A 144,179-nucleotide genomic window follows, 5' to 3' on the forward strand; every position below is an offset into this window, starting at 1 on the left:
GGCGTCTGCAATGCCCCCGCAGTATTCCAAGAATTCGTTGACAATGTTTTTCACGATCTTCTCTACTCTTGCGTAGTTGTATACCTGGATGACATCCTTGTATTTTCAACTGATCTACCGTCCCATCGAAAAAGTGTCCGCATGGTCCTATAACGTCTAAGAGAGAATCACCTTTACGCCAAATATGAGAAATGTATTTTTGAGCGGACTTCTTTGCCTTTTCTTGGATACATTATCTCAGATTCCGGTCTTAAAATGCATCCCGAAAAAGTGAATGCTATTGTCAATTGGCCATGACCCTCTGGGGTGAAGGCCATCCAACGATTTCTCGGATTCGCCAATTATTATAGGCAATTTATACCTCATTTCTCCTCCGTGATCCAGCCTCTTTCCTCTCTCACCCGAAAAAGTTCCAACTCGAAAGTGTGGACTCCGGAGGCGGAGAGGGCCTTTGAATCCCTTAGGCTGGTTTCACATTTGCGTTTTTTGGCGTTTTAGCGCAAAAAGAGCATGCGTTTTTTCCCCTATATTTAACATTAAAAACGCATGCTTTTTTTGTATGCGTTTTGCCGCGTTTGACGACGCATGCGTCTTTTCTCTGCTTGCGTTTTGTTGCAGAAATGCAACATGTAGTAATTTCTAGAGGCGTTTTTTTGCCGCAAAAAAAGTATTGCTGTCTATGTAAATGCATGCGTTTTTAGCACATGCGTTTGGTTGCGTTTTTGAACGCATGCGTTTCCATAGAAAAAAACAAGTCTACACACTGATAAGCCACCCCCCACCATCAAGGTGATAAAGGGATCCAATCCCTAACCCTAACCCCCCACCATCAAGGTGATAAATGGACCCTAACCCTAACCCCCCACCATCAAGGTGAAAAAGGGATCCAAACCCTAACCCTAACCCCCCACCATCAAGGTGATAAAGGGATCCAAACCCTAATCCTAACCCTAACCCCCCACCATCAAGGTGATAAAGGGATCCTAACCCTAACCCCCCACCATCAAGGTGATAAAGGGATCCAAACCCTAACCCTAACCCCCCACCATGAAGGTGAAAAAGGGATCCAAACCCTAACCCTAACCCCCCACCATCAAGGTGATAAAGGGATCCAAACCATAGGGTCTAACCCCCCACCATCAAGGTGATGAAGGGATCCTAACCCTAACCCCCCACCATCAAGGTGATAAAGGGATCCTAACCCTAACCCCCCACCATCAAGGTGATAAAGGGATCCTAACCCTAATACCCACCATCAAGGTGACAAAGGGATCCAAACCCTAACCCTAACCCCCCCTCATCAAGGTGATAAAGGGATCCTAACCCTAACCCTAACCCTAGGGATCCAAACCCTAACCCTAACCCTAGGGATCCAAACCCTAACCCTAGCTATTTCTATTTATAGTGGGTTTTCTAGTTGATTTTGATGATTGGCAGCTGTCACACACTTCTCATCATGCGTTTCAAAAACGCAAACACAGGAAAAAACGCATGTAAACGCGTCAAAACGCCGCTTTCTTTACCGCATACAAAAACGCATGCGTCTAAAAAACGCAGCGTTTGCACGCGTTTACATGCTTTTTTTTCACCACCTGCGTTTGCGTTTTTAACGCTGCGTTTTTAAACGCAAATATGAAACTAGCCTTAAACAGTCTTTTGCCACCGCTCCGGTCTTGCATCATCCTGAGGTCAACAAACCTTTCATTCTGGAGGTGGACGCATCCTCCACGGGGGCCGGAGCAGTGGTCTCTCAATGGACTACTGTAGGTTGGATGGTTTCCTGTGGCTTCTTCTCTAAAGCGTTTTCGACATCTGAACAGAACTATACTATCGGAGACCGCGAGTTGCTGGCCATTAAATTGGTTTTAGAAGAGTGGAGGTATCTGCTAGAGGGTTCCGTACATCCATTTATTATATTCTCCGACCATAAGAACCTAGCCTATCTTCAAACCGCACAGAGACTTAATCCTCGACAGGCCAGATGGTCCCTGTTCTTTGCCCATTTTGAGTTCGAGTTACGTTTCCGACCGGGTAAAAGGCATGTCAAAGCAGATGCACTGTCAAGGTCTTTTCAGCCAATAGACAAAGGGGAGGAACCAGCATACATCATGGATCCTTCCAAAGTTATTTCCGTGGCTCCCTTGAAGATGATTTGTCCACCGCCGGGTAAAACCCTTGTACCGGAGAGTAACAGAGAGAGTGTGTTACGTTGGGGCCACTCTTCTAAATTGGTTGGTCACGCAGGATTCAATAAGACTTTTCTTCTCATCTCTCGCTATTATTGGTGGCCTAAGTTACGTCTGGATGTCAAAGAATTTGTTGCCTCTTGTCCTTCCTGCGCTAAGAACAAGGTTCCTAGACAGTTACCTTTTGGAACCCTGCTACCTCTTCCATTTCCATCAGCGCCACGGCAGCATATTGCCATGGATTTCATTACCGACCTACCAAGTTCTTCTGGCTGTACAGTCATCCTTGTGGTTGTTGACCGGTTCTCCAAAATGGTCCATTTTGTTCCTCTGCTCGGCTTACCCTCTGCACCTGAGTTGGCGATGGTTTTCATCTTAAACTTCTTCAAACTCCATGGCTTTCCTCACCACATTGTGTCCGACAGAGGAGTTCAATTTACGTCTCGTTTTTGAAGGGCTTTATGCAAACTTTTGAAGGTGTCTCTAGATTTCTCTTCCGCCTACCACTCCCAAACTAATGGTCAAGCTAAGCAAACTAATCAGATTTTGGCTGCTTCTCTGCGACACTTCACCAATGCCCATCAAGACAACTGGGTTAGTCTGCTTCCATGGGCTGAGTTTGCTTACAATAATCATTCCAGTGAGGCATCTGCAAAATCTCCTTTCTTCATTGTTTTTGGACAGCACCCTGGTGTGCCCCTTCCGGGCTCTCCTGCCTCTGGCGTGCCAACAGCCGACTCTCTGTCTTTGAGCTTTACCATGATTTGAGGCGAAGCAAGAGAAGCACTCAATAAAGCATCTTTGAAAATGAAAAGACATCCTACAAACTTGGTCCACGCTACATTGGTCCCTTTGAGATTCTGAGTCGAGTCAACGATGTCGCTTACAAGCTGAAGTTGCCTGCCTCACTCCGTATTCCCAATACCTTCCATGTGTCTCTACTCAAACCCGCTGTTTTTAACCACTTCCATCCTCCCTCTTGTACCTCTTCTCCACCTGTCTGTGCTGATAACATATTTAAGGTTAAGGATATTGTAGCTCAGAAAAAGGTTTGTGGAAAAGATTTTTTCTTAATTGATTGGAAGGGTTTTTGGTCCCAAGGAAAGGTCCTGGGAACCTTTAGAGAATATCAATGCTCCTTGTATCCTAAACAAATTTCTTTCCAGTTGGGGTAAGGGGAGTAGTAAGGGAGGGGGTACGGTTACCGCTTCTGTCGCTGCGTGCCCCCGCCGCCACTCCTCATCTAGGTCCCAGCATGCCAGCTTCTTCTCTCCCGTTGCGGTGTCCCATCCTCCTGCCGCTGCACGTCCCCGCCGCTCCTCTTCCAGGCCACAGTGCGCTCATCCTCAGATCTTCTCTTCACTTCCGGTATCTCGCTCTGCCAGGGGCATCAGGTACTTGTGCAAGCACTCTGGGATCTTCAAAGAACACATGTCTTCCTCTGCTATTCCTCCTTCCCCGGAACTCTCCAGTGACAGCCAATCCGAGTAAGACTTCTCCTATAAGAGGCTGTCCTTCCTGCTTTTTTAGTGCCTGTTTGTCATATAGCCTCCGCTTGTGCATCTGGCCCGTTCGCTCTACAGGTGCTCTCAGTCTTTCTCTTGTGTACTGCGTAGTCCGAGCTCTTTGCCTTCGTCTTGCCTGCTTCTTCCCTGTGTTGTTTGTTTTGTTTGTTTTTTCCCAGCTACTTCACTGTTCCTATTTAGCCTTCCATTATTCACTCTTTCTTTTTCCCTGCAGCCTTCTCCTGTCTCGGCTTCCCTGCCATACCGGTCTGACGTCTGTCTTCCTGGTCCAGTGGATCGGTCCTGCCTTCTTGGTTATCCTTTTTGTTCTCCACCCTCCTTCGGCTTTTTCCCCTCTGTCCTTGTTTTCTTCTCTTTAGAGCCGCCCCTCTTGGTATGGCCACTGTGGTTTTGGCTCCTCTGTGCTTGCCCCTGATGGTCCATGTATAGGGGTCGGTCTCATTAGGTCAGCTCGCCCAGGGGTAGGACTTTTCCTTGGTCCAGAGGGTTCACTCTCTTCCCTGCCACCTAACGCGCTACACCCACTATCATCTTGGGAGACTTCAACATCCGCATTGACACTTCCCTCACAGCTGCCACTAAGCTTCTATCTCTCACTTCCTCCTTCGGCCTCTCGTGGTCTTCTGCAGCCACTCACAAAGATGGCCACATACTGGACCTCATCTTCTGTGCTCCCTATCTAACTTCTCTAACTCACCTCTTCCTCTTTCGAACCACAACCTACTCATATTCCCTTCCCTTTCCACTCCTTGTCTACAATCCTCAACCCACAAACTTGCACACCCTCGCAGAAATCTTAAACACCTCGATCTACACTCACTCTCTGAATCAATCCTCTCTCTTACAGACATAAGTACCCTACACAATGCGGATGCCATTGCCGCTCTATATAACACCACAATAGCTGCAGCTTTGGAATCTGTTGCCCCTCTCACACATATCAAAGCTCGCAATATCAACAGACAGCCCTGGCACACCAGCCTGACTAAAGAACTGAGGCAAGCTTCCAGGGCTGCTGAGCAGAGATGGAAAGATCCCACTCCAACGAGCACTTCATCGCATTCAAACAGTCCCTCACTACTTTCAAGGCCACACTCGCCACAGCTAAACAAACCTACTTCTCATCTCTCATATCCTCCCTGTCTCACAACCCTAAACAGTTATTCAACACTTTCAATTCTCTCCTCCGTCCCCCAGCACCTCCTCCCTCTCCACTCATTGCAGTGGAAGACTTTGACACATTTTTCAAGCAGAAGATTGATAACATCAGAGACAGCTTTGATCGACAACCCCCAGAGCCCTTCCTCCTAACTGCCTAGCCCTTCACCTCCAAAACCAACTTGTCCACTGTGGTGAAATATGTGTATATATATATGTGTGCAGTGGACTATATAGATTTATTGTGTCACTGGCAATAATGTAACATCTGTCTTGAAAAGCTGCATGTCACACCCAGGTGTTAATATGTATTTTCCTGGGACAAGTAGAATTCTGTCTCCAATCCCACAGGGGGTCCTGCTGGAAGCCAAGAAGAAAGGTAACATTTGACACCTCCTAGCTCTTGGAAGATGTTAATTATGGCCTGATAGTATCTCTATGAGAGCTGTTAAACACAGGATCTCAAGAGAAAATAATATATTCATTGGGGGGCGCAGCCGTGGTCCAATCAAAAACCAAGCAATTATGATATTAACCTGAGGGGCTGGTCTAGAAACCTGAACTCCAGACCAAAGCTATAAATTATACCTGTATACAGAGAAAAGTGTTCACATAATGGTGGCAGTCGAGCTTGTGTGATCCAATCTACATTCATCCTACCCTCAGGGAGCAGAAATCAGACTACCAAGTTAGAAGATTTCTGTAAGTTTTCTCCTGTTATTTTACACTGTTTTGCATAAGTTGTATGTCTTTTTATTATCATATTTTTATACCTTTTCTTACTGTAAGCACTGAACCTTTTTGTATTAAAGTATAAAACTTTAACAAGTTGAACCTTGTGTGAGTCTTATGAGTAGTAGACATTATTAGTATTAATATTTCACGGACTCGTCACCCGTGTATTCGGTGAGTGGTGGCAGCATGTATGAGTGGGTGTGTGACCTGGGTCGGTGTGTGATTTATGCTCCCATTACAGCATAGGACAGAGGTTGGATGCTGGACTGAGAGTGGGGAGATAGATTAACCTTTGCAGGCACAACCCAAGTCACGTGCTGAGAGTGGACACGTGACAAATTAGTTACACCACGGAGTAAGGGATCCATGACATCCACCATTACAGAAGATCGATTCTCCACTCTAATCTCAAGATTGCATCTCACCACCTGTACACTTGACCCGATTCCATTCCACTTCATCCGAAACCTCACCACAGTCTTCATCCCATCTCTTCAACCTATCACTAACACTGGTATTTTCTCCTCAAGCTTTAAACATGCCTCAATCACATCTATACTTAAAAAGGCCTCTCTTGACCCATCCTCTGTATCTAGCTATCGCCCTATATCACTTCTCCCCTATGCTTCAAAACTACTGGAACAACATGTCCATCTTGAACTGTCCTCCCAACTCTCCTCCTGCTCTCTCTTCGACTGCTTACAATCTGGCTTCTGGTCACATCACTTCACTGAAAATGCCCTAACTAAGGTCACCAATGACCTATTAACTGCCCAGGCCAAGCAACACTACTCTGTCCTCCTCCTCCTGGACCTGTCGGCTGCCTTTGACACATTCCCTATTATTACAGATTCTCTCATCCCTTAGCATCACAGACTTGGCCCTATCCTGGATCTCATAATACCTGACAGACCGGACATTCAGCGTCTCCCACTCACACACCACCTCCTCACCTCGCCCCCTATCTGTCGGAGTCCCGTAAGGTTCAGCCCTAGGGCCCCTGCTCTTCTCCATTTACACCTTCGGCCTGGGACAGCTCATAGAATCTCACGGCTTTCAGTATCATCTCTATGCTGATGACACTGAGTTCTACATCTCTGGACCAGATATCATTACCCTTCTAACCAGAATCCCTCAATGTCTGTCTGCTATGTCATCCTTCTTCTGCTAGATTTCTAAAACTTAACATGGACAAAACAGAATTCATCATCTTTCTCTGATCTCATCGACCCCACAAGGAACCTGGCCATTACAGTAAACAGCTGCCCACTCTCCCCAGTCCCACAAGCTCGCTGCCTCGGGGTAATCCTTGACACTGATCTCTCCTTTAACCCACATATACAAGCCCCTTCGACTTCCTGCCGACTTCAACTCAAAAATATTTCATGGATCCGTATATTCCTCAGCCAAGAATCTGCTAAAACCCTAGTCCATGCCCTCATCATCTCCCACCTTGACTACTGCAACCTCCTGCTCTGTGCCCTCCCCTCTAACACTCTCGCACCCCTCCAATCTATTCTAAACTCTGCAGACCGACTAATCCACCTCTCCCCTTGCTATTCCCAGGCCTTTCCCCTCTGTCAATCCCTTCACTGGCTACCCATTACCCAACGACTCCAGTTCAAGCCCTAACCATGACAAAGCCATCCACAACCTGTCTCCTCCATACATCTGTGACCTCGTCTACTGGTACTTACCTGCACACAACCTCCGATCCTCACAAGATCTCCTTCTCTACTCCCCTCTTATCTCCTCTTCCCACAATCGTATACAAGATTTCTCTCGAACATCACCCCAACTCTGGAACCCTCTACCACAACATATCAGACTCTCGCCTACCATCGAAACCTTCAAAAAGAACCTGAAGACCCACCTCTTCCGACAAGCCTACAACCTGCAGTGACCACCGATCGACCAAACCGCTGCATGACCAGCTCTACCCTCACCTACTGTATTCTCACCCATCCCTTGTAGATTGTGAGCCTTCGTGGGCAGGGTCCTCACTCCTCCTGTACCGGTCGTGACTTGTATTGTTTAAGATTATTGTACTTGTTTTTACTATGTATACCCCTCCTCACATGTAAAGCGCCATGGAATAAATGGCGCTTTAATAATAATACTAATAATAATCACAAGTGGCAAGCAATTCAATATTGGAAACGTCTTGGACTGTTTGTGCAAAAACTTACACGGGTTATATCTTACACCTCTGTGACTATCTTGGGCATAGAAAACAAATAGCCTATAAAGGAAAGGAAGACAAGATCTCCTTCTTCCAGAGGATCCCCGTGAGAAGTACAAGAGCCAGCAAAGGAGGGTAAATGCATGCCGCCAGGAGTAGCTGTATACACAGTATATGAGTTTTCTGACTTATTTTATATCTTCCTTCACCCGCAGTGTAAGTATCCGAGAATATGAGCAGCTGATGGCTTTTATTTTTCCATTGATGAAATTAATCGGAGCCCAGATCTTCTTCCTAATGTCACCCTGGGGTATCACGTGTTTGATTCTTGTGGAAATATAAATAAAGTTATTAAAGATGTTCTGCATATTATGACCGGGATATGGAGCAAATTTTCAGTTCCGAATTATTCCTACAAGAGACACGGAGTGCTGGCCGGTTACATTGGAGACCTCCATCCTTACACCACAAACCCAATGGCCGAGTTACTGAGCGTTTTTGGCTACACTCAGGTAATTGCACTGCACAATATTGCCAACAGTAGTCGATGTGATCCTGCTCCTGTAGTGATTCTGTGTACATATTTGTGGAAACTACAAGGGTATTCCGGTATGTTAAATGATGATGTTACTAAATGTGTATTTTTTAATTATTGATTACTCTGCAATTTATACATCTTTGTTTTATAGTGCATTAACTTATTTTGCTTTCCTTCCTCCTAATTTCTATGTTGAAAGTGTTGTGTTAGCTACTTTATTGGGAATCTGTCCCATTTATGGGCATACAGGTGTCAGAAATATTAAACTAGACCTGCCTGTATGCCTCATATTTTTACGGACTTGTTGTAGAGAAAAGTTATTTTGTTTCATTATGCTTGTCATAGAAAATATTAAAAATGCTTCAGGTCCCTCATATCCCCCCTCCGTTTTTTCATTTCTTTTCTCTACCATTTGTCATAAGGAAACAGGATCTAGCACTCCAAGCTGCCTTCATGTAAAATGGCCGTGCACAAAGAGATGTGGTGCAGCTTTATTAAAATGCAAGGATTCCTCTTTATGCCCAGGTGACTGAAGAGGATGTGTATTGTCCATAGACAGAGAGACAGGAAATGTCTTATTAGGTTTTGAGTGGATCAAAGGAAGATCTCGCACATTTAGAAACAGCCATGGTCACTGCAGTTACAATAAATCAGCGCAGACTGTATGTCTCAGTAAGAAAATAGAATATTGGTATATCTATACATTCAATATTAATGAGACGTACATTCTCGGCACCGGGGTTAACCAAGCAAATATATATTTTCTCATGATTATAACCCCCTCCAAAAGGCCGCAAAGCCATAGGGGCCATATAACCACCAACAGCCAGGCCATGTTTGGTCTCTAAGCGTAGATAAAATCTCAATACAAAAGATGACAGACTCAAACTTCTGAGATTGCACTATGAGGAGTTATTGTACAAGCTGTGATTTCCTAAAATTATGAAGGGCTGAGACCAGCCCACAACTGGGCCCATGTGAGGTCACCACAGGGGGGTGTTAGTGGGACTCAGGGTCTGACAAAAGATCAATCCCGATTATGATCTGTGCTCGTGCAGAGAGATAAATATCGTGCATGCATGCATGCACGGACCCTGTTTATCGACAGCCAAATCCAAGCGCTCTCCTTTGGCTAAACTGAATCGTCTCTGCGATCGGTGTAAGTTCTCCTGTTAATCCCTTTTATTTTCTGTATCTGTTTATGCTGTATTGTTTTGTCCCCCTTGTAAACTTTCATAAACACTGGCTCCCTTTGGATTAAATCTAAAATGTAATAGTTCTGTTCCTTCTGTTCAGTAAACTGCATCTCGAAGCCGTAAGCTACCGTACGGTGTCTGTTATGGACCTGGTGGTTAGGAGCACCCGGAACGACCTGATGGTTAAACTCACACAGGACAAGCTCTGGGAAGTGGGAGCTCTGCTGACCGCAACCCCTAATCCTATCACACAACTAGAAATAGCCGTGGAGCGTACCTAACCAGGCCTAGACGCCTCTTCACAGCCTAAGATCTAACAAGCCCTAAAGATAGAAAATAAAGCCTACCTTGCCTCAGAGAAATTCCCCAATGGAAAAGGCAGCCCCCCACATATAATGACTGTGAGTTAAGATGAAAGTCACAAACACAGAAATGAAACAGGTTTCAGCAAAGGGAGGCCAGACTAACTAAACAGACTGAGGATAGGAAAGATATCTTTGCGGTCAGCACAAAAAACTACAAAAAGACCACGCAGAGTGTGCAAAAAGACCTCCGCACCGACTCACGGTGCGGAGGTGCCACTCTGCATCCCAGAGCTTCCAGCTAGTAAGGCAAAATCATGATAACAAGCTGGACAAGGAAACAATGAACAAATAATAACTAGCAGGGACTTAGCTTCTGCTGGAGTAGACAGGTCACCAGAAAGATCCAAGAGCGAACTGAACCAGTACAAGAACATTGACAGCTGGCATGGAGTAACGATCTGAGTGGAGTTAAATAGAACAGCTAGCCAAAGAATAAACTACGTCACCTGTGGAAGGAACCTCAGAAGCAGCAGCTCCACTCACAGCCACCAGAGGGAGTCCATGGACAGAACTCGCCGAAGTACCATTCATGACCACAGGAGGGAGTTCGATAACAGAATTCACAACAGGTGTCTATTCGACCGAGACAGAGTGGTGGTGGTGGTGGCGAGTAGTCTGGGGTTATCGGAGAGTTAGTTGTGACTGTACGGGGATGTGTACACATACTCCATGTGTTGGTGTGCGATGATATGGTGCTCTCCCCACTTCCTCCCTGCTTAGTCATTGATAGGAACCATGTATATATATGTTCATGTGCTCCTCCTGCTCTGTGGCCTCCCCTCTAACACTCTCGCACCCCTCCAATCTATTCTAAACTCTGCTGCCTGACTAATCCACCTGTCCCCCCGCTATTCCCCGGCTTCTCCCCTCTATCAATCCCATCACTGGCTCCCCATTGCCCAGAGACTCCAGTACAAAAGCCTAACCATGACATACAAAGCCATCCACAACCTGTCTCCTCCATACATCTGTGACCTCGTCTCCCGGTACTTACCTACCCGCAACCTCCGATCCTCACAAGATCTCCTTCTCTACTCCCCTCTTATCTCCTCTTCCCACAATCGTATACTAAGAGAACTAAGTAATGTAATAGATAAACCATTATTTCTTATTTTTAGTGACTCTATAGCGACAGGGTCTGTTCCGCAGGACTGGCGCATAGCAAATGTGGTGCCAATATTCAAAAAGGGCTCTAAAAGTGAACCTGGAAATTATAGGCCAGTAAGTCTAACCTCTATTGTTGGTAAAATATTTGAAGGGTTTCTGAGGGATGTTATTCTGGATTATCTCAATGAGAATAACTGTTTAACTCCATATCAGCATGGGTTTATGAGAAATCGCTCCTGTCAAACCAATCTAATCAGTTTTTATGAAGAGGTAAGCTATAGGCTGGACCACGGTAAGTCATTGGACGTGGTATATCTCGATTTTTCCAAAGCGTTTGATACCGTGCCGCACAAGAGGTTGGTACACAAAATGAGAATGCTTGGTCTGGGGGAAAATGTGTGTAAATGGGTTAGTAACTGGCTTAGTGATAGAAAGCAGAGGGTGGTTATAAATGGTATAGTCTCTAACTGGGTCGCTGTGACCAGTGGGTACCGCAGGGGTCAGTATTGGGACCTGTTCTCTTCAACATATTCATTAATGATCTGGTAGAAGGTTTACACAGTAAAATATCGATATTTGCAGATGATACAAAACTATGTAAAGCAGTTAATACAAGAGAAGATAGTATTCTGCTACAGATGGATCTGGATAAGTTGGAAACTTGGGCTGAAAGGTGGCAGATGAGGTTTAACAATGATAAATGTAAGGTTATACACATGGGAAGAAGGAATCAATATCACCATTACACACTGAACGGGAAACCACTGGGTAAATCTGACAGGGAGAAGGACTTGGGGATCCTAGTTAATGATAAACTTACCTGCAGCAGCCAGTGCCAGGCAGCAGCTGCCAAGGCAAACAGGATCATGGGGTGCATTAAAAGAGGTCTGGATACACATGATGAGAGCATTATACTGCCTCTGTACAAATCCCTAGTTAGACCGCACATGGAGTACTGTGTCCAGTTTTGGGCACCGGTGCTCAGGAAGGATATCATGGAACTAGAGAGAGTACAAAGGAGGGCAACAAAATTAATAAAGGGGATGGGAGAACTACAATACCCAGATAGATTAGCGAAATTAGGATTATTTAGTCTAGAAAAAAGACGACTGAGGGGCGATCTAATAACCATGTATAAGTATATAAGGGGACAATACAAATATCTCGCTGAGGATCTGTTTATACCAAGGAAGGTGACGGGCACAAGGGGGCATTCTTTGCGTCTGGAGGAGAGAAGGTTTTTCCACCAACATAGAAGAGGATTCTTTACTGTTAGGGCAGTGCGAATCTGGAATTGCTTGCCTGAGGAGGTGGTGATGGCGAACTCAGTCGAGGGGTTCAAGAGAGGCCTGGATGTCTTCCTGGAGCAGAACAATATTGTATCATACAATTATTAGGTTCTGTAGAAGGACGTAAATCTGGGGATTTATTATGATGGAATATAGGCTGAACTGGATGGACAAATGTCTTTTTTCGGCCTTACTAACTATGTTACTATGTTACTATGTATAATAGGGACAGATAGGTGTTACACTAAACCCAATCCAGCAGATGGACACCCAACCAGGAGTGTTCACATTTCCAAAAAATACTGGCAGACACCACAAAGGTGGCATCAATTTCACCACAGTAGAAATAGTATAATAGGGCCGACAGTTCTTCCACTACACCAAATCCAGCAGATGGACACCTAACCTGGAGTTTTCACATATAAAAAAAATGAGGGCCTGACACCACCGAAATGGAATAACTGTCACGAGAAAAGAAATACTGCAGTATAATTGGGACCAACACGTCTTCCACTACAGCTAACCCAGCAGATGTGGACCAACCATGACTGTTCACATTTCCTCAAATTTGTGCTAACATCAGCAGCAGCCACAGAAGCCACACTAAAGATATCATAGAGTGCAGTTACGTGACATTAATGCATTACACTAAAAATATCACCTAGTCTGTACAGTTTGAGATTGGGGTGGAAAAGCCCTTGGAGATCCCTGACTTTTTCATCTTGATGAAAGTTAGGCGGTCTACACCTCAGTGGACAGCCACCTGCGCTTATCTGTCAGGACACCACCAGCAGCGCTGAAGACGCATTCTGAGAAAACGCTGGCTGCCGGTCATGATAAAACCTCCAAGACATGCTAGGCGAGCTCAGGCTACTCATCTGTTTTGGAAGACCAAAATGTGAAAGGGTCCAAATCCTCCCTGATGGTATTGATATTCAGTTCTAGATACTCCTGCACCGTCCTCTCCATTCGTTCACCATGTGTAAGACTCTGTTGTGCTAGTGCAGGAGCTGGTCTAAAAAAATTGTCGAAGGACTCACAGAAATTGCTCCTTCCACTTACACACCTGCTGCAGCTAATGTTTTGGCGTTGACGAATTGATGTCCCGGAGGTTGAAAATCTAGAGCTGCGATGCGAACTGTGTGCTTCACTGATGTCTTGGGGAAAAGCTCTCCTAAGGTTGTATAAATGCGTGTTTCGATACTCCAGCATTCGTGGGTCCCTTTCCAGGGTAGGAAACATCTAGCAAAATTTGGTTTTATAACGTATATCTAACAAGGTGACAATCCAGTCATCAGCAGTATTCCTAATCATAACTATACGGGGATCATGTGCAGCAAGAAGGCACTCATATGTCAGGATCTACCATGAGGTCCAAGCCCATGCTGTGTTGGTGGCTGGGTAACAATGAGGCAGGTTTCCTCTGCTCCTTCAGTAGCAGTTTGTCTGTTGTCACCAGCCCCCCTCGATCGCAGTAATCCACACCCCCTTGGCACCCAACTGTGTGAAGACAGTCTGGAACTTAGAGACAATGTTATGCCTTCCATATCCTCCACTGCTTCTTCCTCTTCTTCTAGGACCATCATCTCCTCCCGCAGGCTATTCAAAGTCTGCTCCAGCATGTAGATGACCCGAACAGTGATGGCGTCGTCAGCGCTAACCATCTTCACAGCCATTTCAAAACTGTGTAGAAGGGTGCAGAGGTCCTTAATCTGTGCCCACTCTGTAAACATATGTGCCACTCCGTACTGCGTTGGCCCAGGCTGCGTCAGGGCTTGTTACTTCTGCCACAGCTGCTGCAACATGTGCAGAGTGGAATTTCATCATGTCGGCACATTGCATGTCAACCTGTTAATTGGCATGGACAAAGACCTTGGTATCGATGCAAGTCAATGACCAGAGGGGGTGTGAATGGCAGAAATGAGAACACAGCTTGCATGCTTTCTGGAGCAGGTCACCTAAGCCAGGATAGTGGCGGAGAAAATGCTGCACCACCAGGTTAACGACATGAGCCATGCAAGGCACATGCGTGAGCTTGCCTTGCCATAGGGCCACCACCAGGTTCACACCGTTATTGGACACAGCCTTGCCTGGATGCAGGTTCAGCGGAGACAGCCATTGATCAAACAGCCTGGAGAGCTGTCCACAACTCTTCAGCTGTATGACTTCAATCTCCAAGGCATATCAATTTTAATACTGCCTGATTGTGGTGAGCCACGGCTGCACAGTACAGAGGTGATGGGGATTCTCTCTGCACTGTTGGAACGCCTGTCTCATTAAGGCAGAGTTTGAGGGCGCAGGTGGAGGCCCTAGAGAAGATAGAGGAGGAGGCAAAAGCAGTGGACAAAGTGTTAAATGTAGAGGTTTGTCCTGCAACCCTTGGGGATTTCAAGACTTGTGGAGCAGTGCCTGTCCCCACAGCCACCAGAGTCACCCAGTGCCCAGTCAGCGAGATGCCATGCTTACTCGTCCAAGTGTCTGTGGTGAAATGCACCCTGGCAGACAGAGATCTAGTCAAAGAAAAGATTATGTTGTCTGCAACATGTGGGTGTAGAGCAGGCACAGCTTTCTTAGAAAAGTAATGGCGACTGGGCAATTGGTACTGGGGGACTGCAACGGCCATAAGCTTTTGGAAACTGTCTCTATTCTACAGGCAGAAAGGCAGCATTTCTGTGGCCAATAGATTACAGATTGTGGAGTTCAACCTCTTAGCTTTGTCATGTGTAGGAGGAAACAATCTTTTACGTGACCACAACTGCGGAATCATGGGCTGGTTGCAGTGCTAAGAGAGGGCGGAGTACGGTGAACCGGACAAACTGCTGGACCATAAGAGTGGTGCAGGCAGACATGTTACGGTGGATTGATAAACTTGTGGTGTGCTCGTACCCTGAGATCGGTCATAAACAGCAGACATGTCCGCTTCCATTACAGCTGATGGCGGGCTCTGAGTCAGCGTGACTGGAGAGTGTAAAGAACCCGAGGTTCTGCGGTCGAAGACCTGCAACTCAGTAGATATGACGGTAACAGAGGAGGATGAAGAAGCAGCAGATGCGATTGATGGGGTGGCTGATGGTTGTTGACGTCCTCTATTCCGAATTCTTGCACAGTGGAATTCCCACAGTATAACATGTTGATTGCGCATGTGAAGGTTCATACATGTAGTAGTCAAATTATTGCATTTTTTACCTCAACTCAGTTTTTTTAGCAAATTTGGCAGATTATGTGAGTTGTCTCATCCTTTGCAGTGTCAAAAAAGCCCCAGGCTAGGCAACTCTTGCCAGCCCTGCAAGCTGCAGACCTGTGGACGCTGCTGGTCAGAGGCACAGTTGTGGCTGAGGATGCATTGCTTGTCATGGCTGCATCACTACGTGTCTGCGACATAAGGTGCAATGTAACCTCCTCATCTTCCTCCTCAGATGACCTACTCACCTGTGTGCCTCTATGTTCATACCAACTGAGATCTAACACCTCATCATCATCACCCTCTGTGTTATCACATTCCTCGCCCTTGGAGTCACCCTCCTCCTCTTTCTGCCTTGACAGCACAGTACAGTCCGTGTGAGCGTCAGAGCATCAGATATCTGAGTCTCATCAGGATCACCTCCCTTCAGGGGTTAACATCTGATGACGAGGGTCAGGATGCTGTTCGGACCCTACTTCGTCCTGCCCTTGATCCAAGCTAAAAATATTTTGGGCATCGGTGCAGATTTCCTCCTCTTGAGTCTGTGAAGCTTTTGAGTACACTTTTGATGAACATGGCATAGAATGTGTTAACAGCTCTTCAGACTCGCCCATCTGTGATTCCGTACAGTTAGTTGTACGGTTGGAGAGTTGGGACAGGGGGGAAACAAAGGGAATTTGGGTGCCACCTCTGTGGACTGTACTGGGTATGATGTTGAGGTGGAGGAAGAGGTGGAGAGGCCACTTGAAGCTGCACTTTCCATTCACTCGAGTACATGCTCTTTCTGGGCATCATCGGCAAGGCGTACCACTGTGCGTCTGCCAAAGAAAGGTAGTAGAGTGGCCTATCCAGTAACAGAAGTTGTCAGTTATCTTTGCATAGGACGTGATGTTGGTTCACTAGTGCTTTCACAAACATTACCACCTACCCCACATACACCTTGAACACCAAGCCTAATTCCCCTTCCACCACGGCCTTGCTTTTTCCCAGTCATGTTGCTCAGATAGTGTGGTAGGAGCACAGTATTAGCAACACAAAACTAGATTTTAAACTCTGCACCAGCTCTGCAAACAGCTGATTTTCAGCAACAGTAAATTCCCAGTAGAAATATGGCATGCTGTATCGTGTTAGTCACAGAAAAAATATTTTTTTTTTGGACCACGAATCAGGCCTAGATGCTACAAACTATTTTTCAAGTCAGGTCCCTTACTGTATGATGCTAGGAATAGAAGGATTTTTGGTGGCCTCTGCTTCAGGCCTCTATAACACACTAGATGATAGAAACTATTTGAAAGTCAGGTCCGCTACTGTATGACACTAGGAACAGAAGGATTTTTTGGTGGCCTCTGGATTGGGCCTCTACAGCTTTATGTCAACCCAACAAAATGAGAAAGTGTGATTCGGTGGGTTGTCTAACTCTGTGCCTTAGGTCTGCAGACAGTTTTATTTCACCACAGCACTAAATGACAAGGTGGGATACAGCAGGCTGTTTAATATTTTATTCACTAGCTACATGTGAATTAGAATGCTATACTCGTGCATCAATCACAATAGAAGCAGGGCACGATATGTGCCCTGCTGGCTTTGTCTGTGGCCAAAAATAAAAAAAAATGCTGGAAGGTAAATTTAACAGCCACACTGGACATTATCTAGCTGCACTATCTGACTGATATACAACCGCCTAACTAACTAGCTAAAATCTTTATGCAAACAGTGCCAGCGTTAGGATCAGCCTCTCTGCGCTGTTACAGTGTCAAAATTGCATTAAAGCAAGATATCCGCTATTTATATGGAGAGGGACATGTGATTTCAGCAGCCAATGACACAAGCTGTAGTGTCAGGACATTGTGAGTGCTTCCTGCGCCCTGATTGGCTAGCCGCAATGTGCACATATAAAGTTAGTTTTAAAAAAATGACTGTTTACAAGAACTCTGAGCCTCTGCACTCTGCAAACCCCCTCCCTTCATCAAACACGTGCCAAACACTCATGATCCACCACTGTTATCATTGCTAATGTGCTGAAAATACTTTTGTGGCAACGCACATATTTGCCCTCACTTTTACCGAATGTTACCGATTTTTTCCGATTTCATAAAATTTTGTTTCCGATCACGAATCCTAATGTGCTATATTTTTTGCCGAATTTATGTTTGACAATCTTTTTCCAAACAAATTCGCTCATCACTATGTATAATCCTTCAAAAAAGTGTTCAAAATGTATCTGAATTCAATGACTCATCCATAGAGTATTATTTCCTCTGGGGTACATTTTGGTGGTATATAACCTTCCAAAAAAGCATTGAAAATTTTTGCTGGGTGAAATTACTCATCCATACAGTATTCCATTGTCTGGGGTAAGTTTCTGTAATACATTTTCTTGGTGTTATATTGATCAACCACACAGTATTACTTGTTCTTGGATACATTTTAGTGGTATATAAACCTCAAAAAATAGTTCATAAGTTTAAGCTGGTGCAAGAGTGGAGGTGACAGTAGCCTGTGGTTCGGAACCATCCGCTACCCCAGAACCATCAAGCCCCACACCCAGGCAGCAGCTTTCACTGCTGGTGTTCTTACAGATTGCAGACAGGAGAGCAAGGAACTAGCAACTAGCTAGTGGACTGTGGAGCCCAAGCTGTTCAGAAGAAACAAGGAGGTGAGCCATAAGCAGGGCAGGAGAAATGATAGCTGGCCCACTAGCCGAAAGGTGCTGACAGATGGAGGTTGCTATGTACCAGTCATCACATCTCCTTAAACCAGTGGTCAGTAGAGACTAAACACTTGCCTCGAAGGCTGCATGAGCTGACAACTGAAACCGAGGTCGCATTCCTCAAAATGGAGGGTCAGCATCACTTGTATGTGTTGGGAGTGATCCCACAAGGAAGGGTGCCGGATGAATTATTCTTGAGATATAAATGGGCCTGCGAGAGACTCCTAAAGGCAGCTTGAGAAGGGGCTACCACCCCTGAGATCGTACTGTCCTAAAATGTAATTGGTTTGAAAAAAAAGTAAAAATTGATCTGCTACAGGTGGAGAAATTTGGTTGTTCAAAAATTTTCTTTTGTCACATACTCTAAAACTTGGTTTGTGTGAAATGTTGTTGTTTACAAATAAAAAACAATAATAAAATTGTCCTGCCACAGGTGTACAAATTTGGTCCTTTGACACTCGGTCCCTAACTGATACTATTTCTCGCTTTGTGGCGTCCACAGGAGCGGCACACATTTTTTTTCCCCTCAACTTTATGTGTTGATTCCGACAACCCATCAGGGTGCAGAATCCATCCACAACCTCATGACACAAGGTCTTGTGTGATTGGCTGCCGAAGTCACATGTCCTTAGCCATATAAAAAGCGGACATCTTGTTTGCTGGTGCCATTTGCCTGGTGTCACAGTGCAGAGAGGTCGCTCCTGCGCTAGAGCTGATGCTGCTGAAAGTGAGCTTACCAGTGAAATAGATAGGATCCTCTACTGACTGAAATCGATCTTCTAGCAGCTAACTAGATTGGGAAAAATCTGTGTGGGAGTCTCCGGAGGAATTATTTGCTACTCTAAAGTAATCTATTTGCATAGTTTTTCCACCTCTATTTTGCAAGTCAACAAACTGGCTGGCCTGGACAATATGTAATCAACATGTCAGCAACGATCATTGTTCCATGACTCTGTATGACTAGTCATCCCGGATAAAACACAACAAATTGTCAACTTACAAGTCAATATTACGGCTTATAGAACAAAAGGCTATTTTCTTGACAACCAGAAAGAAACACATAAATTCAAAAGTCAGCATATAGATAACAGTCTATTTCTCTTGGCTTACTGAAAATAGATGTCTGGCTAGTTAAGATGAAATGCTGTGTCATCACATATGCTACCTGGTGGAACCAGTGCTAGAATAGAGTTAGCACATCTACGGGGATAACTTTTACTCCAGCATGCAATTCTTCAAGACCTTCTTTTCCCGCATGTCATAGAAACTTCCCTAGATAGTTAGTGAGGACATTTTGTTGGTCAAGTATAAGAAAAACAGAGATGCCCTTATTGTGACCACAATATACAGAAAAAGTAGCAACCCTACCAATATATACCACCACAATGAACTCAACGTCATATTGAATCCTGGATTATAGTAAATTCATGGGGGCAATTGATTTCTTGGGTCAAGTTGTGCAGCGTCCTGGCACAATGAGGAGGCCATCATGCTCTGTGGCACAGGTGGTACTGGACAAAGCTTATGTACTGTTTTGATGTGCAGGCCAGGTAGGAACATTTGCTTTTTTTAACAGGTGATTAATATCAGGGCCATATTGTTTGAAATCAAAGAAGGGAAATTTCTTACCACTTTTGAAAATATAGTTTCCCACATTGCACCATGGCATAAATATAACATACTGCTAAATATTCATCCTAATACGCTTATCAGAAGTTCACAATACAGTGATTCTAAATGAAGTCATGAAGTGATTAGCTCAGGTGCAAAAATTCAAGTCATAGGTTATGCTTTCATTTCCTGCCTTGGGCTACCATCGGTTGGTTAGGAGGACCTTTTTCTTTCATAGACAGACGCATTTTGTATCTTTATGAGAAATGATGAGACAGGTGAGTAATCGATGTTCCTCTGAATTTTGTGTCTGGGTGTGAAATCTCTGCTGTCCATCAGCTCAGAAGGAATAATAATAATAATAATAATAGAAATAATCAGGCATAATCAGCTACATGTTGTGTCCAATGTGACAGCACCACGACTTATTTGAACTTCAAACTTAATGCTGGAAGTTGCCAGTGTAAGTTTTACCCTCATTGATCCTCCTGCTGCTCTGTAGTCTGATCCTGTTTAGTGATTCTTGTTGCTTACCTTACTTTCTGCCTGTGTCTTGTGGTCGGCTTCTCTGTCCACCGTGCCACAGTACATACACCCTTTATCTGGGTCCTTAGTTTCTGTTATCCTTGCTTCAGTCTTTTTAGGGTAACGGGTGTTTTCATATGGTCACTTGTCTGCCCTATCACCTCTCGGGTGCGGCTTTACATATTTTCCCTCGGCTGGTATTTGGCTGTCCAGCCATACTGCTGTAGTTTAAGTCAGTCAGCGAAAGACCAGCTAGGGTTTATCTCTCTGCTGTTTATGTTTTTTAACCCTGCACCTATCTTCTTTTTTTTTTTAGGACGTAGACAGAATATATATTTATAACAGTATGTACTTAATCCTTTATATTGTAGTTCATGATTTGTTTGGGATCTACTTCTACTTCAGCACACTTTCCCCTCTGTAGGTAATTTACACTCTGCTTTGCCCTCTGGTTCTTTAGGAGGAACCTGAAGTGCTCCACGGTCTGTCGGGCAGCATAGGACGAGTTGCCATTGTGTAGTCTGTTGTTAGGACTTTCTCAGCTCATGCAGGGATCCCTAGGGACTGCGGGGTCAGGATCTATAGACTATACAGGAACCGGCAGGGTCAGTTGGAGTTTTTAGTTTGCTACCTTTACTAGAGTGAGCTACTACACCATCATAACACTTATTTTGTCCCGGTTAGTTGATTCTCTTCTGCCAGCTCACTTCACTGGTGGATAAGCTGCTCCATAAACTCCATAGACACAAGCCAGCAGACCCAGTCATAACTTCAGATCTCTGTATACTGGTTAATGGGAGACAGTTTACTCTGCGACCTTCTGAGCGAAATGGCTTGTGTAAAGTCTGTGTGAAAGCCGTATTAAGAGCCTCCAGGTTGCATGCACAGTTAAAGGGAACATGTCTAGTGAAAAAACGCGATTAACCTGCAGTTATGGCGTTAATCTGCTGGTTAGTAGCATTCTGAACATGCCCAGTGCTCACACTGAGAGCCCCGCTGCCGCGAGGAAATGGGCTTTATTCCTCTAGGCGGCTTCCGGTCTACCGTCATGTGGGTGGCACCGGCACAGGTTCAATCATTGCTCTGTGTATAGAGATCAGTGATTGAACCCGAACCGGTGACACCGCCGTGACTAAACCAGAAAGCTGCAGTGAGGAATAAAGTTCATTTCCCCCCGTAAGTACCGGCACCGAGCAGGTTCAGAATGCTACTAACCTGCAGACCCCATATCTTCAGGCTAATAGCGTTTTTTCATGTGACAGGTTCCTTTTAACCCTTTCAAGACACACAGATATAAAGTTCAACCAAGGGTTAAGAGAGGGTATGGATGAAGGGATGGGGCGTAGGTAAGCATTTTTAGACATTTGTCCTCCCTATTGACTCAGGGGAAGGCAAAAAATAGACATCAACAATCTGCGCTAAAAGCACAATTATTTTCCCTGCCAATCACAAGTGGTGGTCCCATTGGTTCAAACTTCAGATTCCATAAATTTACATAAGCGTTGATTATTTTGTGACCTATTTTGAAGCCATTGCTGCCTGTTCTCACTGTGACCTGCTCTTCAGGTTGACTGTTTACTAGACTGATGGCTCTCAGATAAAGAGCTTTTTACCTCCAAAGACTGGACCTTAGTTTCTCCAGCAGACGGAAGCAACCCTTTATTTTCAGGACCTTTGGAAGAATGGAGTGCCTTTTTTTCATGTGCTTTTTATACACCTGTGCTGTGTTTAACCATGTCTTCCCTAGACATCTCTTCTGTACAATAACACAAATATTCTTTTAATCAAATTCCATCTGGTATAGCTATATCAGAAAGATGAAGCATGTTCCTCCATGTTCCACCAGCCAAGTCCACCACAGTTTGTTAAATTTCTGGAAAAAAAAATAGAATTTAACATTTATTACATTTATCTCTGAAACACTCATATCTACAAAGGAATTGAACAAGGGCATCATCAGGTCTTAACTTTCTGCTTCTAGATTAGTTATGGAGCCAGAGATCCGCTTCTCAGCAACAGAATTCTGTATCCAAACTTTTTTCGAACGGTCCAAGACTATGAGACGCAACATGTAGCAATTGCAAAGTTATGTAAAAGTTTTGGATGGAACTGGGTTGGGATATTTACGTCAGACGATGACGCAGGAGAACGTGAAGCAGAACATCTGATCCAAATTCTCAGAAAACGTGGAATTTGCACTGAATATGAAGTGAAAATTTGTTTAAAATCGTTTAAACCATTTGACAAAAAACTGGAAACTTCATCATCAGAGATTATTATCATTTGTGGGACATTGTCAATAAATTATTTGCGGTCATTTGGTCATGTATCGTCTTTTATGAGGCAAAAAAACATTATCCTTCCAGCATCGTGGTCAATTGCCGTAGATCTCATGCATTATAATGTGGATGATAGACTGGATCGCAGTTTGGTGTTCGCTCCTCCATTACGTTACGTCCCTGGATTACAAGAACATTTATATACTTTCCACCCGTCCTCCCGACCAGAGGATAAGTTGCTGGAGGACATCTGGATGTATTCGTATTCTTGCTTCTCAACTAATAATGTAAAAAATGAGCTCTTTTCAGCAATTACGCATGTTCCTCTTCGTAACTGTAGTGGGAGGCAGAAATACACAAGCCTTCTAAATTATTCTGGAGATTCAGCAACTTACAAAGTCTACGTCTCAGTCATGAGTATGGCACACGCTCTACATGATTTATATACTGTCTTACAGAAAAAGGGAGAAAAAGGATGGAAATTCAAACATAAAGTAAGTGATTGCGTCAAATATATAGGACCTGAGTGGGGACTTGCTTTTTTTGTGGATTGAGTTGAAGCTTTTATTGGGAACATTTTGCATAACATTTGGGATCACAGTTATCCGGCGCTCTACGCTGAGCACTTACTTTGGGGTTTTCATCTAAATCTCTGAGTGACGTGACAGAGGAAACCTCCGAGGGATCTGTTCACTATAATGAGGCAGCAGAGTTACTCTGGACTGCGTCTGGCCTATGTTCAGCGTTGTCCTTTTTAAAAGTGCACCAAATATGGCCAACAGTGCTTTCACGCAATCCTAAAGAGACAGACTTCGCTGGATCACAGGTCAGACGGCGTCCACAGTGCCTCCATCTGCCTCATTATAGGGAATTTTCCGCCGGGGGTTCCATTTGAGTCACGTATTTTAGAGATTTACACAGAAACCCTAGTGGAAGCGCTCAGTGTGGAGTGCAGGATAAATGTGCGCCAAGCCTTACTGCGATTTTTGAGAGGCAGAATGAACCATTCAACAGCAGGTGAAGAATTGGTTTTATTTATATTTTATAATGTTCCCCGTCCAGTATAAGTGATTAGCTGACTTTATTCGTTGGGTCGGTGCTATTACAGCGATACCAGATTTATATAAGGTTTTGATGTTTGTCTGATGTCACACACTAAAAAGAGCTGTAATTGTTCCAGATAACAGCTGACAAAGTCATGTGAGGACTTGTTTTTTGAGTGATAAGTTGTCGTTCTTATTGGTACTATTTTCTGCCAGATTATGTTTTTTGATGGCTTTCATTTCCGATTTTTGTGGAGACAGAATGAACTAAAACCAGCAATTCAGGAATTATTTTTTGATTGTTTTTTTTATTCCATTCATGGTGTGGTAATATTGATAAGGCAGCTTTATTGTTCGAGTCAGTAAGATTACAACGATACCAGATTTATATAATTTTTTAATGTTTTGGCACTTTTACACAATAAAAACTTTTAGAGAAAAAATAATTATTTATGCATCGCTTTATTCTGAGACCTAAAAATTTTACATTTTTCCGCTGATGGAGTTGTATGGCGGCTTGTTTTTTGTGGAACATGATGATGTTTTCTGCGGTACCATTTTCATTTATATTCATCTTTTTCTTAATTACACTTAATTCCACTTTTTTTCCAGCGGTATGATGATAAAGTATAGTTTGATACTTTTTTTTAGATTTTTTACGGCGTTCACTGAAGTGGTTAACTGGTATGACACTTTTATAGATCAAGTTGTTCCGGACGTTGCGATACCAGATATGTGTACTGTTTATTTTATTTTTTCTACACAAAAATGCGTATTTATTAGTGTAATATTATTATTATTATTTAGATTTTTTTTTTACATATTGAACTTTTTTTTATGGTACTTTCACTTTTTTACTTTGATTGCAGGTATTATTATTATTATTATTATTTATTGTTATAGCGCCATTTATTCCATGGCGCTTTACATGTGAGGAGGGGTATACATAATAAAAACAAGTACAATAATCTTAAACAATACAAGTCAAAACTGGTACAGGAGGAATGAGGACCCTGCCCGCGAGGGCTCACAATCTACAAGGGATGGGTGAGGATACAGGAGGAGAGAGGACCCTGCCCGCGAGGGCTCACAATCTACAAGGGATGGGTGAGGATACAGGAGGAGTGAGGACCCTGCCCGCGGGGGCTCACAATCTACAAGGGATGGGTGAGGATACAGGAGGAGTGAGGACCCTGCCCGCGAGGGCTCACAATCTACAAGGGATGGGTGAGGATACAGGAGGAGAGAGGACCCTGCCCGCGAGGGCTCACAGTCTACAAGGGATGGGTGAGGATACAGTAGGTGAGGATAGAGCTGGTCATGCAGCGGTTTGGTCGATCGGTGGTTACTGCAGGTGGTAGGCTTGTCTGAAGAGGTGGGTCTTCAGGTTCTTTTTGAAGGTTTCGATGGTAGGCGAGAGTCTGATGTGTTGTGGTAGAGGGTTCCAGAGTAGGGGTGATACGCGAGAGAAATCTTGTATACGATTGTGGGAAGAGGAGATAAGAGGGGAGTAGAGAAGGAGATCTTGTGAGGATCGGAGGTTGCGGGCAGGAAAGTACCAGGAGACGAGGTCACAGATGTATGGAGGAGACAGGTTGTGGATGGCTTTGTACGTCATGGTTAGGGTTTTGTAGTGGAGTCTCTGGGCAATGGGGAGCCAGTGAAGGGATTGACAGAGGGGAGAGGCCGGGGAATAGTGGGGGGACAGGTGGATTAGTCGGGCAGCAGAGTTTAGAATAGATTGGAGGGGTGCAAGAGTGTTAGAGGGGAGGCCACAGAGCAGGAGGTTGCAGTAGTCAAGGCGAGAGATGATGAGGGCATGGACTAGGGTTTTTGCAGATTCATGGTATAATACATTGCAATGCACTAGCCTTATACTGAAAGGTTCTGAGACCATGCTTTGAGCATGTTCTCAGAAGTGTTCCGTAGCTTGGTGACCCAGGGGTCGTTATGGCGACCCCGGATCACCATGGCAACGATGGGCCCCGCAATGATGTTGCAGGGGTGCTGCTCTGAAGGTAGAGGGAACTTCCGTCCCTCTGCCTGCCTCCGGAATGTTCCTCAATCGCAGCATTTAGGGCGTTAGTAACCAGGGGCGGCGCTGACAAGGCTCCTAGTTACTAACGGATACTCGGCCACTGGCAGCGCTGAGGTGCTTCACTGATCCGGCAAGTTCTGATATTTCAGCATCTCCTGTGCGATCATGCTGTGATCATTCTGCCAGATTGACTGCCGGATCACAGAGATCTCAGTGCGGGGATCAACGGCATGGTTCCCGCACCTCTTCCCGAGCCTCTCATCTGTCTGCACTGAATTGTGACTGTGTGTTTACAAAGTCATGATGGACATAGCACGTCACGGAGCAGAAACTGACACCCGCCCATGACCTGCTATTTCCATCACTGGTCATAGAAAAGTTAATGTGGTTACCAAAAAGAGAAAAAGGAGTAAAGCTTGAGCCTCGCTCATCTTCCCGGTCAGTTTGGACTCATGTACTTCGCATACAATGCGAGTGACTGTCCATCACATCCATAAATCAATGGAAATAAATTTTTTGTGCAATGTCGTCCTTATTGGACTAGAGTTATTATTGATGGCAGAGGAGGTTTCCTGTAAATAAAATAAACGGGTCCATAATTTATGAAGTATGGGTACATGACGCCTGCCAACTGTGCACACATCCTGCCAGTCGTCTTCAGATGCTACGTGGTCAGCACCGCTCACCTCATCCAGCAGAATGGAGCCTCATTAGAGGTGTCTTCTCAGACAAAGCAGTCTACATTGAGTGTCCACCTCCAGTAGGCGTATATGCCCGAAAATGATGCACGGCTAGCCGCCTCCATTAGATATTGCAGAGGTTCTCTCATGCAGCGACTACGGCTCCGTTCTACAAAGCTGAGGGTCTTGTGCTGCCTTACAAGCTATTGCCATTTGGCTTATTTCAGTTTTTCAGTTAATTTCTGTTGGAAGAATAATAGTTACAGACTTCTGACATTGTTAATTCGTAGTCAAATGTTTTATTATTATTTTTCAGCTGAAAACCTTTGTAAATCAAATCAAATTCTATGATCATTATAATGAAGTCTACAACTTTAACGAGAAAGGAGAAATGCCAGAAAATCTGGAGATTGTGAACTGGGTAAAAAGTGACGTCATAAAAGATCATCCGAAAAAATACCTCCCCCTGCGGGTTTATGTCGGCGGCTTCAATCCATCACTGGTGGGAGATGAACAGCTCGTTATATTTCCACGCTGGATAACATGGCGACATGGAAAGGTAAGAAGAAGATTCTTGTGGAAAACCTGCGGAGAATTACTTGTTGTTGTCCTCCATTTCCAGCCGGTAAACCGTTGAGAGGTTAAGGGGACGGTGGGCATCGCTGGGCTCCAGGCACTCTCGGGTAATTACCATGATCGTATGATCAGATCTAGTCACCTTTTGTTTGATTGTCTCTAGATGTGGTACACAGCCCCTCTGGAGTTTATCTGATCTGGTATATACTTTCCTACTCTAGATTTTATATTATTATTACTATTGGGTATATGCAAACTACTGAGCAGTTTTACTCAATCTCTAATTTTTATACACCTGTTGGTGCCTGGTGCTTATTGGGATCCCACTTATTTTTGGCTTACCTCTGCCACATCCTTGTATTTTATATAATTGTTTACAATAAAGCTTTGATACCCTTTTATCTATTGATTCTTAATGGTGCTTGCTCTCGATATGAGTTTCATACTTATTTGGCACAGAATCCATTCCTTCTCTTCCACATAATTATTTAGAATTTTTGTGGATATAGGCCTTGTGTGTATAGGTTGAATATTCATACCTTCCAGACTTAGGAAACGTGATGTGGTCCACCTGAAGCCTTTGGAAAGGATAGTCGGGAGGGAGTGCAGCTCCGTGCTCTACAGTGTCTTCCTTAGTAACAGCATATCCCGTATGGAATCTACCAAACTCATCAGCATATCTTGAACCATCCATGTATAACACCAGATCAGGATTTGGATGTGGATTTTCGCTGACATTTGATGGAGTAGATGTCTCTTCAGTCAGGAGTTGGGAACAGTTATGTTGGAGGTAATCCTCATCACTGCCATCTTTCTTGGGGACCGGCAGTAAAGTAGCGGGCTTGATTGTAGTACAGCGATGCAACTTGACGTAGTCAGCCAAAAGGAGTGAACACTTCAGCCGCAAGTGTCGTTGTAGGTTGTACAGTCAAATGTCTTGGCTGTTGGAGTGTTAGTATTACCGCAATATTATGCGGGGCAAAAATATGCATCTCATGTTCAAGAATTATGTCTGCAGTCTTGTCAAGCAACGAGTGAGTGGCGTGAACTGCCCTCATGCAACTTGGTGATGCTCGCACCACGGGGTCGAGGCGGGCCGAATAATAGCTCACTGGTCGTTGTCTATTGCCATGCGACTGTGTGAGTACCCCTGCTGCATGTCCTTCATTCTCAGACACATATAAATGGAACGGTCGAATATAGTCCGGGATGCCCAAGGCAGGAGTGGAAGCAATAAGCCGCTTTAATTCAGAGAAGGCGCGATAAAGGCTTTCCATATCGGTGGTCTTTCCTTATAGTTCATTATACCGTCTTTCAGGGCATTGTAGAGAGGTTGCGTTATGCGGGATGCATCCGGTATCCACTGACGACAATAAGTACATAGTCCAAGAAAACGCTGGAGTTCAGTCTCATCTTTCAGAAAAGGAAGGGAGCTGACGGCTATGATTCTTTCTTTCTTCTGTGAAGTGTCTGACACTCTGAAGGAGACAGTGACCGAAAAATATCACTTGACCAAGGCAGAACTGAAGTTTCGAGGCCAAAACCCGACAGTTCAGATCTGCCAGATACTTGAGGACGCCAACAGTGGCAGCAATGGCTTCCTGCTCCGTCCGTGCACACAACAAAAGATTAACCACATACTGAAGCAGTGTGACATAGGGGTGATCTATGTGCCAGGGTAAAAGACACTCGCCCATATTTTTTTCAAACTTATTGGGACTGTTTTGGACCCTTTGTGGCATAACTGTCCACATCAATTGTCATCCTTGATAAGTGAATGCAAACAGAAACTGTCAATCTGGGTGTAATGGAATGCTGAAGAAGGCATTGGCAAGGTCGAAGACTGTGAACCAAGCAGCGTCTTGAGGTATCTGGGACAAAAGAGGATCTGGATTAGGCACCACCAAAATTTCTAGAAAAGTAGCTGCATTAACTGCCCGTATATCTTGTACCAGCCGGTACACAGGGGGTTGGCCGGGTGAGGTCTTTTTCTTAACGGGAAGCAAGGGCGTGTTACATGGGGAAACACAGGTTACCAGGGCACCATTATCGAGTAACGTTTGTATTTGCCCTTTTTGGGTCCCGCTCCTGATCATGTTTCAAGGGTACTGATGGACTTTGGGAACAGGGGCAACAGGTTTGTGAAACACTTTTACTGGTTCTACAGGCATTTTCCCTATATAATCTGGCCTTTTTGACAAAAGTTTGGGTGGTATCTCTGAGAGATATGGGGTGAGACGCTGGTCCTCATGCATTATTGGGGAGGGTCTGGGCCTATCAGGGCCATCATAACTGTTGGAAGGGCGTGTAGGATACTGATCTCCTCATTGTGTTCATCTGCATAGGGGTTATATAACGTAAGAACCATCTGACCATCATCTTGGAATTGTATTCTGGAGCGGAACTGTGATAATAAATCTGCCCCCAGTAAATTTACTGGACATGTGGGAGAGATTACGAACTGGGCCGTGACCTCAGGGAAGGGTCCCACAGGGATGGGTTTTGTAAGAGTATGTTTATTGGGTCTGTCATCTACTCCAATTAAAACAAGCTCTTGATCTGAGAATTGACATGGCGGGGCTGGGGAGGGGGGTTCCCAGATCTTTAAATACTACCATAAGACGCCCATAGAAATTCTCGGCAGTCCAGGATATATTGGTGCCTTGGGGTTAAGGGGCACGGAGCTTACAGTCGCGAGGAGAGGCTTGATTTCCTGGGGAGGGACCATATCATCTAACAGGGAGCCCCCCTGTCCCAGATCATTATTTTTAATTGTTTGTCTCTCTGGCACATTAACCTCAGTCCACTTCTTCAATTCCTTCTTGCACCACAAAACATCCACTTTCTCATAGTAGTAGACAGCTTTATTTTTTCAACGTAACAATAACAGAAACAATCAGAACTCACTTCCTCTGTTGATCCTCAATTTGGTATATATATCAATCACTCAACTTGAAGCAGGTGAATCTTTTACCAATCTTTCAATTACACTGATAACTAGTGTTGAGCATTCCGATACCGCAAGTATCGGGTATCGGCCGATATTTGCGGTATCGGAATTCCGATACTGAATTCCGATACTTCCCGCGTATCGGATACCGGAATCGGAAGTTCCCAGAATTCAAATTGAACGCAGCAGCCAATGAGGAATGAATGAAAGTGTGGGCACATCCTGTTTAGCATGGTGGGCATGTAAGTACTGGCAAGGCTGGGATTGGCTGCTGAAATGATGTCACTCTGCACTATAAAAAAGCGCTGCCGCCATTTTGCGCTCACTCTGCTGTGATTTCAGTTAGGGACAGGACGCTGTGTTCTAACTGAGGGCCAGTCGAGCTAGCTAATTGCTTTATTTTCCTTTCCAAAGGCTAATTTAGCAAAACGCTGTGTGTTCTTCACTGTTCACCTTGCTCTTGCCTTGCAGCGCTGTTTTAACAGCGTTCTGCAAGGTCTCTGTGTGTGTGTGTGTGTGCAGCTCACTCGGTAGTCTGTGTGCAGCCATATACCCGGTTGTATTCAGCTCAGGGGGGGTTCACACTGCCTCACACAGTTGTTCTTTTTTGCTCTTAGTGCAGCCTGCTGCACATTTTTTCTCAAATTTCCTATTAGTGTTTTTCCACCAGTCTCCAGCTCTATTGTGGAAAAACACTACATAGGATAACCTAGAGGGGGGTTTTTGGGCCTTGCAGCGCCGTTTACGGCTGTCTGCACGGTCTCCGTGTGAGCCCAGCTCGCCCTGTAGTCTGTGTGCAGCCATAGCCGGTTGGATTCAGCTCAGGGTTCGTTACTGGCTCATACCTTGAGAAAAATTTCCCTTTTTTTCAAATAGTGCAGCCTGTTTAAAATTTGAAAAAAAAAATTCCTATTAGTGTCTTTCCACTCGTATCCAGCTAAATAGTGGAAAAACACTATATAGGATAACCTAGAGGAGGGTTTTTTGGCCTTGCAGCGCCGTTTACGGCTGTCTGCACGGTCTCCGTGTGAGCCCAGCTCGCCCTGTAGTCTGTGTGCAGCCATAGCCGGTTGGATTCAGCTCAGGGTTCGTTACTGGCTCATACCTTGAGAAAAATTTCCCTTTTTTTCAAATAGTGCAGCCTGTTTAAAATCTGAAAAAAAAAATTCCTATTAGTGTCTTTCCACTCGTATCCAGCTAAATAGTGGAAAAACACTATATAGGATAACCGAGAGGAGGGTTTTTTGGCCTTGCAGCGCCGTTTACGGCTGTCTGCACGGTCTCCGTGTGAGCCCAGCTCGCCCTGTAGTCTGTGTGCAGCCATAGCCGGTTGGATTCAGCTCAGGGTTCGTTACTGGCTCATACCTTGAGAAAAATTTTCCTTTTTTTCAAATAGTGCAGCCTGTTTAAAATTTGAAAAAAAAAATTCCTATTAGTGTCTTTCCACTCGTATCCAGCTAAATAGTGGAAAAACACTATATAGGATAACCTAGAGGAGGGTTTTTTGGCCTTGCAGCGCCGTTTACGGCTGTCTGCACGGTCTCTGTGTGAGCGCAGCTCGCCCTGTAGTCTGTGTGCAGCCATAGCCGGTTGGATTCAGCTCAGGGTGCGTTACTGCCTCATACCTTGAAAAACAATTTCCTTTTTTTCAAATAGTGCAGCCAGTTTAAAATTTGAAAAAAAAAATTCCTATTAGTGTCTTTCCACTCGTATCCAGCTAAATAGTGGAAAAACACTATATAGGATAACCGAGAGGAGGGTTTCTTGGCCTTGCAGCGCCGTTTACGGCTGTCTGCACGGTCTCCGTGTGATTTAAACTAGCTCTGTAGCCCGATCTGCACCAAAAAAAAGGTTAAGTTCACCAAACACAACTTACACTTGTGTAGGCCACATTTGCAAAATAATAAAGTTTAGTCCACAATTTACAACATTAGTGTTTCTTACACCTGTTAGGAGGAGCATTACAGGAATAAGCACACTAAGGCCTTAGTACTTTTCTGCTTATCTTTATCTGTCAACCAAGATGAAGAGGGCAGGGAGTAAGGCACGTGGGCGTGGGCGCGGAGCAGGGAGAGGAGCAGGGAGAGGACGTGGTGATTCTGTGCCTGCTGCGGGCGCCGGTGACTCGTCGTCACTCAGTTTCAGCAGGGAACAGTCCTTCATGCGCAGCTTTGTCGGAGAGCGCCGTGCACCGCTGCTGCGTGAAGACCAAATTGAAGCCGTTGTCGGGTGGATGGCAGCTAACGCCTCGGCATCGACTTCAGTTAGTGCCACATCCTCTCAGGCACAGAGCACTGGAGAGCAGCCATCTGTCTCTTCACCACCTGCCAAATTGGCCAGGCAGTCAGAGAGCCCAGGACAGGAGCCGTCTCTACTTCTGTTCTCTGAATCTCTTGGCTTGGAAACAGGGGGCCAGCCAAGCAGCATTGGAGAAATGGAAGAAGAGGCAGTGTGCAGTGATGCCCAACACCTTTTTCTCTCTGACTTTGAAGAGGCAGGTGGGCCAGTGCCTCCGGTGACCACAGCGCAGTACGCATCTGATGATGAAACTCAGGTGCCGCTTTCTCGTGCGTACTGTGCTGCTGAGACTACCCAGGAGGAGCAGTTGGTGGCAGAGGGTAGTGGAGATGATGAGGTCCTTGACCCATCGTGGCGTGAGGAACAGGAAGGTGGTGGGAGCAGCTCAGAGGAAGAGCTTCCTCTTACGGGCCAAAGAGGGAGAGGGAGGGGGAAGACTGCGGAGCCTGTAGCCTCCACTTTGGCACCCGTTAGGAGCCTGTCTCTTTCCAAAGCCAAAAAGGGCGCTCCCAAGACTTGCAGTGCCTGGTCCTTTTTTGACACAGTTGCAGATGACATTTGTTTTGTCAAATGCAAGCTGTGTCATCATAAAGTAAAAAGAGGGAAAAATGTCAGCAACCTCAATACCACAAATATGTGGAAACATGTGCGGACCAGGCACGCGGTGGAGTTACAGAAACACACTGAAGATGTAGGCCAACCAACAGCGGCAGCTACCACCTCTTCAGCTCGTGTTGCCTCTTCCTCCAGCTCACGCACAGCTGGTTTGGCTTCCTCCCAGAGACCTTGTGTAATTCCACCCACAGCACCACCTTCCCAATCATCCTCACACTCCCAGTCTACTCTACAGCCATCGGTAGTACAGGCATGGGAGAAAAGGCGGGCATTCTCGGCCAACCACCCCCGAGCACAGGCTCTGAATGCAGGCATTGCCAAACTGTTGTCCCTGGAAATGCTCTCGTTCAGGCTGGTGGAGACTGACAGCTTCCGTGACTTGATGGCATTGGCAGTCCCACAGTACAAGGTGCCCAGCCGCTTTTACTTCAGCAGGCAGGCTGTCCCTGCCCTGCACAGGCATGTTGAGGCAAACATAAAACATGCGCTACTGAACGCCGTCAGTAGCAAGGTCCACCTCACCACCGATGCGTGGACCAGTCAGCATGGACAGGGGCGATATGTTTCCCTCACTGCCCATTGGGTTAATGTTGTTGAGCCAGGTACAGATCGTGCGAGTGGCGCAGGACGTGTCCTGCCCACTCCAAGGATTGCAGGAATCCAGTCTGTACGCATCGACTCCTCCTCTTACACCAGTTCCTCTGATTCCTCTCTGCAGGATCCGTCACAGTCCACCCCCACATGGACCCGTGAACGTTTACCTATGACCGACATGAGCACAGCCGTGGCCAAACGTCAGCAGGCCGTCTTGAAACTAGTTTCATTGGGGCATCGAAGCCACACAGCGCAGGAGCTCTGGAATGCTATAAAGCAGGAGAGCGATGTGTGGTTACTGCCAGCGAATCTCCAGCCAGGCATGGTAGTGTGTGACAATGGCCGAAATCTGGTGGCAGCTTTGGCCCTTGGCAACCTCACTCACATCCCATGTCTGGCACATGTGCTCAATTTGGTTGTGCAGAGTTTTCTGAGGGACTATCCGGATCTTGATGCCCTGCTGCACAAGGTCCGCCTAGAGTGTGCTCACTTGCGGCGTTCCAGCTTGGCCAGATCCCGCATTGCTGCTCTGCAGCGCCGATTCCGCCTTCCGGAACACCGCATCATATGTGACCTACCTACCCGGTGGAATTCCACGTTACATATGTTGGAGCGGTTGTGTGAGCAGCAGCAAGCAGTTATGGAGTACCAGCTGCATCAGGCGCAAAGAAGTCGCAGTCAGCGCCGATCAGACTTCACAACCACAGAGTGGGCCACTATGAAGGACGTCTGCCAGGTTTTGCGTCCTTTTGATTATTCCACGCGGATGGCAAGTGCAGATGATGCACTAGTCAGCATGACTGTCCCCCTTATCTGCCTGCTTCAGCAAACTTTGCAAGGGTTAAGGGATGATGTGGTGGAAGAGGTGGAGGATGAGGAGTCACCTTTTCCATCAGCTTCTGGAGAGTCAGCGCCACGTGGTTCCTCACAAAGGGGTACGCAGGGGCCAATTTGTGAGGAGGATGAGGAGGAGTCAATGGAGGAGGAAGAGCTCCGTCCAGAGGAGGGAGCGACACAATTGTCCAGTGGTCAGTGTGTACAGCGAGGGTGGGGTGATGACGAGCGGGCAGAGATCATGTCTCAAGCAGGGGACAGCGTTTCTGGGCCGGTTGGCACTCTGCAGCACATGGTGGATTTCATGCTGCAGTGCCTGAGAAACGACCGCCGCATCGACCACATTCTCAACATGCCTGATTATTGGGTGTTCACCCTCCTCGATCCTCGCTACCGGGACAACGTCCAAAACCTCATCCCTGCGTTGACCCGGGAGCGTAAATTGCGGGAGTACCACGACACACTGGTGAATTCCATCATCTTCTCCTGTCCAACTGAGAGGAGTGCTGCTAGTGCTTTACAAAGCAGCTCAGTGCGTCGAGGCAGTGGGGGAGGCTCTGCCCAAAGAGGGAGCAGAAGCAGTGCCTCTGCCCAAGGCAAGCCCAGTATGGCACAACTCTGGCACACTTTTGTGTGCCCGCCCCAAATGTCTACACCATCACCGGCGGCTCCAGTCAGCAGGAGGCAACGGTTCCGTCAGATGGTGACAGACTACATGGCTTGCCCTCTTACTGTACTCCCAGACGGCTCTTCCCCGTTCAAGTTTTGGGTCTCTAAGCTGGATACATGGCCAGAGCTAAGCCAGTATGCATTGGAGGTGCTGGCTTGCCCTGCGGCTAGTGTCTTATCGGAACGTGTCTTTAGTGCCGCAGGTGGTGTACTAACAGACCGTCGCATGCGACTATCCTCCGATAACGTTGACCGGCTTACTTTCCTGAAAATGAACCAGGCCTGGATCTCGCAGGAATTTGCCACTCCTCTGCCTGATTAAGTAATTGGGTGTCATCCAGGTCTCCTGCTGTGTTCATCTTTCTACCACCTGAACTGCTATTCCTGGGCTCCAACACCGCCAGTTGCGGCTCAGAAGTGCAGGCTGCACAGTAAAAACATACGACCCAGTGTTATTGGGTTTCAGTAACGTCAGCTGATCCCCAGCTGTGTAGCCGGCAATGTGTCCTGCGACCGCCACGCTGGCACAACAACCTAAATGTAAGGGAACCTGTCCCCCCCCCCCCCCCCCCGTCGTTTGTTACTGAAAGAGCCATCTTGTGCAGCAGTAATGCTGCACAAGGAAAAGGTAGCTCTTTTTTTTTAGCTCTTTGCACACGCAGAACTTAACACTTATAAAATGTGTTCACTGATACCGTTATACCGTCCCGGAGCTGGGACTTTCCTTCGTAATGTGACGCAGCACAGCCGTCATTCCTACCCCCTTGGTGCCATGCGCTGCCTCCTCAGCGTTGTTTTAAGCTGTCACGGAGCCTGCGCTGTTCTGTTATCCCTTGGGCATGCCCTATTTGCGCTGCCTGTCTTCTGACATAATTTGGTGTCAGGCTGGCTGCGCCTGTGCGGCCGCGGTGCCCGAGATCCCGCCTCGCAGTGTCTTCTGATTGAGTCACACTGCGGGCCTGGGATCCATGGGCATGCGCAGTGCATATCTTCCCCTCGGGCTCTCGCTCATTTCCCTCCGCCTTCTTTAGACTGTGCGCCGTCAGCTGATCCCTAGCATGCCACGGCCGTGACACCGCACAGTCTGAAGAAGAGGGAAGGAGGGGAGTGAGAGTCGAGGTTATGCACTGTGCATGCCCATGGTTCCAAGGCCCGCAGTGGGATTACGTTAGATGAGACTGCGAGGTGGGATCTGGAGCAGCGTGGACGCACAGGCACTGACAGCCTGACACCAAATTATGTCAGAAGACAGGCAGCGCTAATTGGGCATGGCCAAGGGCTAACAGAACAGCGCAGGCTCCGTGGCAGCTTAAAACAACGCTGAGGAGGCAGCGCACGGCATCAAGGGGATAGGAATGACAGCTGTGCTGTGTCCCATTACGAAGGAAATTCGCACCTCCGGAACGGTTTAACGGTATAAAGGGACACATTTTTAGTGTTTACTTCGGTGTTTGCAAGGAGCATAATTAAAAGAGCAACCTTTTCCTTTTGCATCCTTAGTGCTGCACAACATGGCTCTTTCAGCTACAAACGTCTTGGGGGGGGGGTTAAAGGTTTCCTTTCAACTTGCTCCAATCAGGCTTCGGCCTACACTCTGTTCCTCTGCTCCTCCTGCTGTCCCTGGGCTCTAACACCGCCAGTTGGTGCCTGGAAGTGCTGTGTGCACAGTCAACAGTCGCTCCTCTGTTATTGGGGTTCAGTAACGTCAGCTGATCCCCAGCTGTGTGTGCGGCAATACCTCCAATCTGCTCCTCCTGCTGTCCCTGGGCTCTAACACCGCCAGTTGGTGCCTGGAAGTGCTGTGTGCACAGTCAACAGTCGCTCCTCTGTTATTGGGGTTCAGTAACGTCAGCTGATCCCCAGCTGTGTATCCGGCAACGTGTCATGCGACCGCCACGCTGGCACAACTAAAATGTAAGGGGACCTGTCCCCCCCCCCCCCTAGGCGTTTGTTACTGAAAGAGCCACCATGTGCAGCACTAATACTGCACAAGGGAAAGGTCGCTCTTGAAATTATGCTCCTTGCAAACGCTGAACTACACACTCATGTAATGTGTCCCCTCACACCGTCCAACCGTCCTGGAGGTGGGACTTTCCTTTGTAATGTGACGCAGCACAGCCGTCATTGCTACCCCCTTGGCACCGTGCGCTGCCTCCTTAGCGTTGTTTGATTCCGTCATGGACCCTGCGCTGTTATGTTATCCCTTGGCCATGCACAGTTTGCGCTGCCCGTCCTCTGACATCATTTGTTGTCGTCCTGGCTGCGCCTGTGCGTCCACGCTGCCCGAAATCACACCTCGCAGTGTCGTCTAATGTGATCCCACAGTGGGCCTGGTATCCATGGCCATGCGCAGTGCATATACTAGCCTCTCACTCCCCTTCTTCACGCTTCTTCAGACTAGGCGGCGTCAGCTGATCCCTAATAGCATGCCACGGCCGTGACGCCGCACAGTCTGAAGAAGCAGGAAGGAGGTGAGTGAGAGGCGATGATATGCACTGCGCATGCCCATGGATCCCTGGCCCGCAGTGGGACTACATTAGATGACACTGCAAGGTTGGATCTCGGGCAGCTTGGACGCACAGGCACTGCCAGCCTGACACCTACATGATGTCAGAAGACGGGCACCGCTAACTGTGCATGGCCAAGGGATAACATTACAGTGCGGGCTCCGTGACAGAACCAAACAACGTTGAGGAGGTGGTGCCCGGCACCAAGGGGGTTGGAATGACGGCTGTGCTGTGTCACATTACAAAGGAAAGTCCCACTTCCGGGATGGTTTGACGGTGTGAGGGGACACATTATATGAGTGTGTACTTCAGCGTTTGCAAGGAGCATAATTTTCGGAGCCACCATTTTCCATGTGCAGTATTACTGCTGTACAAGATGGCTCTTTCAGCAACAAATGCCTGGGGGGGGGGGTTAAAGGTTCCCTTTCAACTTGCTCCACTGCAGGCTTCGGCCTACACTCTGCTCCTCTTTGATTCCCTGGGTTTCAACACTGTCAGTTGCCACCTGGAAGTGTTGTCTACACAGAAAAAAACACTAGGTGATGTGTCAGTGGGGTTCAGCACCGCCAGCTGTTCCCCTGCTGTGTAGTCGGCAACGTGTCCAGCACAAGCCACGCTGGCACAACAGAACAAAAGCTGCCACCAGTGCAGGCTTCGGCCTACACTCTGCTCCTCTCCTCCTCCTGCTGACCCTGGGCTCAAACACCGCTAGTTTTTGCCCGGAAGTGCTAGCTGCACAGAGAAAAACACCAGCCAATGTGTTAGTGGGGTTCAGCAACGCCAGCTGTTCCCCTGCTGTGTAGCCGGCAACGTGACCTGCAAACGCCATGCAGGCACAGGAACTGAAATTAAAAGGGAACCTGGCCCCACCCCCCCAGGTGTTTCTATGTATAACAGCCACCTAGTACAGCAGTACTGCTGCATTTGTACAAGGTGGCTGACTTTTTCTCCTTGCCCACGTGGAACTCAACACGTACAAAATGTGTCTCATTGAGACCATTCCACTGTCCCTGAGGTGTGACTTTCCTTTGTAATGATACGCAGCACCCCCCTTGGTAGCGTTTCCCGTTTTTTGTCATCATGGTTAGCTGGCTGCGCCTGTGCATCCGCCCTGCTAGAAACAACGCCCCTCGTTGTCATATTTATTTTGTCAGCGAGGGTGTGGTTTATGGGCACGAGCAGTGCATATGTTCGCCTGTCTTAACTCATCTCCTTCCGCCTTCTTCAGACTGTGCGGCCTCCTGGCCGTGGTAGGCGATAAGGGATCAGCTGAGGCCGCCCAGTCTGGAGCAGGTGTAAGGACATGTGTAAGCGGCAAACCTATTTACTGCACAAGGCCACAAATCCCAGCCACGCAGTGTGATTTTTGTGAAAACACACTGTGGGTCTGGGATTCATGTCCATCGCTAACCGCAACGGCCGACATGAAATGAGGTCAGAAGACAGGAAGCGCTCACAGCGCATGGCCAAGGGATCACAATAGCGCAGACTCCTGTACAGCAAATAACAACGCTCAGGAATCTGCGCCCAGTACCTAGGTGCAAATTTTGACACCTGTGCTGCGTCTCGTTAAAAAGACAAGTCACGCCTCCACAACTGTTTGACAGTATAATGGGCTAAATAGTGTACGTGTTTAATTCAGCGTGTGCAAGGAGCAAAATTAAATAGAGCAACCTTTGACTTGTGCATCATTAATGCTGCACAAGGTGTGGCTCTTGTACCTTGCAACACCTGAGGGGGGGGTTAAAGGTAACCTTTGAAATTGGTTCAACTAGGCTTCGGCCTACACTCTGCTCCTCTCCTCCTCCTGCTGACCCTGGGCTCAAACACCGCTAGTTTTTGCCCGGAAATGCTAGCTGCACAGAGAAAAACACCAGCCAATGTGTTAGTGGGGTTCAGCACCGCCAGCTGTTCCCCTGCTGTGTAGTCGGCAACGTGTCCAGCACAAGCCACGCTGGCACAACCGACCAAAAGCTGCCACCAGTGCAGGCTTCGGCCTACACTTTGCTCCTCTCCTCCTCCTGCTGACCCTGGGCTCAAACAACGCCAGTTTCTGCCCGGACATGCTAGCTGCACAGAGAAAAACACCAGCCAATGTGTTAGTGGGGTTCAGCACCGCCTGCTGTTCCCCCGCTGTGTAGCCGGCATCGTGTCCAGCACAAGTCACGCTGGCACAACCGACCAAAAGCTGCCACCAGTGCAGGCTTCGGCCTACACTTTGCTCCTCTCCTCCTCCTGCTGACCCTGGGCTCAAACAACGCCAGTTTCTGCCCGGACATGCTAGCTGCACAGAGAAAAACACCAGCCAATGTGTTAGTGGGGTTCAGCACCGCCTGCTGTTCCCCCGCTGTGTAGCCGGCATCGTGTCCAGCACAAGCCACGCTGGCACAACCGACCAAAAGCTGCCACCAGTGCAGGCTTCGGCCTACACTTTGCTCCTCTCCTCCTCCTCCTGCTGACCCTGGGCTCTAACACCGCTAGTTTTTGCCCGGACATGCAATCTGCACAGAGAAAAACACCAGTCAATGTGTCAGTGGGGTTCAGCAACGCCAGCTGTTCCCCTGCTGTGTAGCTTGCAACGTGACCTGCAAACGCCACGCAGGCACATGAACTGAAATTGAAGGGAGCCTGCCCCCCACCCACAGGTGTTTCTATGTATATCAGCCACCTTGTACAGCAGTACTGCTGCATTTGTACGAGGTGGCTGACTTTTTCTCCTTGCCCACGTGGAACTCAACACGTACAAAATGTGTCTCATTAGAGACCATTACAATGTCCCTGAGGTGTGACTTTCCTTTGTAATGACACGCAGCACCACCCTTGTTAGCGCTGCCCGTCTTTTGACATCATTGGTTAGCTGGCTGCGCCTGTGCATCTCCCCTGCTCGAAACAACGGCCCTCGGTGTCTTATTTTTTTGGACAGCGAGGGTGTGATTGATGGGCATGTGCAGTGCATATGTTTGCCTGTGTTCACTCATCTCCTTCCGCCTTCTTCAGACTGGGTGTCCTCATGGCCGCGGCAGGCGATAAGGGATCAGATGAGGCCGCCCAGTCTGAAGCAGGTGTAAGGACATGTGTGAGCGGCAAACCTATTTAGTGCACCAGGGCACGAATCCCAGCACCGCAGTGTGATTTTTTAAAAACACACTGTGGGTCTGGGATTCATGTCCATCGCTAACCGCAACGGCCGACATGAAATGAGGTCAGAAGACAGGAAGCGCTCACAGCGCATGGCCAAGGGATCACAATAGCGCAGACTCCTGTACAGCAAATAACAACGCTCAGGAATCTGCGCCCAGTACCTAGGTGCAAATTTTGACACCTGTGCTGCGTCTCGTTAAAAAGACAAGTCACGCCTCCACAACTGTTTGACAGTATAATGGGCTAAATAGTGTACGTGTTTAATTCAGCGTGTGCAAGGAGCAAAATTAAATAGAGCAACCTTTGACTTGTGCATCATTAATGCTGTTCAAGGTGTGGCTCTTGTACCTTGCAACACCTGAGGGGGGGGTTAAAGGTAACCTTTGAAATTGGTTCAACTAGGCTTCGGCCTACACTCTGCTCCTCTCCTCCTCCTGCTGACCCTGGGCTCAAACACCGCTAGTTTTTGCCCGGAAATGCTAGCTGCACAGAGAAAAACACCAGCCAATGTGTTAGTGGGGTTCAGCACCGCCAGCTGTTCCCCTGCTGTGTAGTCGGCAACGTGTCCAGCACAAGCCACGCTGGCACAACAGAACAAAAGCTGCCACCAGTGCAGGCTTCGGCCTACACTTTGCTCCTCTCCTCCTCCTGCTGACCCTGGGCTCAAACAACGCCAGTTTCTGCCCGGACATGCTAGCTGCACATAGAAAAACACCAGCCAATGTGTTAGTGGGGTTCAGCACCGCCAGCTGTTCCCCTGCTGTGTAGTCGGCAACGTGTCCAGCACAAGCCACGCTGGCACAACCGACCAAAAGCTGCCACCAGTGCAGGCTTCGGCCTACACTTTGCTCCTCTCCTCCTCCTGCTGACCCTGGGCTCAAACAACGCCAGTTTCTGCCCGGACATGCTAGCTGCACAGAGAAAAACACCAGCCAATGTGTTAGTGTGGTTCAGCACCGCCAGCTGTTCCCCCGCTGTGTAGCCGGCATCGTGTCCAGCACAAGCCACGCTGGCACAACCGACCAAAAGCTGCCACCAGTGCAGGCTTCGGCCTACACTTTGCTCCTCTCCTCCTCCTCCTGCTGACCCTGGGCTCTAACACCGCTAGTTTTTGCCCGGACATGCAATCTGCACAGAGAAAAACACCAGTCAATGTGTCAGTGGGGTTCAGCAACGCCAGCTGTTCCCCTGCTGTGTAGCTTGCAACGTGACCTGCAAACGCCACGCAGGCACATGAACTGAAATTGAAGGGAGCCTGCCCCCCACCCCCCCAGGTGTTTCTATGTATAACAGCCACCTTGTACAGCAGTACTGCTGCATTTGGACAAGGTGGCTGACTTTTTCTCCTTGCACACGTGGAACTCAACAAGTACAAAATGTGTCTCATTACAGACCATTACAATGTCCCTGAGGTGTGACTTTCCTTTTTAATGACACGCAGCACCCCCATTGTTAGCGCTGCCCGTCTCCTGACATCATTGGTTGGCTGGCTGTGCCTGTGCGTCCCCCCTGCCCGACACAACGCCCCCCGTTGTCTCATATATTTTGACTGCGAGGGTGTGATTGATGGGCACGAGCAGTGCATATGTTCCCCTGTTTTCACTCCCCTCCTTCCGCCTTCTTCTGACTGTGCGGCCTCATGGCCGCGGCATGCGATAAGGGATCAGCTGAGGCCGCCCAGTCTGAAGCAGGTGTAAGGACATGTGTGAGCGGCGAACATATTTACTGCACAAGGCCACGAATCCCAGCACCGCAGTGTGACTTTAGGAAAAGCCACTGTGGGTCTGGGATTTATGGCCATCGTTAACCGCACCGGCCAACATGAAATGAGGTCATGAGACGGCCTGCACTAACAGGGTATTGCCAAGGGATAACACAAGAGCGCAGTTTCCTGTACTGGAAATAACAACGGTAAGGAATCTGCGCACAGCACCTAGGTGTAAATTTGTACACCTGTGCTGCGTCTCCTTAAAAAGACTAGTAGTCACGCCTCCACTACTGTTTGACAGTATAATGGGCTAAATAGTGTACGTGTTTAATTCAGCGTGTGCAAGGAGCAAAATTAAATAGAGCAACCTTTGACTTGTGCATCAATAATGCTGTTCAAGGTGTGGCTCTTGTACCTTGCAACACCTGAGGGGGGGGTTAAAGGTAACCTTTGAAATTGGTTCAACTAGGCTTTGGCCAACACTCTGCTCCTCTACTCCTCCTGCTGACCCTGGGCTCAAACACCGCTAGTTTTTGCCCGGAAATGCTAGCTGCACAGAGAAAAACACCAGCCAATGTGTTAGTGGGGTTCAGCACCGCCAGCTGTTCCCCTGCTGTGTAGTCGGCAACGTGTCCAGCACAAGCCACGCTGGCACAACAGAACAAAAGCTGCCACCAGTGCAGGCTTCGGCCTACACTTTGCTCCTCTCCTCCTCCTGCTGACCCTGGGCTCAAACAACGCCAGTTTCTGCCCGGACATGCTAGCTGCACAGAGAAAAACACCAGCCAATGTGTTAGTGGGGTTCAGCACCGCCAGCTGTTCCCCTGCTGTGCAGCTTGCAACGTGACCTGCAAACGCCACGCAGGCACATGAACTGAAATTGAAGGGAGCCTGCCCCCCACCCACAGGTGTTTCTATGTATATCAGCCACCTTGTACAGCAGTACTGCTGCATTTGTACGAGGTGGCTGACTTTTTCTCCTTGCCCACGTGGAACTCAACACGTAAAAAATGTGTCTCATTAGAGACCATTACAATGTCCCTGAGGTGTGACTTTCCTTTGTAATGACACGCAGCACCCCCATTGTTAGCGCTGCCCGTCTCCTGACATCATTGGTTGGCTGGCTGTGCCTGTGCGTCCCCCCTGCCCGACACAACGCCCCCCGTTGTCTCATATATTTTGACTGCGAGGGTGTGATTGATGGGCACGAGCAGTGCATATGTTCCCCTGTTTTCACTCCCCTCCTTCCGCCTTCTTCTGACTGTGCGGCCTCATGGCCGCGGCATGCGATAAGGGATCAGCTGAGGCCGCCCAGTCTGAAGCAGGTGTAAGGACATGTGTGAGCGGCGAACATATTTACTGCACAAGGCCATGAATCCCAGCACCGCAGTGTGACTTTAGGAAAAGCCACTGTGGGTCTGGGATTTATGGCCATCGTTAACCGCACCGGCCAACATGAAATGAGGTCATGAGACGGCCTGCACTAACAGGGTATTGCCAAGGGATAACACAAGAGCGCAGACTCCTGTACAGCAAATAACAACGCTCAGGAATCTGCGCCCAGTACCTAGGTGCAAATTTTGACACCTGTGCTGCGTCTCGTTAAAAAGACAAGTCACGCCTCCACAACTGTTTGACAGTATAATGGGCTAAATAGTGTACGTGTTTAATTCAGCGTGTGCAAGGAGCAAAATTAAATAGAGCAACCTTTGACTTGTGCATCATTAATGCTGTTCAAGGTGTGGCTCTTGTACCTTGCAACACCTGAGGGGGGGGTTAAAGGTAACCTTTGAAATTGGTTCAACTAGGCTTCGGCCTACACTCTGCTCCTCTACTCCTCCTGCTGACCCTGGGCTCAAACACCGCTAGTTTTTGCCCGGAAATGCTAGCTGCACAGAGAAAAACACCAGCCAATGTGTTAGTGGGGTTCAGCACCGCCAGCTGTTCCCCTGCTGTGTAGTCGGCAACGTGTCCAGCACAAGCCACGCTGGCACAACAGAACAAAAGCTGCCACCAGTGCAGGCTTCGGCCTACACTTTGCTCCTCTCCTCCTCCTGCTGACCCTGGGCTCAAACAACGCCAGTTTCTGCCCGGACATGCTAGCTGCACAGAGAAAAACACCAGCCAATGTGTTAGTGTGGTTCAGCACCGCCAGCTGTTCCCCCGCTGTGTAGCCGGCATCGTGTCCAGCACAAGCCACGCTGGCACAACCGACCAAAAGCTGCCACCAGTGCAGGCTTCGGCCTACACTTTGCTCCTCTCCTCCTCCTCCTGCTGACCCTGGGCTCTAACACCGCTAGTTTTTGCCCGGACATGCAATCTGCACAGAGAAAAACACCAGTCAATGTGTCAGTGGGGTTCAGCAACGCCAGCTGTTCCCCTGCTGTGTAGCTTGCAACGTGACCTGCAAACGCCACGCAGGAACATGAACTGAAATTGAAGGGAGCCTGCCCCCCACCCCCCCAGGTGTTTCTATGTATAACAGCCACCTTGTACAGCAGTACTGCTGCATTTGTACAAGGTGGCTGACGTTTTCTCCTTGCCCACGTGGAACTCAACACGTACAAAATGTGTCTCTTTGAGACCATTCCACTGTCCCTGAGGTGTGACTTTCCTTTCTAATGATACGCAGCACCCCCCTTGGTAGCGCTTCCCGTCTTCTGACATCATTGGTTGGCTACTTGCGCCTGTTCGTCCGCCCTGCCTGAATAAAATGCTCCTCGTTGTCTTAATTATTTTGACTGCGAGGGTGTGATTGATGGGCACGAGCAGTGCATATCTTCGCCTGTCTTAACTCATCTCCTTCCGCCTTCTTCAGACTGTGCAGCCTCATGGCCGCGGCATGCGAGAAGGGATCAGCAGAGGCCGCCCAGTCTGAAGCAGGTGTAAGGACGTGTGTGAGCGGCCAAAATATTTACTGCTCAAGGCCACGAATCCCAGCACCGCAGTGTGACTTTAGGAAAAGCCACTGTGGGTCTGGGATTTATGGCCATCGTTAACCGCACCGGCCAACATGAAATGAGGTCATAAGATGGGCAGCGCTAACAGGGCATTGCCAAGGGATAACACAAGAGCGCAGACTCCTGTACAGCAAATAACAACGCTCAGGAAGCTGCGCCAAGCACCAAGGCGTTATTTTGGACACCTGTGCTGCGTCTCATCAAAAAACCAAGTCACGCATCCACTACAGTTTTACTGTAGAATGGGGTAAATTGTGTATGTCTTTCATTCAGCGTGTGCAAGTAGAATGAAATAGAGCAACCTTTCACTTGTGCAGCATTAATACTGCACAAGGTGTGTCTCTTGTACTTTGTAACACCTGAGGGGGGGGTTAAAGGTTTCCTTTGAAATTGGTTCAACTAGGCTTCGGCCTACACTCTGCTCCTCTCCTCCTCCTCCTGCTTCAACACGGGCTCTAACATCGCAAGTTTTTGCCCGCAAGTGCTAGCTGCACAGATAAAAACACACGCCATTGTGTTAGTGGGGTTCAGCAACGCCAGCTGTTCCCCCAGTGTGTAGCCGGCAAAGTGTCCTGCAAACGCAACGCAGACACAAAGCTGCCTCCAGTGCAGGCTTCGGCCTACACTCATCTCCCCCTGCTTACCCTTTGCTCCAACACCGCTAGTTGGGGCTCTAGGAAGACAATCTTTAATAGGCAAGGCAACGCATCCGGGTTCCAGCACCGCCAGCTGGTTCTCGGCAGTGTTCTTGTCACAGGTACTCCCTCGTGCCAAGCCTGGTTTCAGCACCGTCAGCTGTTTCCGGGTTGTGTCAACTTCACTGAGACGCCTATGCTTGCCCCGTCGTGGGGCGGTCGAGTTAGCCAACTCCAGGGTGCCTCCAGTTTAGGAGCTTCCTATGTGGGCTGCGTGAACTGGTAGTCAAGGCTGGTTCTGTAGTGCCAGTAGGCCCAGCTCCCCCTGTAGGACTGTTGGGGTTCGGTAACTGCGGCTGCCTCGCGGCCTAGCTGTTCTCTCCTCTCCTGTGGGCCTTGGGGTCCACCACCTGGTTCCAGCACCGTCAGCTGGTTCCGGGCCGAGCCTTTGGCTAAGGTGCCTCCTCCTGGGTATCCGAGTTCCGCCAACGCCAGGCGGTCCTTGGTAGTGCTTTTAAGCGCGGGCACCTACAGCTTAGTAACCGGGTTCCAGCACCGTCAGCTGGTCCTCGGTCGTGCCATTGGCTCTTGCACACTGGGGCAACGCATCCGGGTTCCAGCACCGCCAGCTGGTTCTCGGCAGTGTTCTTGTCACAGGTACTCCCTCGTGCCAAGCCTGGTTTCAGCACCGTCAGCTGTTTCCGGGTTGTGTCAACTTCACTGAGACGCCTATGCTTGCCCCGTCGTGGGGCGGTCGAGTTAGCCAACTCCAGGGTGCCTCCAGTTTAGGAGCTTCCTATGTGGGCTGCGTGAACTGGTAGTCAAGGCTGGTTCTGTAGTGCCAGTAGGCCCAGCTCCCCCTGTAGGACTGTTGGGGTTCGGTAACTGCGGCTGCCTCGCGGCCTAGCTGTTCTCTCCTCTCCTGTGGGCCTTGGGGTCCACCACCTGGTTCCAGCACCGTCAGCTGGTTCCGGGCCGAGCCTTTGGCTAAGGTGCCTCCTCCTGGGTATCCGAGTTCCGCCAACGCCAGGCGGTCCTTGGTAGTGCTTTTAAGCGCGGGCACCTACAGCTTAGTAACCGGGTTCCAGCACCGTCAGCTGGTCCTCGGTCGTGCCATTGGCTCTTGCACACTGGGGCAACGCATCCGGGTTCCAGCACCGCCAGCTGGTTCTCGGCAGTGTTCTTGTCACAGGTACTCCCTCGTGCCAAGCCTGGTTTCAGCACCGTCAGCTGTTTCCGGGTTGTGTCAACTTCACTGAGACGCCTATGCTTGCCCCGTCGTGGGGCGGTCGAGTTAGCCAACTCCAGGGTGCCTCCAGTTTAGGAGCTTCCTATGTGGGCTGCGTGAACTGGTAGTCAAGGCTGGTTCTGTAGTGCCAGTAGGCCCAGCTCCCCCTGTAGGACTGTTGGGGTTCGGTAACTGCGGCTGCCTCGCGGCCTAGCTGTTCTCTCCTCTCCTGTGGGCCTTGGGGTCCACCACCTGGTTCCAGCACCGTCAGCTGGTTCCGGGCCGAGCCTTTGGCTTAGGTGCCTCCTCCTGGGTATCCGAGTTCCGCCAACGCCAGGCGGTCCTTGGTAGTGCTTTTAAGCGCGGGCACCTACAGCTTAGTAACCGGGTTCCAGCACCGTCAGCTGGTCCTCGGTCGTGCCATTGGCTCTTGCACACTGGGGCAACGCATCCGGGTTCCAGCACCGCCAGCTGGTTCTCGGCAGTGTTCTTGTCACAGGTACTCCCTCGTGCCAAGCCTGGTTTCAGCACCGTCAGCTGTTTCCGGGTTGTGTCAACTTCACTGAGACGCCTATGCTTGCCCCGTCGTGGGGCGGTCGAGTTAGCCAACTCCAGGGTGCCTCCAGTTTAGGAGCTTCCTATGTGGGCTGCGTGAACTGGTAGTCAAGGCTGGTTCTGTAGTGCCAGTAGGCCCAGCTCCCCCTGTAGGACTGTTGGGGTTCGGTAACTGCGGCTGCCTCGCGGCCTAGCTGTTCTCTCCTCTCCTGTGGGCCTTGGGGTCCACCACCTGGTTCCAGCACCGTCAGCTGGTTCCGGGCCGAGCCTTTGGCTTAGGTGCCTCCTCCTGGGTATCCGAGTTCCGCCAACGCCAGGCGGTCCTTGGTAGTGCTTTTAAGCGCGGGCACCTACAGCTTAGTAACCGGGTTCCAGCACCGTCAGCTGGTCCTCGGTCGTGCCATTGGCTCTTGCACACTGGGGCAACGCATCCGGGTTCCAGCACCGCCAGCTGGTTCTCGGCAGTGTTCTTGTCACAGGTACTCCCTCGTGCCAAGCCTGGTTTCAGCACCGTCAGCTGTTTCCGGGTTGTGTCAACTTCACTGAGACGCCTATGCTTGCCCCGTCGTGGGGCGGTCGAGTTAGCCAACTCCAGGGTGCCTCCAGTTTAGGAGCTTCCTATGTGGGCTGCGTGAACTGGTAGTCAAGGCTGGTTCTGTAGTGCCAGTAGGCCCAGCTCCCCCTGTAGGACTGTTGGGGTTCGGTAACTGCGGCTGCCTCGCGGCCTAGCTGTTCTCTCCTCTCCTGTGGGCCTTGGGGTCCACCACCTGGTTCCAGCACCGTCAGCTGGTTCCGGGCCGAGCCTTTGGCTTAGGTGCCTCCTCCTGGGTATCCGAGTTCCGCCAACGCCAGGCGGTCCTTGGTAGTGCTTTTAAGCGCGGGCACCTACAGCTTAGTAACCGGGTTCCAGCACCGTCAGCTGGTCCTCGGTCGTGCCATTGGCTCTTGCACACTGGGGCAACGCATCCGGGTTCCAGCACCGCCAGCTGGTTCTCGGCAGTGTTCTTGTCACAGGTACTCCCTCGTGCCAAGCCTGGTTTCAGCACCGTCAGCTGTTTCCGGGTTGTGTCAACTTCACTGAGACGCCTATGCTTGCCCCGTCGTGGGGCGGTCGAGTTAGCCAACTCCAGGGTGCCTCCAGTTTAGGAGCTTCCTATGTGGGCTGCGTGAACTGGTAGTCAAGGCTGGTTCTGTAGTGCCAGTAGGCCCAGCTCCCCCTGTAGGACTGTTGGGGTTCGGTAACTGCGGCTGCCTCGCGGCCTAGCTGTTCTCTCCTCTCCTGTGGGCCTTCGGGTCCACCACCTGGTTCCAGCACCGTCAGCTGGTTCCGGGCCGAGCCTTTGGCTAAGGTGCCTCCTCCTGGGTATCCGAGTTCCGCCAACGCCAGGCGGTCCTTGGTAGTGCTTTTAAGCGCGGGCACCTACAGCTTAGTAACCGGGTTCCAGCACCGTCAGCTGGTCCTCGGTCGTGCCATTGGCTCTTGCACACTGGGGCAACGCATCCGGGTTCCAGCACCGCCAGCTGGTTCTCGGCAGTGTTCTTGTCACAGGTACTCCCTCGTGCCAAGCCTGGTTTCAGCACCGTCAGCTGTTTCCGGGTTGTGTCAACTTCACTGAGACGCCTATGCTTGCCCCGTCGTGGGGCGGTCGAGTTAGCCAACTCCAGGGTGCCTCCAGTTTAGGAGCTTCCTATGTGGGCTGCGTGAACTGGTAGTCAAGGCTGGTTCTGTAGTGCCAGTAGGCCCAGCTCCCCCTGTAGGACTGTTGGGGTTCGGTAACTGCGGCTGCCTCGCGGCCTAGCTGTTCTCTCCTCTCCTGTGGGCCTTGGGGTCCACCACCTGGTTCCAGCACCGTCAGCTGGTTCCGGGCCGAGCCTTTGGCTAAGGTGCCTCCTCCTGGGTATCCGAGTTCCGCCAACGCCAGGCGGTCCTTGGTAGTGCTTTTAAGCGCGGGCACCTACAGCTTAGTAACCGGGTTCCAGCACCGTCAGCTGGTCCTCGGTCGTGCCATTGGCTCTTGCACACTGGGGCAACGCATCCGGGTTCCAGCACCGCCAGCTGGTTCTCGGCAGTGTTCTTGTCACAGGTACTCCCTCGTGCCAAGCCTGGTTTCAGCACCGTCAGCTGTTTCCGGGTTGTGTCAACTTCACTGAGACGCCTATGCTTGCCCCGTCGTGGGGCGGTCGAGTTAGCCAACTCCAGGGTGCCTCCAGTTTAGGAGCTTCCTATGTGGGCTGCGTGAACTGGTAGTCAAGGCTGGTTCTGTAGTGCCAGTAGGCCCAGCTCCCCCTGTAGGACTGTTGGGGTTCGGTAACTGCGGCTGCCTCGCGGCCTAGCTGTTCTCTCCTCTCCTGTGGGCCTTGGGGTCCACCACCTGGTTCCAGCACCGTCAGCTGGTTCCGGGCCGAGCCTTTGGCTTAGGTGCCTCCTCCTGGGTATCCGAGTTCCGCCAACGCCAGGCGGTCCTTGGTAGTGCTTTTAAGCGCGGGCACCTACAGCTTAGTAACCGGGTTCCAGCACCGTCAGCTGGTCCTCGGTCGTGCCATTGGCTCTTGCACACTGGGGCAACGCATCCGGGTTCCAGCACCGCCAGCTGGTTCTCGGCAGTGTTCTTGTCACAGGTACTCCCTCGTGCCAAGCCTGGTTTCAGCACCGTCAGCTGTTTCCGGGTTGTGTCAACTTCACTGAGACGCCTATGCTTGCCCCGTCGTGGGGCGGTCGAGTTAGCCAACTCCAGGGTGCCTCCAGTTTAGGAGCTTCCTATGTGGGCTGCGTGAACTGGTAGTCAAGGCTGGTTCTGTAGTGCCAGTAGGCCCAGCTCCCCCTGTAGGACTGTTGGGGTTCGGTAACTGCGGCTGCCTCGCGGCCTAGCTGTTCTCTCCTCTCCTGTGGGCCTTGGGGTCCACCACCTGGTTCCAGCACCGTCAGCTGGTTCCGGGCCGAGCCTTTGGCTAAGGTGCCTCCTCCTGGGTATCCGAGTTCCGCCAACGCCAGGCGGTCCTTGGTAGTGCTTTTAAGCGCGGGCACCTACAGCTTAGTAACCGGGTTCCAGCACCGTCAGCTGGTCCTCGGTCGTGCCATTGGCTCTTGCACACTGGGGCAACGCATCCGGGTTCCAGCACCGCCAGCTGGTTCTCGGCAGTGTTCTTGTCACAGGTACTCCCTCGTGCCAAGCCTGGTTTCAGCACCGTCAGCTGTTTCCGGGTTGTGTCAACTTCACTGAGACGCCTATGCTTGCCCCGTCGTGGGGCGGTCGAGTTAGCCAACTCCAGGGTGCCTCCAGTTTAGGAGCTTCCTATGTGGGCTGCGTGAACTGGTAGTCAAGGCTGGTTCTGTAGTGCCAGTAGGCCCAGCTCCCCATGTAGGACTGTTGGGGTTCGGTAACTGCGGCTGCCTCGCGGCCTAGCTGTTCTCTCCTCTCCTGTGGGCCTTGGGGTCCACCACCTGGTTCCAGCACCGTCAGCTGGTTCCGGGCCGAGCCTTTGGCTAAGGTGCCTCCTCCTGGGTATCCGAGTTCCGCCAACGCCAGGCGGTCCTTGGTAGTGCTTTTAAGCGCGGGCACCTACAGCTTAGTAACCGGGTTCCAGCACCGTCAGCTGGTCCTCGGTCGTGCCATTGGCTCTTGCACACTGGGGCAACGCATCCGGGTTCCAGCACCGCCAGCTGGTTCTCGGCAGTGTTCTTGTCACAGGTACTCCCTCGTGCCAAGCCTGGTTTCAGCACCGTCAGCTGTTTCCGGGTTGTGTCAACTTCACTGAGACGCCTATGCTTGCCCCGTCGTGGGGCGGTCGAGTTAGCCAACTCCAGGGTGCCTCCAGTTTAGGAGCTTCCTATGTGGGCTGCGTGAACTGGTAGTCAAGGCTGGTTCTGTAGTGCCAGTAGGCCCAGCTCCCCCTGTAGGACTGTTGGGGTTCGGTAACTGCGGCTGCCTCGCGGCCTAGCTGTTCTCTCCTCTCCTGTGGGCCTTCGGGTCCACCACCTGGTTCCAGCACCGTCAGCTGGTTCCGGGCCGAGCCTTTGGCTAAGGTGCCTCCTCCTGGGTATCCGAGTTCCGCCAACGCCAGGCGGTCCTTGGTAGTGCTTTTAAGCGCGGGCACCTACAGCTTAGTAACCGGGTTCCAGCACCGTCAGCTGGTCCTCGGTCGTGCCATTGGCTCTTGCACACTGGGGCAACGCATCCGGGTTCCAGCACCGCCAGCTGGTTCTCGGCAGTGTTCTTGTCACAGGTACTCCCTCGTGCCAAGCCTGGTTTCAGCACCGTCAGCTGTTTCCGGGTTGTGTCAACTTCACTGAGACGCCTATGCTTGCCCCGTCGTGGGGCGGTCGAGTTAGCCAACTCCAGGGTGCCTCCAGTTTAGGAGCTTCCTATGTGGGCTGCGTGAACTGGTAGTCAAGGCTGGTTCTGTAGTGCCAGTAGGCCCAGCTCCCCCTGTAGGACTGTTGGGGTTCGGTAACTGCGGCTGCCTCGCGGCCTAGCTGTTCTCTCCTCTCCTGTGGGCCTTCGGGTCCACCACCTGGTTCCAGCACCGTCAGCTGGTTCTCGGCAGTGTCTTTTGCTCTTGTACCTTCTGCTCCCCATCCTGGTTCCAGTACCGTCAGCTGGTTCCGGGCAGAGCCTTTGGCTTAGGTGCCTCCTTCTGGGTATCCAAGTTCCACCAATGTCAGGTGGTCCTTGGTAGTGCTTTCAGGCACGGGTACCTCCTGCTTAGTAACCGGGTTCCAGTAACGTCAGCTGGTCCTTGGTAGTTCCATTGGCTCTTGGACATTCGGCTACCCATCCGGGTTCCAGTACCGTCAGCTGGTTCTCGGCAGTGTCTTTTGCTCTTGTACCTTCTGCTCCCCATCCTGGTTCCAGTAACGTCATCTGGTTCCGGGCAGAGCCTTTGGCTTAGGTGCCTCCTTCTGGGTATCCGAGTTCCGCCAACGTCAGGCGGTCCTTGGTAGTGCTTTTTAGCACGGGTACCTCCTGCTTAGTAACCGGGTTCCAGTAACGTCAGCTGGTCCTCGGTAGTTCCATAGGCTCTTGAACCTTCGGGTAGCCATCCGAGTTCCAGTTCCATCAGCTGGTTCTTGGCATTTTCTCAGCCTTCTTGTACCTTCTGCTACATTTCCAAGTTGAAGACCCTAACGTCGACAACCCGGAAGACCACCCCGATGACGACGACCCGGAAGACCACCCCGATGACGACGACGACGACGACGGCGGAGACGACGACGGCTGAGACGACGACGGCGGAGATGACGACACTGGAGACGAAGACCCTGGAGACGACAACATGGAAGACCGAGAAGCAGAAGAACAAGAGGCTGCAGAACAAAGAGCAGAAGAACATTAAGCATAAGACTTAATATCAGAGCAAAAGATATTATCTAAATTATATGCAGAAGAAGACTAAGCAGTGTATGGGGGTGAGTCCGTTCCTCCTCGTGGTGCCCCTGGATAAAGCCTGATGCTGCAGGCCAAACTGAACGCGGACAAATGTAACTTTTGTGACTGGCAGAACGGAAGGTGTAATCTTCCAACTTTTATAGATAACAACTACGGGAATGCCTGTCACAAATGAGAATATGATGAAGAAGTAGAATAGGAAGAATAATAACAGTGGAATAAAAAGAATATGTAGAATAGGAAGAATAATAATAGTTGAAGAAAATGAATATGAAGAATGTAATAAAAAAAAAAATAGGTAGAAGATGAAGAAGAAGATGAATAAGGTGAAGAAGTTGATGTCAAGGATGCTGATGATGATGAAGATGAAAGTGTGGGAAAAGAAAAAAAAAAAAAAGAAAAAAAAGAAGGGGAAGGGCGTGGAATAGTGAAACATCAATATCTGACAAAATAAAAAAAATTTACATACTCAATATCTTTTTCAATCCGAACTTCTTTAAAAAAAAAAAAAAAACATGCTATTCTATTTGATTGGACTAATCCTCATTGCCTTTAATGTCTCCGCCACCTCCCCCATACATCCTACATTATTCTTAGTTGTTTTCCTTCAGGTAGAATGAACCTACAAGGAAAGAAAGGGTTTATTTTAATTCCGATATTTTGGTCCCATTGACTTGCATTGGGATCGGGTATCGGTATCGGCGATATCCGATATTTTTTGAATATCGGCCGATCCAAACCGATACCGATACTTTCCGATATCGGAAGGTATCGCTCAACACTACTGATAACCAAACAATCACTTACAAGTTTCCTTCTAAAACTAGGCACCATATTTTACTTTCAACTTCCAACTTCAACTTACAATATTTCTTTCTACTTCAATACAGTACTGTTGCTTTAAACAAAACACAGATCTCCCAGCACGTACTACACCAAGGATGGAATATACAGAGAATCTTGAGCGCAGCTACATGCCCCCTCCCATCCAAGACTTGAGCGGAGATAAGAACTCACACCATTCCTCAACACAGAAAGGAAAAAGCAATCGTGCAACTGCTTAGACTGCCCCCTCCCATCAGATTTTTAGAAATTTCACACAGAAACAGAATGCAGCAGTTCTCAGACTTAATTAATTTCTACAAAACCTTCTTCACACAAATTCTTCTTTTTCTTCCACGGAAACTGATTCTTCTTTAGAGCTAAATATCTTTACTTCAGTTGTGCTCAGTACTTTAGTACTAGAGCGGCCGTATAGTCTGTTCCACCGGGTCTACCTGTCCCCCACTGGGACAACCCAAAAAACGCGGTACTTTGTGAAAGGAGGAGGGTGTCTCAGACTATCCCTCTGGATACCCCTGGAGATATATATATATCTATATATTCCAGAGTTACGTATCCTACCCAATCTTCGATCACCTCACCACGCCTGATTCTAACAGTGATCAGGATTTCAGGATATTTTGACTATAAAGAGAATTACAATCACTGGTCAATCCAGGGTGTCCATCCCTTATGAGGTACAGTTCGAGCACTGGGCCCCCAACGGAACTATACCTCTATATGATTCCACCCAAGAATCACCCACCATCGGGGACAAACCTCAGATCCTCTTTGCAGCAACAAACACAGGAAAACTACACCAAACGGTCAGTCTGAACAGTATAACTGCCAACTTACCGTGGTTGTTGTGGGGGATGATCAGTCCCAATTTCCAGTGCCTGTTTCCGGTCCGAGGGTCCTTTGTCTTGATGTCCTCTGGGGGCAGAAGCATTCCTGTTTGGGGCCCCATGTTGGGCACCAAGCTGTTGAGGAAGGATCTGAAGTGACCCTTTACGGTTGACACAGTGATTTTCAAATTGATCCACAGGGCGTTGTCGGCAACTGAAAATGACCAGACGGAGACAAATGTCTCTGTTTGGGGGGATCGAGCAGACCTCTGAGCCCTGTTTATTGTGTAGCACTTTTCATAATCCTAACAAGTTACACTTCAACCAATCAACATAAGAACACACTCACAGTTCTTAACCTATAAGAATGCAGGTACAGTCTGCATGTCAAGGTCCTGTAGAACAATACACCCTCAGTGTCATATCTTGTTCGGACTGGAATAATCAAGGTCTCATAACAACTATGAACTTTTACCTAGTAACAAAAATTTATCTTAAAACAGCAAGATGGAGTCGAAAAGCACAACATGAAGCCTGCTTTAATTTTTCTTAGCTTAACCCTTCACATTGGCAGGAGGCATCAATGCCTGCTTCCTGGACAACAGATTGGGAAGGACATAACACAGAGGTAGGGGCAATGGTATCACCCTCAGACACAGATTTTGTACCCAGGAGTTCCACTCACCTACTGGGGTGCTTGGCTATCAAGTGCTTTTGCATGCTGGTGGTGCTCAGGTTGTCAGAGTTCTTGCCTCTTCTTAGCTTGGTTTGGCAAATGCTGCAAATAGCAGTTGTTTTGTCCAAACGAATTTCAGAAGAAACCTGCCATACAGGGGAACAACACACCCTTGGCCTGTTACTAGCCGAGTGAGGGGCTCTTTGAAATAGTTGACCGAGTTTTCCCTCTGGTCAAACCACTACCTCTTCTTGCCTGTTTTCCTGCTATGGATTAATCCCTCTCTGCACTGCTGTGCTCACCATGCAGGTTGGATCAGTGGCCTCATCACTGACCATGTCGGCTTCCTATTCCTCAATCCTCACCTCCTTCTGAGTTGTGATTTTAGGCTGATCTGATGGCTACTGTACGTCTCGATTATCCTCCACCTCTTCAGACATTAATTGACCTTCCCCAATGTGGATTTCTCCTGGCCGTGGGTGCTCAAATGTTTGAGCATCACTGCACTCCACTTCCTCATGACCATCTTTAATGGTGCATGTTGAGAGGCCTGACAAATTACAAGGGAACGTAGACAGTTTCTCAGAGTTGCCAGCATTGGGGTCATATGTCTCCTGGGACTCTTGATGGTGGGAGGAAGAATGACCAGGTTGAGGATTCAGAGCCACAGCCTCTTGGCTACTGAGCCTGGACCGTGTGGAAGACTTTGTGGTGGTGCTTATGAAGACACTGGAGCCTGTGTCTGCAATCCAACCCACAACATCCTCGCACTTTTCTGGGTTCATCAGAGGTGTAGCGCGCTGACCAAATTTTGACAAGAAGCTAGAACAAGATACAGTTACCTCCTGATCTGTCATACTGCCTTGGCGGGCACCACCACATCCACATGCCTTAAAGGGAACCTGTCACCCCGTTTTTTGAGATTGAGATATAAATACTGTTAAATAGGGCCTGTGCTGTGCGTTACTATGGTGTATGTAGTGTACCCTGATTCCCCATGTATGCCGAGAAATACATTACCAAAGTCGGCGTTTTCGCCTGTCAATCAGGCTGGTCTGGTCAGGTGGGCGTGTTCACAGCGTTCTTTTCTTCCCCAGGTTTCCGTTGGTGGCGTAGTGGTGTGCGCATGTCCAAGGTCCGGATTCCCTGTGCCCACGTGAAGACACAGCGCGCGATCTGCGCTGTCATTCCTTTCATCGGTGCGGGCGGCCATCTTCCTGGGGCCGCACGTGCGCAGATGTAGTGCTCTGCTGCACGGGGCTTCAGGAAAATGGCCGCGGGATGCCGCGCGTGCGCAGAAGAGATCGCGGCGGCCATTTTCCCAAAGCCGAGTTTGCATCTCGGCTTTGGGAAAATGGCCGCCGCGATCTCTTCTGCGCACGCGCGGCATCCCGCGGCCATTTTCCTGAAGCCCCGTGCAGCAGAGCACTACATCTGCGCACGCGTGGCCCCAGGAAGATGGCCGCCTGCACCGATGAAAGGAATGACAGCGCAGATCGCACGCTGTGTCTTCACGTGGGCACAGGGAATCCGGACCTTGGACATGCGCACACCACTACGCCACCAACGGAAACCTGGGGAAGAAAAGAACGCTGTGAACACGCCCACCTGACCAGACCAGCCTGATTGACAGGTGAAAACGCCGACTTTGGTAATGTATTTCTCGGCATACATGGGGAATCAGGGTACACTACATACACTATAGTAACGCACAGCGCAGGCCCTATTTAACAGTATTTATATCTCAATCTCAAAAAACGGGGTGACAGGTTCCCTTTAATGTCACCCTTTCTCGTATTGAATGCGTTATGCTTATGAAAAAAAATTCTGGTTTCATTTTTCACAAATACCCTCACAGAAATGTTATGTAAAAATTCACTGTATCTAGCAATATGGGGATATTTTTTTGCAGATGTCAGCTTTATTACACACGGTAACAACAGTCTCATGAAAATTACAGGTAAATAGTCACGCTTGCGTATCTCAACAGGCTTTGCGCCAGTCGCACAAGTGCTAGATAAAGATACGCTATTGGAAAATTATTTTTATATCACCTTGCTGACACACTGCAACAGCGGACTAATAAAAATTATTGCCACTGGTAAATTGTGACGTTTGCTTATCTCTGCTGTTTTCGCCAGTCACCTAACTGCTAGATAAAGATATGCCATTTATAAAACCAATAGAAATTTATTTTTATTTTTATATTGCCTTGCAGAAACACTGCAACAGTGGACGACTGAAAATTATTGCCACCGCTAAATTGTGACGTTTGCTTATCTCTGGCCCAATTTCACCAGTTGCACAACTGTTAGATAAAAATACGCTATTTATTAAACCAATAGAAAATTATTTTTATATCGCCTTGCTGACACACTGCAACAGGAGACTAATGAAAATTATTGCCACTCCTAAATTGTGACGTTTACTTATCTCTGCCCGGATTACACCAGTCGCACAAGTGCTACGTAAAGATACGCTATTTATTAAACCAATAGAATTTTTTTTTTATATCACCTTGCTGACACACTGCAACAGTGGATTAATGAAAATTATTGCCATTAGTAAACTGTGACCTTTTCTTATCTCTGCACTGATTGCACCAGTCGCACAACTACTAGATAAAAATACGCTATTAATTTAACCAATAGAAGTTTTTGGGATTTTTTAGATCGCATTTATGAGAGACGCCAACAGCAGACTCATGGAAATTACTGGTAAATAGTGACATTTCTGTAGCTCAACAGGTTTTGCACCAGCCACTCAGCTGCTAGATAAATATTAGCTATTTAATCAATAGACAAGGAATATTATTTAGCAATAATATGGATGTTACTATATGCTGGCACTGAGGAATATTATTTAGCTGTAAAAAAAAAATAATTTTTTATAGGCTGCTACACAGGAATATTATGTAGCTCCAAAAAATGGTTTTGTATATGCTGTTGCTACCTAATATTATTTGCCTCTAAAAAAAAGCTGCTTTGTATATTATGGTAGTGGATGAAACCCTCCCCATTTCTCCCTAATCCCATGTTCCTAATACTAAACTATACAACACAATGGAAAATAGCAGAATAGCAGAGATCTGTAGCATGTACTTGCAATAATGATAACACCCCTCCTATTAAATCTCTCCCTATGCTATCTCCACCTAACAAAGAACTAATGTTCACAATCTTCAGCTCTTAAAAGAGCTATTTGGAATGAATAACTCCATATACAGTACAGACCAAAAGTTTGGACACACCTTCTCATTTAAAGATTTTTCTGTATTCTCATGACTAAAAAAATTGTACATTCACACTGAAGGCATCAAAGCTATGAATTAACACATGTGGAATCATATACTTAACAAAAAAGTGTGAAACAACTGAAAATATGTCTTATATTCTAGGTTCTTCAAAGTAGCCACCTTTTGCTTTGATGACTGCTTTGCACACTCTTGGCATTCTCTTGATGAGCTTCAAGAGGTAGTCACCGGGAATGGTTTTCCAACAATCTTGAAGGAGTTCCCAGAGATGCTTAGCACTTGTTGGCCCTTTTGCCTTCACTCTGCGGTCCAGCTCACCCCAAACCATCTCGATTGGGTTCAGGTCTGGTGACTGTGGAGGCCAGGTCATCTGGCGTAGCACCCCCATCACTCTCCTTCTTGGTCAAATAGCCCTTACACAGCCTGGAGTTGTGTTTGGGGTCATTGTCCTGTTGAAAAATAAATGATGGTCCAACTAAACGCAAACCTGGATGGAATAGCATGCCGCTGCAAGATGCTGTGGTAGCCATGCTGGTTCAGTATGCCTTCAATTTTGAATAAATCCCCAACAGTGTCACCAGCAAAGCACCCCCACACCATCACATCTCCTCCTCCATGCTTCACGGTGGGAACCGTTCAAGTTTTCTGCGTCACACAAAGACACGGTGGTTAGAACCAAAGATCTCAAATTTGGACTCATCAGACCAAAGCACAGATTTCCACTGGTCTAATGTCCATTCCTTGTGTTCTTTAGCTCAAACAAGTCTCTTCTGCTTGTTGCCTGTCCTTAGCAGTGGTTTCCTAGCAGCTATTTTACCATGAAGGCCTGCTGCACAAAGTCTCCTCTTAACAGTTGTTGTAGAGATGTGTCTGCTGCTAGATCTCTGTGTGGCATTGACCTGGTCTCTAATCTGAGCTGCTGTTAACCTGCGATTTCTGAGGCTGGTGACTCGGATAAACTTATCCTCAGAAGCAGAGGTGACTCTTTGTCTTCCTTTCCTGGGGCGGTCCTCATGTGAGCCAGGTTCTTTGTAGCGCTTGATGGTTTTTGCCACTGCACTTGGGGACACTTTCAAAGTTTGCCCAATTTTTCGGACTGACTGACCTTCATTTCTTAAAGTAATGATGGTCACTCGTTTTTCTTTACTTAGCTGCTTTTTTCTTGCCATAATACAAATTCTAACAATCTATTCAGTAGGACTATCAGCTGTGTATCCACCAGACTTCTGCACAACACATCTGATGGTCCCAACTCCATTTATAAGGCAAGAACTCCCACTTATTACACCTGACAGGGCACACCTGTGAAGTGAAAACCATTCCTGGTGACTACCTCTTCAAGCTCATCAAGAGAATGCCAAGAGTGTGCAAAGCAGTCATCAAAGCAAAAGGTGGCTACTTTGAAGAACCTAGAATATAAGACATAATTTCAGTTGTTTCACACTTTTTTGTTAAGTATATAATTCCACATGTGTTAATTCATAGTTTTGATGCCTTCAGTGTGAATGTACAATTTTCATAGTCATGAAAATACAGAAAAATCTTTAAATGAGAAGGTGTGTCCAAACTTTTGGTCTGTACTGTATGCTCCTATCACTCTCCCTACTCTCTCCCCATGCTGTTTCTGGCTGCAATGTGCGCAAGATGGTGTCGGCAGCCTTTAAATATCCGCTATGATGCTGTAAGGCCTGATAAACACAGTAATGCCACACCAAAGATGGAGCTAGCATTGCTGTGATTGACAAGCCAGTCCAGCATGTTCATCGGTTGAAAAGCACCAAACATGCTGGGAGGGTCACGCCAATCTAACGAGGCGAATACCTAATTAGTCGCCGAGTAACGAATAGCCTCAATACCATACTATTCGCGCAAGTAACGAATAGTGCCAAATGTATTTGCTCATCACTAATTGTCAGTCCTTAAAGTGGAGTAAATGTGACTCCATTGTTCTCAGCAGTGATCTGGGAGCAGAGATGCTTCAAGGGGTCTTCCCCATGCTGTTCTCCTTCCATTCAGCACTTTTTCCATCTTTTTCAACATTTTCACTGCCCCCCAGACCTCCTTGTAGGGTCTGCTGGAAAACTGCTTGGATTTCCCATTGACCTCCATTATACTCATTACTCATATTCATATTCATCTTCAAATCAAACTCCAGTCTATTATCCAGCAATCTGTAACTACTTCTTAGCTCAGTCTCGGGAAACCTGGTCATACTGCACTCTCAACTTCTCTGCAACAAGGTGCCTGAGAATTGAATCTCTGCCAATACTGGTCCTGTTCACACATTTGTCTCTGGAAGCAAGGTATCTAATTTTTTTCATTTCTGCTATTCATACACTGTCTATGTTCTCAGATCTTCTGTTCCTGTAACTGTATCTCTTTCATAAGTCATCTGATTGTTTAACTGTGTGTAACCACATCTCTTCAAGCAAGTGAAGTATTGCCTACACTTTTAATAATCTACTATTCTACTTATACTGCTGCTTTTACTCACTTATCCTGAGTTTTTAAGCCCAGCTTAACGTAGAGGTCAAGTATTGGGTACTTGAGTATTAAGTAGCATTGTCCACATCTGCCTCAAGTGTGTCAGAAGTTTCCTACTACTTCACTTGGTTTTCTGCATAGAAATGTCTGATATTTTCTCTAATAGTCCTCGCAAAATTACAATCAGCATTATTTCCAAGCTGACACCAACTAAATAAGTGGTGTCCTCATCAACTTCTTCCAACTATTGTCAAAGTTATTCACAACTGGTTTCTGCAATCAAATCATCTTTTCATACAGGTCTCCAGTTTGCCTACCCTACACTTCTATGCTTTGGTTAACTACTTACCTGCTGCAAGTCCTAGTTTGGATATGGTGCTGCTATTAACTGTTTCCCTGCTAGGAGATAACAGACTGCATTTACTTCTCCATTATACCTGGGATTAATTGCTCATCTGGAAGATAAAAGATTGCGTTCCTATCATTAACTCAATCCCTGCTGGAAGATAGTTTTTTTTATACAGCTACTGTTTCCAATTGTACCCGCACTGTATCTAGCTCTGCTTTATCAGTGCTACCTGCTCCAATTGTTTGTCCACTGCACTGTCCTGATTACCCAATTTTTATGGTCCTCTCTAAGCCACGTGTAGTTTGTCAAGACACAATAATCTTTGGTTTATGCTGCTCACTATGACTTATCGCTTAGAGAATCTCCCTCATCAGGTGAGTCCTTAATATCTGCAAGCAAGTTACCAAACTGCCTTTACATCTACAATTTCCGTGTGTAACTGTATCTCTGCAATCAAGTTAGCAGATTGCCTATACATGTACAATTTCCGTGTGTAACTGTATCTCTGTAATCAAGTTAGCAGATTGCCTATACATGTACAATTTCCGTGTGTAACTGTATCTCTGTAATCAAGTTAGCAGATTGCCTATACATATACATTTTCCGTGTGTAACTGTATCTCTGTAATCAAGTTACCAAACTGCCTTTACATCTACAATTTCCGTGTGTAACTGTATCTCTGCAATCAAGTTAGCAGATTGCCTATACATGTACAATTTCCGTGTGTAACTGTATCTCTGTAATCAAGTTAGCAGATTGCCTATCTGTCTACAGTTTCTGTGTATATCCATGCATTTGGGTGTGCTTCATCTGATGTTTCCTGCACTTCATATGTGTCTACTGTCCTGCATATCTCGTTGTCCTGATCCTTGCTTATACCTGGTATCTGGCGAGACCCACTCCAATACACCATTGCCTTTGAGCCATGCTGCTTAAACTAACCTATGGCTTAAGGTACCGTCACATTAAGCGACGCTGCAGCGATATAGACAACGATCCCGATCGCTGCAGCGTCGCTGTGTGGTCGCTGGAGAGCTGTCACACAGACAGCTCTCCAGCGACCAATGATGCCGAAGTCCCCAGGTAACCAGGGTAAACATCAGGTTGCTAAGCGCAGGGCCGCGCTTAGTAACTCGATGTTTACCCTGGTTACCATTGTAAATGTAAAAAAAAAAAACACTACATACTTACATTCCGGTGTCTGTCGCGTCCCCCGGCGTCAGCTTCCCTGCACTGTGTAAGCGCCGGCCGTAAAGCAGAGCGGTGACATCACCGCTGTGCTCTGCTTTACAGCCCACCGGCGCTGACAGTAAGTCATCTGGGTAATTTCACAATGCATCTCTGGGAACGGAAGCTGCCAGCAGCCTCGCCGCTCGCGCGCATCGGTGGACACCGGAGGGTGAGTATATAACTATTTTTTATTTTAATTGATTTTTTAACAGAGATATGGTGACCACTCTGCTGTATACTACGTGGGCTGTGTTATATACTGCGTGATTGATATATACTATGTGGGCTGTTATTTACTGCGTGGGCTGTGCTATATACTACGTTGCTGCTATATACTAAGTGGCTGCTATATACTACGTGGCTGCTATATACTATGTGGCTGTACTATATACTACGTGGCTGCTATATACTACGTGGCTGTGCTATAAACTACGTGGCTGTGTTATATATTATGTGGCTGTGCTATATACTGTGGCTGTGCTGTATACTACGTGGCTATGCTATATACTACGTGGCTGTGCTATATACTACGTGGCTGTGTTATATACTACGTGGCTGTACTATATCCTGCACCCCGAACCCCCGACATCCTGCGACCAATCAGTGACAGACGCAGTCCAGCCGCAAATTGATGCGGGATTTCCTTTCATGCAGTCTTCTCTTTATGGTAGATTTGGATATTGATACGCCGACCTCCTGGAGAGTGTTGTTCACTTGGTTGGTTGTTGTGAAGGGGTTTCTCTTCACCATGGAGATTATTCTGCGATCATCCACCACTGTTGTCTTCCGTGGGCGCCCAGGTCTTTTTGCATTGATGAGTTCACCAGTGCTTTCTTTCTTTCTCAGGATGGACCAAACTGTAGATTTTGCCACTCCTAATATTGTAGCAATTTCTCGGATGGGTTTTTTCTGTTTTCGCAGCTTAAGGATGGCTTGTTTCACCTGTATGGAGAGCTCCTTTACCGCATGTTTACTTCACAGCAAAACCTTCCAAATGCAGCACCACACCTCAAATCAACTCCAGGCCTTTTATCTGCTTAATTGAGAATGACATAACGAAGGGATTGCCCACACCTGTCCATGAAATAGCCTTGGAGTCAATTGTCCAATTACTTTTGGTCCCTTTAAAAACAGGGTGGCACATGTTAAGGAGCTGAAACTCCTAAACCCTTCATCCAATTGTAATGTGGATACCCTCAAATGAAAGCTGAAAGTCTGAACTTCAACTGCATCTGAATTGTTTTGTTTAAAATTCATTGTGGTAATGTCTAGAACCAAAATTAGAAAAATGTTGTCTCTGTCCAAATATATATGGACCTAACTGTAGTTCCCCTGATTCCTCATGGGCATAGCATTGCAGTAGCATAAATAACTATGGCTACGGCCACTCATATAGTGACAGCTACTTAGTTGCTAGTGGTCTTTACTAGAGCTGGGCGAACCCCATCAGTAAAGTTCAGGGTTTGTACCAAGCACTTAGTGTTCGTGCATGGACACTGAGTATGGACTTCTCCACGAAGTCCGTGTTACTGTTCAGATCCGGCACGCCGAACATTGGGTAGTTTCCTACACTGTCATCTGCATGGCATCATGAGAAACAGCTGCAGTTCTAATCGGTGGTAAGATCATTACCACCAGTCAGAAAGCTGCGGTTCCCAAGCTATCAGATGACAGTGTGAGCCAGCAGCTGTGATCAGCGGTAAAAAGGTTACCGCCAGTCAGAGGCATTGGCTAATGGCTGATAAGAGAGTACTACTGCCATCAGCCTAAGCCTGCAGGTGCTGCTAATATGAGTATTCATCAGCTAGTAGCTGTGCAATAATTAAATATATGATTTGGGGGTCTCTTTTATTTTTGATAGCCAGTGTAGGCAAAACCAACAGCTGAGGGCTGCACCCATTAGCTGTCAGCTTTATCATGGTTGCTTATCAAGCATAGAGGGGTCCCCACAGTTTTTTTTTTTTAATTATTTAAATAAATAACTTAAAAAACGGCATGGGGTCCATCTCATTTTTGACGACCAGCCAAGCTAAAGCAAAAAGCTATTAGCTACTATTCTCAAACTGGTAAGGAGCCATAGATATTGCCCCCCAGCATATAAATAGCGGCTCGCAGGCTCCCCATATATTAGATGCGCCGTGAGAAAATTCACCGGCGTTCACATCTGATGAACCCTGGTGACCTCACTTACTGCACCGCTCGCTGCGTGTAAGTTCTCATGAGTGGGGGCATTCTTACCGACACGGACATTATCTACAGACAATACGTACAGTATACGGTCTTCAGTGCGAGTGGTTATGGTGTGGCAGTATTATATAGTGTTTAGTGATATTGGGGCTGGATTTCCGGATTTTGGATTATATCATCACGGTGACTATACTCGTATGGTGGTTTTATTTGGTGATTGTATGATTATTTAGTGATTATTTGTGATATACACCCCATCACCTGTAATCCACAAGTCCACTTACATTCCCCGCACAACATTTCGGCCTATCCGCTATCCAATGTCAGGGCTGAATACAGGTCCCATTCCGGCGATGGGTCTCAGCTTTCTCTTATCTATTTCTGTAGTAACTCCCAAAAAGACTAGAAACTAAACAGACAGGAAGCAAAAACTTACTCTGTATATTTTTTGTAGGTTCCAGTGGGTTTGTGTTCTGAAACTTGCTTTCCAGGAAGTCGACAATCAAAAATGAAAAATATGTCCCCGTGCTGCCATGATTGTAAAACATGTTCGTAAGGACAAATATCCAATACATCTGGTAAATATCAAAGGGAAACATAAGGGTATGTGCACACGTTCAGGATTTCTTGCAGAAATTTCCTGAAAAAAAACTGACATTTCTGCCCGAAATCCGCATGCATTTTTTTCGCGTTTTTTGCGCGTTTTTTCTGGAGCTTTCCCAATGCATTAAATAGCGGGAAAAACGCGAAAAATCCGCAAAATTAATGAACATGCTGCTTTTTCTACTGCGATGCGTTTTTTTTTTCGCGGAAAGAAACGCATCATGTGCACGAAAAATTGCGGAATGAATTCTAAATGATAGGATGCATATGTATGCGGTTTTTTTTTTGTGCGTTTCTATCGCGAAAAAAAGGCGAAAAATCCTGAACGTGTGCACATAGCCCAAATGTCACACATGGGGAAGAGGATCAGAAAACAAAAAGCTTAGGAGAACGGAGCACAGCAAATAAAGGGAAGGGGGACAGATATCTGGAAATAATAAATGCTGTAAAATGTGACATATTATGGAGACGCAAAAGAGATATCAGAAGAAGAAAACGTAAAGTTCTTGGAAACGTTTCTTCATCTCTTGTCCAGAGTGCAGAGCGGTTACACAGATCATCTCTCGCTCTAGAGAACCCGTCCTGTCTTACTTTACACAGAAAACACCACTCATTTGAGGTCTTTTTTATTGACTTAATTACTCATGAAACTCTCAGGGTGGGGTGGACACTGACACCTTGGGGCCCCTGTGCAAGAAATGTGTCTGGGCCTCCCTCCTTTTATGGCAACAAAGATATACGGAATTGTTGTCGCAGGTCTCGACCTACTCTCTGATGAGTCCACCATGACGTCACGGCACTGGAGAGATAAGACACAACGCACCAGGGCTGTATCTGAAATATCTCTAGTTTTAATAAGCTTACACACACTTTTTATGCATTCTTGTGTTGGAGGCGGATTCTCCATATTATGGGCTAAGCGTCGGAGTGTATTACTCCCTTGCCTCCCTATGGTTTCGCAAACATATTTTTACACAGTACATTACTCGTTACTTTACCAAGGACATTCCCTGCTACAATCTGCAATAACAGCTAAAATGAAGAATAGTGAATAACAACGTGTTTATCTGACCTATAATAACACTTACACAAAATGGAGGCAAGCAGGATAAAATGGATCCTGCTATAACAAATTCCCCCATTTTATTCACTATTCTTAATAAATTGTACTGGCCGTAGGATTTGTTAGTATATATCATCATCAGCTGTGTGAGTGCAGAATTTCCCAGTACATACAGAGATACACTTAAAAACTATTTTGAACACTATATATGCAATAAGGACAATCGCAGCAATATGCAATAAGCTTTGTAAAATCCCAACTACTTAGCCTCTGATCCCCTTAAACCAATTGGCTGGGTTGAGGAAAGAGAAAGTATCGGACCACCAGCTGTCCTTAGTGCGATCATTATCTTTGCCATATTGGTCTCTGAGTCTTTAAACATCTTCTAACTTTAGCTTCATCCTTAGAGTACTATTTGGATCTACAGTTAGGGCCAGAAATATTTGGACAGTGACATAATTTTCGCGAGTTGGGCTCTGCATGCCACCACATTGGATTTGAAATGAAACCTCTACAACAGAATTCAAGTGCAGATTGTAACGTTTCATTTGAAGGGTTGAACAAAAATATCTGATAGAAAATGTAGGAATTGTACACATTTCTTTACAAACACTCCACATTTTAGGAGGTCAAAAGTAATTGGACAAATAAACATAACCCAAACGAAATATTTTTATTTTCAATATTTTGTTGCAAATCCTTTGGAGGCAATCACTGCCTTAAGTCTGGAACCCATGGACATCACCAAACGCTGGGTTTCCTCCTTCTTAATGCTTTGCCAGGCCTTTACAGCCGCAGCCTTCAGGTCTTGCTTGTTTGTGGGTCTTTCCGTCTTAAGTCTGGATTTGAGCAAGTGAAATGCATGCTCAATTGGGTTTAGATCTGGAGATTGACTTGGCCATTGCAGAATGTTCCACTTTTTGGCACTCATGAACTCCTGGGTAGCTTTGGCTGTATGCTTGGGGTCATTGTCCATCTGTACTATGAAGCGCCGTCCAATCAACTTTGCAGCATTTGGCTGAATCTGGGCTGAAAGTATATCCCGGTCCACTTCAGAATTCATCCGGCTACTCTTGTCTGCTCTTATGTCATCAATAAACACAAGTGACCCAGTGCCATTGAAAGCCATGCATGCCCATGCCATCACGTTGCCTCCACCATGTTTTACAGAGGATGTGGTGTGCCTTGGATCATGTGCCGTTCCCTTTCTTCTCCCCATCATTCTGGTACAGGTTGATCTTTGTCTCATCTGTCCATAGAATACTTTTCCAGAACTGAGCTGGCTTCTTGAGGTGTTTATCTGTCTATTTTTGGTATTGATGAATGGTTTGCATCTAGATGTGAACCCTTTGTATTTACTGTCATGGAGTCTTCTCTTTACTGTTGACTTAGAGACAGATACACCTACTTCACTGAGAGTGTTCTGGACTTCAGTTGATGTTGTGAACGGGTTCTTCTTCACCAAATTAAGTATGCGGCGATCATCCACCACTGTTGTCATCCGTGGACGCCCAGGCCTTTTTGAGTTCCCAAGCTCACCAGTCAATTCCTTTTTTCTCAGAATGTACCCAACTGTTGATTTTGCTACTCCAAGCATGTCTGCTATCTCTCTGATGGATTTTTTCTTTTTTTTCAGCCTCAGGATGTTCTGCTTCACCTCAATTGAGAGTTCCTTTGACCGCATGTTGTCTGCTCACAGCAACAGCTTCCAAATGCAAAACCACACACCTGGAATCCACCCCTGACCTTTTAACTACTTCATTGATTACAGGTTAACGAGGGAGACGCCTTCAGAGTTAATTGCAGCCCTTAGAGTCCATTGTCCAATTACTTTTGGTCCCTTGAAAAAGAGGACGCTATGCATTACAGAGCTATGATTCCTAAACCCTTTCTCCGATTTGGGTGTGGAAACTATCATATTGCAGCTGGGAGTGTGCACTTTCAGCCCATATTATATATATAATTGTATTTCTGAACATGTTTTTGTAAACAGCTAAAATAACAAAACTTGTGTCACTGTCCAAATATTTCTGGCCCTAACTGTATATAATGACAACAAGTGGGTCCAATAACCTGACACATACCACCTTGTGCTGCTGTTAGATAGTCTAATACTATAGTATGCTGGTTGGTTACTATAATGAGTTGATTTTGGACAGCAATGGTGGTATTCAGTATATCCAATATATCCCAAATTTGGTCATCTAGATAGTCTGTGGCCCTAACCAATTTATCCCACATTTGTGTAATCATAGGGTAAATAAACATAGAACTGACTATTTTATTGGCTATACCCATCTGTACTATGTGTGGTCTCCCTGAAGGGCGGGGTGAGTTATCTGCAGCTCGTTTATATAACGTATGTTTAGGTATTGCCTGCGTATCTCCAATTTATGAACCAAGTCTATAGATGCAGACACATTCTGAAACATGCACCAAGGTGGAGACTAGAAAATTTCCCTGACGTATTATGTATCATTCTTTCTAACAGTATTGGTTTGAAAGCATCAGTAGAGTATGAAGTCACAGCAAAACTAATTTGCAAACCATATGTTGGAACTTGCCCTAAATCAGTTAGTCCAGTCTTATTCCTAGGTACCCAGGCCCCACCCTTATAGGCCAAATATTGTAGATGTGTACTACTTCCTGAGAGATTACCTTGCCACCAAGGGTATCCCACCCATCCTACAATCGGTATGCCGACGGTAGTGTTCCATAACTTAACATTGTTCGTGGCGTTGTTGGCAAGTGTGTCAGAACAAACAGTCCAGGCGAACAGTTCCTCAGGTGACACAGGGATGGCCAGGAAGGGAATACTTGTGGCTGACGTCGGTGAATGCGTACAGATCCAACAGTCTGATAAGGGCTGGGAATTTCTCAACAAGTCCTCTATCAGTTTTCTGTGATGTTGCACAAACTTATTGTTCAAGGATGTTGGAGAATTCAGACTGTCTCATGCAATTACGCATAATATCATGGAAATCGAAACCAGTTAAAACATTGTTTCTTTTATCGGCTATCGGGTTCTTTAACTCGCTTGCAGTGTGATGCGTGGATCCAACTAGGTTTTCCTTCGAGCTTGACAGCTGTGGCTGTGGTCAGGAGCACTTGGTATGGTCCGTCAAATCTTGGTTCCAGGCTCTTCCGGACGTGCCGCTTTATCACTACCCAGTCTCCTGGCTCCAAGGGATGGTGTCCAGGAACCTTGTCTGGGTCTGGAAGAGAACTGAAGACAGTTAAATGCACTTTAGCGAGGTGTCCATGTAAGGCCTGTACATAGCTAGTCAAGTCCTGGTACTTGAGCTGCAACTGTTGTGGAAAGAAACATCCAAGATTGGGGCCCCTGCCAAACAGAATCTCATACGGTGACAGTCCTGTCTTCCTGTTTGGGGTATATCTTACTGAAAACAAAGCCAGAGGAAGGCATTTTGTCCATGGTTTACCAGTCTCTGCCATTGCCTTCTGGATTTTAAGCTTAAGAGTTCCATTTAGTCTCTCCACTTTTCCACTGCTCTGTGGATGGTATGGAGTATGCAATGCTTGACTTACCCCCAGTGCTGCCATTACCTCTGACATGATCTCTCCAGTAAAATGGGAACCTCGATCGCTTTCAATGACTTCAGGAACTCCATACCTGCATATGATCTCAGCCATCAGTTTCTTCGCCGTTGTCTTAGCCGTAGCTTTGGCAACTGGGCAGGCTTCTGGCCAACCTGAAAATAAATCAATGCAGACCAACACATACTCATACGTCCCTACCCTAGGCAACTGAACATAATCAATCTGCAGTCTCTGGAATGGGTAAAGGGGACGGGGAGTGTGTTTGGATGGAGTCTTCACTGTCCTACCCTGGTTATGTGTGGCACATATCATGCAGCTCTGTACCTGCCTTTCTGCGCAGGTGGAAAACCCGGGGGCAATCCATTGTTTCTGTAGGGTGTCACACATGGCCGTCTTCGAGTGGTGCACATTCCCGTGCAGAACCTGTGCCATCATTGGGTACAGTGCCTGTGGTAGGCAGACCTTTTCACCCCTCCCCCATAGTCCAGTGACTGTATCAGAGCAGGCTCCTATCTTTTGCCACCTATCTTTCTCCTCCTTACTTGCCTGTTCTTGTAACCGGGCTAAGATGTCTTGTGACACAAGTGGAGATGGTGGGGTGTCCAGGTGACGTACTTTAGAGGCTACAGGACTGCTTGCTGCTTTCTTAGCAGCCTGGTCTGCCAGTGCGTTACCCTTCGTCTGTCCATCAGTGCCTTTGGTATGTGCCCTTACCTTTATGATGCCTGCTTGGGTGGTGTCACGATTCCCCTGACCGCTGTCACCAATGGGTCAGGATTCACACCATGACCGTCACCCCTACGTCACGGATTGAGGTGACTTTAGGCCAACAGACGGCTATCACATGTGCAGGGGGCTTATCTTAGTTATCCCTCCACTCCACGATGTGATGAAAAACCACACACAAGGCTATTGACCTCTTAGCTTACAGCAGGGGCTTATTCTAGGTATCCCACTGCTTTCAATATACCACAAACTGCAGGGATTTATGTATATCCCGCTTACAGTTCCACTTAACACTTGCAGTTCTCTGGCGCCCCCTTACTCTCAGGTCAGATTAGGTACTGCACCCTGGGTAATTAGTCACCAGACAGACTGCCTGCTATGTACTGGCTATTGGGCACGCTGCAGCGACGTGATAACTACTCCCACTCAGGCAGGAACAATAATTATTAACCCCGCAGCCGCTTCAGCATCACCCAAAAGTCTGCACACTATCGGTATCACTGCCACCAGCTTCGATTAAACGCGTCCGAAGCTAACCCAACACAACAATAACAGTAGCGTATTTCACTTCAGAAGACTGGGTAAGTTTAGAGCATGGATGAACAAACTAATATATAATAGTACCGTATATTCCATTGAAATTAATTAGGCAGTGCTTTACCAAAAATATTTTATAAAGAAGTTACAAATGAGACAATTGCAAATATGTACATGGGTAATTATAACATAAAGGGAATAAATGAGAAAAAGCAACACTTACATGTTCAAAGCATGACAGGCAACCAGGCTAGGGCAGTTTTTCCCATACGTCCCAGCTCATTTGGACGTGAGCAGGGCTCTTCCAGGACAAGACAAGAAATCAAGCAGCAAGTGCCTCCTCAGAGCCTGCCAGACACTTAAAACATTAAGGCTGTGACATCACAGAAAGGCTGGCTTATCCAGACCCTCCTCTCTCTACATTCTGCCTAAACTTTAAACTATTCTCTCTGATTTCTATAACTTCACTACAAAACATGTCAGAGTCAGACCAAACCTATCATTCATCTCGGATTAACGTGAGCATTCTAATGAGATCAAATATGTCCTATCTGGGATACATATTTACAGAGAAAACCCTACTTCTTTACCAGACGGAGTTAGAAACCCGAGATTCATGGGATGTGTAGATACACCGAGTGAGACTACGAATATATATTTTCATGTTCCTAGCTTAAATCGTTTGCCTAATATCTAACAAAAACTAAACAAAGAATCTTTCCTGAATCTTGGAGCCACTTTTCCAGTTTGAACTAGAGAATGTGGGAGGGGTGAGGGACTTTCCTCTGAGCCTGGAATTTACGACCCCAGAGCAATAAAACCTCCTTCTAGCATACAGTCCGTAGCCCAGAGAGAAACAAGTAGAGTCAGCTAGTGAAGGGGGGGTTTAGCCCACCTCATGAGCTGACGAGCAACTAAACTTATATGATATTTCATACCATATCGTGACAGGTGGGAAGCTGTAGTGCATTCATAAGTTTCTGGACTGCCTCAGCATGTTTAATGGGGTGGCCATTTGCTGTCAGGAAAGCTCTGGCTCTCCAGATAGGCCCATAGTCGTGTGCAATGCCAAAGGCATACCTGGAATCAGTGTAGATATTTACAATCTTACCTTCTGCTAGTTTGCACGCTTCTGTGAGCGCCTTGAGCAGACATATGAGCTGGCATTGACTCTGCCTTGATTACCTCATGTTCTGAGACCACAGCATATCCGGTACAGAAGCGTCCTTGGTCATCTTGGTGACGGGATCCATCTACAAAAAGCTCAAAATCAGCATTAGGTATGGGCACACTAGAGACAGTAGGGAGACCAGCTGTTTCCTGAGACATCAGTTCTAGACAATCATGTGGTTTGGAAACCTGATCTTGTTCCTCTGGATCCATTCTAGAAAGAAAAAGAGTGTCCTTTTCCATGTCACCTCCCCCTCCCCCATTTGGATCCATGGGAACTGGGAGAAGAGTAGCGGGGTTTAGGACAGTGCACCTTTTCAAAGTCACATTAGTAGGCATGAGAATAGCACACTGAAGTCGCAGCTGTCTAGCCACGGACAGGTGGCTAGGTTGTACTTGGTTAAGGGTACTATGTACATCATGTGGGGTATGGACCGTCAGTGGGTGATCCAAAACAATCTCTGAAGACTTGTGTAGCAACAGCTGGACAGACAACACAGCCCGAACACAGGAAGGACTTCCTCTGGCCACTGTATCCAAGCGGCCACTGTAATAAGCAACAGGTCTCTGTTTGTCTCCATGAAGCTGAGTCAGCACACCCGTAGCATGTCCTGCATTTTCATGAAGAAAGAGGTTAAAGGGAAGGGCATAATTGGGGATGCCCAAAGCTGGAGAGGAAACAATGCATAATTTCAGAGAGTAAAAACAGTCAAGTGCCTCTGGTGTAAGGCAGAAGGGGACAGGTTGCATACAATCATATAGAGGTTGCATTAAGATGGAGGCAGAACGAATCCATGGACGACAGTAGGAAGTTAGTCCTAGAAACACACGGAGGCCCTGCACATTCCGTGGGGGCTGCATGTCCATGATAGCCTGTTTTCGCTCAGGGGTGAGGTGCTTTTTCCCTGGAGAGAGACGATGTCCTAAAAACACAACAGTACTTAAGCAAAACTGTAATTTTTGTTTGGATACTTTGCACCCCTGTTCATAAAGAAAAAAGAGTAAAGAGATTGTGGCCATCTTACAAAGAGAACGAGAAGGAGCACACAGCAATAGGTCATCAACATACTGAATGAGAACTACTCCTTTAACATGCCAGTCTTGTAGGACTTGTGCCATGAACTGTGAGAAGATAGTAGGAGAATTCTGGGCTCCTTGTGGTAGGACAGTCCAAGTATACTGCTTATTGCGGAAGGTAAAAGCAAAAAGATACTGGCAATCTGGGTGCAATAGAACACTGAAAAAGGCATTTGCCAAGTCAATCACTGAAAAACAAATACTATTAACAGGTATGTGTGCCAACAAGGTGTGTGGGTTAGGAACCAAGGGAGCAAGCAGTTCTGTGGCGGCATTGACTGCTCTGAGGTCATGGACCATTCTATAATTCACCGGCTCCCCAGGCCTAACCTTCTTTACTGGATACAGGGGAGTGTTGCGAACGGACTGTGTAGGCACAACAGCCCCTGATTCCAGCAATTTTTGTAACTGTGCGTCTATTGCAGCCTCCTGAGCAGCACTCAGAGGGTACTGACGCAATAGGGGCGGTGCTGCCCCTGGTTTCAATTTGACTATTATGGGAGGAACTTTGAGTTTTCCCACATCAGTCTTGTCTTTTGCCCACAGATCAGTGGGGAGTTGATCCAGGGCAGGTGCAGTGGGCGGATCACTTTCTGCAGTACTTGCAGCTGCATCCAGGGCCATGATCTTGCAGAGGGTACTGGGTTTAAGTTGAGGGGTCATAGTCACTGTTCCGTCATCATGGTAAGTAATAACCGCCTGTAGTTTCCGTAAAACGTCAGCACCTAGCAAATTACATTGTCCCCTGGGGGCTACCATTAACTGAGTCAGAATGGTCTTCCCACAAATGGAGAGGGGAATGGGTTCTGTCAGTCCCAAGGTCTGGGTCGACGCATTGAAAGCTGTGGCCATGACAAAGTCGGTGGTGTCACGGAAGGGTAATGGACAGTCTGAAAGCGTGATAACTGAGTTGTCAGCTCCTGTGTCAGCCTGAAAGTCTGCTGTAGTTCCTCCTGGCAGGCTCACCTGTACTGTACAATCGGGGGTGGGAGGTAGAGTGACTAGAGGACACAGTTACAGGCTGCCAATTACCTATTCGTCGGTCTGGGGGGTAGCAGGGGTGGGAACCTTATCTGGGTATGGGTTTGTGCGACAATCTTTCCTAAAATATCCTGGTTTCTTACATCCGTAACACAATCTTGGACCCATAGTGGGTCCTCCACTTCTCTGTGAGGGTCCACTCCTCTGAAAGTGAACCTTAGTCTTTTGCTTCTGTGAGTCCAAACTGACTCCATGTGCAATCTTAGCAAGATCGCCTGGGGGGCAGGATCTCCAATGTGGTCTACTTGCCATCACCTTCTCTCTCACATACTTATCAATCCCTTGCATATATGCATGACTTAACAAACGTGTCGCAGTTCTATCATCTTCACCATAACCCATATCGGACCATCGCTGTTGCAACCTGTAGAACTAATCAATGGGGAGCTCCTTCGGGTCCTGTACACAGTCTTCTAAATGCACCGATACTTCCTCCTGTCTAATCTTACAGGCTTTTTCTAGTGCCTCAACAAAGTCAGACCCTGACCTGGCATTGTTAGGTTCTCCGCCTTGGGGACCATTTCCCCCTGGGTACATTTTAAATGTCTCAGCTGTCAGTCGGGTAGAAGGTGCTTCCCCCAGGGCTGAACGCAATAACTGTTGCATATCCTGTCTGGTTGCCTGGTAAGTGTGCTGTATCACCCCACACTGTCTGGCAAAAGTCATAGGTCGTTGGTTAATGTCTGGCAGCTGGACAGTCAAAGACATCTGTTCTGTGGGAGACCATGGCTGATACCTACTAGCAACATGGTAAGTCGGAGGTCCACTGTCAGCTGCACCGTCCTCTACTTTGGATCGTGTACCACTTGAGACTGGTTTTCATGAAGTCATGCCATTTACCTGAATCTAATTCCCCTGAGGGGTGGAAGCCTCCTGCCTTCAAGAGCACACTAACCTGCTTCTGGGATTACTTTCCCTGGACTAATTCTCTGGGATTACTTTCCCTGGACTAATTCTCTAGCACTATGGAACCCTGTACTTGGTTCCCAATTCTATTGCTAGTATACTTGCAGGCTGAAAACTTATCAGACGGACCTTTCCTTCTCACCTAGAGTAGGCTATGTCCTCCTACGATACGTGCAGGCTGAAAACTATCAGAGAGACCTTTCCTCCTCACCTAGAGTAGGCTATGTCATCCTGCGTTAGTCCTATACATGCAGGCTGAAAACTATCAGACGGACCTTTCCTCCTCACCTAGAGTAGGCTATGTCCTCCTGCCTTAGTCCTAAACTATAGGTTTACTGTACTCACAGGTTACTGTATTAGCTTGCTTCCAAGATTGATAACACAGGTATATGAACAGACAAACAACAAACACTCCACAAGCACACCACACAAAGATCATGGGGTCAATCATTTTAGTCTAACAGTGGAGTCATCAGTAACCACACAATGAGGGTCAATATCTGGGTTCAAAGGTACCTGAGCCGGGCAAGCCCGTGATTTTACCTGATCCTGGTCGACTAGAAGAAGGGGAGAACCCGTCCACAAGTGGAATGACGTAGGCAGAATATAATCAGTATTCTCACCCCAGCGCTGTGTGATGCCACTAGTCCCGGGAAGTCCCCTGGTCCATTACTGGAGTCGGCCGGGTCTCAGATGAAGCACTCAGGTCCCTGTTTGGGCGCCAGAATTGTTGTCGCAGGTCTCAACCTACTCTCTGATGAGTCCACCGTAGAGATGACGTCACGGCACCGGAGAGATAAGACACAACGCACCAGGGCTGTATCTGAAATATCTCTAGTTTTAATAAGCTTACACACACTTTTTATGCATTCTTGTGTTGGAGGCGGATTCTCCATATTATGGGCTAAGCGTCGGAGTGTATTACTTACTTGCCTCCCTATGGTTTCGCAAACATATTTTTACACAGTACATTACTCGTTACTTTACCAAGGACATTCCCTGCTACAATCTGCAATAACAGCTAAAATGAAGAATAGTGAATAACAACGTGTTTATCTGACCTATAATAACACTTACACAAAATGGAGGCAAGCAGGATAAAATGGATCCTGCTATAACAGTATATACAGTGGGGAAAACAAGTATTTAGTCAGCCCCCAATTGTGCAAGTTCTCCCACTTACAAAGATGAGAGAGGCCTGTAATTGACATCATAGGTCGACCACAACTATGAGAGTCACAATGAGAAAACAAATCCAGAAAATCACCGCGTCTGATTTGGTAAGATTTATTTTGCAAATTGTGATGGAAAATAAGTAATTGGTCACCTAAAAACATGCAAGATTTCTGGCTCTCACAGACCTGTAACTTCTTCTTTAAGAGGCTCCTCTGTCCTCCACTCATTACCTGTAGTAATGGCACCTGTGTGACCTTGTTATAAGTATAAAAGACTCCTGTCCACAACCTCAAACAGTCTGACTCCAAACTCCACTATGGTGAAGACCAAAGCGCTGTCAAAGGACACCAGAAACAAAATTATAGCCCTGCACCAGGCTGGGAAGACTGAATCTACAATAGGCAAGCAGCTTGATGTGATGAAATCAACTGTGGGAGCAATAATAAGAAAATGGAAGACATACAAGACCACTGATAATCTCCCTCGATCTGGGGCTCCACGCAAAATCCCACCCCCTGGAGTCAAAATGATCACAAGAACGGTGAGCAAAAATCCCAGAACAACATGGGGGGACCTAGTGAACGACCTGCATAGAGCTGGGACCACCGTAACAAAGGCTACCATCAATAACACACTACGTCGCCAGGGACTCAGATCCTGCAGTGCAAACGTGTCCCCCTGCTTAAGCCAGTACATGCCCGGGCCCGTCTAAAGTTTGCTAGAGAGTATATGGATTATCTAGAAGAGTACTGGGAGAATGTCATATGGTCTGATGAAACCAACGTAGAACTGTTTGGTAGAAACAAAACTCATCGTGTTTGAAGGAAACAGAATGCTGAGTTGCACCCAAAGAACATCATACCTACCATGAAGCATGGGGGTGGCAATGGAGCGCCCCCAGACACAGGGCCACGAGTTCTCGGTACCGGGCCTCTCTGGTTCGGTTCTGAGGCTGTCACGGTGGCTAGACCCGGTCCGCGACCCTGCTAAGAGGCGTCCAATAAAGGTGGTACAGTCTATCAGGGATTCGTGACGCCACCTGTGGTGTTCGGTCAGGGTGACCGACGCTGCTGTGGGGTCCGCTGGGGTGATGGAATGGCAGCTGGGTGGTATACCTTCCCACAGGTGAAGTATGTCCCCAGGGCTTCCCAGTAAGGTGGATGGTGATGGTGTGAGGTGCAGTCAATAACGAGGACACAAGGTTGCAGTCTCTTTACCTCTTTACTGAAGACTTCAGGATCTGCAGTCCAGAGCACGCTTAACAGGGCTATCTGAGACCGGCCGGTCCGATGGGCACTTCCAGAATTCCCTTTGCAGATGGAAATCAGTGCCTACCACTAGCGCCTGTGTGTTGTAATGCTTCCCTGCTGAGCATTCGGAATAGTCCTCACAACTTCTGTTCTCGTTCGTTCGTTCCTTCTAATTCGTTCCAGATCTTTCTAGTTCAATGTCCCCCAGGTATGTTATAGCTAGGACGCACCCGTATGACGGGAAGGCCTGGAGGTCTTCCGGGACCCTAGAGATGCCCCTCTCCCACAGTTGCCCCCCTATGTCTTCGTAGGTGTTTAGGGGAGACAGCCAACCTATAATTAACTGTCCTGCGGAGTTTGAAGTAAAGCCTAGAGTCAGTTACTCCCTCGGTGTTCCGGCCACCGGTTACGCGCCTCAGTAGGATGTTGCCTCGGTCTCACGGCACGACTCCTACTGGCTCTCCTTTGTGCTTGATCTCGTTTACACTGTTCCACAATATCCTTCGCTTCGTGTCTCTTTCTTAGGATACCGCCGCGGGGTGTGCAGGCGCGGTTCTGTAACGTTCTGCTCTGTTCGCTAGGCACCTGCCAGGTTCCCACGCCTGACAGGGACCCCCCTGTGTCTTCTCCCTGCAACACCTCCTGCCACGGGATGTTGCCTGAATCCAACCCAGTCAGCTTCTGACTAACTTCCTCCCCAACCCCTAGTTTTACCAGTGTGAGGAGTGGCCCAATAAATAAAGCCTTTTTCTCCCCCTAGTGGCCGGAGTGTGAAGTGTAATGTGTGCTTGTGATACCTGGTCAGGAGAACTCCTTCAGTGCCATCAGACGTACCATCACTCCCCTTAGTGGCAGAGCGACGTTACTGCAATGACCAGATCTCTGGGGCGCTGCAGCAACTTATGCTTTGGGGCTGTTTCTCCGCAAAGGGACCAGAATGACTGATCCGTGTACATGAAAGAATGAATGGGGCCATGTATAGTGAGCTTTTGACTGCAAACGTCCTATCAGCAAGGGCATTGAAGATGAAACGTGGATGCGTCTTTCAGCATGACAATGATCCCAAGCACACCGCCAGGAATGGGCCAACATACCATCAACAGCGTGTGCCAACCTTGTGAAGAATAGCAGAAAAAGTTTGACCTCTGTCAATGCCAAAAAAGGATAATATTGAGATGAACTTTAGTAAATGACCAAATACTAATTTTCCACCATAATTTGCAAAATAAATTTTGCCAAATCAGACAAGGTGATTTTCTGGATTTGTTTTCTCGTTTTGACTCTAAAGCTGTGTGCACACCTTGCAGATTTTTCGCGTTTTTTCACGTCTTTTCGCTATAAAAACGCAAAAAAAGGATACATTATGCATCCCATCATTTAGAATGCATTCCGCAATTTTTGTGCACATGAAAAAAACACATCACAGTAAAAAACGCAGCATGTTCATTAATTTTGCGTTTTTTTTTTGCGGATTTCCCACTATATTATTGAATTGGGAACCTCCAGAAAAAAACGCACCAAAAACGCAATAAAAACTCTAGAAAAACGCATGTGGATTTCTTGCAGAAAATGTCCTGTTTTGCTCAGGAAATTTCTTCAAAAAATCCTGAACGTGTGCACATAGCCTTATAGTTCTGATCTACCTATGATGTCAATTAAAGGCCTCTCTCATCTTTTTAAGTGGGAGAACTTGCACAATTGGTGGCTGACTAAATGGGTACAGAAAGTATTCAGACCCCTTTACATTTTTCACTCTTTGTTTCACTGCAGCCATTTGGTAAATTCAAAATAGTCAATTTTTTTCTCATTAATGTCCACTCTGCACCCCATACTGCCTGAAAAAAAACAGAAATGTAGAAATGTTTGCAAATTTCTTAATAAAGAAAAATTGAAATCTCCCATGGTCATAAGTCTTCAGCCCCTTTGCTCAGTATTGGTAGAAGCCCCTTTTGAGCTCGTACGGCCATGAGTCTTCTTGTGAAAAATGCAACAAGGTTTTCACCCCTGGATTTGGGGATCCTCGGCCATTCTTCCTTGCAGATCCTCTCCAGTTCCATCAGGTTGGATGGTGAACGTTGGTGGACGCCATTTTCAGGTCTCCAGAGATGCTCCATTGGGTTTAGGTCCGGGCTCTGGCTGGGCCGGTCCTGAATGGTCACAGAGTTGTTCTGAAGCCGCTCCTTTGTTATTTTAGTTGTGTGCTTAGGGTCATTGAACTTTCGGCCAAGTCTGAGGTCCAGAGCACTCTGGAAGAGGTTTTCATCCAGGATATCTCTGTACTTGGCCGCATTCATGTTTCCTTCAATGGCAACCAGTCATCCTGTCCCCGCAGCTGAAAAACACCCCCATAGCATGATGCTGCCACCACCATGCTTCACTGTGGGGATTGTATTGGGCAGGTGATGAGCAGTGCCTGGTTTTCTCCACACATACTGCTTAGAATTATCACCAAAAAGGTCTATCATCATCTCATCAGACCAGAGAATCTTATTTCTCATAGTCTGGGAGACCTTCATGTGTTTTTTAGTAAACTCTATGTGGCTTTCATATGTCTTGCACCGAGGAGAGGCTTCCGTCGGCCACTCTGCAATAAAGGCCCGACTGGTGGAGGCTGCAGTGATAATTGACTTTGTGGAACTTTCTTCCATCTCCCTACTGCATTTCTAGAGCTCAGCCACAGTGATCTTGGGGTTCTTTATACTAACAGCTGGCACCGCGCTTAGGTTATTAAAGTGACCAGAGCCTGGCCACAGGGGCGCAATCACCCCGGATATGCTGGTAAGAAAAGCGTGTGTCACACTATACAAACAATGTGCTAGGAGTCATGCTGCTGGTCAGGCGAATTACTTCTAAGTACTGCCAATATGCACCCTACATGTGCCAACACTATAGCGCGGTGCCAGCTGTTAGTATATTGATTTGGTTTTTACAGAATCGGCACATGTCCTGAGGCTACCAGCGGCTGGGTTATTATATTAGGTTACTCCCACATACGTAGTGGGCAGAGGTGTCGAGCGCCGGTGATATTGTGTTTTATATCTTGAGGTTCTTCTTTACCTTCTCACCAAGGCTCTTTTCCCATGATTGCTCAGTTGTGCTGGACGGCCAGGTCAAGGAAGACTTCTGGTGGTCCCAAACTTCTTCCATTTAAGGATTATGGAGGCCACTGTGCTCTTAGGAACCTTGAGTACTGCAGAAATTCTGTTGTAACCTTGGCCAGATCTGTGCCTTGCCACAATTCTGTCTCTGAGCTCCTTGGCCAGTTCCTTTGACCTCATGATCCTCATTTGGTCTGACATGCACTGTGAGCGGTGAGGTCTTATATAGACAGGTGTGCGCCGCTCCAAATCAAGTCCTATCAGTGTAATTATACACAACTGGACTCCAATGAAGGAGTAGAACCATCTCAAGGAGGATCACAAGGAAATGGACAGCATGGGACTTACATATGAGTGTCTGAGCAAAGGGTCTGAATACTTATGACCATGTGAGATTTAAATTTTTCTTTTTTAAAAATTTGCAAAAATTTCTACATTTCTGTTTGTTTTCAGCCAAGATGTGGTGCAGAGTGGACATTAATGAGAAAAAAATGAACTTTTTTGAATTTACCAAATGGCTGCAATGAAACAAAGAGTGAAAAATGTAAAGGGGTCTGAATGGTTTCCGCACCCACTGTAAGTATGATACTTTGTGATGTGATGAAGGTGGGAAGAAATGATTCTCTTCATGTGGGACAATTAGTTTCTGCTTTACTCTGGATCATCACATTCGAAACATACAGGTGTAACTCAATGGACGATTAAGTGTTAAATGGTGAAATGTAAAACATTTAACGTCCCGCAGCCCCTGTAATCATAGTAACATGTACGTTCCTTGTATTATTTCCAGACAGTGAAAATTGCCACGAGTGTCCTGATGGGACATGGCCGAATGAAATTAAAGACAACTGTTCTCCAAAAATAATAGAGTTTCTGTCATACGAGCAGGATGTAATGGCAGCAGTCTTCTCCTCCATGTCTGGACTTTTTATTATCATAACTGTCCTTGTGTCTGGGATTTTCATCTTCTTCTCGGACACTCCTATAGTAAAAGCCAATAATCGGAACATCAGCTTCATTCTTCTTCTGTCCCTCACGTTGAGTTTATTGTGTGTTCCTGTTCATTGGTCGCCCCGATGACACAACCTGCATGCTACGACAAATCTCCATTGGAGTCACCTTCACAGTTGCGGTTTCTTCCATCCTGGCCAAGTCCCTCATGGTTTCCATCGCTTTCAAAGCCACCAGACCTGGAAGCTCCTGGAGGAGATGGATGGGGGTGACGCTGCCCAATTCTGTAGTCCTGATCTGCTCCTTCATTCAGTTTCTGAATGGTCTTGTTTGGTTGTCGGTTTCTCCTCCGTTTCAGGACGTGGACATGGACACTTATCCAGGAAAGATCATCATTCAGTGTAATGGAGGTTCTGTTGTGGCTTATTATTTCATGTTGGGTTATCTGGGGTTTCTGGCGGCTGTGAGCTTTGTTCTGGCTTTCATGGTGAGGACATTACCTGATATCTACAATGAGGCCAAGTACATCACCTTCAGCATGCTGCTCTTCTGTAGCGTCTGGATCTGTGCTATCCCAGCGTATCTGAGCAGTAAGGGGAAGAACATGGTCATGGTGGAGATATTCTCAATATTGGCCTCGGAAATTGGGATATTGGGCTGCATATTCTTCCCCAAATGCTACAATATTGTCATGAGGCCGGAGATGAACAGCAGAAGACAGTTCCTGGAGAGCAGAATCCATAATATTAGATAATGTTTCAGTTGTCTTTACTGTAGTAAACTAGGAGGCTCGGGGCGCTGTAAATGCGGAGACTGAGGAAACATTGGAAAAATGTCTAAAGTATCCCTCATCCTGGTTGAGGAGCTGATGCATTAGTAGGAAAATGGACTTTTATGACATATTTTTCTTTGTCTCCCTTATCTCAGCTGTCAGAGAGGAATGTGTGGAGGATATCAGCTCTATGGCCTAATATATTGAAATTATAGAAACCAGTGGTGTAATTCCCCAGTAGGTGGTAAGTCAGCCAGGGTGGTAGTCGTGGCAATGGGCTGTAGTGTTCCCGCACCCTCGTGCCCCACAGATAAAATATAATGTCCCTTCTGCTGCACATGCAGCGAGCGCAGCGACACACTCACATTTACTGTCCGAGTCCCCTCAGCTTCTGTCACTCTGGCTTCGCGTACCTGAGCTCCACAAACCATTCCAGAGACAAAGTTATTTTCCAACAGTTTAACTTTACTTAGCAGGAGAGGGTATCCATCACATTTGCAGCACAACCTACACAGAGTGGAATCTCCTCAGCTTTCCCCGTTTCTCCTGCAGTCCCACTCCTGGACAATCTGTGTCTCTCTTCTGAACAATCCCTGTTCCATCCGTGCTCCAGGCCCACCAGCTTCTTCCAATTCCCTGGTCCGGCTTCAATAGGAAAAGGTGCCAGGTTTGCCATCTCAGCTCCACCTGCCCCGGCCGTAGACCCCAGATCCTTTTTGGGTTGGACTCTGGTCTAGCTGGAGACTGCCTGCCTGTTCCCTAGCCTGGGGCCCCTTCCTGCAGTAGCAGATTTATCCCCACAGCTGGCAGACTGTTCCTTCCCACTGTTCACTGCTCCATCCTGACTGCACTGAGCCCTAACCAGGAAGTCCCCTGCTATATCTCACTGCCCTGTGCTGCACTGCCCCTATGCTAACTAAACCTAAGCTACTAATCCTACTCCCCATCTCTAATATGCCCCCCTCTATTACAGCCCCACTATTGTTCTACAGAACCTTATATCCTATCCTAGCCCTAATCCTATACCCAACACATAGTACATTTACATTAGGTGACACACATCAATTACATTCACATTAATGAACATTAGGGAACCACAAACAATTAGTAGACCAAAGCGGGGCGAAGAATATGAGGGTCTCCGTCACCTCCTTACAAGGTCATCTTTCAAATATTTCTAAAACTAAACATTTATACAATAATGAATAAGTAAATGAATGAAAAAAATGAAAACGTACTTTTCCTTAAAACACTCATTATATTACGTAGATACCCACTGTATGACAGTTTATATCACTGACCTACGTGTTCCAATTCATCAAGTGTTAAAAGGCCAAGAAAAAAGTCAATTTAAATTTAAAGAAAGCGTAATAAACACTTGTCAAATATATTATTACTAGATGGTGGCCCGATTCTAACGCATTGGGTATTCTAGAATATGCATGTCCACATAGTATATTGCCCAGCCACATAGTATATTGCCCAGCCACGTAGTATATTGCCCAACCACGTAGTATATTGCCCAACCACGTAGTATATTGCCCAGCCACGTAGTATATTGCCCAGTCACGTAGTATATTGCCCAGCCACGTAGTATATTGCCCAGCCACGTAGTATATTGCCCAGTCACGTAGTATATTGCCCAGTCACGTAGTATATTGCCCAACCACGTAGTATATTGCCCAGCCACGTAGTATATTGCCCAGTCACGTAGTATATTGCCCAGTCACGTAGTATATTGCCCAGCCACGTAGTATATTGCCCAGCCACGTAGTATATTGCCCAGTCACGTAGTATATTGCCCAGTCACGTAGTATATTGTCCAGTCACGTAGTATATTGCCCAGTCACGTAGTATATTGCCCAGCCACGTAGTATATTGCCCAGTCACGTAGTATATTGCCCAGTCACGTAGTATATTGCCCAGTCACGTAGTATATTGCCCAGTCACGTAGTATATTGCCCAGCCACGTAGTATATTGCCCAGTCACGTAGTATATTGCCCAGTCACGTAGTATATTGCCCAGCCACGTAGTATATTGCCCAGTCACGTAGTATATTGCCCAGCCACGTAGTATATTGCCCAGTCACGTAGTATATTGCCCAGCCACGTAGTATATTGCCCAGTCACGTAGTATATTGCCCAGCCACGTAGTATATTGCCCAGTCACGTAGTATATTGCCCAGCCACGTAGTATATTGCCCAGTCACGTAGTATATTGCCCAGCCACGTAGTATATTGCCCAGCCACGTAGTATATTGCCCAGTCACGTAGTATATTGCCCAGCCACGTAGTATATTGCCCAGCCACGTAGTATATTGCCCAGTCACGTAGTATATTGCCAGCCACGTAGTATATTGCCCAGCCACGTAGTATATTGCCCAGTCACGTAGTATATTGCCCAGTCACGTAGTATATTGCCCAGTCACGTAGTATATTGCCCAGCCACATAGTATATTGCCCAGCCACGTAGTATATTGCCCAGTCACGTAGTATATTGCCCAGCCACGTAGTATATTGCCCAGTCACGTAGAATATTGCCCAGCCACGTAGTATATTGCCCAGTCACGTAGTATATTGCCCAGCCATGTAGTATATTGCCCAGTCACATAGTATATTGCCCAGTCACGTAGTATATTGCCCAGCCACATAGTATATTGCCCAGCCACATAGTATATTGCCCAGTCACATAGTATATTGCCCAGCCATGTAGTATATTGCCCAGTCACGTAGTATATTGCCCAGTCACGTAGTATATTGCCCAGTCACGTAGTATATTGCCCAGTCACGTAGTATATTGCCCAGTCACGTAGTATATTGCCCAGTCACGTAGTATATTGCCCAGTCACATAGTATATTGCCCAGTCACGTAGTATATTGCCCAGTCACGTAATATATTGCCCAGTCACGTAGTATATTGCCCAGCCACATAGTATATTGCCCAGCCACGTATGTCAAAGGTTAAAAAATAAAAAATAAACATACTCACCTAACAATCCGAGGGCCCCTTGTAGTTGAACATACTCACCATTCTTGTCGCTGCTCCTCAGCGTCCCGTCTCTCCGCCTCCTGGGATCCAACGGTGCTGTGCCGATGGGCGTGCGGCTGCCGCCATCTTCCATTCCCAGGATGCTTTGCGAAATTACCCAGATTACTTAGCAGTCTCACGAGACCGCTAGGTCTTCTGGGTAATTTCACAATGCATCGCTGGGAAAGTTAGATGGCGGCAGGCGCGAGCGCCTCAGCGGACAACGGAGGGTGAGAATAGCAGGTTTTTTGTTTTTTTTAACATTACTTTTTTTTACTATTGATGCCGCATGGGCAGAATCAATAGTAAAAGGTTGGGGACACACAGGGTTAATAGTGGCGGTAACGGAGTGCGTTACCCACTGCCTAACGTGGTCCGTTACCGCCGGCATGAACCCTGTGTTAGCGGTGACCGGAGGGGAGTATGGAGCAGGCGCCGGCCACTGACTGCGGGGAGTAAGGAGAGGCCATTTTCTTCTGGACTGTGTCCATCGCTGATTGGTCGTGGCTGTTTAGCGGTGACCAATCAGCGACTTGGATTTCCATGATAGACAGAGGCCACGACCAATGAATATCCGTGACAGACAGAAGGACAGATGAAGTACCCTTTAGACAATTACAGGTCCTTCTCAAAAAATTAGCATATAGTGTTAAATTTCATTATTTACCATAATGTAATGATTACAATTAAACTTTCATATATTATAGATTCATTATCCACCAACTGAAATTTGTCAGGTCTTTTATTGTTTTAATACTGATGATTTTGGCATACAACTCCTGATAACCCAAAAAAACCTGTCTCAATAAATTAGCATATCAAGAAAAGGTTCTCTAAACGACCTATTACCCTAATCTTCTGAATCAACTAATTAACTCTAAACACATGCAAAAGATACCTGAGGCTTTTATAAACTCCCTGCCTGGTTCATTACTCAAAACCCCCATCATGGGTAAGACTAGCGACCTGACAGATGTCAAGAAGGCCATCATTGACACCCTCAAGCAAGAGGGTAAGACCCAGAAAGAAATTTCTCAACAAATAGGCTGTTCCCAGAGTGCTGTATCAAGGCACCTCAATGGTAAGTCTGTTGGAAGGAAACAATGTGGCAGAAAACGCTGTACAACGAGAAGAGGAGACCGGACCCTGAGGAAGATTGTGGAGAAGGACCGATTCCAGACCTTGGGGAACCTGAGGAAGCAGTGGACTGAGTCTGGTGTGGAAACATCCAGAGCCACCGTGCACAGGCGTGTGCAGGAAATGGGCTACAGGTGCCGCATTCCCCAGGTAAAGCCACTTTTGAACCATAAACAGCGGCAGAGGCGCCTGACCTGGGCTTACAGAGAAGCAGCACTGGACTGTTGCTAAGTGGTCCCAAGTACTTTTTTCTGATGAAAGCAAATTTTGCATGTCATTCGGAAATCAAGGTGCCAGAGTCTGGAGGAAGACTGGGGAGAAGGAAATGCCAAAATGCCTGAAGTCCAGTGTCAAGTACCCACAGTCAGTGATGGTGTGGGGTGCCATGTCAGCTGCTGGTGTTGGTCCACTGTGTTTCATCAAGGGCAGGGTCAATGCAGCTAGCTATCAGGAGATTTTGGAGCACTTCATGCTTCCATCGGCTGAAATGCTTTATGGAGATGAAGATTTCATTTTTCAGCACGACCTGGCACCTGCTCACAGTGCCAAAACCACTGGTAAATGGTTTACTGACCATGGTATTACTGTGCTCAATTGGCCTGCCAACTCTCCTGACCTGAACCCCATAGAGAATCTGTGGGATATTGTGAAGAGAAAGTTGAGAGACGCAAGACCCAACACTCTGGATGAGCTTAAGGCCGCTATTGAAGCATCCTGGGCCTCCATAACATCTCAGCAGTGTCACAGGCTGATTGCCTCCATGCCACGCCGCATTGAAGCAGTCATTTCTGCCAAAGGATTCCCGACCAAGTATTGAGTGCATAACTGAACATTATTATTTGTTGGTTTTTTTGTTTGTTATTAAAAAACACTTTTATTTGATTGGATGGGTGAAATATGCTAATTTATTGAGACATGTTTTTTGGGTTATCAGGAGTTGTATGCCAAAATCATCAGTATTAAAACAATAAAAGACCTGACAAATTTCAGTTGGTGGATAATGAATCTATAATATATGAAAGTTTAATTGTAGTCATTACATTATGGTAAATAATGAAATTTAACACTATATGCTAATTTTTTGAGAAGGACCTGTATATAGTAGATACCTCCTGGTGGTATAACAATGGTGGAGATCCTTGTTGATGTGTTTACTGACAGAGCTTCACTCTTCAGATACGATTTAAATAAAAATGAAATTTATTTTGAAATAAAAATTACAATTAAAAGCAATTAAAAAAGATAAAGTTAAGAAATAAAAGAAAACCATGCATGGAGACTCAACACTGTATTGAAGATAAAAGTCGTGCGTGCTCCCTAATGGGTGCAGTACTTCCATCAAAATTCAGGCCTACAAAATGATCAACTTAAAAATTATCCTGCAATATTTGGTCAGACATTTTATTAACGCACCCATAGTATAATGGCTGGAGCTGCTTCTCTTCTGTCAGAGACTGTACTCACCATTCCGGAGCGGGACTCTGTGCCAATAGAAGGGGTAGAGGGACAGAATGCGCCCATAGAAGGATATGAGACAATTCCTGGACTTTCAGTCATCTGTACGACAGGTGCGTGTGCCAGTTCTTTGCGGCAACTTGAGCAGAACGAATTATACTAAACCCCCCAAAAGAGACGGCTCAGGTGTATGTAATGGCGGAAGACCCCACCAAGCTTGATGCCATCAAGTTGACACCAGTGAAGAGAGATCAATGCACTCTATTAGTCTCCCTCACTGAAAAAGAAAGCGAAAGGGAAAAACATGCCGGCCTTCGCCTCCTGGAGCAAATGGAGGCTGACCTCACTGAATTCTCCCCGGAGCAAGTGGGGAAAATGGAAAAATTGCTGCAGAGTTATGAAATAGTGTTCATAGAATCATAGAGTCATGGAATGTTAGAGTTGGAAGGGACCTCCATGGTCATCGTGTCCAACCCCCTGCTCAATGCAGGACTCACTAACCCTTCTCAGACAGATGTCTGTCCAGCCTCTGTTTGAAGGCTCCATTGGAGGAGATCTCACCACCTCTCGTGGCCGCCTGTCCCACTCATTGATCACCCTCACTGTCACCCTTCTAATATCTAATCTGTCTCCTGCCATTCAGTTTCACCCCATTGCTTCTTGTGTTTCCATGTGCAAACGAGAATAATGATGATCCCTCAACACTGTAACAGCCCTTCAGACATTTGTTGGCAGCTATTAAGTCTCCTCTTGTTCTTCTTTCTTACAAGCTAAACATTCTCAGATCCTGTTCCCGTTCCTCGTACGACATGGTTTGTAGACCGCTCACCATCCTGGTAGCTCTTCTTTGAACTTGCTCCAGTTTTTCAATGTCTTTTTTAAATGTGCCCAGATCTGGAATATCTTTACTCATCATAAGAACGACTTCAGATGCACTGAGGTCATTCAGCACAAAACTCCCACTGGAACCACTGCTCCTATTAGAGATAGATACTGTCAGATTCCGCTGCAGATGTACCAAGAGGGGAAGGAGTTATTGTCATATATGTTCGGAAACGGAGTGATTCCAGAATGCCAGAGCATGGGAGCCACACCTATTGTAGAGGTCAATAAGAAAACACAGAACCTCAAGGTTCCATCCGACTACTGATCATTGAATGCCTATACTGTGCGAGACTCATACCCCTGCCCAGGATTGAAGAGTCCCTTGTTAGAGGCTACTGACAGATTTCTATGGCTTCTAAGGATCGACCAAAGAATGCATTCATCCTCCCTATTGGACTGTTTGACTTTAACCTGATGCCCTTTGGCCTACTCAATTCTCCTGGAATATTTCACCAGCTAATGGAGCGATGCCTTGAAGATCTGAACTTCGAATCCACCTTAATTTACTTGCATGATATCGTTGTATACTCCTCCACCTTTGAAGAACATCACAGCATGGGCTGAAAGTCAAAGCCTGAAAGTGCCACTTATTCCAGAGATAGATTGAGTACTTAGGACACACCGTCTCCAGCGCCTGGGTTTGTCCAACTCCTGAGAAAGTAGCGTCCGTACAGAAGTGGCCCACTGCTAAAGAATTGAGAGCGTTCTTCTGAAGACAGGGTGCTACAGGAGGTTCATCAAAGACTTTGCGAAAGTTGTGGCTACGCTCCACAAACTCATAAGGGGAATGGCAGGAGGGCACAAACAGCGGACTAGCCAGTGGGGACCCCGGCAGGAAGAGGCTTCCCGTCCTTTGTAGATGGCACTAACCAATTCCCCCATACCGACCAATGCTGATTTCTCCCAACCCTTCATGTTGTACGTGGATGGAAGTCTGAGGTGGACGCATCCTCTGGACAGCTCGTCACCTACCATCCATCTAACAGGTACTTTATCACCTAACCTCATGACAGCATTTTTGATATTTTACATCACCCCAGTTTTGGGCTTGAATGTGCACACTATGTGATTCCCACATGCACTGTCACTTTATTGAAGTAGTTAACTATCTAGATCCATTCACTTTTGAACTATCGTCACTTTTTACCTGTTTTTATGGGGCTCATGTTTGTATATATTTTTGGTGATTCTGCCGTAATTGTACCTTTTTTTCGGCATTGGTTAATTTAATCTATTTACTCTTCAATCTATTTTTGGCAGCAATATATTTACATTTTTTGCTCATTATTATATTTCTTCTGTACATACAATGTTGTTGCTACCATATCACTACTTCATGTTCAGCTGGTGCTCAGTTGTATGCATCCCTCTTCCCTGTGTTTATTGTCCCCTCCTGCATCATTTTTACATTAATAATAATAATAATTTTTATTTATATAGCGCCAACATATTCCACAGCACTTTACAATAAGCGGGGACATGTACAGACAATAAATTCAGTACAAGTTAAGACAATTTAAACAGTGACATTAGGGGTGAGGTTCCTGCTCGCAAGCTTACAATCTACAGGGAAATTGGGGGACACAATAGGTGAAAAGTGCTCGTTATTTCAGGTCTGGTAATTATAATAAATAGGGATTTTCATATAAAGCTGCATGATCCGGTCATCAGCCCGTGTGTTTAAGTGCAATAGTCAAGTATCAAGTGCAGTTATCATGTGCATGGAGGGTGTGGAGACAGATGAGTAGTAGGGTGCAGATTCAGAGTAATATTTGGAAGGAGGGAACAGGACAAAGTTAGTTTACTGAGTAGTTGATGTGGTAGGCTTGTTTGAAGAGATGGGTTTTTAAAGCGCGCTTGAATAGGTCGGGGCTAGGTATCAGTCTGATCGTCTGGGGAAGTGCATTCCAGAGAGCTGGCGCAGCACGAGAGAAGCCTTGGAGATGGAGGTGCGAGGTTCGGATTACGGGGGATGTTAGTCTTAGGTCATTTGTAGAACGGAGGGCACGTGTAGGGCGATAGATGGAGATGAGATATAAGGCGGTGCAGAACTGTGGAGAGCTTTGTGGGTGAGAGATGAGTTTATACTGGACCCTGTAGTGAATGGGTAGCCAGTGTAATGACTGGCACAACATGGAGGCATCGGTGAAGCGGCTGGACAGAAATATAACCCTGGCTGCTGCATTCAAGATGGATTGGAGAGGAGAAAGTTTGGAAAGAGGGAGACCGATCAGAAGAGAGTTGCAGTAGTCCAGACGGGAATGAATAAGAGCGACAGTAAGAGTCTTAGCAGTTTCAAAGGTGAGAAAAGGTCGGATTCTGGAGACTTTTTTAAGATGCAGGTGAGAGGAGCGAGTGAGTGATGGGATATAGGGAGTAAAGGAAAGTTCGGTGTCGAATATGACCCCAAGACAGCGGGCATGCTGCTGGGGAGTTATGGTTGAACCCTCCAGGGTAATGTCGATGTTGGGTAGAGTGAGGTTAGTAGAAGGGAGAAACACAAGAAGTTCCGTTTTGGAGAGATTTAGTTTCAGGTAGAGGGAGGACATGATGTTAGAGACAGCAGACAGACAATCCTTGGTATTTTGAATTAGAGTAGAGGTGATGTCGGGGGAAGAAGTGTATAATTGGGTGTCGTCAGCATAGAGATGATACTGGAACCCAAATCTGCTGATTGTTTGTCCAATAGGGGCAGTGTATAGAGAGAAAAGGAGGGGGTCCCGGACTGAGCCCTGCGGAACCCCGATAGTAAGAGGACGAGGAGAGGAAGAGGAGGCGGCGAAAGATACAGTGAAGGAGCGGTCAGAGAGGTAGGAGGAGAACCAGGAGAAGGCTGTGTCCTTGAGGCCTATGGAGCGGAGCACGGTGAGAAGGAGCTGGTGATCCACAGTGTCAAATGCGGCAGAGAGATCCAGGAGAATCAGCAGGGAGCAATGACCTTTGGATTTAGCTGTTATTAGGTCATTAGAGACTTTAGTGAGGGCAGTTTCAGTGGAGTGTAAAGAGCGGAAACCAGATTATAAGGGGTCAAGAAGAGAGTTATCCGAGAGATAGCGGATTAGACGGGAGTGGACCAAGCGTTCCAGGAGTTTAGAGATGAAGGAAAGGTTAGAGACAGGTCTGTAGTTAGCCGTGCAGTTCTGGTCCAGGGATGGCTTTTTAAGTAAAGGGGTAATGATGGCATGTTTAAATGAGGGAAAGATACCTGAGGAAAGAGAGAGGTTAAATATTTTAGTCAGGTGAGTGGTGACCACTGGTGAGAGAGACTGCAGGAGAGGTGAAGGAATGGGGTCACTGTTGCAGGTTGAAGGCCGAGCAGAAGTGAGGAGCTTGGAAACTTCTTCTTCTGAAGCAGGCTCAAAGATGTCTAATGAGCTTGAGGTGCGGCAGGGAAGGGGATCCAGGCACTGAGGAGATTGGGCTGAGATATCCTGATGGATGTGGTTGATTTTTTTCTAGGAAATAAGTGGCCAGATCCTCACCACTGAGACTGGAGATGGGGGCCTGTACTTTAGGTTTCAGGAGGGAGTTTAATGTTTCAAAAAGTCGTTTTGGGTGGTTGGATAGTGAGGTGATGAGGGTGGTGAAGTAGGATTGTTTGCCCAGATAAAGGGCAGAGTTATAGGTTTTGAGCATGAACTTATAGTAGATGAAGTCTTCTGCTTAGAGAGATTTTCTCCACTGCCGCTCTGCACACCTTGAGCAGCGCTGAAGAAAGCATGTTTGCATATTGTGCCAGGGCTGCCGTTGTCTGTGTCGTGTCTTTCTGCTTGTAGAAGGTGCTGCTTCATCCAGGGCATTCTTCAGTGTAATATTGAAGTGTGACAATGCTAAGTCTGGACAGGAGAGGGAGGAGATGGGGGCTAAAGATGTGTGGAGGTTGTCCACAGGCTGCTGGGTATTAATGGTACGTGTATTCCGATAAGTGTGGTAAGTGGGGGTGTCCTGGGAGAGGAGACAATTATTGACAGAGAAGGAAAGAAGGTTGTGGTCCGAGAGCGAGAGAGTGGAGTTAGTAAAGTCGTGCAGCGATCCGGGACGGGAGAAAACCAGGTGCAGAGTATTCCCGTCCTCATGCGTAGGAGAATTAGTAAACTGTGAGAGGCTGAATGAAGAAGTTAGAGAGAGAAGATGAGAGGCAGATTGGGAGAGGGGATCATTGATGGGGATGTTAAAGTCTCCCATGATGAGGGTGGGGATGTCACAGGATAGAAAGTGAGTAAGCCAGGTGGCAAAGTGGTCTAGAAACAGGCGGGAGGAGCTCGGTGGGCGATTAACAACCGCCACCCACATGGGGAAACGCTTAAATTGTCTGATGGCTTGGACTTCAAAGGAAGGAAATGTAAGTGAGGGAACCGGGGGGATGACCTGGAAAGCACATTGTGATGAAAGGAGTAAACCAACACCTCCACCCTGTCTGTTCTCAGGTCTGGTGGTATGCGAAAATTTCAGCCCACCAAACGAGAGAGCGGCAGCGGCGGTGGTGTCTGAGTGCTGGATCCAGGTTTCTGTAATAGCCAGAAGGTTAAGGGAATTAGAGAGAAAAAGATCGTGAATGTAAGTTAGTTTGTTACACACAGACCGTGTAAAATATTAATATAAAATAAAATATAAATAATATAATAATATAATTTAAATATAAATAAATATAATAATAAATAAAATATTGGTTTTAATTTATATGGGTTTAAATTTGGTTTGTTTTTTGTTTGTGAATCAATATTACCGATACGCCCTACGATATATCCGTGGCACATGTGATAGTAGAAATTTGCTTATCGTTTTTTCATACTTTATATTGAATGTCATAACCATTCCTGTGTGCATTGTTTTCAGATTTTTGCGACTTAATGGATGGAAGTCTGTATGGATTGAGGGCGGTACTGGCCCAAGTTCAGGAAAGGAAGGAAGGAAGGAAAGAGTTATTGCCTACACCAGTTGGTCAATAAGAGAAACTGAGACAAATCCCTGTATCTATAGCTTCTTAAAGCTAGAGCTATTGGCGCTGGTATGGTCCATGTCTGAGAAGTTTGTAGAATACCTGTCGGTATCGGAAGTTCAAATGTAGACTGATAATAACCCTCTTACTCATCTGCAGAATGTGAAGCTGGGTGTGCTGGAGGAAAGGTGGGTCCCAAGAATGTAGAAATACCGGTACAAGATTCGCGTACTGATCTAAAGTCCAGAATACACATTTGGATACATTTTCCTGGGTCAACACAGCGGATCCGAAAGAGGAACACAGATGAAGATCTTGACGGGACGGAACTCCAGATTTTGAAGAGTTTGCAGCTGCCGTGGTGACTTCTCAAGAAGCAGGAGAGCACAAGCCCGCTCATATCTTGTGGCGCCCAAGACACTAATGGGTCCAGCTGCAACAGTCCGATCTTGAACTTGCAGAGATGAGGAGGTGGGTCTTTCTGGGTCAAAGGCCTGACCAAGAGTCAAGAACATCTCTGTCAGCAAGCACCCTGCAGATTCTGGGAGAGTGGGAAAGGCTCTGTCTGAAGAAATGCTTGTTGTATTGAAAAATTCACCTGCCCTGAGAATTTGATGTCACCTCGCAAGTGGTGATTCCAGAGAGGATGGTGGCCAGCCTGGCCAAAGAAGCTCATGAAAGGGGTGCCCACTTTAGTACTGAGAAGACATTGCAATGATTGGTGTACTGGCCTCAGCTGTGCCATACAGTAGAAGAAATCTGTTGAAAAGTCCGCCAGTGCAAATTAAACAAATCTCCAGAACAGAGGGCCCCCGTTCAGGCCACAAGGACAATCACCCCGCTGGAAGTATTTGCAGATGCTGCTGACTCTGGAGGAGGATCAGAATATGAGGTGTCTGGGGTTCAGTTCCGAGCTGATGTGGATGTACAATAATCAGGTCCAGGCAACCAATGGATACATTACCCTACCCGCTACTATTCAAACAAAGTGGCCGAGAGATCACCGAGATGGATCCGAAGGACACTTACCCTCGAAGTTGCTCGAGCACTTGGTTCCGGGGGCACCAACATCAACTCTAATGGATGTGGCAATTAGTGGAACAAAAGCTCAGACAGTTAGAGTACCCAGATATGATCTGGACCAAAGATGAATCGCTTCTGGTAGGAGATACAACATAAGAATCCCAGAAGTAAACTGGATCATCGATGGGAGGTAGTACCTTACCAAATCGTAAAGAGAGTCCATCTGGATATCCCAGATTACGATGTGCAGCCTGAAGGTGAATATGGAGCCCCAGTGCAAGTGCTGCACAGAAACATGCTCCAGCAATGCTTTTCCGAGAAGGAGGAAGGTGAGAAGGCAAGTCCTCTGGAAGACTCATCTGAAGCCAATACGGGACAATGGCCGAGCAGGAGGAAGATTGGGATACTGTACTGATGGAACCACAAGAGTTGACACCCTCTCCTCTACTCAAGACAGAAGATAGGTCAGAGGAAGATCCACTCAGTGGGGTGACAAACCCCAGATCCTGAGGCATTCCTCCTTATCACTATGCACAAGAAGAGTTTGTCTTGTCACAAATCCAGCAAAGTTCCCAGGAATGTGTACAACTGTTGCTAGAGCTCAAACTGCCCCTGAAGAAATCCCGTTCATCTAGAGACTCTCTTCACCCAAGGACTGGTGAGATAAAAGGATGGAGAAATGTATGAAAATGGAGCATGGGTGACAAAGTGTTACAAAGTCCTGTGGCCTCCAGACTTGAATAAATCACTGCGGAATTGTTTTTAAAGAGGAGAGTTGGAGAAGTGACAGAATTAGGCAGTGCCCTGGATCAGGTGACAAAGAGGAACCAGTCTCTAACATATAAGGTCAGTTCCCAATACGAGAGGAGATTTGGTGCCAAGAGAGGTGATAAATCGATGCAGCTCAAGCGGCTGAGATAGTAGGCCACAGCCGCAGGTAACGGCTAGGCCCAGACCGAGACGAGGACAGTCAAGAACCGAACAAGAGAGCTAAGCCGGTCAAAGTCCAGACTGCGCTCATCAACGGTTGATGGCGGTCAAGGATCCCAATCGAGACAACACCGGTCATTAGTCGAGGACCAGCCTTCACCAATACGGACCGAGGAGACGCGATCAAGCATCGAAGAGGTCCTTGGAATACGTGGCCAGACTCCGTGGTCAGTGATCGAAAAAGACGTGGCAGACAGTTCATCACTTCCAGCACAGACTTACGGTACCAGGCATGGACAGGGGGAGGGCTGTGGACCAAACGGGTCCAGGTGACGCTAGTTGATAGACTTTGCAAGAAAACGTGCTGATAGTGAGATGGAGCAGTGTCCCTTGTCAAGGCCATAAATCCGCAGAAACTTCTAGGGACTGTTCCCGCCACATACTGGGCTTGCCACCCCCCCACTCTAGCACTAGGTTGGACTGTAGACTCGGAGCTGATATTGACGTTTCCTGTTATATACTAATCCATGTACCTCTTTTATATAATTGCTTGTCAAATATTCTGTAACTATTATCCTTTTGTGATTTGTCAGCTAGCTGACAGTGCACGTCAGACCAAAGGAGAATCATGAGGTCAAAGGAACTGGCCAAGGAGCTCAGAGACAGAATTGTGGCAAGGCACAGATCTGGCCAAGGTTACAACAGAATCTCTGCATTACTCAAGGTTCCTAAGAGCACAGTGGCCTCCATAATCCTTAAATGGAAGAAGCTTGGGACCTCCACAAGTGTTCCTAGACCTGGCCGTCCAGCCAAACTGAGCAATCGTGGCAGAAGAGCCTTGGTGAGAGGCAAAGAAGAACCCCAAGATCACTGTGGCTGAGCTCCAGAGATGCAGTAGGGAGAAAGTTCCACAAAGTCAACTATCACTGCAGCCTCCACCAGTCAGGCCTTTATGGCAGAGTGGCCCGACGGAAGGCTCTCCTCAGTGCAAGACATATGAAAGCCGCATAGAGTTTGCTAAAAAAACACTCCTGCGGGGTGGGTGGGGGGGGACACTCCCCTGCGGGGTGGGTGGGGCGCTCTCCTGCGGGGTGGGTGGGGGGGGGGGACGCTCCCCTGCGGGGTGGGTGGGCGCTCTCCTGCGGGGTGGTTGGGGGGGGGGGCGCTCTCCTGCGGGGTGGGTTGGGGGTTGGGCGCTCTCCTGCGGGGTGGGTTGGGGGGGCGCTCTCCTGCGGGGTGGGTGGGGGGGGCGCTCTCCTGCGGGGTGGGTGGGGGTGGGGCGCTCTCCTGCGGGGTGGGGGGCACTCTCCTGCGGGTGGGGGAAGCTCTCCTGCGGGGTGGGGGACGCTCTCCTGCGGGGTGGGGGGGCGCTCTCCTGCGGGGTGGGGGGGCACTCTCCTGCTGGAGGGGGGGCACTCTCCTGCTGGAGGGTGGGCACTCTCCTGCTGGAGGGTGGGCACTCTCCTGCGGGTGGGGGGGGTGCGCTCTCCTTCGGGTGGGGGGCGCTCTCCTTCGGGTGGGGGGGCGCTCTCCTGCGGGGTGGGGGGAGCTCTCCTGCGGGGTGGGGGGCGCTCTCCTGCGGGTGGGGGGATGCTCTCCTGCGGGTGGGGGGGACGCTCTCCTGCGGGGTGGGGGGCGCTCTCCTGCGGGTGGGGGGACGCTCTCCTGCAGGTGGGAGGGGCGCTCTCCTGCGGGTGGGGGGACGCTCTCCTGCGGGGTGGGGGCGCTCTCCTGCGGGGTGGGGGGCGCTTTCCTGCAGATGGGGGGGCGCTCCCCTGCGGGTTGAGGGGGGCGCTCCCCTGCAGGGTGGGGGGGCGCTCCCCTGCGGGGTGGGTGGGGCGCTCCCCTGCCTTTGCGCTCCCCTGCGGGGTGGGGGGACGCTCTCCTGCGGGTGGGGGGAGCTCTCGTGCGGGTGGGGGGGCGCTCTTCTGCGGTTGGGGGGGGCACTCTCCTGCGGGTGGGGGGACCTCTCTCCTTCACTCTCCTGTGGGTGGGGGACACTCTCCTTCACTCTCCTGCGGGTGGGGGACACTCTCCTGCGGGTGGGAGGGGCGCTCTCCTGCGGGTTGAGGGGGGCGCTCCCCTGCGGGGTGGGTGGGGGGGGGGAAGGCGCTCTCCTGCGGGGTGGGGGGGCGCTCTCCTGCGGGGTGTGGGGGGGGGCGCTCTCCTGCGGGGTGTGGGGGGGGCGCTCTCCTGCGGGGTGGGGGGGGGGGGCGCTCTCCTGCGTCGGGCGCTCTCCTGCGGGGTGGGGGGGGGCGCTCTCCTGCGGGGTGGGTGGGGGGGGCACCCTCCTGCGGGGTGGGGGGCGCTCTCCTGCGGGGTGTGGGGGGGGGCGCTCTCCTGCGGGGTGTGGGGGGGGGGCGCTCTCCTGCGTTGGGCGCTCTCCTGCGGGGTGGGTGGGGGGGGCGCTCTCCTGCGGGGTGGGTGGGGGAGGGGCGCTCTACTGCGGGGTGGGTGGGGGGCGCTCTACTGCGGGGTGGGTGGGTGGGGGCGCTCTACTGCGGGGTGGGTGGGTGGGGGGCGTTCTCCTGCGGGGTGGGTGGGTGGGGGGGCGCTCTCCTGCGGGGTGGGTGGGGGGGGCGCTCTCCTGCGTTGGGCGCTCTCCTGCGGGGTGGGTGGGGGGGGGGGCGCTCTCCTGCGGGGTGGGTGGGGGAGGGGCGCTCTACTGCGGGGTGGGTGGGTGGGGGGCGCTCTACTGCGGGGTGGGTGGGTGGGGGGCGCTCTACTGCGGGGTGGGTGGGTGGGGGGCGTTCTCCTGCGGGGTGGGTGGGTGGGGGGCGCTCTCCTGCGGGGTGGGTGGGTTCGGGCGCTCTCCTGCGGGGTGGGTGGGTGGGGGGCGCTCTTCTGCGGGGTGGGTGGGTGGGGGCCGCTCTTCTGCGGGGTGGGTGGGTGGGGGGCGCTCTCCTGCGGGGTGGGTGGGGGGCGCTCTCCTGCGTTGGCGCTCTCCTGCGGGGTGGGTGGGTGGGGGGCGCTCTCCTGCGGGGTGGGTGGGGGGGGCGCTCTCCTGCGTTGGGCGCTCTCCTGCGGGGTGGGTGGGGGGGACGTTCTACTGCGGGGTGGGTGGGGGGGCGCTCTACTGCGGGTGGGTGGGTGGGGGGGCGCTCTCCTGCGGGGTGGGCGTTCTCCTGCGGGGTGGGTGGGGGGCGCTCTCCTGCGGGGTGGGTGGGGGGGGCGCTCTCCTGCGTTGGGCGCTCTCCTGCGGGGTGGGTGGGGGGGGGCGCTCTCCTGCGGGGTGGGTGGGGGAGGGGCGCTCTACTGCGGGGTGGGTGGGTGGGGGGCGCTCTACTGCGGGGTGGGTGGGTGTTGGGCGCTCTACTGCGGCGTGGGTGGGTGGGGGGCGCTCTCCTGCGGGGTGGGTGGGTTCGGGGCGCTCTCCTGCGGGGTGGGTGGGTGGGGGGCGCTCTTCTGCGGGGTGGGTGGGTGGCGCTCTCCTGCGGGGTGGGTGGGTGGGGGGCGCTCTCCTGCGTTGGCGCTCTTCTGCGGGGTGGGTGGGTGGGGGGCGCTCTCCTGCGGGGTGGGTGGGGGGGGCGCTCTCCTGCGTTGGGCGCTCTCCTGCGGGGTGGGTGGGTGGGGGGCGCTCTACTGCGGGGTGGGTGGGTGGGGGGCGCTCTACTGCGGGGTGGGTGGGTGGGGGGCGATCTCCTGCGGGGTGGGTGGGGGGGTGCGCTCTCCTGCGGGGTGGGTGGGGGGGGCGCTCTCCTGCGGGGTGGGTGGGGGCGCTCTCCTGCGGGGTGGGTGGGTGGCGCTCTCCTGCGGGGTGGGTGGGGGGGCGCTCTCCTGCGGGGTGGGTGGGGGGGCGCTCTCCTGCGGGGTGGGTGGGGGGGCGCTCTCCTGCGGGGTGGGTGGGGAGGGGGGGCGCTCTCCTGCGGGGTGGGTGGGGGGGGGGCGCTCTCCTGCGGGGTGGGTGGGGGGGCGCTCTCCTGCGGGGTGGGGGGGGGCGCTCTCCTGCGGGGTGGGTGGGGAGGGGGGGCGCTCTCCTGCGGGGTGGGTGGGGGGGGGCGCTCTCCTGCGGGGTGGGTGGGGGGGCGCTCTCCTGCGGGGTGGGGGGGGGCGCTCTCCTGCGGGGTGGGTGGGGAGGGGGGGCGCTCTCCTGCGGGGTGGGTGGGGGGGGGGCGCTCTCCTGCGGGGTGGGTGGGGAGGGGGGGCGCTCTCCTGCGGGGTGGGTGGGGGGGCGCTCTCCTGCGGGGTGGGTGGGGAGGGGGGGCGCTCTCCTGCGGGGTGGGTGGGGAGGGGGGGCGCTCTCCTGCGGGGTGGGGGGGGGGGCGCTCTCCTGCGGGGTGGGTGGGGGGGGCGCTCTCCTGCGGGGTGGGTGGGGGGGGCGCTCTCCTGCGGGGTGGGTGGGGGGGGGGGGCGCTCTCCTGCGGGGTGGGTGGGGAGGGGGGGCGCTCTCCTGCGGGGTGGGTGGGGAGGGGGGGCGCTCTCCTGCGGGGTGGGTGGGGGGGGCGCTCTCCTGCGGGGTGGGTGGGGGGGGCGCTCTCCTGCGGGGTGGGTGGGGGGGGCGCTCTCCTGCGGGGTGGGTGGGGGGGGCGCTCTCCTGCGGGGTGGGTGGGGGGGGCGCTCTCCTGCGGGGTGGGTGGGGAGGGGGGGCGCTCTCCTGCGGGGTGGGTGGGGAGGGGGGGGCGCTCTCCTGCGGGGTGGGTGGGGAGGGGGGGCGCTCTCCTGCGGGGTGGGTGGGGAGGGGGGGCGCTCTCCTGCGGGGTGGGGGGGGGGGCGCTCTCCTGCGGGGTGGGTGGGGAGGGGGGGCGCTCTCCTGCGGGGTGGGTGGGGGGGGGCGCTCTCCTGCGGGGTGGGTGGGGGGGTGGGCGCTCTCCTGCGGGGTGGGTGGGGGGGGGGGCGCTCTCCTGCGGGGTGGGTGGGGGGGGGCGCTCTCCTGCGGGGTGGGTGGGGGGGGGCGCTCTCCTGCGGGGTGGGTGGGGAGGGGGGGCGCTCTCCTGCGGGGTGGGGGGGGCGCTCTCCTGCGGGGTGGGTGGGGGGGGGCGCTCTCCTGCGGGGTGGGTGGGGGGGGGCGCTCTCCTGCGGGGGGGGGGGGGTGAGGGGGGGACGCTCTCCTGCGGGGCGGGGGGCACTCTCCTGCGGGGGGGGGGTGAGGGGGGGACGCTCTCCTGCGGGGCGGGGGGGCACTCTCCTGCGGGGGGGGGGTGAGGGGGGGACGCTCTCCTGCGGGGTGGGTGGGGAGGGGGGGCGCTCTCCTGCGGGGTGGGTGGGGAGGGGGGGCGCTCTCCTGCGGGGTGGGTGGGGAGGGGGGGCGCTCTCCTGCGGGGTGGGGGGGGGGGGGGGCGCTCTCCTGCGGGGTGGGTGGGGAGGGGGGGCGCTCTCCTGCGGGGTGGGTGGGGGGGGGGCGCTCTCCTGCGGGGTGGGTGTGGGGGGGGCGCTCTCCTGCGGGGTGGGTGGGGAGGGGGGGCGCTCTCCTGCGGGGTGGGGGGGGGGCGCTCTCCTGCGGGGTGGGTGGGGGGGGGCGCTCTCCTGCGGGGTGGGTGGGGGGGGGGCGCTCTCCTGCGGGGTGGGTGTGGGGGGGCGCTCTCCTGCGGGGTGGGTGGGGAGGGGGGGGCGCTCTCCTGCGGGGTGGGGGGGGGCGCTCTCCTGCGGGGTGGGTGGGGGGGGGCGCTCTCCTGCGGGGGGGGGTGAGGGGGGGACGCTCTCCTGCGGGGCGGGGGGCACTCTCCTGCGGGGGGGGGGTGAGGGGGGGGACGCTCTCCTGCGGGGTGGGGGTGCAGCAGTCTTCTGGACGGTCAGGGTGTTACTATAGACGGGAGGTAAATGCTAGAGTGTATGGGCTCCTTCCAGGTGTGACGTCATTTCCGGGGGCGTGTCCTATCGGGAGGGGCGTGTTTTCAGTCACATCATGAAGGCGGCAAAGCAAAGCAGCATGATTCTATCTTGTGGACGGCATGGCACATGGAGGTTAGTGGTTTCAGGGTGAAAAAATGCTACTTGCTGCTCGCTATTGAGGGGAGGCTCTCTGGTGGGCGACCTGCTTGTCTGTGGGGGGGGCACCGCTGCTGCTGTGGGGGACCCCCGTGGTGGGCTTTGTGGGGGGGGCACCGCTGCCGTTGTGGGGGACCCCTGTGGTGGGGGGGCACCGCTGCTGCTGTGGGGGACCCCCATGGTGGGGGGGGGACCCCTGTGGTGGGCTTTGTGGGGGGGCACCGCTGCTGCTGTGGGGGACCCCCATGGTGGGGGGGGGACCCCTGTGGTGGGCTTTGTGGGGGGGCACCGCTGCTGCTGTGGGGGACCCCTGTGGTAGGCTTTGTGGGGGGGCACCGCTGCTGCTCTGGGTGACCACCGTGGGGGACCCCCGTTGTGGGCTTTGTGGGGGGGGCACAGCTGCTGCTGTGGGGGACCCCCGTGGCGGGCTTTTTTTGGGGGGGTCACCGCTCTTGTTGTGGGGGGCACCGCTGCTGCTGTGGGGGACCCCCGTGGTGGGCTTTGTGGGGGGGCACCGCTGCTGCTGTGGTGGGCTTTTTGGGGGGCGCACCACTGCTGCTGTGGGGGACCCCTGTGGTGGGCTTTGTGGGGGGGGGGCACCGCTGCTGCCGGCTGTTGTGGGGGACCCCCGTGGTGGGGGGGCACCGCTGCTGCTGTGGGGGACCCCCGTGGTGGGGGGGGGGCACCGCTGCTGCTGTGGGGGACCCCCGTGGTGGGGGGGGGGCACCGCTGCTGCTGTGGGGGACCCCCGTGGTGGGCTTTGTGGGGGGGGCACCGCTGCTGCTGTGGGGGACCTTTTTTTGGGGGGGTCACCGCTCTTGTTGTGGGGGACCCCTGTGGTGGGCTTTTTTTGGGGGGGGCACCGCTGCTGCTGGCTGTTGTGGGGGACCCCCGTGGTGGGCTTTTTGAGGGGGGCACCGCTGCTGCTGGCTGTTGTGTGGAACCCCCGTGGTGGGCTTTTGGGGGGGCACCACTGCTGCTGGATGTTGTGGGGGACCCCTGTGGTGGGCTTTTTGGGGGGCACCGCTGCTGCTGGCTGTTGTGGGGGACCCCTGTGGTGGGATGTTGTGGGGGGACCCCTGTGGTGAGATTTGGGGGGGGGGGCACCTGCTGCTGGCTGTTGTGGGGGACCCCCTGTGGTGGGCTGTTGTGGGGGGCACCTGCTGCTGCTGGCTATTGTGGTGGGACCCCTGTGGTGGGATTTTGGGGGGCACCTGCTGCTGCTGAATATTGTGGGGGACCCCTGTGGTTGGATTTTGGGGGGCACCTGCTGGCTGTTGGGGGGGACCCCTGTGGTGGGGTTTGGAGGTGACCTGCTTACGGGGTGGACCCCTTTTAGTGGGGGAGACCTGTGGTGGGGTTTGAGGGTAACATGCTTGTGGTTCGGTTTGGGGGGGTGTGACCTGTCTATTGGGGGGACCCCTGTGGTGGGATTTGAGGGCTATCTGCTTGTGGGATGTGGGGGGAGACCTGCTGCAGGCTATAGGGGGACCCCTGTGGTGGGACGTGTTGAGGCGACCTGCCTGTGGTGGGACGTGTTGAGGCGACCTGCCGCTTACGGAGGGATCCCCTTTATTGGGGGGGCGACCTGCTTATGGGTTGGGTTTGGGGGGCTGATGAGGGCTTAGGCTGGGTGGAGTGGACGTCCGATAAGAGTTTAGGCTGGGTCGGGGGTGGACGTCCGATGGGGGGTTTGTGCTGGGTGGGGTGTGTGCTGGATGGGGGTGTGTGCTGGATGGGGGGTCCACGTCCTGTGGGGGTTTGGCCGTCCGGTGGGGGTTTATTATTGGGTGGGCGTGGTGTACGATGGGAGTAATGCTTGGAGGAGGGGTGGACGTCCGATGGGGGTTTATGCTGGGGGTTAAGCTGGGGTGGCATCCGATTGGGGGGGTGTCTGATGGGATTTATGGTTGGGGGCAGGGGGCGTCATATGGGGATTTACGCTTGTGGGAGGGAATGTCTGGTGGGCTTTGGGTTTATCCTGTGGGGTCCGCTGGTTAATGTGAGGTGGAGGTTTCTGACTGGGGGAGCGAGGTTATGGCGTGTGGCCTTCTGGTTGATGTGGGGGAGCTAATGCTTCATTGGGGTACACAAAAAAAATGGGTGTATGCTGCTTATGCTATGCAAAAAAAAATTTTTTAGGTATTTCCTGTAGAGGAGGGTACACCGCCAACTAGCACGAAGCTAATCCGTTTTAACTTAATGTCAGTAGGAGGAAGACATGGGTCTGGACCGCCCAGCCCAGTTTAGGCCTTAGGTTTTGGGAGGTTTTTTTTTTGACGATTTTTCTTTTTAATTTTTTTTTCTTCCCAGATATGGCTTTTGAGGGCGACAGTGGAATTGTCACTCTAATCTCCCACCTAGAATTGTCACTACCATATCATCTGTGGTCTAACACATCAAGAGTGTTTGGGGTTCCCCGGAGGACCGTTCATGCCACGAATCGCCCTACCCTCTCGCCTCTCTGCGTCCAGGTTATTCCTTGCCCATCTTCATCATCGCTCTGCGAAAAAGCATTTGTGATCTTAAGGACTGGTATATCCTACGAGGCAGTAAGGGGGCTACTTTAAAAAAAAAAAAAAAACACAGGACAAATATGTCCTAGTTTTCCCCTGAGCAATGTGGACGTCTCCTGAGGAAACCTTCCTATTCATGCAGCCTCCACGTTTTCCAGAGGCTCCAGTGACCTTGCTCTTAAAATATCCAGGCTTTGGTCTAGGCCTTCTCTGGTGGCCGGTCCACACCGCCAGCGCCCTGAACAATCATGCACGCCAACTTTCTAGTGCGTCCTACTCTGCGCCTATCAGTTTAAGAGTACTTCGCTTCTGCAACAGAGGACTAAAGTCTGCCTCCCAAGAGATCTGTTCAAATTTGGTTGTTTTGGAAATGTTCTGTCCAAAAAAAACAAACGACGGGACAACTCTCTGACCCGCCAGGAAAAGACGAGACCTTCCTTTAGGCCAGCTCCCTCCTGGCATCCATGAACCCACCATAAACTGGTCTGCTAGGCCTGGATCTAGCAGACTCTCTTCGACATGATGGGGCATTCCCACCTTGGATGTTTCTCAGGATCGGCTGCCGTGTCCTTCACAATTCAAGGCCGGTATTATGATCTCAGGTCCGGGACACCGAAACCTCAGACACCGGAGGCAGGCCTGGGGGGGGGGCTTCAGAGCCGCAGACCCTACCGACAGTCCTGCCCGCATGCACCAACAGCATATTACATTTTTACAATACTTTAGAAATGTATAAAATGAAACAAGGAAAGGCATAAAATGAAACAAGGAAAGGCATAAAGTTTTTCTATGCAAAAAAAGGCAGTTTTATAAAATTAGAAATATTTCTATATCTAATGTTAAAATGATATTTATCCAGTATTTCTATAAGTAAAAGTCTGAGATTTCTGTGAGAAATGGTAATTGTTTACCTCTTAAACCAGTTCTGAATGTAAATAAAACATTGCTCTGATTAAGTCTCCACATTGTATTTGTCTTTCATTTCATGCGTAGGGCAGGACAAGCCCATGATGTATCTGTGTAAAGCTAGGTTCACATTGCGTTAATGGGTTAACGCTAACGGACTGCGTTGCACGGCGAAAATGTCGAAATTAACGCCGTGCAACGGGTCCGTTAGCGCACCCATTGACAGCAATGTTACTTTTAGCTGAAGCGCATCACTAGCGCATGCCATTTTCGGCACGCGCTAGCGATGTGCCGTTCTTTTGTGACGGACCTCGGACGCTGCTTGCAGGGTCCGAGGCCCGTTCCTCGCTACCGCAGTTTGGGGATCTGCGCTAGCGGGGAGGGTGAACGCCGACCCTCTAGAAACATTGCGTTAGCGCAATCCGCTAGCGCTATGCGCTTAACGGATTGCACTAACGCAATGTGAACCTAGCGTAAGACGTAAGGTGCTATAATAACAGCCTTGGGCTGGTTTCACACCAGCATTCGGCAGGGCTGCGGATGGCAGCCTTCTTCCTCTGTTAAGCCCCGCCCAATGCCGCACCTCTTCCTTCAGTTCCGCCTACGTCTGCATGCGTCCTGCATACCCTATCTTTAACATTGGGTACGCAGGCCAAGCAGATGCCGCTGCATGCGTTGTTTTAACACTGCGCCAACCGCAACAAAATGCAACATGTTGCGTTCGACGCAGTTCAGCGCATCGTCAAAACGACACGTGCCTGTGTACCCAATGTTAAAGATAGGGGATGCATGTAGACGTAGGCGGAGCTGAAAGAGGTGTAGCAGTGGGTGGGGCTTAACAGAGGAAGATGGCTGCCGAACGCTGGTGTGAAACCAGTCTTAGACAGGTAAACCACTTTTGAAACAATGTTCACTTGTACAAGCATTTAACCCCTCAGTGACAGGGCCAATTTTTTAAAATCTGACCAGTGTCACTTTATGTAGTAATAACTCTGGAATGCTTCAACATATTCCATTGATTTTGAGGTTGTTTTTTTTTCCTGACATATTAGACTTTATGATAATGGTAAACTTGGGCTAATGATAAACTTGGGTTAATGTTTTGCTTTATTTTGTAAAAATATCAGAAATTTTAAAAAATTGAAATTTTCAAATTTTGAATGATTTTCCCTTTAAGGCCGGAGTCACACTAGAGAGGAATACGGACGAGTGCTATGCGAGAAAAAAAAATTGCATAGCACTCGGACCAATGTTAATCTGTTGGGCAGCTCCCATCACTTTTTTTTTTTCACGGCCGTATTATATGTGCGAGTGAAATTGCACTATGCTGCGATTTGCACCATATATCAGCCGAGAATCCCCAATGAAAGTCTGTTTATGCAAGAAAAACTCATACCACACGGGCCATCAGTTTGACTTGCGAGAAATACGCAATGGTGTCCTTTTAAAGGCTTGCAATTCAGGTGCAGTGTACAGTAAAATCACACTGACAGCTTATAATATTTACAAATAGTTAATTTGTCGGCTTCTGTCAAATCATTGCAGGATAGGAGACATGGTTTACATACAGTAAACCATTGCAGAACGGTTACATTTATATAGGTCAGTGACTAATACGGTTAGTAGTATGTGTGTGTGTAAAATTTGGGACCTGTATGTATTTAATAAAAATGTTTTCACTGAAAAAACTGGCGTGGGCTCCCACACAATTTTCTGTGCCACAGAGGGAAAGTCAGTGACTGAGGACAGATATTATAGCCTAGAGAGGGACCATGGTTATTGCCACCCCAGAAAAGGTGCATCTGTAAGATGCGCCAATTCTGGCACTCAGCCTCTGTTCTCACTGCCCTGTAGCGGTGGCATATGGGGTAATAATTGGTTAATGTCACCTTTTGTATTGTAAGGTGACAGTAGGCCAGCTTACTTATGGAGAGGTGTCTGATAGATGCCTCTCCATTACTTACCTGTGGGCTTGATGTTACTTGACAATAAAATGGTGACATCAACCCCACAAATCTGAGCCCCACTGCTACAGGGCAAGTGGGAAGAGCGAGGCTAAGTACCAGAATTGGCAGATCTATAAGATGCGCCATTTCTGGGATGGCTGAGAGCTGATGGTTTTTAGCCTCTGGGGCTGCCAATATCCATGGCCTCTTCACAGACTATTAATATCAGCCTACAGCTTTTATAGGGGGACCCCATGTCAATATTTTGTGTCCCACTGTAAAATAGCCAGTAAAGGCTAAGCAAACAGCTGTGAGCTGATATTAATAGCCTGGGAACCTTTATGGTTATTGGCTCCTTTCCAGAATATTAACATCAGCTGTCAGCTTTCCCTCTGCTGGTTATGAAAATTATGCCGTGCTAGATATAGACACTGACATCCACAGCAGCGCGTCCGCCCCGATGCTCTTTTCTGACTCCTTTCTCAGGCCCCCAAAAAAGTGTTAACTAAGTACCCTTTATTTTCTTGCACTGTAGCCGTTCACTTACTACAGGGTATTCAAACATTGTTTCTGCGCCGCCCCCCCCCCCCCCACAAAAAGTACGACCACTATCTATATGCCTTTATATACAGCATTCTAGAATGCTGTGTGTATATAGTAGGCCCACTGCCTGTATACCCTTATATACAGCATTTTATAAAGTACAACCACTATCTGTATGCCCTTAAGACTTGCCTAGCCCCATACAATGGGCTTTGCTAGTCTTAATCCGGGGCCTTCTCCTCTTCTATCACCGTCCTTCTTTCTTTGAGTCGATGACGCGTCCTATGTCATCCACACGGTGTCTTCCATCGTGCTCCTGTGCATCGCACTTCTTTCTGCCCGTTGCAGTACTTTGCTTTGTGCTCGGCAGAGAAGTGTTCCTGCACAGAAGCGTGATGAGGGAGGTTGTGTGGATGATGTAGAACACATCATCCACGGGAAGGACTGTGCCGGATGAAGACCAGCGCTAAACATAACACCGGACCGCCCCGTAGGTGAGTATAAGAAGTTATTTACATTATGCACGTTGGCTTAGGGACATACCGTATATACTCGAGTAGAAGCTGACCACCCCCCCCCCCCTAGTTTTGCCACAAAAAACTGGGAAAACTTAATGACTCGAGTATAAGCCTTAGGGTGGAAAATGCAGCAGCTACTGGTAAATGTCAAAAATAAAAATAGATACCAATAAAAGTAAAATTAATTGAGACATCAGTAGGTTAAGTGTTTTTGAATATCCATATTGAATGAGGAGCCCCATATAATGCTCCATAAAGTTTATGATGGCCCCATAAGATGCTCCATATTAAAATATTCCCCATATAATGCTGCACAAATGTTAATAATGGCCCCATAAGATGCTTCATAGAAACTTTTGCCCCATACAATGCTGCATAAAGGTTGATGGCCCCATAAGATGCTCCATAGATTTTACTCCATAGATTATGCCCCGTGAGATGCTCCACACATTATGCCCCATGAGATGCTCCACACATTATGCCCCATTTGCTGTTGCTGCGAATAAAATAAAAAAAAAAACACATACTCGCCTCTCTTCGCTCAGGCCCCCGGCACTTTCCACTGCTGCGCGCTGCTCTGTCTTCCATCCTCTGCACTGACTGTTCAGGCAGAGGGCAGCGTGCACACTAACTACGTCATCGTGACCTCTGACCTAAACAGTCACAGCCAGAGGACAGAGCGGCCCGCAGCGGTGGAAAGGGGAGAGGTGAATATCGCGCAATGCTCACCTCCCCCGTCATACTCACCTGCCCCCGACGCGGTCCCTGGCAGCTTCTCACTGTCAGATGGTCTCCGGGAGTCGGCAGCGTCTTCCTATGTTCAGCTGTCACGGACAGCTCATTAAAGTAATGAATATGCATCCATATTCATTAATGAGCGGTTCCACGTGACCGTTGAACAAAGGAAGAGCTGCCCGGAGACCATCGGACATGCAGGGACCGCGCCGGGAGCAGGTGAGTATGTGACAGCCGCCGCTCCCCCTCCCCCGCCGACAATGACTTGAGTATAAGCCGAGAGGGTCACTTTCAGCCCAAAAAAGTGGGCTGAAAATCTCGGCTTATGCTCGAGTATATACGGTATGTACGGTACAGCACTGTAGAAGGGTGTGTATAAGGGCATATAGGTTCTGGTGGTACAATATATGGGGAAAACCTGGTGACAGGTTCCCTTTAAGAAACCTATGGAACTAGGTAAAAAATAGCATTTTTTGGATGGTGAAAAACTTGTAATTTAAATATTGATGAAGGCTGAGCTGCAGGTGGTCTGTGTCTCTTCATAAGTTTAAGGCCGGGGTCACACTAGCGTAGAATACGGACGAGCGCTATGTGAGAAAACATCGCATGGCACTCGGACCAGTGTTAATCTATGGGGCAGATCACATCTGTGATTATTTTTTCATGCCGAATCGGCATACGAGAACAATCGCAGCATATATACCTGACAGGGGCCCATACATTCTGATATCACTAATATATACCTGACAGGGGCCCATACATTCTGATATCACTAATATATACCTGACAGGGGCCCATACATTCTGATATCATCACTAATATATACCTGACAGGAGCCCATACATTCTGATATCATCAGTAATATATACCTGACAGGGGCCCATACATTCTGATATCATCACTAATATATACCTGACAGGGGCCCATACATTCTGATATCATCAGTAATATATACCTGACAGGAGCCCATACATTCTGATATCATCACTAATATATACCTGACAGGGGCCCATACATTCTGATACCATCACTAATATATACCTGACAGGAGCCCATACATTCTGATATCATCAGTAATATATACCTGACAGGGGCCCATACATTCTGATATCATCACTAATATATACCTGACAGGGGCCCATACATTCTGATATCATCACTAATATATACCTGACAGGGGCCCATACATTCTGATATCATCACTAATATATACCTGACAGGGGCCCATACATTCTGATATCATCAGTAATATATACCTGACAGGAGCCCATACATTCTGATATCATCACTAATATATACCTGACAGGAGCCCATACATTCTGATATCATCAGTAATATATACCTGACAGGGGCCCATACATTCTGATACCATCACTAATATATACCTGACAGGAGCCCATACATTCTGATATCATCAGTAATATATACCTGACAGGGGCCCATACATTCTGATATCATCACTAATATATACCTGACAGGGGCCCATACATTCTGATATCATCAGTAATATATACCTGACAGGAGCCCATACATTCTGATATCATCAGTAATATATACCTGACAGGGGCCCATACATTCTGATACCATCACTAATATATACCTGACAGGAGCCCATACATTCTGATATCATCAGTAATATATACCTGACAGGGGCCCATACATTCTGATATCATCACTAATATATACCTGACAGGGGCCCATACATTCTGATATCATCACTAATATATACCTGACAGGGGCCCATACATTCTGATATCATCACTAATATATACCTGACAGGGGCCCATACATTCTGATATCATCAGTAATATATACCTGACAGGAGCCCATACATTCTGATATCATCACTAATATATACCTGACAGGGGCCCATACATTCTGATACCATCACTAATATATACCTGACAGGAGCCCGTACATTCTGATATCATCACTAATATATACCTGACAGGGGCCCATACATTCTGATACCATCACTAATATATACCTGACAGGGGCCCATACATTCTGATATCATCACTAATATATACCTGACAGGGGCCCGTACATTCTGATATCATCACTAATATATACCTGACAGGGGCCCATACATTCTGATATCATCACTAATATATACCTGACAGGGGCCCGTACATTCTGATATCATCAGTAATATATACCTGACAGGGGCCCGTACATTCTGATATCATCACTAATATATACCTGACAGGGGCCCGTACATTCTGATATCATCACTAATATATACCTGACAGGGGCCCATACATTCTGATATCATCACTAATATATACCTGACAGGGGCCCATACATTCTGATATCATCAGTAATATATACCTGACAGGGGCCCATACATTCTGATATCATCACTAATATATACCTGACAGGGGCCCGTACATTCTGATATCATCACTAATATATACCTGACAGGGGCCCATACATTCTGATATCATCACTAATATATACCTGACAGGGGCCCATACATTCTGATATCATCAGTAATATATACCTGACAGGGGCCCATACATTCTGATATCATCACTAATATATACCTGACAGGGGCCCATACATTCTGATATCATCACTAATACATACCTGACAGGGGCCCATACATTCTGATATCATCACTAATATATACCTGACAGGGGCCCATACATTCTGATATCATCAGTAATATATACCTGACAGGGGCCCGTACATTCTGATATCATCACTAATATATACCTGACAGGGGCCCATACATTCTGATATCATCACTAATATATACCTGACAGGGGCCCATACATTCTGATATCAATAATAATATATACCTGACAGGGGCCCGTACATTCTGATATCATCACTAATATATACCTGACAGGAGCCCATACATTCTGATATCATCAGTAATATATACCTGACAGGGGCCCATACATTCTGATATCATTAATATATACCTGACAGGGGCCCATACATTCTGATATCATCACTAATATATACCTGACAGGAGCCCATACATTCTGATATCAATAATAATATATACCTGACAGGGGCCCATACATTCTGATATCATCACTAATATATACCTGACAGGGGCCCATACATTCTGATATCATCACTAATATATACCTGACAGGGGCCCATACATTCTGATATCATCACTAATATATACCTGACAGGGGCCCATACATTCTGATATCATCAGTAATATATACCTGACAGGGGCCCGTACATTCTGATATCATCACTAATATATACCTGACAGGGGCCCATACATTCTGATATCATCACTAATATATACCTGACAGGGGCCCATACATTCTGATATCATCACTAATATATACCTGACAGGGGCCCATACATTCTGATATCAATAATAATATATACCTGACAGGGGCCCATACATTCTGATATCATCAGTAATATATACCTGACAGGAGCCCATACATTCTGATATCATCAGTAATATATACCTGACAGGGGCCCATACATTCTGATATCATCACTAATATATACCTGACAGGAGCCCATACATTCTGATATCAATAATAATATATACCTGACAGGGGCCCATACATTCTGATATCATCACTAATATATACCTGACAGGGGCCCATACATTCTGATATCATCAGTAATATATACCTGACCGGAGCCCATACATTCTGATACCATCAATAATATATACCTGACAGGGGCCCGTACATTCTGATATCATCACTAATATATACCTGACAGGAGCCCATACATTCTGATATCATCAGTAATATATACCTGACAGGGGCCCATACATTCTGATATCATTAATATATACCTGACAGGGGCCCATACATTCTGATATCATCACTAATATATACCTGACAGGAGCCCATACATTCTGATATCATTAATATATACCTGACAGGAGCCCATACATTGTGACATCAATAATATATACCTGACAGGAGCCCATACATTCTGATATCATCACTAATATATACCTGACAGGAGCCCATACATTCTGATATCATCAGTAATATATACCTGACAGGGGCCCATACATTCTGATATCATCACTAATATATACCTGACAGGGGCCCATACATTCTGATATCATCACTAATATATACCTGACAGGAGCCCATACATTCTGATATCAATAATAATATATACCTGACAGGGGCCCATACATTCTGATATCATCACTAATATATACCTGACAGGGGCCCATACATTCTGATATCAATAATATATACCTGACAGGGGCCCATACATTCTGATATCAATAATAATATATACCTGACAGGAGCCCATACATTCTGATATCAATAATATATACCTGACAGGGGCCCATACATTCTGATATCATCACTAATATATACCTGACAGGAGCCCATACATTCTGATATCATCATTAATATATACCTGACAGGAGCCCATACATTCTGATATCAATAATAATATATACCTGACAGGGGCCCATACATTCTGATACCATCACTAATATATACCTGACAGGAGCCCATACATTCTGATATCATCATTAATATATACCTGACAGGAGCCCATACATTCTGATATCAATAATAATATATACCTGACAGGGGCCCATACATTCTGATATCATCACTAATATATACCTGACAGGAGCCCATACATTCTGATACCATCACTAATATATACCTGACAGGAGCCCGTACATTCTGATATCAATAATATATACCTGACAGGGGCCCATACATTCTGATACCATCACTAATATATACCTGACAGGAGCCCGTACATTCTGATATCATCACTAATATATACCTGACAGGAGCCCATACATTCTGATATCATCACTAATATATACCTGACAGGGGCCCATACATTCTGATATCATCACTAATATATACCTGACAGGGGCCCATACATTCTGATATCATCAGTAATATATACCTGACAGGAGCCCATACATTCTGATACCATCACTAATATATACCTGACAGGGGCCCATACATTCTGATATCATCACTAATATATACCTGACAGGAGCCCATACATTCTGATATCAATAATAATATATACCTGACAGGAGCCCATACATTCTGATATCATCAGTAATATATACCTGACAGGGGCCCATACATTCTGATATCATCACTAATATATACCTGACAGGGGCCCATACATTCTGATATCATCAGTAATATATACCTGACAGGGGCCCATACATTCTGATATCAATAATAATATATACCTGACAGGGGCCCATACATTCTGATACCATCACTAATATATACCTGACAGGGGCCCATACATTCTGATATCATCAGTAATATATACCTGACAGGGGCCCATACATTCTGATATCAATAATAATATATACCTGACAGGAGCCCATACATTCTGATACCATCACTAATATATACCTGACAGGAGCCCATACATTCTGATATCATCACTAATATATACCTGACAGGAGCCCATACATTCTGATATCATCACTAATATATACCTGACAGGAGCCCATACATTCTGATATCAATAATAATATATACCTGACAGGGGCCCATACATTCTGATATCATCACTATTATATACCTGACAGGAGCCCGTACATTCTGATACCATCACTAATATATACCTGACAGGAGCCCATACATTCTGATATCATCACTAATATATACCTGACAGGAGCCCATACATTCTGATATCATCACTAATATATACCTGACAGGAGCCCATACATTCTGATATCATCACTAATATATACCTGACAGGAGCCCATACATTCTGATATCAATAATAATATATACCTGACAGGGGCCCATACATTCTGATATCATCACTATTATATACCTGACAGGAGCCCGTACATTCTGATACCATCACTAATATATACCTGACAGGAGCCCATACATTCTGATATCATCACTAATATATACCTGACAGGAGCCCATACATTCTGATATCATCACTAATATATACCTGACAGGAGCCCATACATTCTGATACCATCACTAATATATACCTGACAGGAGCCCGTACATTCTGATACCATCACTAATATATACCTGACAGGAGCCCATACATTCTGATATCAATAATATATACCTGACAGGGGCCCATACATTCTGATATCAATAATATATACCTGACAGGAGCCCATACATTCTGATATCAATAATATATACCTGACAGGAGCCCATACATTCTGATATCACTAATATATACCTGACAGGGGCCCATACATTCTGATATCATCACTATTATATACCTGACAGGAACCCGTACATTCTGATACCATCACTAATATATACCTGACAGGAGCCCATACATTCTGATATCATCACTAATATATACCTGACAGGAGCCCATACATTCTGATACCATCACTAATATATACCTGACAGGAGCCCGTACATTCTGATACCATCACTAATATATACCTGACAGGAGCCCATACATTCTGATATCAATAATATATACCTGACAGGAGCCCATACATTCTGATATCACTAATATATACCTGACAGGGGCCCATACATTCTGATATCACTAATATATACCTGACAGGAGCCCATACATTCTGATATCATCACTAATATATACCTGACAGGAGCCCATACATTCTGATATCAATAATATATACCTGACAGGAGCCCATACATTCTGATATCACTAATATATACCTGACAGGGGCCCATACATTCTGATACCATCACTAATATATACCTGACAGGAGCCCATACATTCTGATATCAATAATATATACCTGACAGGAGCCCATACATTCTGATATCACTAATATATACCTGACAGGGGCCCATACATTCTGATACCATCAGTAATATATACCTGACAGGGGCCCATACATTCTGATATCATCACTAATATATACCTGACAGGAGCCCATACATTCTGATACCATCACTAATATATACCTGACAGGGGCCCATACATTCTGATACCATCACTAATATATACCTGACAGGAGCCCATACATTCTGATACAAGATTCAAGATTCAAGATTCAAAGAAGCTTTATTGGCAGGACCAAATACACATCAGTTTTGCCAAAGCAAGTGTATAGAGGCAATAGGGATAGGGACTGAGGGGATGTTGGGTAGGAGCTGTGGGGGGAGGTGGATGGGGCAGATCCAGGTTGGGGGCTATAGTCCATGGCATAGGGGAGGTGGATGGGGCAGATCCAGGTTGGGGGCTATAGTCCATGGCATAGGGGAGGTGGATGGGGCAGGTTCAGGTTGGGGGCTATAGTCCATGGCATAGGGGAGGTGGATGGGGCAGGTCCATTGTGGGGGCTATAGTCCATGGCATAGGGGAGGTGGATGGGGCAGATCCAGGTTGGGGGCTATAGTCCATGGCATCATAGTTCTCTTTCTCGCAGTCTATGGCATTCGCTCACATACCGCGCTGCTATCTCCACCGCTCTCTCTTCTTCTCCCAGCAAGATATATGTTTTCTCTTCCTCCTTCATGGTGATGAAGTCTGGGAAGAGATGTGAGAGTCTCCTGAAGTGAGTGTCCCTCACTGCTGAGTATTTGGAGCAGTGTAGCAGGAAGTGGGTTTCGTCCTCTATGGCCTCCTGATCACAGTGTTGGCACAGTCTTTCCTCCCTGGGCTTGTAGCTCTGCCTGTGTCGGCCACATTCGATGGCCAGACTGTGGGCGCTGAGTCTATATCGGCTCAGGATCTGGCGGTCTCTGGGGTCCGGGAGTTTCTCCAGATATGGGGCCAGTCTGTAGTCTCTCTGTAGGCTCCGGTACATGGTCAGTTTCTGTGAGCTGATACCATCACTAATATATACCTGACAGGGGCCCATACATTCTGATATCATCACTAATATATACCTGACAGGGGCCCATACATTCTGATATCATCACTAATATATACCTGACAGGGGCCCATACATTCTGATATCATCACTAATATATACCTGACAGGAGCCCGTACATTCTGATACCATCACTAATATATACCTGACAGGGGCCCATACATTCTGATATCATCACTAATATATACCTGACAGGAGCCCATACATTCTGATATCACTAATATATACCTGACAGGGGCCCATACATTCTGATATCATCACTAATATATACCTGACAGGGGCCCATACATTCTGATATCATCACTAATATATACCTGACAGGAGCCCATACATTCTGATATCATCACTAATATATACCTGACAGGGGCCCATACATTCTGATATCATCACTAATATATACCTGACAGGAGCCCATACATTCTGATATCATCATTAATATATACCTGACAGGAGCCCATACATTCTGATATCAATAATATATACCTGACAGGGGCCCATACATTCTGATATCATCACTAATATATACCTGACAGGGGCCCATACATTCTGATATCACTAATATATACCTGACAGGGGCCCATACATTCTGATACCATCACTAATATATACCTGACAGGGGCCCATACATTCTGATATCATCACTAATATATACCTGACAGGAGCCCATACATTCTGATACCATCACTAATATATACCTGACAGGGGCCCATACATTCTGATATCATCACTAATATATACCGGACAGGGGCCCATACATTCTGATATCATCACTAATATATACCTGACAGGGGCCCATACATTCTGATATCATCACTAATATATACCTGACAGGAGCCCATACATTCTGATATCATCACTAATATATACCTGACAGGGGCCCATACATTCTGATATCATCACTAATATATACCTGACAGGAGCCCATACATTCTGATATCATCATTAATATATACCTGACAGGAGCCCATACATTCTGATATCAATAATAATATATATCTGACAGGAGCCCATACATTCTGATATCATCACTAATATATACCTGACAGGGGCCCATACATTCTGATATCATCACTAATATATATACCTGACAGGAGCCCATACATTCTGATATCATCATTAATATATACCTGACAGGGGCCCGTACATTCTGATATCAATAATAATATATACCTGACAGGGGCCCATACATTCTGATATCATCACTAATATATACCTGACAGGAGCCCATACATTCTGATATCATCACTAATATATACCTGACAGGGGCCCATACATTCTGATATCATCACTAATATATACCTGACAGGGGCCCATACATTCTGATATCACTAATATATACCTGACAGGGGCCCATACATTCTGATACCATCACTAATATATACCTGACAGGGGCCCATACATTCTGATATCATCACTAATATATACCTGACAGGAGCCCATACATTCTGATACCATCACTAATATATACCTGACAGGGGCCCATACATTCTGATATCATCACTAATATATACCTGACAGGGGCCCATACATTCTGATATCATCACTAATATATACCTGACAGGGGCCCATACATTCTGATATCATCACTAATATATACCTGACAGGGGCCCATACATTCTGATATCATCACTAATATATACCTGACAGGAGCCCGTACATTCTGACATCAATAATATATACCTGACAGGGGCCCATACATTCTGATACCATCACTAATATATACCTGACAGGGGCCCATACATTCTGATACCATCACTAATATATACCTGACAGGAGCCCATACATTCTGATATCATCAGTAATATATACCTGACAGGAGCCCGTACATTCTGATATCATCACTAATATATACCTGACAGGGGCCCATACATTCTGATACCATCACTAATATATACCTGACAGGGGCCCATACATTCTGACATCAATAATATATACCTGACAGGGGCCCATACATTCTGATATCATCACTAATATATACCTGACAGGGGCCCATACATTCTGACATCAATAATATATACCTGACAGGAGCCCATACATTCTGATACCATCAGTAATATATACCTGACAGGGGCCCATACATTCTGATACCATCAGTAATATATACCTGACAGGGGCCCATACATTCTGATACCATCACTAATATATACCTGACAGGGGCCCATACATTCTGATATCATCACTAATATATACCTGACAGGGGCCCATACATTCTGATATCATCAGTAATATATACCTGACAGGGGCCCATACATTCTGATATCATCAGTAATATATACCTGACAGGAGCCCATACATTCTGACATCAATAATATATACCTGACAGGGGCCCATACATTCTGATACCATCAGTAATATATACCTGACAGGAGCCCATACATTCTGATATCATCACTAATATATACCTGACAGGAGCCCGTACATTCTGATATTAATAATATATACCTGACAGGGGCCCATACATTCTGATACCATCACTAATATATACCTGACAGGGGCCCATACATTCTGACATCAATAATATATACCTGACAGGGGCCCATACATTCTGATATCATCAGTAATATATACCTGACAGGGGCCCATACATTCTGATATCAATAATATATACCTGACAGGAGCCCATACATTCTGATATCATCACTAATATATACCTGACAGGGGCCCATACATTCTGATATCATCACTAATATATACCTGACAGGGGCCCGTACATTCTGATATCAATAATAATATATACCTGACAGGGGCCCATACATTCTGATATCATCACTAATATATACCTGACAGGGGCCCATACATTCTGATACCATCAATAATATATACCTGACAGGGGCCCATACATTCTGATATCAATAATAATATATACCTGACAGGGGCCCATACATTCTGATATCATCACTAATATATACCTGACAGGGGCCCATACATTCTGATACCATCAATAATATATACCTGACAGGGGCCCATACATTCTGATATCATCACTAATATATACCTGACAGGGGCCCATACATTCTGATATCAATAATAATATATACCTGACAGGGGCCCATACATTCTGATATCATCACTAATATATACCTGACAGGGGCCCATACATTCTGATACCATCAATAATATATACCTGACAGGGGCCCATACATTCTGATATCATCACTAATATATACCTGACAGGGGCCCATACATTCTGATATCAATAATAATATATACCTGACAGGGGCCCATACATTCTGATACCATCACTAATATATACCTGACAGGAGCCCATACATTCTGATACCATCACTAATATATACCTGACAGGAGCCCATACATTCTGATACCATCACTAATATATACCTGACAGGGGCCCATACATTCTGATATCAATAATAATATATACCTGACAGGGGCCCATACATTCTGATACCATCACTAATATATACCTGACAGGGGCCCATACATTCTGATACCATCACTAATATATACCTGACAGGAGCCCATACATTCTGATACCATCACTAATATATACCTGACAGGGGCCCATACATTCTGATATCAATAATAATATATACCTGACGGGCCCATACATTCTGATACCATCACTAATATATACCTGACAGGGGCCCATACATTCTGATATCATCAGTAATATATACCTGACAGGGGCCCATACATTCTGATATCATCACTAATATATACCTGACAGGAGCCCATACATTCTGATATCATCACTAATATATACCTGACAGGAGCCCATACATTCTGATATCAATAATAATATATACCTGACAGGGGCCCATACATTCTGATATCATCACTAATATATACCTGACAGGGGCCCGTACATTCTGATACCATCACTAATATATACCTGACAGGAGCCCATACATTCTGATATCATCAGTAATATATACCTGACAGGGGCCCATACATTCTGATATCATCACTAATATATACCTGACAGGAGCCCATACATTCTGATATCATCACTAATATATACCTGACAGGGGCCCATACATTCTGATATCATCACTAATATATACCTGACAGGGGCCCATACATTCTGATATCATCACTAATATATACCTGACAGGAGCCCATACATTCTGATATCATCACTAATATATACCTGACAGGGGCCCATACATTCTGATATCATCACTAATATATACCTGACAGGAGCCCATACATTCTGATATCATCACTAATATATACCTGACAGGAGCCCATACATTCTGATATCATCACTAATATATACCTGACAGGAGCCCATACATTCTGATATCATCACTAATATATACCTGACAGGAGCCCATACATTCTGATATCATCACTAATATATACCTGACAGGAGCCCATACATTCTGATATCATCACTAATATATACCTGACAGGAGCCCATACATTCTGATATCATCACTAATATATACCTGACAGGAGCCCATACATTCTGATATCATCAGTAATATATACCTGACAGGGGCCCATACATTCTGATATCATCAGTAATATATACCTGACAGGAGCCCATACATTCTGATATCATCAGTAATATATACCTGACAGGGGCCCGTACATTCTGATACCATCACTAATATATACCTGACAGGGGCCCGTACATTCTGATATCATCAGTAATATATACCTGACAGGAGCCCATACATTCTGATATCATCACTAATATATACCTGACAGGGGCCCATACATTCTGATATCATCAGTAATATATACCTGACAGGAGCCCATACATTCTGATATCATCACTAATATATACCTGACAGGAGCCCATACATTCTGATATCATCAGTAATATATACCTGACAGGAGCCCATACATTCTGATATCATCAGTAATATATACCTGACAGGAGCCCATACATTCTGATATCATCACTAATATATACCTGACAGGGGCCCATACATTCTGATATCACTAATATATACCTGACAGGGGCCCATACATTCTGATATCATCACTAATATATACCTGACAGGGGCCCATACATTCTGATATCATCACTAATATATACCTGACAGGGGCCCGTACATTCTGATATCACTAATATATACCTGACAGGGGCCCATACATTCTGATATCATCACTAATATATACCTGACAGGAGCCCATACATTCTGATATCACTAATATATACCTGACAGGGGCCCATACATTCTGATATCATCACTAATATATACCTGACAAGGGCCCATACATTCTGATATCAATAATATATACCTGACAGGGGCCCATACATTCTGATATCATCACTAATATATACCTGACAGGGGCCCATACATTCTGATATCATCACTAATATATACCTGACAGGGGCCCATACATTCTGATATCATCACTAATATATACCTGACAGGGGCCCATACATTCTGATATCATCACTAATATATACCTGACAGGGGCCCATACATTCTGATATCATCACTAATATATACCTGACAGGGGCCCATACATTCTGATATCATCACTAATATATACCTGACAGGGGCCCATACATTCTGATATCATCACTAATATATACCTGACAGGGGCCCATACATTCTGATATCATCACTAATATATACCTGACAGGGGCCCATACATTCTGATATCATCACTAATATATACCTGACAGGGGCCCATACATTCTGATATCATCACTAATATATACCTGACAGGGGCCCGTACATTCTGATATCATCACTAATATATACCTGACAGGGGCCCATACATTCTGATATCATCACTAATATATACCTGACAGGGGCCCATACATTCTGATATCAATAATAATATATACCTGACAGGGGCCCATACATTCTGATATCATCACTAATATATACCTGACAGGGGCCCGTACATTCTGATATCATCAGTAATATATACCTGACAGGAGCCCATACATTCTGATATCAATAATAATATATACCTGACAGGGGCCCATACATTCTGATATCATCACTAATATATACCTGACAGGGGCCCATACATTCTGATATCATCACTAATATATACCTGACAGGGGCCCATACATTCTGATATCATCACTAATATATACCTGACAGGGGCCCATACATTCTGATATCAATAATAATATATACCTGACAGGGGCCCATACATTCTGATATCATCACTAATATATACCTGACAGGGGCCCATACATTCTGATATCATCACTAATATATACCTGACAGGGGCCCATACATTCTGATATCATCACTAATATATACCTGACAGGGGCCCATACATTCTGATATCATCACTAATATATACCTGACAGGAGCCCATACATTCTGATATCATCACTAATATATACCTGACAGGGGCCCATACATTCTGATATCATCACTAATATATACCTGACAGGGGCCCATACATTCTGATATCATCACTAATATATACCTGACAGGGGCCCATACATTCTGATATCATCACTAATATATACCTGACAGGAGCCCATACATTCTGATATCAATAATATATACCTGACAGGGGCCCATACATTCTGATATCATCACTAATATATACCTGACAGGAGCCCGTACATTCTGATATCATCACTAATATATACCTGACAGGGGCCCATACATTCTGATATCATCACTAATATATACCTGACAGGAGCCCATACATTCTGATATCAATAATATATACCTGACAGGGGCCCATACATTCTGATATCATCACTAATATATACCTGACAGGAGCCCATACATTCTGATATCATCACTAATATATACCTGACAGGGGCCCATACATTCTGATATCATCACTAATATATACCTGACAGGAGCCCATACATTCTGATATCAATAATATATACCTGACAGGGGCCCATACATTCTGATATCACTAATATATACCTGACAGGGGCCCATACATTCTGATATCATCACTAATATATACCTGACAGGGGCCCATACATTCTGATATCATCAGTAATATATACCTGACAGGGGCCCATACATTCTGATATCAATAATATATACCTGACAGGGGCCCATACATTCTGATATCATCACTAATATATACCTGACAGGGGCCCATACATTCTGATATCATCACTAATATATACCTGACAGGGGCCCATACATTCTGATATCATCACTAATATATACCTGACAGGGGCCCATACATTCTGATATCAATAATATATACCTGACAGGGGCCCATACATTCTGATATCATCACTAATATATACCTGACAGGAGCCCGTACATTCTGATATCATCACTAATATATACCTGACAGGGGCCCATACATTCTGATATCATCACTAATATATACCTGACAGGGGCCCATACATTCTGATATCAATAATATATACCTGACAGGGGCCCATACATTCTGATATCATCACTAATATATACCTGACAGGGGCCCATACATTCTGATATCATCACTAATATATACCTGACAGTAGCCCATACAGTCTGATATCACTAATATATACCTGACAGGGGCCCATACATTCTGATATCAATAATATATACCTGACAGGGGCCCATACATTCTGATATCATCAGTAATATATACCTGACAGGGGCCCGTACATTCTGATACCATCACTAATATATACCTGACAGGAGCCCATACATTCTGATATCATCAGTAATATATACCTGACAGGGGCCCATACATTCTGATATCATCACTAATATATACCTGACAGGAGCCCATACATTCTGATATCATCACTAATATATACCTGACAGGAGCCCATACATTCTGATACCATCACTAATATATACCTGACAGGAGCCCATACATTCTGATATCATCACTAATATATACCTGACAGGGGCCCATACATTCTGATACCATCACTAATATATACCTGACAGGGGCCCATACATTCTGATATCATCAGTAATATATACCTGACAGGAGCCCATACATTCTGATATCATCACTAATATATACCTGACAGGAGCCCATACATTCTGATACCATCACTAATATATACCTGACAGGAGCCCATACATTCTGATATCATCACTAATATATACCTGACAGGGGCCCATACATTCTGATATCATCAGTAATATATACCTGACAGGGGCCCGTACATTCTGATACCATCACTAATATATACCTGACAGGGGCCCATACATTCTGATATCATCAGTAATATATACCTGACAGGAGCCCATACATTCTGATATCATCACTAATATATACCTGACAGGAGCCCGTACATTCTGATACCATCAGTAATATATACCTGACAGGGGCCCATACATTCTGATACCATCACTAATATATACCTGACAGGAGCCCATACATTCTGATATCATCACTAATATATACCTGACAGGGGCCCATACATTCTGATATCATCACTAATATATACCTGACAGGAGCCCATACATTCTGATATCACTAATATATACCTGACAGGGGCCCATACATTCTGATATCATCACTAATATATACCTGACAAGGGCCCATACATTCTGATATCAATAATATATACCTGACAGGGGCCCATACATTCTGATATCATCACTAATATATACCTGACAGGGGCCCATACATTCTGATATCATCACTAATATATACCTGACAGGGGCCCATACATTCTGATATCATCACTAATATATACCTGACAGGGGCCCATACATTCTGATATCATCACTAATATATACCAGACGGGGGCCCATACATTCTGATATCATCACTAATATATACCTGACAGGGGCCCGTACATTCTGATATCATCACTAATATATACCTGACAGGGGCCCATACATTCTGATATCAATAATAATATATACCTGACAGGGGCCCATACATTCTGATATCATCACTAATATATACCTGACAGGGGCCCATACATTCTGATATCATCACTAATATATACCTGACAGGGGCCCATACATTCTGATATCATCACTAATATATACCTGACAGGAGCCCGTACATTCTGATATCATCACTAATATATACCTGACAGGGGCCCATACATTCTGATATCAATAATATATACCTGACAGGGGCCCATACATTCTGATATCATCACTAATATATACCTGACAAGGGCCCATACATTCTGATATCATCAGTAATATATACCTGACAGGGGCCCATACATTCTGATATCAATAATATATACCTGACAGGGGCCCATACATTCTGATACCATCACTAATATATACCTGACAGGAGCCCGTACATTCTGATATCATCACTAATATATACCTGACAGGGGCCCATACATTCTGATATCACTAATATATACCTGACAGGGGCCCATACATTCTGATATCATCACTAATATATACCTGACAAGGGCCCATACATTCTGATATCAATAATATATACCTGACAGGAGCCCATACATTCTGATATCATCACTAATATATACCTGACAGGAGCCCGTACATTCTGATATCATCACTAATATATACCTGACAGGGGCCCATACATTCTGATATCATCACTAATATATACCTGACAGGAGCCCATACATTCTGATATCATCACTAATATATACCTGACAGGGGCCCATACATTCTGATATCATCACTAATATATACCTGACAGGGGCCCATACATTCTGATATCATCACTAATATATACCTGACAAGGGCCCATACATTCTGATATCAATAATATATACCTGACAGGGGCCCATACATTCTGATATCATCACTAATATATACCTGACAGGAGCCCGTACATTCTGATACCATCAATAATATATACCTGACAGGGGCCCATACATTCTGATATCAATAATATATACCTGACAGGGGCCCGTACATTCTGATATCATCACTAATATATACCTGACAGGGGCCCATACATTCTGATATCACTAATATATACCTGACAGGGGCCCATACATTCTGATATCATCACTAATATATACCTGACAGGAGCCCATACATTCTGATATCATCACTAATATATACCTGACAGGGGCCCATACATTCTGATATCATCACTAATATATACCTGACAGGGGCCCATACATTCTGATATCATCACTAATATATACCTGACAGGGGCCCATACATTCTGATATCATCACTAATATATACCTGACAGGGGCCCATACATTCTGATATCATCACTAATATATACCTGACAGGGGCCCATACATTCTGATATCATCACTAATATATACCTGACAGGGGCCCATACATTCTGATATCATCACTAATATATACCTGACAGGAGCCCGTACATTCTGATATCATCACTAATATATACCTGACAGGGGCCCATACATTCTGATATCATCACTAATATATACCTGACAGGGGCCCATACATTCTGATATCATCACTAATATATACCTGACAGGGGCCCATACATTCTGATATCATCACTAATATATACCTGACAGGGGCCCATACATTCTGATATCATCAATAATATATACCTGACAGGAGCCCATACATTCTGATATCATCACTAATATATACCTGACAGGAGCCCGTACATTCTGATATCATCACTAATATATACCTGACAGGGGCCCATACATTCTGATATCAATAATAATATATATCTGACAGGGGCCCGTACATTCTGATACCATCACTAATATATACCTGACAGGGGCCCATACATTCTGATATCATCACTAATATATACCTGACAGGAGCCCATACATTCTGATATCATCACTAATATATACCTGACAGGGGCCCATACATTCTGATATCATCACTAATATATACCTGACAAGGGCCCATACATTCTGATATCACTAATATATACCTGACAGGAGCCCATACATTCTGATATCATCACTAATATATATCTGACAGGAGCCCATACATTCTGATACCATCACTAATATATACCTGACAGGAGCCCATACATTCTGATATCATCACTAATATATACCTGACAGGGGCCCATACATTCTGATATCATCACTAATATATACCTGACAAGGGCCCATACATTCTGATATCACTAATATATACCTGACAGGGGCCCGTACATTCTGATATCATCACTAATATATACCTGACAGGGGCCCATACATTCTGATATCATCACTAATATATACCTGACAGGAGCCCATACATTCTGATATCATCACTAATATATACCTGACAGGGGCCCATACATTCTGATATCATCACTAATATATACCTGACAGGGGCCCATACATTCTGATATCATCACTAATATATACCTGACAGGAGCCCGTACATTCTGATATCATCACTAATATATACCTGACAGGGGCCCATACATTCTGATATCATCACTAATATATACCTGACAGGGGCCCATACATTCTGATATCATCACTAATATATACCTGACAGGGGCCCATACATTCTGATATCATCACTAATATATACCTGACAGGAGCCCGTACATTCTGATATCATCACTAATATATACCTGACAGGGGCCCATACATTCTGATATCATCACTAATATATACCTGACAGGGGCCCGTACATTCTGATATCATCACTAATATACACCTGACAGGGGCCCATACATTCTGATATCATCAGTAATATATACCTGACAGGGGCCCATACATTCTGATATCATCACTAATATATACCTGATAGGGGCCCATACATTCTGATATCAATAATATATACCTGACAGGGGCCCGTACATTCTGATATCATCACTAATATATACCTGACAGGGGCCCATACATTCTGATATCATCACTAATATATACCTGACAGGAGCCCATACATTCTGATATCATCACTAATATATACCTGACAAGGGCCCATACATTCTGATATCAATAATATATACCTGACAGGGGCCCGTACATTCTGATATCATCACTAATATATACCTGACAGGGGCCCATACATTCTGATATCATCACTAATATATACCTGACAGGAGCCCATACATTCTGATATCATCACTAATATATACCTGACAGGGGCCCATACATTCTGATATCATCACTAATATATACCTGACAGGGGCCCATACATTCTGATATCATCACTAATATATACCTGACAGGAGCCCGTACATTCTGATATCATCACTAATATATACCTGACAGGGGCCCATACATTCTGATATCATCACTAATATATACCTGACAGGGGCCCATACATTCTGATATCATCACTAATATATACCTGACAGGGGCCCATACATTCTGATATCATCACTAATATATACCTGACAGGGGCCCATACATTCTGATATCATCAATAATATATACCTGACAGGAGCCCATACATTCTGATATCATCACTAATATATACCTGACAGGGGCCCATACATTCTGATATCAATAATAATATATATCTGACAGGGGCCCATACATTCTGATACCATCACTAATATATACCTGACAGGGGCCCATACATTCTGATATCATCACTAATATATACCTGACAGGAGCCCATACATTCTGATATCATCACTAATATATACCTGACAGGGGCCCATACATTCTGATATCATCACTAATATATACCTGACAAGGGCCCATACATTCTGATATCACTAATATATACCTGACAGGAGCCCATACATTCTGATATCATCACTAATATATATCTGACAGGAGCCCATACATTCTGATATCAATAATATATACCTGACAGGGGCCCATACATTCTGATATCATCACTAATATATACCTGACAGGGGCCCATACATTCTGATATCATCACTAATATATACCTGACAGGAGCCCATACATTCTGATATCATCACTAATATATACCTGACAGGAGCCCATACATTCTGATATCATCACTAATATATACCTGACAGGGGCCCATACATTCTGATATCATCACTAATATATACCTGACAAGGGCCCATACATTCTGATATCACTAATATATACCTGACAGGAGCCCATACATTCTGATATCATCACTAATATATATCTGACAGGAGCCCATACATTCTGATATCATCACTAATATATACCTGACAGGGGCCCATACATTCTGATATCATCACTAATATATACCTGACAGGGGCCCATACATTCTGATATCATCAGTAATATATACCTGACAGGGGCCCGTACATTCTGATATCATCACTAATATATACCTGACAGGGGCCCATACATTCTGATATCAATAATAATATATATCTGACAGGGGCCCGTACATTCTGATATCATCACTAATATATACCTGACAGGGGCCCATACATTCTGATATCATCACTAATATATACCTGACAGGGGCCCATACATTCTGATATCATCAGTAATATATACCTGACAGGAGCCCATACATTCTGATATCATCACTAATATATACCTGACAGGGGCCCATACATTCTGATATCATCAGTAATATATACCTGACAGGAGCCCGTACATTCTGATATCATCACTAATATATACCTGACAGGGGCCCATACATTCTGATATCAATAATAATATATATCTGACAGGGGCCCGTACATTCGGATACCATCACTAATATATACCTGACAGGGGCCCATACATTCTGATATCATCACTAATATATACCTGACAGGAGCCCATACATTCTGATATCATCACTAATATATACCTGACAGGGGCCCATACATTCTGATATCATCACTAATATATACCTGACAAGGGCCCATACATTCTGATATCACTAATATATACCTGACAGGAGCCCATACATTCTGATATCATCACTAATATATATCTGACAGGAGCCCATACATTCTGATACCATCACTAATATATACCTGACAGGAGCCCATACATTCTGATATCATCACTAATATATATCTGACAGGAGCCCATACATTCTGATACCATCACTAATATATACCTGACAGGAGCCCATACATTCTGATATCATCACTAATATATACCTGACAAGGGCCCATACATTCTGATATCACTAATATATACCTGACAGGAGCCCATACATTCTGATATCATCACTAATATATATCTGACAGGAGCCCATACATTCTGATATCATCACTAATATATACCTGACAGGGGCCCATACATTCTGATATCATCAGTAATATATACCTGACAGGGGCCCATACATTCTGATATCATCAGTAATATATACCTGACAGGGGCCCATACATTCTGATATTATCACTAATATACACCTGACAGGGGCCCATACATTCTGATATCATCAGTAATATATACCTGACAGGGGCCCATACATTCTGATATCATCACTAATATATACCTGACAGGGGCCCATACATTCTGATATCATCAGTAATATATACCTGACAGGGGCCCATACATTCTGATATCATCACTAATATATACCTGACAGGGGCCCATACATTCTGATACCATCACTAATATATACCTGACAGGGGCCCATACACTCTGATATCATCAGTAATATATACCTGACAGGGGCCCATACATTCTGATATCATCAGTAATATATACCTGACAGGGGCCCATACATTCTGATATTATCACTAATATACACCTGACAGGGGCCCATACATTCTGATATCATCAGTAATATATACCTGACAGGGGCCCATACATTCTGATATCATCACTAATATATACCTGACAGGGGCCCATACATTCTGATACCATCACTAATATATACCTGACAGGAGCCCATACATTCTGATATCATCACTAATATACACCTGACAGGGGCCCATACATTCTGATATTATCACTAATATACACCTGACAGGGGCCCATACATTCTGATATCATCAGTAATATATACCTGACAGGGGCCCATACATTCTGATATCATCACTAATATATACCTGACAGGGGCCCATACATTCTGATACCATCACTAATATATACCTGACAGGAGCCCATACATTCTGATATCATCACTAATATACACCTGACAGGGGCCCATACATTCTGATATTATCACTAATATACACCTGACAGGGGCCCATACATTCTGATATCATCAGTAATATATACCTGACAGGGGCCCATACATTCTGATATCATCACTAATATATACCTGACAGGGGCCCATACATTCTGATACCATCACTAATATATACCTGACAGGGGCCCATACATTCTGATATCATCAGTAATATATACCTGACAGGGGCCCATACATTCTGATATCATCACTAATATACACCTGACAGGGGCCCATACATTCTGATACCATCACTAATATATACCTGACAGGAGCCCATACATTCTGATACCATCACTAATATACACCTGACAGGGGCCCGTACATTCTGATATCATCAGTAATATATACCTGACAGGGGCCCGTACATTCTGATATCATCAGTAATATATACCTGACAGGAGCCCGTACATTCTGATATTATCACTAATATATACCTGACAGGAGCCCATACATTCTGATATCATCAGTAATATATACCTGACAGGGGCCCGTACATTCTGATATCATCAGTAATATATACCTGACAGGAGCCCGTACATTCTGATATTATCACTAATATATACCTGACAGGAGCCCGTACATTCTGATATCATCAGTAATATATACCTGACAGGGGCCCATACATTCTGATATCATCACTAATATACACCTGACAGGGGCCCATACATTCTGATATCATCAATAATATATACCTGACAGGAGCCCATACATTCTGATATCATCACTAATATATACCTGACAGGGGCCCATACATTCTGATATCATCACTAATATATACCTGACAGGGGCCCGTACATTCTGATATCATCACTAATATATACCTGACAGGGGCCCATACATTCTGATACCATCACTAATATATACCTGACAGGAGCCCATACATTCTGATATCATCACTAATATATACCTGACAGGGGCCCATACATTCTGATACCATCACTAATATATACCTGACAGGGGCCCATACATTCTGATACCATCACTAATATATACCTGACAGGAGCCCATACATTCTGATATCATCAGTAATATATATACCTGACAGGAGCCCATACATTCTGATATCATCAGTAATATATACCTGACAGGAGCCCATACATTCTGATATCATCAGTAATATATACCTGACAGGAGCCCATACATTCTGATATCATCAGTAATATATATACCTGACAGGAGCCCATACATTCTGATATCATCAGTAATATATACCTGACAGGGGCCCATACATTCTGATATCATCACTAATATATACCTGACAGGGGCCCGTACATTCTGATATCATCACTAATATATACCTGACAGGGGCCCGTACATTCTGATATCATCACTAATATATACCTGACAGGGGCCCATACATTCTGATATCATCACTAATATATACCTGACAGGAGCCCATACATTCTGATATCATCACTAATATATACCTGACAGGGGCCCATACATTCTGATATCATCACTAATATATACCTGACAGGGGCCCATACATTCTGATATCATCACTAATATATACCTGACAGGGGCCCGTACATTCTGATATCAATAATAATATATATCTGACAGGGGCCCGTACATTCTGATACCATCACTAATATACACCTGACAGGGGCCCATACATTCTGATATCATCACTAATATATACCTGACAGGGGCCCATACATTCTGATATCATCAATAATATATACCTGACAGGGGCCCATACATTCTGATATCATCACTAATATATACCTGACAGGGGCCCGTACATTCTGATATCATCACTAATATATACCTGACAGGGGCCCATACATTCTGATACCATCACTAATATATACCTGACAGGGGCCCATACATTCTGATATCATCACTAATATATACCTGACAGGAGCCCATACATTCTGATATCATCACTAATATATACCTGACAGGAGCCCATACATTCTGATATCATCACTAATATATACCTGACAGGGGCCCATACATTCTGATATCATCAGTAATATATACCTGACAGGGGCCCATACATTCTGATATCATCAGTAATATATACCTGACAGGGGCCCATACATTCTGATATCATCACTAATATATACCTGACAGGGGCCCGTATATTCTGATATCATCACTAATATATACCTGACAGGGGCCCATACATTCTGATATCATCACTAATATATACCTGACAGGAGCCCATACATTCTGATATCATCACTAATATATACCTGACAGGAGCCCATACATTCTGATATCATCACTAATATATACCTGACAGGGGCCCATACATTCTGATATCAATAATAATATATATCTGACAGGGGCCCGTACATTCTGATACCATCACTAATATATACCTGACAGGGGCCCATACATTCTGATATCAATAATAATATATATCTGACAGGGGCCCGTACATTCTGATACCATCACTAATATATACCTGACAGGGGCCCATACATTCTGATATCATCACTAATATATACCTGACAGGGGCCCATACATTCTGATATCAATAATAATATATATCTGACAGGGGCCCGTACATTCTGATACCATCACTAATATATACCTGACAGGGGCCCATACATTCTGATATCAATAATAATATATACCTGACAGGGGCCCGTATATTCTGATATCATCACTAATATATACCTGACAGGGGCCCATACATTCTGATATCATCACTAATATATACCTGACAGGGGCCCATACATTCTGATATCATCACTAATATATACCTGACAGGGGCCCATACATTCTGATATCATCACTAATATATACCTGACAGGGGCCCATACATTCTGATATCATCACTAATATATACCTGACAGGGGCCCATACATTCTGATATCATCACTAATATATACCTGACAGGGGCCCGTACATTCTGATATCATCACTAATATATACCTGACAGGGGCCCATACATTCTGATATCATCACTAATATATACCTGACAGGGGCCCATACATTCTGATATCATCACTAATATATACCTGACAGGAGCCCATACATTCTGATATCATCACTAATATATACCTGACAGGGGCCCATACATTCTGATATCATCACTAATATATACCTGACAGGGGCCCGTACATTCTGATATCATCACTAATATATACCTGACAGGGGCCCATACATTCTGATATCATCACTAATATATACCTGACAGGGGCCCGTACATTCTGATATCATCACTAATATATACCTGACAGGGGCCCATACATTCTGATATCATCAGTAATATATACCTGACAGGGGCCCATACATTCTGATATCATCACTAATATATACCTGACAGGAGCCCATACATTCTGATATCATCACTAATATATACCTGACAGGGGCCCATACATTCTGATACCATCACTAATATATACCTGACAGGAGCCCATACATTCTGATATCATCACTAATATATACCTGACAGGGGCCCGTACATTCTGATATCATCACTAATATATACCTGACAGGAGCCCATACATTCTGATATCATCACTAATATATACCTGACAGGGGCCCATACATTCTGATACCATCACTAATATATACCTGACAGGGGCCCATACATTCTGATATCATCACTAATATATACCTGACAGGAGCCCATACATTCTGATATCATCACTAATATATACCTGACAGGGGCCCATACATTCTGATATCATCACTAATATATACCTGACAGGAGCCCATACATTCTGATACCATCACTAATATATACCTGACAGGAGCCCATACATTCTGATACCATCACTAATATATACCTGACAGGAGCCCGTACATTCTGATATCATCACTAATATATACCTGACAGGAGCCCGTACATTCTGATATCATCACTAATATATACCTGACAGGAGCCCATACATTCTGATACCATCACTAATATATACCTGACAGGAGCCCATACATTCTGATATCATCACTAATATATACCTGACAGGGGCCCGTACATTCTGATACCATCACTAATATATACCTGACAGGGGCCCATACATTCTGATATCATCACTAATATATACCTGACAGGGGCCCATACATTCTGATATCATCACTAATATATACCTGACAGGGGCCCGTACATTCTGATATCATCACTAATATATACCTGACAGGGGCCCATACATTCTGATATCATCAATAATATATACCTGACAGGGGCCCATACATTCTGATACCATCACTAATATATACCTGACAGGGGCCCATACATTCTGATACCATCACTAATATATACCTGACAGGGGCCCATACATTCTGATATCATCACTAATATATACCTGACAGAGGCCCATACATTCTGATACCATCACTAATATATACCTGACAGGGGCCCATACATTCTGATATCATCAATAATATATACCTGACAGAGGCCCATACATTCTGATACCATCACTAATATATACCTGACAGGGGCCCATACATTCTGATATCATCACTAATATATACCTGACAGGGGCCCATACATTCTGATATCATCACTAATATATACCTGACAGGAGCCCATACATTCTGATACCATCACTAATATATACCTGACAGGGGCCCATACATTCTGATATCATCACTAATATATACCTGACAGGGGCCCATACATTCTGATACCATCACTAATATATACCTGACAGGGGCCCATACATTCTGATATCATCACTAATATATACCTGACAGGGGCCCATACATTCTGATATCATCAGTAATATATACCTGACAGGGGCCCATACATTCTGATATCATCACTAATATATACCTGACAGGAGCCCATACATTCTGATACCATCACTAATATATACCTGACAGGAGCCCGTACATTCTGATACCATCACTAATATATACCTGACAGGGGTCCATACATTCTGATATCATCAGTAATATATACCTGACAGGGGCCCATACATTCTGATATCATCACTAATATATACCTGACAGGAGCCCATACATTCTGATATCATCACTAATATATACCTGACAGGAGCCCATACATTCTGATATCACTAATATATACCTGACAGGGGCCCATACATTCTGATACCATCACTAATATATACCTGACAGGAGCCCATACATTCTGATATCATCAGTAATATATACCTGACAGGAGCCCATACATTCTGATATCATCACTAATATATACCTGACCGGAGCCCATACATTCTGATATCATCACTAATATATACCTGACAGGGGCCCGTACATTCTGATACCATCACTAATATATACCTGACAGGGGCCCATACATTCTGATATCATCAGTAATATATACCTGACAGGGGCCCATACATTCTGATATCATCACTAATATATACCTGACAGGGGCCCATACATTCTGATACCATCACTAATATATACCTGACAGGGGCCCATACATTCTGATATCATCACTAATATATACCTGACAGGGGCCCATACATTCTGATATCATCAGTAATATATACCTGACAGGGGCCCATACATTCTGATATCATCACTAATATATACCTGACAGGGGCCCATACATTCTGATATCATCACTAATATATACCTGACAGGGGCCCATACATTCTGATACCATCACTAATATATACCTGACAGGAGCCCATACATTCTGATATCATCACTAATATATACCTGACAGGGGCCCATACATTCTGATATCATCACTAATATATACCTGACAGGGGCCCATACATTCTGATATCATCACTAATATATACCTGACAGGAGCCCGTACATTCTGATACCATCACTAATATATACCTGACAGGGGCCCATACATTCTGATATCATCACTAATATATACCTGACAGGGGCCCATACATTCTGATATCATCACTAATATATACCTGACAGGAGCCCATACATTCTGATATCACTAATATATACCTGACAGGGGCCCATACATTCTGATATCATCACTAATATATACCTGACAGGGGCCCATACATTCTGATATCATCACTAATATATACCTGACAGGGGCCCATACATTCTGATATCATCACTAATATATACCTGACAGGGGCCCATACATTCTGATATCATCACTAATATATACCTGACAGGAGCCCATACATTCTGATATCATCACTAATATATACCTGACAGGGGCCCATACATTCTGATATCATCACTAATATATACCTGACAGGAGCCCATACATTCTGATATCATCATTAATATATACCTGACAGGAGCCCATACATTCTGATATCAATAATATATACCTGACAGGGGCCCATACATTCTGATATCATCACTAATATATACCTGACAGGGGCCCATACATTCTGATATCACTAATATATACCTGACAGGGGCCCATACATTCTGATACCATCACTAATATATACCTGACAGGGGCCCATACATTCTGATATCATCACTAATATATACCTGACAGGAGCCCATACATTCTGATACCATCACTAATATATACCTGACAGGGGCCCATACATTCTGATATCATCACTAATATATACCTGACAGGGGCCCATACATTCTGATATCATCACTAATATATACCTGACAGGGGCCCATACATTCTGATATCATCACTAATATATACCTGACAGGAGCCCATACATTCTGATATCATCACTAATATATACCTGACAGGGGCCCATACATTCTGATATCATCACTAATATATACCTGACAGGAGCCCATACATTCTGATATCATCATTAATATATACCTGACAGGAGCCCATACATTCTGATATCAATAATAATATATACCTGACAGGAGCCCATACATTCTGATATCATCACTAATATATACCTGACAGGGGCCCATACATTCTGATATCATCACTAATATATACCTGACAGGAGCCCATACATTCTGATATCATCATTAATATATACCTGACAGGGGCCCGTACATTCTGATATCAATAATAATATATACCTGACAGGGGCCCATACATTCTGATATCATCACTAATATATACCTGACAGGAGCCCATACATTCTGATATCATCACTAATATATACCTGACAGGGGCCCATACATTCTGATATCATCACTAATATATACCTGACAGGGGCCCATACATTCTGATATCACTAATATATACCTGACAGGGGCCCATACATTCTGATACCATCACTAATATATACCTGACAGGAGCCCGTACATTCTGATATCATCACTAATATATACCTGACAGGAGCCCATACATTCTGATACCATCACTAATATATACCTGACAGGGGCCCATACATTCTGATATCATCACTAATATATACCTGACAGGGGCCCATACATTCTGATATCATCACTAATATATACCTGACAGGGGCCCATACATTCTGATATCATCACTAATATATACCTGACAGGAGCCCGTACATTCTGACATCAATAATATATACCTGACAGGGGCCCATACATTCTGATACCATCACTAATATATACCTGACAGGGGCCCATACATTCTGATACCATCACTAATATATACCTGACAGGAGCCCATACATTCTGATATCATCAGTAATATATACCTGACAGGAGCCCGTACATTCTGATATCATCACTAATATATACCTGACAGGGGCCCATACATTCTGATACCATCACTAATATATACCTGACAGGGGCCCATACATTCTGACATCAATAATATATACCTGACAGGGGCCCATACATTCTGATATCATCACTAATATATACCTGACAGGGGCCCATACATTCTGACATCAATAATATATACCTGACAGGAGCCCATACATTCTGATACCATCAGTAATATATACCTGACAGGGGCCCATACATTCTGATACCATCACTAATATATACCTGACAGGGGCCCATACATTCTGATACCATCAGTAATATATACCTGACAGGAGCCCATACATTCTGACATCAATAATATATACCTGACAGGGGCCCATACATTCTGATACCATCAGTAATATATACCTGACAGGAGCCCATACATTCTGATATCATCACTAATATATACCTGACAGGAGCCCGTACATTCTGATATTAATAATATATACCTGACAGGGGCCCATACATTCTGATACCATCACTAATATATACCTGACAGGGGCCCATACATTCTGACATCAATAATATATACCTGACAGGGGCCCATACATTCTGATATCATCAGTAATATATACCTGACAGGGGCCCATACATTCTGATATCAATAATATATACCTGACAGGAGCCCATACATTCTGATATCATCACTAATATATACCTGACAGGGGCCCATACATTCTGATATCATCACTAATATATACCTGACAGGGGCCCGTACATTCTGATATCAATAATAATATATACCTGACAGGGGCCCATACATTCTGATATCATCACTAATATATACCTGACAGGGGCCCATACATTCTGATACCATCAATAATATATACCTGACAGGGGCCCATACATTCTGATATCAATAATAATATATACCTGACAGGGGCCCATACATTCTGATATCATCACTAATATATACCTGACAGGGGCCCGTACATTCTGATATCAATAATAATATATACCTGACAGGGGCCCATACATTCTGATATCATCACTAATATATACCTGACAGGGGCCCATACATTCTGATATCATCACTAATATATACCTGACAGGGGCCCATACATTCTGATATCAATAATAATATATACCTGACAGGGGCCCATACATTCTGATATCATCACTAATATATACCTGACAGGGGCCCATACATTCTGATACCATCAATAATATATACCTGACAGGGGCCCATACATTCTGATATCATCACTAATATATACCTGACAGGGGCCCATACATTCTGATATCAATAATAATATATACCTGACAGGGGCCCATACATTCTGATACCATCACTAATATATACCTGACAGGAGCCCATACATTCTGATACCATCACTAATATATACCTGACAGGAGCCCATACATTCTGATACCATCACTAATATATACCTGACAGGGGCCCATACATTCTGATATCAATAATAATATATACCTGACAGGGGCCCATACATTCTGATACCATCACTAATATATACCTGACAGGGGCCCATACATTCTGATACCATCACTAATATATACCTGACAGGAGCCCATACATTCTGATACCATCACTAATATATACCTGACAGGGGCCCATACATTCTGATATCAATAATAATATATACCTGACGGGCCCATACATTCTGATACCATCACTAATATATACCTGACAGGGGCCCATACATTCTGATATCATCAGTAATATATACCTGACAGGGGCCCATACATTCTGATATCATCACTAATATATACCTGACAGGAGCCCATACATTCTGATATCATCACTAATATATACCTGACAGGAGCCCATACATTCTGATATCATCACTAATATATACCTGACAGGGGCCCGTACATTCTGATATCATCAGTAATATATACCTGACAGGGGCCCGTACATTCTGATACCATCACTAATATATACCTGACAGGGGCCCATACATTCTGATATCATCAGTAATATATACCTGACAGGGGCCCATACATTCTGATATCAATAATATATACCTGACAGGGGCCCATACATTCTGATATCATCACTAATATATACCTGACAGGAGCCCATACATTCTGATACCATCACTAATATATACCTGACAGGAGCCCATACATTCTGATATCATCACTAATATATACCTGACAGGAGCCCATACATTCTGATATCAATAATAATATATACCTGACAGGGGCCCATACATTCTGATATCATCACTAATATATACCTGACAGGGGCCCGTACATTCTGATACCATCACTAATATATACCTGACAGGAGCCCATACATTCTGATATCATCAGTAATATATACCTGACAGGGGCCCATACATTCTGATATCATCACTAATATATACCTGACAGGAGCCCATACATTCTGATATCATCACTAATATATACCTGACAGGGGCCCATACATTCTGATATCATCACTAATATATACCTGACAGGGGCCCATACATTCTGATATCATCACTAATATATACCTGACAGGAGCCCATACATTCTGATATCATCACTAATATATACCTGACAGGGGCCCATACATTCTGATATCATCACTAATATATACCTGACAGGAGCCCATACATTCTGATATCATCACTAATATATACCTGACAGGAGCCCATACATTCTGATATCATCACTAATATATACCTGACAGGAGCCCATACATTCTGATATCATCACTAATATATACCTGACAGGAGCCCATACATTCTGATATCATCACTAATATATACCTGACAGGGGCCCATACATTCTGATATCATCACTAATATATACCTGACAGGGGCCCATACATTCTGATATCATCACTAATATATACCTGACAGGAGCCCATACATTCTGATATCATCACTAATATATACCTGACAGGAGCCCATACATTCTGATATCATCACTAATATATACCTGACAGGAGCCCATACATTCTGATATCATCACTAATATATACCTGACAGGAGCCCATACATTCTGATATCATCACTAATATATACCTGACAGGAGCCCATACATTCTGATATCATCAGTAATATATACCTGACAGGGGCCCATACATTCTGATATCATCAGTAATATATACCTGACAGGAGCCCATACATTCTGATATCATCAGTAATATATACCTGACAGGGGCCCGTACATTCTGATACCATCACTAATATATACCTGACAGGGGCCCGTACATTCTGATATCATCAGTAATATATACCTGACAGGAGCCCATACATTCTGATATCATCACTAATATATACCTGACAGGGGCCCATACATTCTGATATCATCAGTAATATATACCTGACAGGAGCCCATACATTCTGATATCATCACTAATATATACCTGACAGGAGCCCATACATTCTGATATCATCAGTAATATATACCTGACAGGAGCCCATACATTCTGATATCATCACTAATATATACCTGACAGGGGCCCATACATTCTGATATCATCACTAATATATACCTGACAGGGGCCCATACATTCTGATATCACTAATATATACCTGACAGGGGCCCATACATTCTGATATCATCACTAATATATACCTGACAGGGGCCCATACATTCTGATATCATCACTAATATATACCTGACAGGGGCCCGTACATTCTGATATCACTAATATATACCTGACAGGGGCCCATACATTCTGATATCATCACTAATATATACCTGACAGGAGCCCATACATTCTGATATCACTAATATATACCTGACAGGGGCCCATACATTCTGATATCATCACTAATATATACCTGACAAGGGCCCATACATTCTGATATCAATAATATATACCTGACAGGGGCCCATACATTCTGATATCATCACTAATATATACCTGACAGGGGCCCATACATTCTGATATCATCACTAATATATACCTGACAGGGGCCCATACATTCTGATATCATCACTAATATATACCTGACAGGGGCCCATACATTCTGATATCATCACTAATATATACCTGACAGGGGCCCATACATTCTGATATCATCACTAATATATACCTGACAGGGGCCCATACATTCTGATATCATCACTAATATATACCTGACAGGGGCCCGTACATTCTGATATCATCACTAATATATACCTGACAGGGGCCCATACATTCTGATATCATCACTAATATATACCTGACAGGGGCCCATACATTCTGATATCAATAATAATATATACCTGACAGGGGCCCATACATTCTGATATCATCACTAATATATACCTGACAGGGGCCCGTACATTCTGATATCATCAGTAATATATACCTGACAGGAGCCCATACATTCTGATATCAATAATAATATATACCTGACAGGGGCCCATACATTCTGATATCATCACTAATATATACCTGACAGGGGCCCATACATTCTGATATCATCACTAATATATACCTGACAGGGGCCCATACATTCTGATATCATCACTAATATATACCTGACAGGGGCCCATACATTCTGATATCAATAATAATATATACCTGACAGGGGCCCATACATTCTGATATCATCACTAATATATACCTGACAGGGGCCCATACATTCTGATATCATCACTAATATATACCTGACAGGGGCCCATACATTCTGATATCATCACTAATATATACCTGACAGGGGCCCATACATTCTGATATCATCACTAATATATACCTGACAGGAGCCCATACATTCTGATATCATCACTAATATATACCTGACAGGGGCCCATACATTCTGATATCATCACTAATATATACCTGACAGGGGCCCATACATTCTGATATCATCACTAATATATACCTGACAGGGGCCCAT

The 144,179-nt window shown here is 46.5% G+C and overlaps 1 long non-coding RNA gene and 1 pseudogene across 1 annotated transcript; both read left to right on the forward strand.

The window, feature by feature from the left end:
- Window positions 1–5,971: 5,971 nt before the first annotated feature.
- Window positions 5,972–82,768, forward strand: LOC138657198 (vomeronasal type-2 receptor 26-like; annotated as a pseudogene).
- A 19,236-nt stretch (window positions 82,769–102,004) lies between these two features.
- LOC138657339 (uncharacterized) lies at window positions 102,005–104,703 on the forward strand. The gene is made up of 2 exons (XR_011317035.1): window positions 102,005–102,084; window positions 104,422–104,703. It is a non-coding gene; the product is annotated as an uncharacterized lncRNA (long non-coding RNA).
- Window positions 104,704–144,179: the final 39,476 nt, after the last annotated feature.

This window comes from Ranitomeya imitator, chromosome 1, assembly GCF_032444005.1.
Source record: "Ranitomeya imitator isolate aRanImi1 chromosome 1, aRanImi1.pri, whole genome shotgun sequence".
Taxonomy (NCBI): Eukaryota; Metazoa; Chordata; class Amphibia; order Anura; family Dendrobatidae; genus Ranitomeya; species Ranitomeya imitator.